The following is a 144,179-nucleotide window of genomic DNA, read 5'->3' as shown; positions in this document are numbered from 1 at the left end:
GAAATGCGTTGCTCAAGCGCACACCCCGAGAGTCGAACCAGCGCCGTGTGATCTTGAGCCCGGCGCGTAACCACTGAGCTATCGGGGCAAAATGCAAAATGCTTTAATCAGTGCTTTTCAACCTTTTTGAGAACCATCCGCACATTTTTTTTTTGCAAAACTTTCATCCGCACAAACCAACCGAAAATTATTACACAAAGGGAACGTTCAAATATTACGTAACGCTTTTTTTCCGAATTTTTGACCCCCCCTCCCCCATGTAACGCCAACATAACGCTTTTTTCAATCCCCCCCCTCCCCCATGTAACGCTTTTTCACTACGAATTTAGCATAAAAAACTACCATTCCGTACTCGAAAGCGTTACGTAACGTTTTGCTTGAACCCCCTCCCCCCCGATGTGACGCTAACGTAACGCTTTGCATAAGCCCCCCCCCTCCCCCTCGAAGGCGTTACGTAATATTTGAACGTTCCCAAAAAGAAAATGAAGAGACAACATTTTTTTATTCAAATGTCCAACAAGTAGGCTACCACCGGTTTATCAATGACTCGGTTGCTGCTGAATATTTCTGGCAATTTCAGACCAGTTAGGCACAACTTCTTGCTGCAACTCGTTTTGATGTCAACTAGTGCAGTAAAGCCTTTTTTGGCCAAATAAGTTGTGGGGTTTTGAACAAGAACTTCTAGTGCTTGGATGGCGAAGTCTTTATAAGAACTATCCAAAACTCCTACCGAAAATGCAGCGTGTTTTCCGCGATTGAAAAATGCTTAGGCTACTGGCAGAAATCGGTTTTGAGAGTATGACCCAAAGATCCCGGAGGCTCCTGTTCACCGAAGGGGTTCAAAACCCACAGCTTTGTTTTTAATGCTTCTGCCTGATGGCTTGGAAAATAAGATTCAAAACTATCAAACAGAGTGGGCACATGAGAGCTCGCCATCTTCATGATACGCTGCTCCAACTTGTGTTCTGTTTTGTTTTTTTTCCCTCATTTAGGCTAGGCTACATGTAGACATGAAGGTTTGTAGCGACTTCAAAATTTTAAGACTGTTACCGTACTGCAGATTTCTTCTTTCAAAATTTGAATTTTTTGCTTGAATGAAATGATTTTTGAGGTCGCTTCGAATATATCAATTCCTTGTAGAGTGGCGTTGAACTCATTAAGCATACCGAATATGTCAACAAGATAAGCTAGCCTGGCAAGCCAGAATAAGTTTTGAATCAATTTGACCTTTATGATCATCTCGCTCATTAAACCACACAAGTTCCCAGGGTTGGAAGTAACGACTATAGTCACTAAGGCACCTGCAGCTAATAAGGCCCAGCCAGTAATAAGGCCCACCCCCTGGATCTCCGTTATTACAAATCTTTTAAACAAAATTGGAAGCTCTGATTGGTGCTATGGTGAATTGAGACTAACTGGTAAAGTTTCACAGCCTAAAAGTTGAGAACTTTTTGAGTTACTGAAAGTTGACGTTTGGGGGGGGGGGGGGGCTGAAATTGAGTGGTTTTATTAATTTTTACATATTTTAGACTGTTCTGATAAGTTAACAAACCGCTTTGACTTCCGTTTTTTTGCATTTTATGTGAAAGATATGTGCATGCTGATGCAGTAAAACCAATAAATTTGAACTTTTTTTTTATAATTAAAGCAAGACTGATAATGATGATCAGACTAGGCTAATTTTGGTAATGAGACCCATGGGCCCCTGGGGTAACGTTGTGCACCCCTGGTTAAGAAAGTGAGGGTTAAAGACTTGAGTGACCTAAACAATTCTTGTTACACCATTAATCCAATTTGTTATTGCAATGGAAATATCATAATTTTAGAATCAAAATACTTTAGTATCCCTATACCATATCTAAAAACACCATGTCGCTTTTTAAAAAATGGAGCATGGGGCGGGGGAGGAAATAGTTGTCTCTGTGTATTTAATTATTAGTGATGTGCCTGTGTTGTCGATTAGAATTTGTTTTGTGGTGTTGTTATTGTGAAAATACACCTTTTCCATCACTTTTGGTGCTATTTCAAACCGGGCCTTATTCACAACACGTGCATCTAATAAGGCCCGCTTGAGATTTTTTTTTTTATTTTACAACCCCTTTAACTTAGAAACTTGTTTCACAGATATGTTGTTTAGATAGACCCAAAGTATCCTCATTCCAAGTTTCGTTCAAAATTATGCAGTATTTAGAAAAATATTGAGGTTTGAAAATTAGCGGGCCTTATTAGCTGCAGGTGCCTTATTCACTATTCGATGGCGTTATTCGCTGCTTTTTGAATATCGAATGCTTATACCGGTAGCCTACCCACTACCCATTCCTTTTAAAAATAAATTTCGAATGCGCGTTATTCACTGCTTTTTTATGCAAGCAACGAAATCATTATTCGTTTTTCACTAGCCTAATGGATATTTAGGAGAACTGCTGAATCACTTTTTGTCGTTCACTTACTTCGACGTCAAAATGAATTTACGAGATTTAGTTTTCGGATTACTATTCAACCTAGTCCCCTTCCGGTTTTCGAACTTTAATGGATTAAGAAAAATTTTGCAGCAACACAGTTCAGAAAAACCATGCCAGTGAGATTCGTTAACAGTGTTGCCAACCTTGCGGTTTTCCCGCAAGTTTGGGCTTGTTTTTTTTTTTTTTTCGAGTTTTCGTATTTTCTTTAAGTTTGTGGATTGCTTGTTTTTTTGGCCAGTCAATTTTTAGTGATTGCTATTCATTGCTTTTTTAAAGTATCGATAGCGGAGTCATTGCTTTTTTGGGCACTATCGAATAATGCAGTAGTCATTGCTTTTTGATTAACGATTTCCAACCCTGCCAGTTTCCCTTGCAATTTCCAAACCTTCTCCACTACTTTTCCGCGAAAGTCGCAAACAAATTTCGACAAGCTTGATGCTGTGGTAAAGTTCCCATATGGAAGGGAAGCAACCTATCTGCCATTTGCCGTAATGAGAGTGTGCAGTGTCTAGGCTATTCCACAGCACAATTGAACCAGTCTCTTTTTGACAATATACAATCTTACACATTTGGAACTTGAGTCAAAAATTAGAAAGAAGACAGGTTGGGTAACAGTTAATATATAGCTATTACCAAAAAGAAAGAACAACGGGATTCTTCCATCTTCATGTGTGACCTCACTGTTGCCGTTTTTATCGCAAGCTTTGAACGAAATTTTTTTAAAAATTTAAGTTGATGAAATCTAACTTGAGATCGATCGACTATGGGAGAAAGCAGGCTGTCTGTGCTAGCAATATTGTCCATTGAAAGTGATTTAATCGAGACATTGTCTTTTGACGGTATACAGTAATTTCTGAATTTGCTTCAATGAAAGCTAGACGTATAATGAATTTTGAACTTTCAATAAAATTAAACACACACTGCTTTAGTTCTTCTGTTATGTGGAATTTTAATCAGCTTTTAGCCTACGACAAAATTATTTCGTGATTATTACTTCGTACAAAAATCAAAGGGCGGTAGGCCTATAGGCCTATTGCGTTGCTAACGCCGCTGTTGCCACTTGCCAGTCTGAGGTTTTCGATTGGTTGTTACAGCAGAAGCATTGTAACCAAAGGCAAGTCGATGTGCGTGACTAAACTGAAACCAGCGCAGATAAAATAGATAGCAAGATGAAGAGAGGTTGAGCCGAGATTCCCAGACTGAAGGCGTAGACCGAAAATGCAAAGTAACTTTTTGTAAATACTGTACAAGCAGGGCCGTTGAGAGGATATTTTGGGTCCGGTACCAACGAGATCTTCGGGTCTCAAATCAAGTAACGTCTAAAAAACGCACTACATTCAAAGAACACGCGGTGTTTTTTCAAGTTTACGGGCCCGAAGTACCCTCTGTTTGTCAACGCTTCTAGATAGAAATAACGGAAATTTCAATGTTTTTTCACTAAGGGTGTTAGAATACAGCCTACTGTTGTATCCTAAAATTAGGGCTAAAGTTGAATTTGAAAAAAAAGCCGATTACCCCACTGCTTATAAACTAATAAAAACATCAGATATCTTGCTCAATAGTGGTTTAAACCATTTGCGTATATCAACTGCCCACAGGTGTCTGTTGTAAAAGGCATTTTCAAATAACATTGAATTAATTTTATTGACAAGAAAACAGCAACCAAGCATTCCGTGATGGTGAAGAAAGCGAAATTGATTCATCCTTAGCAAATGTTCGTGACTCCATGCCTACACTTCAAGTGTCGTGTTGTGTAATTAGGAAATGTCTTTCACATCACTCTTTTTAGACTGTATCAAATACGATTTGTACGCGGCTTCGTCCAGCAATCCATCCAGTATAAGGTTGGCTTCAGCCATTTTTGGCATTACAATGGCTACAAATCTGAAAATTATTTGACAAAAAACTTCACAATCTAATTATTAAACAGTAGTATACAACACGGCATGAGTTATTTCTCAAAACACACCTGTGTACAATAAGGCTAACTCATGGCCACCTGTAGATGCGGCCTGATTTGTCACATTTTGCATATTTTGATTACAGCTACTGCTAGTGCTTGACTGACATTTTTTGAGATGTTTTTACTTTTTGCGGTTTCCTAATGACATAAAACTTTTTTGTTGCCTTGGGGAAGCAGTAGCAAATGAGAAAAAGTAAGTTGAAAAACACAAAATCAGACTGTTATTGAAAATTAGCAGTCTGACTAAAATCTTCGAAATCGAATTTTCTTTGTTTTTCAACATGTGAGAATGTTAAAACCTATTGTGTCATCTGGGGAAAAAAATAAAGAAAGCGTAAAAATCTAATTTTTAGAAAAATTTATTTAAACGTTCGCCCAAAGTTAGAAAAACCTGGAAATTTCTGTTAAATGTGACAAATCAGGCCGTATCTTTAGGTGGCCATGGCTAACTCCAGAATGCATTTCGTGGAGAAAATAATAATAATGTTAGTTTTTATATAGAGCTGTATCCATCGCAGAATGCGTTGCTCCTCAGCGCTTTACAAAGCAGACAGTGTCAATGCAGCCGTATAGAGATCGTCATTTCTAATGAAATAGAAGTAGTCTACTGTTCTTAAAATACTTAAATAGACTAGAACTAAAAATCATCAAACTTTGCTTTGTTAACAAATCGGTCAAAAGAAAACTTTAAGTGGAGCTTTTAGTGCAGTCCAACTGCAGGCCTAAGGGTCACACTCACATGTGACCATTGAACAGATTTTTTGCAGCATGCAAACTTCATTTACTGTCACGTATGTGAGTGAAACCATATCGTCTCAGTACTATAGAGGACAGGACTTTTGAATGATCACACGAAGTCCGTGAGTTTTAAAATCGATTTAAGATTGCAGTAATGCCTTGAAGTTTTAACGCCAGAATAATGCCCATCCTCTGCCTGTTTAATCATCTCACGAAAGTCCATGTTGAGACACAACTACGGTAATTTGAGCTTGACCTCTGGGAGATACAGTGCAAACCATTCTTACTTTCACAAAAAAAAAAAACTCGAGAAACTAAGAAAGTATTTAGAAATTAACGAGAAAAGGTAGCTCTCCAAGTATGAAACATTCGCTCTAAAATTGTTAAGAATTTGAAAATAAAACTCACCCTTCTGTTTCATACTTTTGCTGCAATAAACATGGTTCCGTCAACAGTCTTTTATTGATTTCTACAAGGTTTCCTCTAATTCCGCTGTGAATGGTGTATTGGGTGTCATCACTGCAAGTGACAATACACAACGCACTTTCAGTATTCAACCAATGAGCTCCACGCTTGCGTTTACCCGAAACTTGATTTTGAGAACGGTCCAACTTTTCCGTCACCTATAAATGAAAAACAATGCAAACTTATAATTGAAGATGGTTATTCGTCATGCGCTAGTCTTAGCTTGCTTACATGTAGATTCGTAAGTACAGTAAATTCATGTGTATAACACACTTGTTGATGCAATGATAAGTGAAGATGACATATGGCTAATCGCTTTAAAGAAAATTTGTGTGATAAAACAACATTTCTTTGCGTTTTGCATGTTTCTTACAGTATGTACAGTAGGGTGGAGTGAAAAAAGAAAATTTTGATTTTTGCTCTGTAATAGCGATTAAAAGTTGTAGTGTGGCTTGACTATTAAGCTTTGAAAATTTCAGCGTTTTAAAATAAAGTTTTTGTCTGCCGCAAGCAAGTTCAAGATTACAAGGGATGTGCTGATTAAATATCACAATTTGCTTCAGATTTTTTTCCGCAACAAAACCATCGCATGTGACGTCATAGAGGATATTTCTTACGATTCAATTAGTCCATTTAAGCAACATAATCGGAAATATGCAATTCTTAAAAAGGGCCTGAAAAAGCCATTGCAGCGGTTTGTATGTCTGTTGCATTTTAATGAATTACCACTGAGACACTTGATGCATTATCTTGATGGAGTTACATCTGGTCCACTAAGTTTTTCTGGCTCCATTGGTAAAAAACTTGAAGACTGTGACAGTTTACCAGTCACAGAGTTTGAGGCTGTTGATATTCAACTGCCTTCAATTGACGTGAGCTTAAGCACAGACCAGCAGTAGCCTACTGTACTTGTATGGCATCTGTAAAGCAATTAGTCAGGGCGTTGTGATGCCAAGCTTGCCTATTGTAATCCAAGAAAGATGAATCACTCCAGATGGCTGACAACAACCAATCGCATTTTGAAGCTTTATGTTTCACGAAACAATCCCTGTAAAATCTGAGAGCGTTGGTCTTCTTCATCGTGTATCACACGGCCGTAGCCCAGAGCATCACGCAGGCTCTTGCTCTATCGTTGAACTCGGCCAAATCCTGTGCAGAGCACCTTGCTTTTAGGTCAGATAAAGGTTTTACACCTGCCAATACCAGTTCTTAAGCGGTTGAGGCATCGCCAATACTTCCACGGTTCACGTTTTCCGGGAGGAAGGCTCTCCATGGGTGTGAGCTCCATATTGGCCAATGTCGGTCCGGCTGCCAGTCTCTCCTGCCATAGTTGAACCCGCACATTGGCGGCGACATCGTCATGACCTAATGGGACAACTGAAGCAAGGAAACTTTTGGTGGAGTAGCCTACATTGCCAAGTTATACGCTCCAACGTGGTTTGCAGTGAAAACGCAACCTTCCTGTACTACTTACTGTAAAGGAGCTAAACACTTTGTTTCACGTAGTTAAAAAGTCGCGCTGTCTTAGCGCTGAACTAAAAGCAATAGTTGTCCCTGGTATCAACCGAAATGCCTTTTTTGCTCACCAAGAGAACCTATTGCTGTGGATGTTGGTAGATGAACGTCTGTACAACAGAAAATTAGCACTGAGAAGGATACTTTCCAGAAAACAAGGTCATGGAGATTCCATTCGTCTCTTTAAAGTTCCACTCTTGATCTTTGAAGCAAACGAATACTTTGAACTGATTGATTGGCAGCATACAGAGAGATATGAACTACCGCTAACTCGAGACATACCGGACAGTCAGTTAATGTCCTTCATTCAAGATGCTGCAGCTCCAGAGCTTGAATTTCCTAGCTATCCGTGTCACACGCAAGCCATGGAAGGGGCCGTGCGCCTCGTTATTGAAGCAGCATCTGCGGAGTGTGGGCAGAAACAACGGGAAGGATTCATTCGAAGGAGACTGCAGTCAAAATTAGAAATGCCTGTATTCAATACAAAACGAGAGTTTTTGGCAAATGGAGTGCTTAATGAGATTTAAACTCATGGGAGTCGGCAGAGAGGGGCACTTGTCCCCCTGGATTTGGGTTTTATAAACGTTTCTTTCCTTATGAAAACGATACTTTCAAAAATGTTTCTTACCTTTGGGCGATAATATCTTTTTCATCCAATTTTCTTCGAAGTAAACCAACATTTTTCCAGGACTATTTTTTCGCGCTTTCGGAAACTATCGCTAAGTATGCTTTGGAAATATCTTTAATTGTAACGTTTTCGCTCGTGCCGTCCAAATTTACGTTACATTTCATCAATACACTTAGCTACGTTGCACTCGTTGTAGCTCACAAGATGAAATTTGGCTTAAAAGATGTTTGCCCCCTCCCCCTGCAATATTTCTGCCAACGCCCATGTACTGTATAAGCTGATGATTTAAAAAGCGTTTACAATATTTATATGGGATCAAAAGTAAACAGGCAACCGAAATCTCAATATTGTCATATTAAGAAAAACACTTTTCTACTGTAGTTTGCTTTACCTTCATTGCACATACTTGCTTAAACTGTGGTGATGAACTTGTGAAAGGAACAGAAATTTGAAGAAAATAGCTTAAAATCCGTGTTTTTTCTTATCAGTTGATCATATACATGCAACAAGCGTTCTAAAAGACGTATTTTCCACTGCATTGCAACGATTTATGTGTAATTTACAACTCTGATATTGTTAGATAGAAGTACCGAAGGTAGAAGTTAGATAAAAGTGACGATCTGCTAATTGTGATGACGTCATAGCTCCAAAATACCAGTGAAAACTTCAATGGACTTGCGGCAGACGTAAACGTTGATCAAAATCAAAAATATTTCAGCATGTGAATACATTTACCACATCACAACTTTTAGTAACTATTACAGATTGATTCTATCAACTTTCATTTTTAACCTATGTTTCACTCCACCCTAATGTACAGGAACTTAATTTTCTTTTGACAAGATTTGTCTGCTATTTGTATTGTCATGCTATGCATTTTTCCTCACTTTTTTTCTCATGTAATTCTATATGCATGTGTAAAATATGTGCATATGTGAAGCAAAACAATAAATAAAACTCGCAACAAAATAAACCAATCAATGTACGGTAATCAAATGAATTTACCCCAAGAAGGAATTAATTTCCCAGTCTACTTGAAAAGTTACTGGGCAAGAACTTGTAGTTACCCTACTAAATTTACTTACATACGGTAGCAGGACTTACTTTGAAGTTGATATTGGTAACATGGACAGAATCTTTCTTTTTTATGATAGGATGTGATGGTGCTAATGTTACAATGCACAGCTTATTTGAGTGTCTTAAAATGCACACATCATTAAAGTTAGTGGAAATTGGATTATCTTTACAAGTGATGAAACCTTTTGGTAAATTGACTTCATATCCACGAGTAAAATATCTCTCGACGACAGAAGGGCAAAGGGGTTTGAAAAATTCTTCCTCTTTGTCTTGCTTGTGTGCAACATCAGCAGCATTATCATTCATTGTGAGGCACCTTGCTGTTAGGTTCGCTTTTATCAAGATCTTTGTAACCAAGTAGACTCAGAGATTCTTGTTGCATGAGATTACTAAATAAAACACGATAATCAGCTACTGGTAAGAAAATGATTCAAAGAGTATAAACATGATACATATTCAAAAGCACACCATGTAAAAGTGGCTCAACTAAACTAATGCAATTGCTATATTAAGCCAAAGTTTATAATACCACATCTAAGCAAGCTCCTATCAATAATTTGTTTTGTTTATTATCTTTATCCTGCATTGCGGGAAAGCGGACTTGAGCGCTATGCATTTTGCCTTTTTCGGTGACGAGGTCACTCGACACGCGCCATCACTATTCGACAAACGCCGTGCCTTACAAAAAAAAAAGGAAAATAAAAAGGAAAAAAAACTGAGAGAGGACTAAACGTCGTCAGGTCGAGGAACAATCGGGGGGGGAGCATCACGTGATGCAATCATAAGAGTGCTGACTTACGTAAACTTTCTTGCGCCAGGTACTTCAAAGCAAGGTCTAAAAGCGACGCTTCACACGAGAAACTCCCAAGGCGTCAGCGCCGCCATTTTGAACACTGCGGGAGAATGCTTTGATCAAAGTTCCAACGCCTGGCATCAAACATTTAGCAACACACGTTTCGTGCTATTCGACACAACGGGTTTCTTTTATAGATGAAATAACCTAGGCTACGTTGAGTTGTCAACGTCTATGCCAGTTTGTATTTCACAGTTTGAGCTGATTAACAATATTGCTCTGGTAAAATGACTGTTGGATACTTGCTATGAAAGTTTTTCACATGTAGAAAACAGTGGCGTACCGTGACCACTTTGACAAGGTGTTCAGTGACGGCAAAGCAACAGCGGGGGGTCTGGGGGGCCTCCCCCAGAAAATTTTAAAAATTAACATTGAATTTGGTGCGTTCAGAGAGCATTTTCAGCACAAATTCTGAACATGAACAGAAGTGACAAAAATAATGTCGGAATGGAGAAGAATACAAAATAGATCTTTATTTGACAGCGCATTGAATGAAAGACTTAACAATATCAAACATTAAGTTGCATTTCTAAAGTCACATAGCATACTTCAGTTCACTTTTTATTTCCGACCATCAAAACGAACAATATTACTTGCCATAACACAGCAGGAGTCTGCAAAAACGCGAAAGTTAAAGCGTGCTCGAGATGGAAATGATTTACTTCATGCAAGGATTAGGCACGGTCGCAACACCTTGAGAAATGTACAAGCGAATTAAAAACAAACAGGTGAAAGTTAAAACAAAAAACAATAGCAAAGCAACTCGATAATAAACAAGAAAAGAAAGTCGATTGCTATGTTGGTCGGCTGTAGTTTTATCCGCCGTACTACTTAGTAAAAACGAAAATGTTTAACACCTCGACTACAGAAGGAAAATTCATCTATAGCATGATTCAATTCTTTTTGTTTGTGCAATAAATTTTTGAATTACATCGTCGTAGAAAGCTTGCTTTTGCTTCAGTTCTAGCAAAAGTTGTTTCCAGCGCTGATCACCTCAAACTCTAATCCAACAAGCTAAAACTTGCTATTGCCTGGGATTCCCCCAATGACGCGCCAAGGTGTGCAGATCAGCGAGTGCACACTGCACAGCCTGGCTGACCTGTTTTCGCTGCCTTGTGACGTCATTTTTCTTAATTGTTTATTTTAAATAGCACTCGCCAAGCTGTCAGTGCACACCCAGCTTAAAGGAAAAGGTAATGACCGAAAAAAATTAAAGGCAATGACCTCAAACGTTGGAGTATTAAAATTAGAAGGGGATGAGTTTTGCAATTGAAAAGAAAGCAATCAGCATGCAGCAAGATGTTAGAATATCATGAAAGTAAAGAACATCGACAACCGATGGAAATTTTCTTTTTTTCTGGATTTCTTGGGGTGTGCAGTGCACACCTTGAACACCCTGAATATACGCCACTGGTAGAAAACAGCCTAGTTTCCGACCAGACGTGCAACCAGACCATACAGATGAAAAAAGCCGCTATTTTTATGGAAAGGAACATTTTGAACACTGCGGGAAATGCTTTGATCGAAGTTCTAACGCCTGGCATCAAATATTTCGCCACACACGTTTCGTGCTATTCGACACAACGGGTTTCTAACTTTCTTCGAAGTAGGCTACTTTTACTTGTCAAGGTCTATGCAAGTTTGTATTTATGTCTGACTTATGCAATTGTTGTTCCAAGAATGGAGAATTTTTTTGCAATGTGAATAAAGAATAGTAGACAGATAAACACGGTTGCAACTCGACTTCCTTCCACTAAAAGGGTTTCTGTGATTACGTAATGGGCGATTTTGCACTTGCATTCACAAAAGCACACAACCTAGCTAGCAAAACCCGTCGTTTTTACATTGGTTCAACGTCTACAGACGTGAAGTCGCAATGCAAAAATAACGAATTTTGATGCCTGCGTATCGATGCCCAAGAAGAAATTTACGTTTGTTTTACATTAATTCGACATCTAGCGACGTTGAATTGAATTATCATAAAATAACGTTAATTGTTCAACCAGGTACCGGTAACAAATTAATAGCTCACTGCGAGATGATTGCCTCGATTTACGTTTACACTAACATAATTTCGGCACAATTGGGATACTGCGAGCAAACACGAGTCTGTTTGATAAAGAACTAGCTGTCAGAATCGGAATTATCAGATGCTGTATCGGAGGATGAGGTTGTCGCGTCGTCACTAGAATACTTGAAGACGCGAAACTGCCCGTTCATGAACGTGCGATGCCATATGATCGGAAGCATTACTTTACTGCCCAAGAACCATTTATCGAATTTCGTACTACTTTTTTAACTTGACCCCGTAGCTTTTCTAATTCCAGTTTGCTTCCGTCATAAAATTCTTTACAAATTTTGCAAAATACCACACTAACTTTTCCTTCTGTTTGATAATCTATAGCAGGTAAATTCTACTTTTTAACTGTATCTTCTTTCACTATAATTTATATTCGCAACGACATCGGTAAACAATAAGCATTCGATGAAAAAATAACTTTTGCGTAACAATAAGCCGGTATCGCGATGAAGAAACGCATAAAATTTCGTTTGATTAAACATTAAAGCATACGGCAATTGCAGCCGTAATCCAAGGTTTGTTGATTTGGCGACGGCAATGTTTTTGCCGTCGTAGATACAAGCTAATTTCGAGGGCAATTTGTATACATGTCCGGTAGTACGTAACTTAGCGCTTGATACTCCTTTGCAATCACTCAACCAGCGTGCGATTAAAAGCTTAAGTAAGTGACTCTGATACCACACAACCAGGCGCGAATCTAAGAGTTTTTTTCGGGGGGGGCCAGAAAATTTGAAAATCAATTAAAAAGAAAGAAAAAGCTAAACAGATATGAACAATGATACTACGACATATACGATATGCTATAAAATAGACATTAAAACAACCATTTTCATCAATTGTGATGCCGAGGGACTAATATCAGCTGTTTAGAAGCATATCAAACCATTTGATGCGGAAACATACAATTTCTACAATTTTTCACAAAATTTCGGGGGGGGGCCCGGGCCCCCTGGGCCCCCCCCATAAATCCGCGCCTGCACACAACTTATGCGGTAACTCGCTGCCAAACGCTTATAATCTGACACTTGTGACGTCATATTACTATTCGACAAACAAACGCAGAATTTTTGGTCGTTCGACAAGAAAGAAAAAATCGCAGCCCTGTACCCATTACTCGAAATCGATCACTGTGTAGAGGCAATTATCGTAAAGTTTCTTGTCCAGAGAAACAACAGCAAATGCGCCATGCGGGTGGCTGGAGTCGAACATGCAGGCTCTCGACTACGAGCCCAACGCGCTAACCACTCGGCCACTGCTGGAAAGGAAATGGAAAGCAGATCAGGAAGCGAACGCATACAAAAATCTATCAAACCTTACCTACCCTACCATAAAACTTGTGTAATCATTATTTTACATGGGATCAGGAAAAGTGGTTAATTACCCCAACTGCCAATTTATGCAAACACGCAGTTTGTTTTGCTAATCTTTTCACTTCTTGCACTGCAACTACCGCCCCGATAGCTCAGTTGGTTAGTGCGAATAGTGTGTGACTTCCAGAACAAAGAAGCTTCAAGATCAAGCAGTGCTGGTTCGACTCTCAGGGTGTTTAAGGACTGCTCTCCATTCAGCGGTATTTAATGGATGGAATAATTCCCAGACAACAAGACATCAACAATCAGAAACTTTACTCTGTCAATCTCGGTGACTGGGCCTGCGTCAGCGATTCAAAGCCTCTACAAGTATGCGAGTGTGCAAGGATTACGCTCTTCAAGAAGCTTTCCCAGTCCGAGGATAAAGATTTGAACTTTCAAGAACAGAATTTTTCTTCGGGATATCTCGTTACCCACATGACAATTTGAGGGTTGGCATTTGGTCCCCTAATTTTTTTTAAATGCCCCATAACTCCTTAGCTAATGCTTTTAGACTAAAATTGAGATCATTTTTGAATTCTGCATTACGAAAAATGGTGGAATAGACACTTCAACCAACTTTCTACCTCAAACATAACACTAAAATAAAAAAACATTAGGAACATCAACAGCGCCACCTAGTGACAGCAACAAAATTTCAAAACGCAATATCTCAAAAACCACTTGTCCGATTTGCAAAATTTTTTTTTTGCCCAAGTTCAAATTTTGAAAACAACAAAATATATCAAAACCAACATCTTTTGAAACCAAGTGGTTACAATTCTTTCTAAAATTTGTTGAATTATAATGGAATGCCTCAGCAGAGTACATCTCATGGCGAACTATTTGATGCAAGGTTTATTTTACATTGAACACATCTTGCCTCATGTAATTATTTTTGTGTATAAATATAGCATTTTTATCGCATTCTTTTGTAGATAAGCCTTACGACTATAATTACAAACTTGCTGCAACAAAAAAGCAAGATAACCTCAAAAACAAGCAAACGCAAGCTAGGAACAAGTATGAACTAAAACTACAACTTGAACTGCAGTTATTTGGTGTTTGCAAGGCATACCCCAGTGAAATTGTTTAGAGGTTAAAACCTACTGTGCCAACACAATGCATTGTAGTCTGATTATATTGACATTTCTTAATTACATTTTCTATTAGCTTTATTGTGTGTGTGGTAGCTTTACTCTTACAGTACAGTGAGCGCACAATTAAATTGAACAGATGTAAATAAGAGGACAAAGTTACTAAGAAATTTGTAATAGAAATCTAACACTAGCAGTATTGTGCACAACAGATCTATACAAGCATAAAGCAAGGGATATTCAATTGAAAACTTTGCGCCAAGTAGTTCCTCACAAAAAATTGTTCCTGTGCCAGGTCAGTCAGGGTCCATAGCCCAACTCCAAGATGTCATGTGTTCTTTCTTTCAAGATATGCCGACTGAAAATTTTACTAGTTTTGCTTTATGTTTGCCAACACACTGAAACTAGGTTTTAAAGCATTTTAAGTCATACTAATCTCCATCTTTCCCCTTGCTTTAAGCAAGCAAGCTAATCAAAAACTCTGAACATGACAAATCAGACCGATTTTTAGCACTGTATTTGCTTTGTGATAACATCACAATCTAAAATGTTTTGACCATCATACATCCAATTAATATTATGTATTGTAGACCCTGCAGAATTGCCATCATTTAAGTAGGCCAATCAAGTTTGTTTAAACAAGTCATTTTTTTTAAACATCCAAGAAAACTTTGCTGAAACTGTCAAATCAGTACTAATTAAAGAACTGGATGAAGAATTTAAATATCTCAACAGTTCAATGTTACATTTTATCAGGCCTTACTTGTTCATGCGACATTCAAGGTAATTCTTTGATTCAATTCGACATAAACTGTTATTGTGATGATTTTTACTTAAGCACTTCATAAACACTTCTTTCAATAACTTGCATTCCCCTGCAAAAGGTATAAATTAAAAAGATGAATTTAAGATCTTTTATACAGCATTTCAAGGAAACTGTTTACTCTGATTTGTAATAATAATGTATTATGCAATTATGAAAACAAAGCAATTGAAACTTGTTTATTAGGGTCAAAGCAGTTTTATGATGATGTAATGCATTTCATTTGATACCGTATCTTTTACGGGTCTGCTACTATTCGGTGAGTCCGATTCGGTGAGTTTGATTCGGTGAGTTCCAAATTTCTAACCCGTAACCTTAACTCCTTACCCTAAAACAGCAATGATAATTAGGCTACGGTACCCGATAATTTAAAAAAAAAATTGAAAAAATCCCCCGTTAAGGGATCGGACTAACCGAATCGGACTCACCGAAACGGGCCATTCCGATCTTTTACAAAGAGTAGTTAACTGAATATTGTTATCAAGAAATGTATAGGCAAAAGCATTGGTTTGCAAAACGGTTGGTACATGTGTAATTGTTGTGTTTTATATATATTAATTTTAAGTTTCTTTCTCTATTTGTAAATGTGGTACTGAGGAACAAACCGCAGACCACATCATCCACGATTGCTGCACTATCTTCAAGTCACTAATTAATGGAGTGGAAGGTCTGCATGCCTTAGATCAGGGCTTCTCAAACTATGGGTCGCGACCCCAAATGGGGTCGCGTAATGAAATTTTGGGGTCGTAATGAAATTCTAGTGCCGGTAGGTTGTAGTCTTGCCATGATGTCAATTGACCGCAACCGTCGGTGTGAACTGTCGAACGATAAAATATAACCAATCGTAACAATTCATGCATTGTTACGCTATCATCATTGCTGTAAGTGTAACCTACTGACCAAAAGTAACCTTACCACTCACATTATGATTTCAGAGTAGCTTTGCAACTAGTTTCTGAAGGAACCGGGGCCGTAGCCAGACCGCAGAGCAAGGGGTGCCAACTTTTTGTTAGGGGGGGGGCGAAAAAATTGAATCATTATAATTGTGGTTGTAGCTCGAAAATGTTGGGATTTTGTCAGGGGGGGCGAAATTTTTTTCAGGGGGGCGAGGCTACGGGCCTGGAAGGAACCTAGACTAAAGTTTAAAGCAGTTACAAGATTAATTGACTATGGATCAGTGGTTAGGTTCCGTATATTCATGTGGTAACAATGCAAGCACAAAGAAAACAATTGATAAGTCAGAAAGAAAAAGAAAATATAATGATCAAAATGATCCGTTTTAATGTCATTAACGTGGATGTCCCAATAATGCAACAAAACTTTAATTGCAGCAAAACTGTTGGTGTTTTATTTAAATCCAAGATGTTGAAACTTGACTTTAATCCGATCATATATTTAAATGAAAATCGTATCTGCTTTGAGACCTCTGTGAAATATTTTGGAGTAATAATTAACGACTTGCTATCCGATGATGAAGACATGAAACGACAATTACGGTCGTTGTATTGTGCTGGAAACATGTTAAAAGCAAGGTTTACCAAATGTTCGATTGTTGTTAAAAATGTGTTGTTTCGTTCTTATTGTATGCCTTTATATGCCTGTCAACTATGGTGTAACTATCTTTCATCCAGTAGTAATCGCTTACGTGTTGGATACAATAATTGTTACAGAATGTTGTTTAATATGCAGAGACGATGCAGCATCACCTCTGCATTCGTTGATAACAATGCCACAACCTTTCAAGCTCTCATTCGTAAAAATTATACCAGTTTGTAACCCGATGTAACTTGTCTTCCAATCAATGGATTTATGAACTAATGCGAACAGACTGTTACTATCAATCTTTGTATTTAGTACATTACGACTCAGCTCTTCGGAGTTGAGTATCTGCTTTGTTTCTACTTTTTATGTGTGATTGTGTAATATGGACCATCTTGAGTCTGTTGCAAATAAAAAAAAAAAAAATGGGGTCGCATAGAAATATATTTTTCAAAATGGGGTCGCAGAACAAAAAGTTTGAGAAGCCCTGCCTTAGATGATGAAACAAAAGACTAGCTGTTCTCGTAGCTTTCCAGCTTAGTCCGGGAACATTGTAAATCTGGGGTGGTAAAAAGACAGACCTTTGGCCCGAAAGGCTTATATGACAACGAGAGATAACAACTTTCTTGGAAAATAACTAGAGACATATAGATTTCCAGGTTTCTATCTTTGAGAAAAGCAAAAAATAGGTGTTGCAGAGTTGAGTGGTTTAAAACTAAAAGACCCAAAACATTCTATAGAGTTTTTGATCAAACAATAAATACTATAACACCACAAAAAATGCTCAATGGCGAGCAAAGCGAAATATATCAAATGTAGGCTATCATAGCCACTATTCACCCAAGTGTTTGATTAAATAAAAATGAAAGACTAGAAATATACCTTGGCGGTCCAACGGAAAAGAACCTTTCAGAGGAGGTGTTGGTCTAAAAGGCTTCTGATAAGGTCCAGTAGATGCCATCAAACCATCATATACAGGTATAATAAAATCTAAGGATTAGGTTATCTGCAGTGCCTTATTTTGTTGCTTGAAATGTTTTTCGGATGTTGAATGTGTTGTTAAATATGCATACATGATTTTCTATGTATCGGTACCGTACTGTATAAAGTTTTACGTACGATATAGTGTATGGTTTATGTATGAGGAAATATACTGACAACCAATAATTATTTCTTTAACAAAGTAAAGATTAGATTAATCAACTTCCGTTCAATTTGTTATGGATGCCAAGTGTTAATACTACCAGACGAACAGAGGTGGGCACCCGCTACTTTTAAAGTACCGGTAGCGTGCTACCCGCTACTTGGACCAAAATAGCGCGCTACCGCTACCCACTACCAATTTACAAAAGTAACGTGCTACCCGCTACTCGGCTGTTTTTTTTTTTTTGCTGAGACTTTTCGGTCATTTGTCCGAAATGACTTGAAACAATTCGGTCATTTTTTCTGATGAAAATATTTCCTTTCAAGTAGCTGATACAAACCAAAATTTGCACTTCCTGACCAGCTACAACATGAAGTTTCGCTGAGAAACGTTGTCGTGTTATATCTGAGAAAAGTTAGAACAGACAAACGTTTCAACGTTCATCAGCAAAACTCAACCTTGCAACACCCGCAGACATCTTTTATTGCACAACGGAAAGGAATAAAAACAAGTAAGAATAACCAAATAAAAAACACGTCACGCTCAAATGGTTCGCATTTACAAAGTGATTTAACTTGTCAACAATTTCACCGCTCACGTTGTAGCGTGCTCGCTTCGCGTTGCCGTGCCAGTGCGCATATGCCGCGTCATAATTAAATGTTTTGTATGATGCAGCATTCAACCAAAAACGCAAAAGTTTATCTGCAGTTGAACAATGCAAGCGATTTCTTGCTGGAGTTCGCGACCGAGAAAGCAAACTGAATCCACGTTCTGCAGTTGCGATCTCTTCATTAAAAGTCAGCAAAGCATTAGCAATTAGCTGCCAAACTTGGCCAATCTATGCCACGCTTCACAGCTATTGTTAAAACTTTCCGCCAATTGTCACCTGGTTCGCAATTACACATTACTTCAAATTTAAAATTTTTAATGGAGTGGAGTACGACGTTGCAAAAACCATCACACAAAATCACTATCTATCGATGTGGATTCAAACATTTCACAGAGGTTATAACCAGCTCAAAAGTTAACAACATTATGCAACATGCTGGGATAACTTCCCGACTGACAAATCAATCTTTTCCACGACTCGAAGGAAAGATTTGAAAACACAGTGGCATTTCTAGAAAGTTGAAGTCTTTGAGTGTGTTACTTTCATGTTTGCGTTTATCACAAGCAATGAGATGAGACATTGCAAGCCTCGAAACAACTTTTTTTTTCCGGCGGCCAAACGTGTCCGACTGAAGCAAGCTGTTCGGCGGTCAATCACAAGCACATGGCGGCCCTCGGAACTTCGACACGCATCAACGTACAGTCTTCAAAATTAGCACATTTTTATTTCGGCAGAAATGTTGCCAAGGCCAAACGACAAAAGTTGAAATTGCTTTGGCAATTGCTGTAAACGTTTATTACGAAACAATTGTACTAAAACATGTAAAACGAGAAGCGAAAAATATACTAGAGTAGTCTATCACGACCGCACTGTTTGATTTGTTGTGATGTAATAATACCAAAAATAGCGATAAAGCAAGCAACAAGATACGCACGTCACACGCTGTTACAGTAATTCACGTTAAATAAATCACGGGGAGAAAAGTAAGTTAATTTTAGGTTGATTCAACGTTCGAGTCAGCACAAATCGATTTAATTTTTCGGCGTGTTGTATTGCGTAACAACAATACCCAATAAGAAATTTACGTTTGTTTTACATTAATTTGACATCTAACAACGTTGAATGATCCATTCACGCATTGCCGACGCTAATTTCGAACACTGAATATATCGCATCAATAAAGTAGGCTATATTGTGATGTCACTTGCATCCTGCTTATGTCAGACATCACCGTCCTGCTGGGTTCATCAATAATAACAATTCAAGCATAGATAGTGTGTATTGTGATTTATCGGGTGCTTCGGTTGCTTTCTAATCCTTTGTGATTATAAGCGGCAAAGTACTTCACAAGCCTGTTTGCGTAAAAAATTTTCGAAACTTCATGGCGGACAAATGCGGCCGACGGAAGGGCGAGACCCGGCGGACAAAATGTTGGTTTTTGTAGGTTAATTGCGGCCATGGCCGCGATGGCCGCCTTCAGTTTCGAGGCTTGCATTGGATCAACGTACAAAGGGATACTTTGTTGTTTATCGAGGTCTGGTCAATAACATTTTGAAAGGGTTGACCACCAGCTCAAAAATTGATACCGGTAATATAATTATGCAACATGCTGAGAAAATGTCCCGATTGACAGAACAGACCGATCAATCTCTACCAAGCGGTTTGACTTTTCCAAGACAACGCAACATTGCGTCACAATTGAAAGCACCACGTCAGTCACGTTTGGGAAATGTTACTTCTGTATTTGCGTTATCACATATAATAAGACATTGGTTCAACGTTCAAACACTAAGTCTATGTCTTGTATTTCCGATTGACAAAAAATCGTAGAGTGTTGCAAGAAGCTTCTTTGCAATCACTGAAATCGATTTGCGCGCGTTGACTACATGTTTTTTCGAACATTTTGACCAAATTGACTATTTTTTTTCGGACATTTTGCTAAAAAATCGGTCAATGACCGACAAATGACCAAAAAAAACCCCCAGCTACCCGGATCAAAGTAACGCGCGCTACCGCTATTTCTTCCGCTACTTTTGTCTAAAATGACACTAGGAAACACTCTTCAAGTCCCTACAGTGACGTAAAAATGATCTTGAAAACGAATGTTATCATTCGTTTACACTGTCATTTTAACGTCGTTATAGAAAACACATTCTAAGGGAAATTTATTGTTACGCATCTTTCAAAAACAAGAGCATTTCAAAATGAAAGTCATTAAGTCCTGCCCGCTTTGGCTTAAGCACATCTTTTCCAACAGAGAAAAGTCTTTCCACCACAGCAGGAAGGAATGGGGTGTTGTATTTAATGAACAGATGTTTTAACTCGATATTCGAAAAGCTCAAGGACTTGCTCAGACTGTCCGAAAAAAAGGCGTCCACAATTGCTGTTTCCTTCTGCACCGACGTTTCACAGGATGGCGCCAACACACCAAAAAATTCATCCTCGGAGTCGTGACTGGTGTTGGTGTCACTCTTCTCGGTATCAACCTGGCTTGATGTCTCCCGCAACAGTCGAATTACATCTGTCTTGACTTTTTCTCGCAGTGCGTCAGCATCATTTGTGGAAACGTAGTGCAGAAATTGTAGCCACGGCGTCTTGAAGGAGGGATGAACACATGATGCCATAACGTATTTCATGTCGTTGACGCACTTGTTGAATCGTTTCTTCACCCCTTCACTCTCAACGCCGCACAGGTCACAAGATCACTGATTGCGGTCAACTTCTTCGCGCGAATTGTAATGATTGGAAGCAAGACTCCGTAATACGCCTTGAACTCGCCCTGGAGAATGTCTAAAGCCTGGCAGATAGATTTCATCACACGGAGAACATTATCGATTTCATACCTTGATCGCAGCTCCACACCAGAAAACGAGATTCCCAAAAGACTGAAACTTTGCAGCCAAACCGATTATATAGCTGTTTGACAACGCTAGTGTTGTCAAAAAACGAGTCTTATTTTCACTTTACATTAAAAAGTAGCGGAAGTGCGACTGAAAAAAAGTAGTGCCTCTCCTGCTACTTTGGAAAAAAATAGCGCCGCTACTCCAACTAAAAAGTAGCGCCGCTACCGCTACTTTTACCAAAAAAGTATGCCAACTGTTCTCATCAAGCAAATGACATTCTAAAGCACAACACAATGTTGTCCTTATAATATTCAATATTCATTCAAAAAAGAATATAGAAAACGACTGATATCAATGCAATTTTTGATTTACTTTTAGGCTAGTTTTTTTTTATGACAATTGGGCTGGAAATTTCAAAAAAACTACGCAGCAACCTTGCTGCCATTTGAACCAGGGTTGCCAGGTGGCCAACTGAGGAAATAGCCAAACTACTTCAAAAATATAGCCAAATTATAGCCATGCCTTAATTACAAAATGTAGCCAAATTATAGCCAAACCTTAATCACAAAGTTACAATGATAAATAAATCTAAATGTCAAAAATGTCTACAAATGCATCACTTTCACCACCATCAGCATATATGTTGTCTGTTGTAAAAAGTTTCAACATTTCTGAAGTAACCTTAAAATTAACACTTAACACATATTTTGAAACAGCAAATGTGTACGGATTCTTAGTATTGCATTCAATGTCTCATTACCAATCAAATTTCTGCTTTTCTACCTTCTACAATTTTTCACAATTGCCACCAAAGAAAAGACCCTTTTCCCCACTGCATTGCTGTCTGAAGTAGCAAGGTACGATGGACAGTGTAGGCTATATCGTGCAATTCATTGAAACTATGTTGGATGGATATCCTTCCGTATTTCGATAACATTAGCCTATCAATCAGGTTAACAGCTGGTTGACACCCATTCAACCATAGCCGTACGAGCCAGGGGGGCAGCTGCCTCCCTGTTGTTTCAAAACGTCACAAATTTGGGCAAAATCTTGCAATTATTAGGGCAAAAATTGTTATATGAAAAGCTTCAAAATTACATGAATTAGGAAAAACTAAAATATAATATCTTTTACCTATCAAACTAAGTACAGTCCAGCCTCTTATTTGCACAAGAAATGTGCCGCAAAATTTTCATTTGGCACACCCGTAGGCTATTGATGTATTGTATGGTGATCAAACTGTAGTACGAAATGCATTTAACCAACTGCATCATGCCAATTTGGGCAGCCACCAAAATATGTCTCTAATACTTTTGTGAAACTGCTCAAACCAAAACACAAAATTTGCTATATATATAGCTAATTTTATTAATTTTCACAAATGCATCGTGTTGATTTGGGAAGCTGAAAACATGACATTATCTGATGAAACTGATTACCGTATTTTACGAACCATAAGGCGCACTGTCAATAAATTGCTTTGATTAGGTTTTTGTTCATACATAAGGCGCACCGGACTATAAGGCGCACCGGACCATAAGGCGCACCGGACCATATATAATAGTATATCGGTACTGGTTTTGAGTAGGCAATAAAGCACTACCGCACTTGATCCATACATAAGGCGCATCGGACCATAAGGCGCACGATCAATTTATGGGGAAAAAAAGAATTTAAGTGCGCCTTATGGTCCGTAAAATACGGTAGTCTGTTTATGCAACTGCCCAAATTAGCGTGAGGGAGTTTCTCCAAAATGAACAAATTTATTAATTTTTCTCATTTACATAACTGTATCGTTTAGATTTGGGCAACAAAAAAATATGAAATTATCTGATCATATAGTCTATTTATAAAACTGCCCAAATTAGCATGATGCAGTTGCCTCGGCATCAAAATTTACAAAGTCTTTAATTTTTTTCAGAATATCCATAAATGCATCATCTTGATTTGGGCAACTACAAAATATGAATTTATATAAATCTGGTGAATACTTTTATAAAACAATTCGGGTGGAGAGGTTACAGTACATTTCCAACCATAAACGGACATAGCTAAGCAACACCACAACATTTAACAAAAAAATGTTATCCTGTACTAAAAAATAAAAATTATAGTTTGTATATACAACTGTGTCATATTAATTTCACCAACATTTAAAATGCTGCTGAAAGATATATTAATACTCCTAAATGCAGTGATGTACGCGCATACAAAATATATTGACACCGTCAGCGTAAACGCAAATGTTCGAAAAACCATACGCCGTATGCGTCAACGCAACTTGTAAAAAAAGTTGGCGGCGTCAGCGCATACACTAGCGTAAACTCATTTTGTTTGCTAGGTGCCAAAATTCACACGGTATAAACCACTCGAAACAAACAAGTTTTATTTTGAATTTCCACGAAGAAACACAAGCATCTGAAAGTGTTCATCTGACATTTTGCTGTGTTTTGGTTCCAATATGTCTTTGCCCATTGAAAACATTCTTTCAACTGCAGCGCTGGAAGATATTGGCGTGTTGTATCGAAAAAAATACATCAAAAAGTATGCGTTGACGCTATGCGCTAAAAAACCGCGAAAACTTTACGGCGTAGCCTCAAGCGCAAATTATCCAAAAAAATGTGGCCGCAAGCATTAGCGTAAACAAAAAGTCTACGCCGCAAGTATGCGGCGTAGAATTTGCGGCGTATACCGTACGTACATCTCTGCCTAAATGTTACTCCTACCTACCATGCCAAAGTGCAGAAGCATCGAGCAAAGCACAAGCAAGGTATATTCAAAGATGAATTCAGTTGTTCTATCTTGATTACTTTGGTAAGAAATTCTAGCTAACTGGTGATCTTGTTATGTTAGTTTTTCACTGTTATCATGCACAGCATACATTATATTTGGGCAATTTCTATAAAAGCATGCACATTTGGGCAAATTTACTTTCTGCCCTCCCAAAATGGTTTGGTCTCGTACGGCTATGCATTCAACTGACTTCAATTCAAACTGAAAGCACAATACCTGGTCGTGTTTTGGTATCAACCTCAACGACTTGTTCACCTGATTGATAATCGTGGAAAATGCGAGAGGTTTTTCGCTTCTTTAACTTCTGCATATTGCAGGCTATAAGTCAGCGGAAACGCAGATAAACTTTATCATTCACCAGTAGAACTTTTGATATGTCTTATAGAAAAGCATATTTCTGGCCAGCAGGTCAAAAAAGCCAAATAGGCTTGGCTATTAAAAAAAAATATTCAATAGCCAAGTCACATAAAAAACAGCCAAATTCGTGAAATTTGGCTATGAAAATAGCCAAGTGGCAACCCTGATTTGAAGGTGTTGAGGGAAGAGTTGCCAGATAATCAAGCAATAGTAAAGCCAAATTCATTATAAAATAAGGTCAGATTTTCTGGCCTTATTTTCATCAGTTTTTTTAGGCCAATGACAATTTAAAAAGGCCAGCTTTCTGGAAAAATTGGCCAGAAGGCTATCTGGCAACCTTGGTTGTTGGCGTTTTTGTGTCAGAGATGAGCAGGAGCCGGATTTCAGGAGTCCGGCTGTTTTCAACCAGAGCCGGAACGAAATCAGGGCATGAATTTTTTTTTTAAACTGAAGACGAAGCGGATGCAGATATACTGATTTATTCGGTCCTACGAATTACCCATAAGTACCCATAAGTCGCGTCGAATTACCCATAAGCCCCATAAGTCGCGTCGAATTACTCATAAGCCCCATAAGTCGCGTCGAATTACCCATAAGCTCCATAAGTCGCGTCGAATTACCCATAAGCCCCATAAGTCGCGTCGAATTACTTACGCCTTCATGTCAGCGTATATGTAATCTGCAGGTTGCTGTTGCGACTTGCGATCGTGTCATTTTAAACTGATTGTCCTGCTTTGGTATCATCATCATAATCCATCGTCGGTTTGTTTCCCACTAGTGGGGGTGGCCGATTGTTTCCTCGCAGCAATTGTTTTAATCCCTTTTCTCCATTTCACTCTGTCCCTTGCATCTTCCTCCTTCAGTCCGACTTTTTTAAATTCATCCTTCACTTGTTGTTTCCACGTTCTTCTTGGACGACCGCGTTTCCTCTTCCCATCCACCTTTAGATCTTTCTAAGAAAACTTCCTCCCTCCTTATCACATGTCCATACCATCTTACTCCATTTGCCCTTGCCAGTTGGTCTATGGTCTCTCTCATCTCTAGCATATCCAACAATTCTTCAGTCCTTTTTTCCCTTCTCGTTTTCACCCCACACATTGCTCTCACCATTGACCTTTCCGTTCTTCTCAGGATTGCCAGTTCACTCTCTCTCAATATCCATGTCTCGCTACCATATAGCATTGCAGGCCGCACACAGCTCCGATATACTTTCCCTTTCATCCTTAGTGAAAATTCATGCACGTTATAGGCTAACGTCCGCGTGTTATAACGTCCGCGTTTTGTCGCTTCTACCTTTTATAGATCTCTGCTAAGTTTGCCGTATATTGTTTTTTTGTTTTGATCGTCAGAAATAAAAACAAACCAAACTGATAATATTGTGAGCGTTCTCGAAACATTACCGATATAAACCAAATTAAGCGAAAGTTTCACGAGTGTTTGCGTTGCGGAGTGGTTTAGCCAAAGGGCTATTGAATTTGGTGACATGGGTTTGATTCCCACCCTTGTCATTATTCTTTTTTTTCTTTAATTATCAAGTTCAAAGCAAGAATTAAGTCTCTAGCTTAGTGCGAGAACGATTGCTATGCTGCAGTTACCTGGTTCATAGTGAAAATTGTCCAATGTTAAAGTGTTTTATCGGACAAAACACTCCATCTGCTGCAGCAACCTGCAGATTACACATAAGCGGATGGGAAGGCAACGAAGCCAATCTTCGTGTCCACCTTTAGGCATGCCTTCAAGTGTCCTGCTCTTGAGCGGTGTCGAACTATATTTTGGAACGCCCAGCCAGTGCTCCTCACCACTCGGCTATGCAGCCGACTACTAGGCTTCTAGACGGCTATAGACTACACTATACAGGCTTATGGGTAATTCGACGTTACTTCTAGGTAATTCAATGCTACTTATGGTGCCTATGGGTAATTCGACGCGACTTATGGAGCTTATGGGTAATTCGACGCGACTTATGGGGCTTATGTGTAATTCTACGCGACTTATGGAGCTTATGGGTAAGTCGACGCGACATATGGGGCTTATGGGTACTTATGGGTAATTCGTGGGACCGGTTGCCTCTCCTCGCGGATTTCAACGATTTTGACCACGTGAACGCTCGATAAGAATATCGCCACAGAAACAAAAAAAAATGAAAGCACAGTTTGAGTGCAGAAACGTGAAATTTGGTGGAAAGGGGGCACGACTACAGCAATTCACACAAATTAAAGCACCCAAAAGCGTGCAATATTTACTACTTTTTAACAAATAATATTTATTCTGTGATGACCATTTTTTTGATATAACTTTTGCTTTGCCTCCCCTGACTGCACGTCCCTGGTAGTGGTATATACTCGAGTATAGGTCGAGACGTTCGCAAGTGATTTTCACCTCAAAAAGACAGGTTCGACTAATATACACAGGGGTAGGGGAGACCGGGGAGATATGTTACAAGGGAGGGTTGTTACAACCCTTTTAACTGTTAAATTAGTTCACATCAACCGCTGCAATTAAGAGTTTTTTTTTAGATTTTTAGTTTCCACGTGCAAACGAAGCTTCAGCTATTTTGAAGGCTGCAGTAGAAAATTATTGATGAAAAACTGTTTTTAGGGTATTGTTCCAGACAATTGTTTACCTAATCAAACGTCATATAAAAACCGTTCAGGTCTACTGAATATTACGTCATGGAAATTTCTAAAACATGAGCCAAAATTGCACCATCGTTCGTAAGACTTGTGTCAAACCTGTTTAAACCTGTTTCAGTTGAAACCTGTTTGGACATGAAATGTTGCGTCGCGCTACTGCTGGCGTGCCTTTGAGTTATCACAAATTTTTCTGATTCATTCTCGAAGTTGTTTGTTGGAAGTCGGTCGCACATTTAACTGGTTTATTTGGTGCTTGCTAGCTGGACAAATTCTCCGTCTTTTATCCAAGTAATCTGTATCGTAGTGACAGTTTTAGAGGTGTATCGCGTTGCACCCCATTTCGATAGCCGCGGGCTAATTTTACAGAAATACACTGTTTGAAAAGAAGTTCAAGTGTGTGTTTCTTCGGTCATTATATACAGACGAACGGATTCGGGAACTTTATGTTAAAATTTTCCCACGAAGAGATTATGGTTTACCGCTGTGACCATAAAAAATAAAAGACGAGTTCTTGTTAGCTGGTAGGCCAAGAAGCACTAGAAGCACACAAAAAAATAAAATAAAAGACGAGTTCTTGTTAGCTGGTGGGCCAAGAAGCACTTGAAGGCATAAAAAAATAAAAGAGGAGTTCTTGTTAGCTGGTGGGCCAAGAAGCACTTGAAGGCAAAAAAAATAAAAAGACGATTTTTGTCAGTTGGTAGGTCAAGAAGAAATTAAAGCAAAAAAAAAATAAACGACGTGTTTGTTGTCAGCTAGTGCAGAAGAACTACTTAGAAGTACAAGAAATAATAAAAGAAGATTTGTTGGTTGGTAGTCTATACTCTTACAGAAGCAAAGAAAAGTGTTACGTTCACTGTTCGCACCCTTATTACATCATTGTTTTTTAGTTTCGAAATCGGAAGTCGATGTCTAAGTCACTTCGGGTCATAACAAGAAAAAACAATTTATTTCCTTTGTTTCGAGCATTTAAAGAGAATATCCCCACTGATTGATATAACCCCTGCTGATAATTTGTGCCATAAACAGAGTTTTTAGGAAACTGACCTCAACTGACTGGTTTGTTTTGATGCTAAACCCGCTACGTAATGCCCAATGTGTTGTTATTGTGAATGCTGCTTCGTTTAGCCGTTTATTTGAGCGTCAGCAAAATCTTACATTTTGTCTACTCTGTGTATTTTGACGTTAAACCAACGTAGTTAGAAGTTTGCGCCGGCAAAGGCAGCTTGTATCTTTTTGAGTATGACGCTATCATTGGAATCATTTCTCTTCTCTTTTCGTACTATATAATATGAAGTCTGTTCTTAGCGAAATTCATAATTTTAATGTTACATTAGTTAACTACAGTACATGAACGTACCAATTCTGTTGAGAATCGATTTAGTAGTTAGGAAAGGATCGCCCGACAAAATTTAGGTGAGTGTATGTTGCTATTTCATTATTGTTTTTTAGTTATTGATCAACAGAGCACATTTCGACAAAATGTTTAATAATTCGGTTCTTCCGACGTAACATCGATTTGTAGATTTGTTTGCCGTTTTGTAGATTCCTTTGATTCTTATATATCGTAGATTGTTTTGAACGTGTTTATAACGTCATTTTAAGCGTAATTATTTTATGTTAGTAGCCAAGGTCTTTTCGTTTACAGAAAGACTGTGATCAACGATAGAAGATAACGACACGAGGGTCGGACTGTCTTGCTATTTTCACGCGTCCACGATATACTGGGTGGTATCGTTTGTACATTAAAGTTATCATTTATTTTATACTTCTCATCTATGGGTGTGAGTTCACGGGCGGAACTAAGAATTCATTTTCAACACAACATAGAAGAAAGTCTTTCGAAACTTTTGGTGATTTCGATTGAAAAAGTCTTTCGAAATTTTTGGTGATTTCGATTGAAAAAGTCTTTCGAAATTTTTATTTTGTTAATTTCGATTGAATAAAGTAGGTTGCTCTTTGCATCATGACTGAGGATGCATCTCGCAGAAATAGTAACTCTACAGACGCTGAAGTCAGTGTCCCAGTGTCCACAGAGCAGGACTATGACTTTTTGAAGAACTTTCATTACGAGTATTCAGAACAGAAAAGCTACACTCCTTCTGTTCGATCGGTTGCGTCTGGTCACAGCGGTAAACCATAATTTCTTCGTGGGAAAATTGTAACTTAAAGTTCCCGGATCCTTTCGTCTGCATATAATGACCGAAGAAACACACACTTGAACTTCTTTTCAAACAGTGTATTTCTGTAAAAATTAGCCCACGGCTACCAAAAACGAGGGGGTGCAACGCGTACACCACTTAAACTGTCACTACACAACAGATTACTTGGATAAAAGACGGAACTTTTGTCCAGCTAGCAAGCACTAAGCCAACAGTTAAATGTGCGGCCAACTTTCAAACAATCATTTTACGAATGACCAGAATAGATATCAATATCTCAAATTCACGTAGAAAGTAACTGTGACGCAATAAATGAAAGACAATTATGAAGTCATTCCAACAGGTGTTTAAGCTGATGTAATATTTCCTGTTTAAACAGGCCCAAACAGGTCCAAACAGGTCTTATGAACGATGGTGCAATTTTGGCACATGCTTTAGGAATTTCCATGACGTAATATTCAGTAGACTTGAACGGTTTTTATATGACGTTTGATTTGGTGAAAATTGTCGGGAACATAGCGGCCCCTAGTTATGACAGTCTGACATGGCATAACTAAAAAGAAATGACGACAATTGTGAGCCAATGAATAAAAACACATGATACACAAATTGTTTGAATCACTCACGTTTAAGTTAATACGCAAATACAAAGGGCATGCAAAGAATGAACAGCAATAAGAATAAACACGACGATACATGAAATTGGTACCATAGGTACACGCTAAATGACGCTATATACAATGGTTGCGCTAATAACCGACTGTTCCGGGCTCAGACAAGGGTCGGCCACCGCAGACAAAACCAGGCTCAAACCCTAACACTTAGGTGTTCTTTACGGGGGCGAGGCACGAAATATCCCTCAACACGTAGTCTACTTTCACTTTCCCCGTACTCTCATCATAGTTGCAGACGGCAACTTTGGCTCTACGAACCACAGGCTTCCCTTTCCTAATTTGTGGAACTACCTCATGCACCCTCCCAAGTTGATACTTCCCACGTTTACCAATGTCTTGGAGAGAACCCACCACTACAAGTTGACCAGGCTCCAAATTCTCGGCCATTTTTAGCCATTTTTTCCGGCCCTGAAGACCTGGCAAGTAAAAATCGATCCATTTATTCCAAAACTGCTGAGAAAGTGACAAATTGAACCGATAATCCCTTCTTAATTGGTCACGATCATGTGGTTGCCCAACAGCACAGTATGGGTCTAAGTATGGGGTCAAAAGTGAGGCAGGGGTGATGACAGTAAAATCCCTAGGGTCGTCACTCAAAGGTACCAAAGGGCGTTCGTTCACGATCCGAACGGCACTACCTGTGTACGTAAGCAGTTCAATAAAACTGGGCTTACGTATTGAAGAGTCCAAAATGTGAAAAAATGCAATTTTAAATTGTTTAACCATTGCCTCCCAGGCGCCACCTTGCGCCGGAGCATACGGAGGTATAAATTCCCAGTTTATCTCTCTCTGTCTCAGGGCGTTGTGAAATTCAGCTGATTCTATCAACTCGGGTAACTTCTTAGATGCTGCCTGAAAGGTACTTCCATTATCGGAATAGATAGCATTAACCTGCCCACGTAAATCTGTAAACCTTGTAAAGGCAAGTAAAAAATCACTCAGCGACAATGACGTAACCAGCTCAACATGAATAGCGCGAGATGCCATACATGTGAATAAGAGTCCCCAAGCTTTTTTGTGACTCCTACCTTCAACAAAGGTCAATGGTCCAAGATAGTCCAAGCCGCAATCAAAAAAGGGTTTCCTATGGGCAGTTGTGCGAGACAAAGGTAAATCAGACATGAGCTGCCTTATAGGCCGAGCTTTCTCAATCGCACATACACCACAATCATTAAGATACCTCTTCACGGAAGCATTACCATTAGCGATCCAAAACTTCTGTCGCGTAGACAACAAAGTGTGCTGTACTCCACAGTGCGCATTTCGATTATGATGCGACAGTACAACAAGCCTAGTGAAGGGGTGCTTCGAAGGCAAAACAATCGGATGCTTTGCTTCTAGAGAAATCTCGGGAGAATTACTTAAGCGCCCTTCAATGCGGATTACACCAGCATCATCTACACAAGGTCTGTACTTTTTAAGTGAACGCAATCCTTTCAAGCGTTCCTTCTCACGTTGCGAAGCGCCAACACTACCCCGCTTTATCACTTCCTCAAGTGCATCCGGCGATCGTTTGGTCATTAAATGTAACACATCGCCATACACGCTTTTCTGAACAAACTTCACAGTTAAGTCTAAGGCTCTATCAAGATAAGAGGCGTCCAGTTTTGGCTTCATAAAGCTACGCTTTTTCGTTTTACAGCACAAAAATTCAACAAAAGCAACCAAATAAGCAATTCTCTTTTTCATAACATACAAAGAAGGTGCGGCCTCGATCAATTTGTGAAGGCCACCCTGTCCAACGTCAAGCGACCCCTCTTCGTCACGAAGATATAGGCTATGGACAGGTACTGGAGTGGGGTTTTCTACAGATGGAATTTCTTCACACTGATAGAGAAGACTAGAACCATTTAACCACAACTCTCGAAACTCTTTCTTTGTAATAAGATTTGGCCTTGTGCCAACATCAGCTGGGTTCATATCGGTAGGGCAAAAACGCCAATCCTGGGCTCCAGACAACAATAAAATATGCTCAACTCGACGCGTAATAAACTTATTCAAACGTAAATCAGGGTTCTTAACCCACTGCAACACAGTCCGAGAATCACACCAAAAATACTTACTGCAGTCGGGCATCTTCAATGCCTCGTAGGCCTGCTTCACGAGTCTTGCTGTATTTAAAGCGGCAACAAGCTCTTTCCTAGCTATCGGCCAAGAAAACTGATTTTTTACAACAATGGTAGATTTACCCAGAACGAAAGACACACTCGGAACTCCGTTAACCAGTCTACGTAAGTAAACAACAGAAGAGAAAGCTTGATTCGAAGCATCACTAAACCCATGCAATTGATATGAAACAATATCATCAGGACTGCACACACCAGAGTTTGCAAAATACCATCTCGGTAACGAAAAATCCTTAAGCAGGTCCAAAGAGCGAAGCCACGACTCCCACTCTTTAACAAAGCTATCAGGGACCTCGGTGTCCCAATCAAACTTGTCTATCGCCAATTGCTGAAGTATAAGGCGTGCTTTTAGAAAAAATGGCGCTCCAAAGCCTAGCGGATCAAAATTTTGTCCAAGCTGACTGAGCATACTTCGGCGCGTGTGTTTAGCTAAGGGCTTTAAGGAACATGCGATACGCATCTCGTCAGACTCGGTTTGCCACACACAACCCAATGTCTTCGCTGATGGCAAAGTCATATTTTCAGTCTGAAAGTCAATGTCACGAATCAAAGGTGAAAGCATCTCATTATCCAAATTTGACAAGACAATCATAGACTCCTTGTTAGCACTCCACTTAACAAGTTTAAACCCACGGCTATCAAACAAAGCAATTGATTCATGAGTGATTTGCTGAGCTTCCTCTAAGCTATCAGCCGAAAATATAAAATCATCCATGTACATATTATTTGCAATATTGCAGAGAGTCAATTCACCAGCACTGCTGGGATTCTGCTCGATCATTTTCTTTATAGCCAAGCAAGCGATATACGGGCTACTCTTTATTCCCCAAGGGTGTACACAAAAACGAAATGGTACCATCCTACCATTTTCAAGGTCATCATCTTCAAACCACAATATACGAAACAAATCCCTTTGCGACTCCGGTAACTTTATTTGAAAGAAGCATTTAGTCACATCAGCCATGAGACCAAATCTACCAAGCCGAAATCTAGCCAAGACATCTACCAGAGGGTTTAACAAGTCAGGACCCGAAAACATTACATCATTAACACAAGTTCCTCGAAATTCAGACTTGCCATCGTAAACAATGCGCTTTTTTAATTGTGACGTCACAAAGTATGGTAAATACCATTCAAATCCCTTGACATTTCCTGCTTCACCCGCGCGCTCAATATAGCCATTAGATTTAAGATCTTTCATGGTGTCAGTAAGGAAATCACGAAGTTCAGGTTGTTTTAAAGCTTTCTTTCTTAAAGCAGCAGCTCTATCTGACGCCAACACAAAATTGTTAGGTAGATCAATATCTTCCTTCAACGGAACAGGTATCTCAAATCGACCATCTTTCAACTCAATATTCGGTTCGACAAGTTCTCTAGCCAAAATATCATTGCGAGACAATTCACAGGTTTCATTTTGCAAAGTCAAATCCTGAATGACTTTATTCAGGTCTGCTATTTCCATATCACGAGACTCAATTTTACGCTGAAAGCCAGAGATGACATCCGACTCTGAAGACGTCTGCACTCTGCACACTTTAGCAACGCTTTCAACTAAGGGTGACTTACCACCACAAGCCAACCAACCGAGAGGAGTGAGTAAAGCATGCGGTTCACTGCGATTTTCACCAACACGTTCTTCTTTTGCCCACATCAAATAAGCGTTGTCATTGCCAATCAGTACATCTACAGTACTACAATCATTCAAATGAAACATATTCACGTCATGAAATTGACGGAAACTACTTAAATCCTGATTATGTGGTAAAGTCTTAACATCGTCAGCCCAAGCTGGGTTAACCACCGAAGTTATATCACAAAACAGTTCATTCGTCTCTAACGACTGAATGTTGAGTTTAACAAGTTCAGCACAAGTAGGTTTCTGACCAGCCAGAGTATCCATTTTAAACGACGCTTTATCATACGGTTTAAGACCAAGTTCGCACACCAAGTCACTCGAAACAAAGGTCAACTGCGAACCAGGATCATGCTGACAATACACCAACTTCGATTTGCCAGTCATTGGATTCAAAACACGAGCAGCAGTAACGCGGTTAAAGGCTGCTTTAACATTTCCAATCTTAACATTACGCACAGGAACTCTGGCACCAGCATCATCTTTACCGACCGAATCCAGAGAATCACGTGACGTCACATAAAAATCATGCAGAAGAAAATAGTGTTTCCTATCGTTGTTAGGCCCACACTGACGACAGTTGTTTGCATGATTACAGTCCTTAACCATATGCTGGCGCAAACAGTTCAAGCATTTTCCAGCTTTCACAATGACATCTCTCCGACCTTTAGGTGTCAAGCGCAAAAATTCTTTACAATTAGACAAAAAATGATATTCAACTTGACCACGTGACGAACAACAAAAACATGCCGGTATGTCACTACGTCTGGCCACACCGCCGCGCGGTGCGCCAACAGCAGTCGAGTACTGCGAACTCCCTGAAATCACATTATCATGGGGTTTTACCGACGTCTGCCTAACCGGACATGAAGGCAATTTTCCTTTGCCAAACTTTTTAAAATGCTGCGACTCACCAGAATCGCCCATTAGCATAATGCTAAAATCAGTCGACTTGCACGTTTCCTCCCGTACTACAAAATCAAACAAACTCTGAAAGGTAGGTTCCTCAGTGCTACCATACTGATCACCTAAAAAGTCAAGATAACGCTGCTTAGCGTCAAACGGGAGTCGCTTAGCCAAATCCAAAACAAAACGTCCTTCTAATTTATCACGCTGACCATAAGCTTTCGCGTAAAGCAAACACTGCGACAATTCATCTTTAAACTCTTTCAAATCACTGGAAGAGATAGAAGTCAATTTGCTACCATAGCGATACTTTCTAATTTCTGGTTCTGCGAAAAGACCTCCACGAACCCCAAAACGTTGGGACAAGCGAGCTAACGACATTTCTATCCTGTCTTCCTCTGACAAGCCAGGAGTGTCAGAAACCAAATTAGCAATCGTTTGTGCAGCTGTTCTAACACAAGCTGCTTGCAACAAAGTCAAACGAGTTCCCTTAAAGGGCGAAGCTGCCATCAAGGCCATAACACGATTTTTAAAGAAGACAAATGGCATATTATTACCATCGTAACCAATCAAGGCCGCCTTATCGAAGAACGTCCTACTATTTTGGTATTCAAAAAAGCAATCCTGCTGTTGAGAACTCGATTTAGCGGGAGAAGACAAGCTATATCCCTTAATGGGCTGAGTGGGCTCAGTCACATGCACAGCCCGATCACGATCCTCACATACGTTAAAATCAGGAGACACGATACGCCTCTCACAACCACCCAAATTACGTGTAGCTGGGCGATCAAAAACTAGCGGCGCTGAAAACTGTGAAGGGGGCAAAGCATTACTGCTAATGGCGGCCCCGTGACCTGTACGCTCTGGGGGAGGAGTTCGGTTGTAATTTGCAGACCTTGGCTCTACAGCCTTCGGAAGATCCTTAGCCGCGGCTCCGAGACCTCCTGAAACAGCTGGAAAACATGTGGATTGTACAGGTCCACTTACGGATTGAACAGGCGTGTGGAAAAGGTTAGGTAAATTAAACTGTGATTGATGTTCACTTCTGGAATGCCTAGAAGAGCCCTTCCTAGAGCTACGCCGGGAGCCCAACTCAGAACGATATTCAGCTAAAACTACCTCTTTACGTTGTTCGGCCCTCAACTGAGCGTCTTTGAGTGCGAACTCAGCAGCTCTAGCTTCGGCTCTCGCGGCGGCCTCAGCAGCTCTCGCTTCGGCCTCAGCAGCTCTCGCGTCGGCCTCAGCTCTCGCGGCAGCCTCAGCTCGTATGGCCTCAGCTCGTATGGCCTCAGCTCGTATGGCCTCAGCTCTTGCGGCAGCCTCTGCTCGTGCGGCAGCCTCAGCTCGTATGGCTTCAGCTCTTGCGATGGCCTCAGCAGCTCTTGCTTCGGCCTCAGCTTGGATCTGGAGCTCCTCTCGTCTTAACTGTAGGTTAATTTGTGCAACTATCCGTGACGAGCTCTCAGACATCCTAGTGCTTACATTTGAGGCGCTATCCTCAGGATGTATGTCAGCATCCAACCTATCTGACAACTCACTTTCTTTTTGTTCGAAGTTATTTTTTAACGAGTTAAATTCGGGATCTACCCTATCACGAAGTTCTGCCAAGATTGCAGAGTTAACAATTTTACTCAAAAGAGCATGGAAATGCCGTAATTCCTCTTCTAAAGTAGATAACTTAGATCTAAAAATTAACAGTTCCTGCTTATCACTCAAAGAACCTAGGGCCACAGAAAGTTTCCCAATTTGAGTCAAAATATCCCGTCTAAGATGCCGGGCCTCTCGAACTGACTTAGCCTCATCGTTAATGGGTCCCTCCCCAGAATGGCCTGCCCGACCGCAAAGAACATCATCAGGCTTAAACTCAGTCGAGTCGACGGCGGTCGAGTCCCTGTCGCCACCGAGTGTAGACATATTAAATGTTAGGGCTAAATTTAACAATTAAAAAAATTAAGTTACACAAACACACAAATTACAGTAGTTATAAAAAACTTAACTGCAAAGACCGTAAAAAATACAAAAAAGAATTTAAATGCACGATACCGTAGCTGTACGAGTATGTGAAGTCCAAACGTCCACAAAACTTGCTTGGATTCTTCCACTTGAATCTTCAAGCACAGATGGATTGCCTTTAATCTTCTTTCTTGCCAATGAATGTCAAAGTTATTTTTTCTTCTGTACCAAACTGAGAAGAAATGTCTTTACTTTTTAGCTTAAAGTTCTTCAGTTGCCTACCGAGAAGAAATGTCTTTAATTTTCTTTGCTTCTTTAGACTACCAACCAACAAGATCTTCTTTTATTATTTCTTTGCTTTTGTAGCCTACCAACCAACAACTTCGTCTTTTATTTTTTTATGCTTTAATTTCTTGGCCCACCAGCTAACAAGAACTCGTCTTTTATTTTTTTATGCTGCCTGTGCTTCCGTACAAACACTAGCCAGAGAATCGTCTTTTATTTTTTATGGTCACAGCGGTAAACCATAATTTCTTCGTGGGAAAATTGTAACTTAAAGTTCCCGGATCCTTTCGTCTGCATATAATGACCGAAGAAACACACACTTGAACTTCTTTTCAAACAGTGTATTTCTGTAAAAATTAGCCCACGGCTACCAAAAACGAGGGGGTGCAACGCGTACACCACTTAAACTGTCACTACACAACAGATTACTTGGATAAAAGACGGAACTTTTGTCCAGCTAGCAAGCACTAAGCCAACAGTTAAATGTGCGGCCAACTTTCAAACAATCATTTTACGAATGACCAGAATAGATATCAATATCTCAAATTCACGTAGAAAGTAACTGTGACGCAATAAATGAAAGACAATTATGAAGTCATTCCAACAGGTGTTTAAGCTGATGTAATATTTCCTGTTTAAACAGGCCCAAACAGGTCCAAACAGGTCTTATGAACGATGGTGCAATTTTGGCACATGCTTTAGGAATTTCCATGACGTAATATTCAGTAGACTTGAACGGTTTTTATATGACGTTTGATTTGGTGAAAATTGTCGGGAACAGCGTCAACGACAGCTTCCGAAAGGGTACGTCGTCAAGCTAAATTAGATAGAGAGCTTGCGCTGGCTAATCTATTGTCGATAGATAGTCAAAATAAATTTGACCTCGAAGTGTCCCAAAAGAAAGCCCAATTGCGACAAGAGAAAGCCGCATTGGAAGAAAAGCAGCATTTCCAGATGCAGCTTTTGGATAGTCAACAAAAGAGATTACAAGCTTTGTCTGCTCTTCGAAAGGCAGAAGCAGCAGACAGAGTAATTAACGGTCCTGACATTTTCCAGCCTGATTCGTTAAATGAACACGAGCCTGAAATTAAATCGGGAGGAGAATTTCTATCCTCACCTATAATCACTGCACCTGTTTCTTTGTCTTCACGGTCGCCTGGTGAGCCTGTTCCTTTCACTAGTCCTATGAACATTGCGCCCTCAGTTGGCAGCGATCTTAGCGTTTCCGACACGTTCTTGGCTCCGCCAACATACCCTTCGTGTAGTTCAGGTAAACTTGCAAGGAAAGGGTCAAGTTATGTGAAACAAAGCGCCATTGTTGAAGTCCCGCAAAGGGAAACTTCGCCAAAAGTGTCGCTTTCAAAGACGAATCCACCGTCTATAAACTACGTTAATAGATCTAATACCTTTCATATGTCTGATGAACCTTTTCAAGTTGCTCAGACATTTGTGACTTCTTCGAACCAAGGACAAAGATTCTCCCTGCCCGTCAATGTTGATGATCACGACAACTACTACCGGCAACAAGACGAGGAGGGACGTCAACCATACATGGATAATTCAAGGTATGGGAATGGAGACAATTTGCCAGGTCAGTTGACACAAACTCAAAATTTGCGCCCTCAGAACAGCGTCGATCTACTCTCAACATTTGCTGAACTAATGGTAATGCCCAAACCATAGGCGTAGCCAGGGGGGGGCGAAAGGGGCCATGGCCCCCCCCAAATTTTCGAAGTTTGGATTCCGAAGTTGAGCCCTTTGTTGAAAATATAATAAAATTTGCAGAAATTTATAACGTTTTCCAAGACATCTGGCTATTAACACCCCAAGGACTTGTTTTAGACACACAGAAAGACACCAATAAACTTTGCAAATCGTAAATCACGCAAAGTTTTCTGGATTTAAGTTTCTTTTAACTAATTTGTGGAAGCAATTTCAGAATGGCTTACTCTGTTGGGTTTTTCTGTAGCTGAGTTTTTGGTGTTCTCTAGTTTTAGCCGCAGATTTTGACCGTTCGTGTGTAAGAGCTACCTTTAATAAGTTAATAGCTGTTTATCTGCTAATAAATTTCATACAAATATTACCCTAAAAGTGTTTCCAGAAAGCGCTATAATCCATTTATTTAAGTGTAATTTTGCAAAAATTTTCCGGGGGAGCATGCCCCCGGACCCCCCCTAGAATACGCGTGCCTTCGGCACGCTCTAACCCCCACCAGTTTCATTGTTTCCCCTTGCTCAAGCCACCAGGATACGCCACTGCACATCAGGTGGCGATGTCTTAAATCAAACACTTTGTCGTTCTCTTCAATTCATCAAATATTTGGCCTCCCCCAAATTTTTTTCCTGGCTACGCCACTGGCCCAAACTGGAATGCCCCACCTTTCACGGGGAGCCAGAATCATATTGTGCCTTTGTGAGGTTCTTCACTGAAAATGTAGACGGTAAAAACTCAGCTATCAGCAAAGGTTAGCTATGCTTCTGCAACACACCGAGGGTGCGGCCAAAGAAGCAGTTGCACACTGTAGTTCAATATTGTCGTCCGAAAGGGGCTACCAAGAAGCGCGCAAAGTGTTGTACGAACGGTTTGGCAAACCAAGAGTGATCGCTGAGGCATTTCAGCGTAGTCTAATGAAAGCGCCAAATATTAGGAAAGAGAGTAAATTAGACATTTCAAATTTCTCTAATCGGTTGAAACGATGTCTAATGACGTTGGAAGGGTTAGGCGACTACACCGACCTCAGCAGCATCGATTGCCTTCAAAAATTGGCAGAAAAGTTACCCTCTTCGATGTTTGAACAGTGGAAGGTCAGATATGCAACCATTTACAACAACGAAGAGCGTAAACCAAACTTTAAAGATTTTGTTGTGTTTGTAGAGGAAAAATCTAAACTTCTTCAAGCGTACCCGGAAGAGTTTACCTTTTTAAATTCAGCCTCAAGTAAGGTACGGAGTGACAATGACTTCTCGAAACGAAAGCTATGTGCGACCGTCTCTGTTAGCGACGCAAAACAGCAAGCTCATAGGAAATCCTCGCTCAATGATTTTCCACGACGTTTACCGTGTGAGTATTGCTCAAAAGGACACGCTACATACAAGTGCAGAGATCTTGGCAAATTGCCTGTCCAAGAAAGAATGGAATTTGTCAAAAGAAAAAGATTATGCTTTGTATGTCTCGGCCCTCACTTTAGCAGTAACTGCAAAAGTGACTATTTATGCACTGTAACAGACTGCGGCAAACGCCACAGCCGTATTTTACACAGGTCTCAAGCCATCAAGGAAGGCAATTTCGATGAGGTCTCTTCAAAGAAGAAGGAGCAAGACACCACAAGCTTCTATTGTTCTAAACAAGCGTCAAGAGGGTTTCGAACCGTTGTACCTGTGAAAGTTGCTGCTGGAAAAAAGGTAATCGAGACTTATGCTTTTCTGGATAATGGGTCTGAAGCATCGTTTTGCGATGAGCAGCTAATACGCCAACTTGGCATATGTGGCGAACCAGTAAAAGTCAGCGTTTCGACATTAACAAAAGAACTATCTCCACTAAAACGGTTTAATGTAGACATGACCGTGGAAGGAATTGCAAGTGAAACGTCGAAGTTTCATCTAAACAACATAATCTGTGTAAAACAATTGCCTATTCAACCTAACGAAACATTAAGCAAAGCTGACTTAGAGAAACTGCCTCATCTGCACAATTTAAAGTTTCCAGAAATTAATAAAAATCGGGTTTCCATGCTAATTGGGCTCGACTGTCCAAACGCGCACAGGATTCTGGAAATGAAAGTGGGCGATGGAAAGCAACCAAACGCCGTTCTCACACCTTTCGGTTGGTCTTTGCTGGGCCCCGCTTTAGAAAGCGATCGAAAGGACGGATTGCAGTCCTATTTTATTCAAATGGACGATCACGTCGATAAAGCAATACAAAGGTCATGGTTTCGGGACTTCGAGCCGGATAATGCGCTACGTCCCACGTCCAAAGAAGACAGGCATGTCTTCAAATTGCTAGAAGATCAAGTTACCCACACCCAAGGTCAGTACGATTCATCACTGCCTTGGGGAAAGGATGTTGTCTCGCCCGAAAGTTGCTGGCCGACGGCTCCCGAAGCAAACCATTCTGAGATTCCAGATGAATTCAAGCCGCTGGAAGAAAAAGGCGTTGCGGCAGTCCAATGTTCAACTGTCAGTGAGCATGCTACAGTAGATGACTTAATTAACAGATACTCAGATCTATATAAGCTTAAAAGGGCTGCTTGCTGGTTAATCCGTTTTGTAAAATTTCTAAAAGATAAAAAGGCGGCTGTCACTGCCGGCCTTACTGTCGAAGAGTTACAATCTTCCGAAACTAAATTGTTGCAGTACGTGCAAGGAAAAGAGTTTAAACCTGTTATCAACCTTCTAGAAAAGGGTTTACCTCTAGAAAGTCACTTGAAAAAGAAAATTCAAGCAAATACCAATATACGACCACTTTACAAAGCAGATCCCTGCATGATACATGGACTGCTGCGCATTGGCGGACGGTTGCGCAACGCAACGATTGACTATGAAAGTAAGCACCCGATAATTCTTCCTTACAGCAATAATTTGACCAATTTGTATATTCGGCACTTCCACAAATTGTGTGGACACTCTGGATTTACCTTTACTTGGTCATTAATTCGAGAAAAATTCTGGATAATCAAAGGCGGTGTAGCTGTAAGAAAAGAAATCTCAAAATGTCTCTTGTGTAAGAAGAGAAGTTCCCCTCGCCTGTATCAAAAAATAGCAGATTTGCCTTCTGCCCGACTGCAGTGGTATGAACCGCCTTTCTCTTGTTGCGGTGTCGACTACTGTGGTCCTTTCTTAGTAAAGCGTTGCCGCAGCGTTGAAAAACGTTACGGTTGCGTATTTTCATGCCTCACGACTCGAGCCGTGCATATCGAAGTCGCGAAAGATTTGTCTACAGATTCCTTTCTTCAAGCCTTTCGTCGATTTATCGGACGAAGGGGAAAGCCAAAGGAATTATTTTCTGATAACGGTACCAATTTTATTGGAGCTGAAAGGGAGTTAAAACGTTCTTTAGATCAGTTAAACCAGTCTGTCATCGCCGAATGTCTGAAACAGGACAAAATAATTTGGAAGTTCAACCCTCCATCTGCTCCACATATGGGAGGGTCCTGGGAAAGAATGATACGTTCTATAAAACGCATTCTCAATGTCCTACTTAAAAATCAAACGGTCACCGAAGACGTTTTACACACGCTACTTGTTGAAGTAGAAAGCATTATAAATTCTAGACCTTTAACTCCTGTGAGCTTAGACACTGATGGATTAGTGCCACTAACTCCTAACCACCTTTTACTTAATCGTTCCATCGAAAACATGCCACCAGGGGTATTTGATTCAAAGGATAACTATGTAAGAAACAGATGGCGACAGGTACAATATCTGACGAATTCCTTTTGGAAGCGATGGCTCAGAGAATACCTGCCCACCATAGCTGTACGTGAAAAATGGCCAGATCGGCAACCCAATCTAAAGGTCGACGATGTGGTGCTAATCGTGGAAGATCACTTTCCTCGAAGTAAATGGAAAACCGGACGAGTCATAGAATGCTACCCCGGAAAAGACGGCCTTGTACGACAAGTTCGATTGAAAACAAACAGCGGTGAGCTGCTAAGGCCAGTCACCAAGCTCTGTCTAATCTGTGAATCAGATAGACACGAGTAACAGTCCTCTGTTTTCTGTCCGACGGTAATAGGACGTCGACCCCTAGCCGGCAGAAAACAAGACAACAAATAAAATTACACATAAAACAGTCTGACATGCTTGATGCATATGAACTTTATAAACAATAAACGAGCCTTGCTCATGCGAACAATGTTTGACGTTCATCTGATGAAAGAAGAAAACTGCGAATCTACGATCGGATGCACCACAAACACGAACAATAGGTTTCATTATGTTTGCATCGATCACAAGATGCCTGTGTTTGTTGTCACGTGAACGTATTGTGTTTTAAAATATGCTGTTTTGTCAACTCCATATTTTAGGGGGGAGTGTTACGTTCACTGTTCGCACCCTTATTACATCATTGTTTTTTAGTTTCGAAATCGGAAGTCGATGTCTAAGTCACTTCGGGTCATAACAAGAAAAAACAATTTATTTCCTTTGTTTCGAGCATTTAAAGAGAATATCCCCACTGATTGATATAACCCCTGCTGATAATTTGTGCCATAAACAGAGTTTTTAGGAAACTGACCTCAACTGACTGGTTTGTTTTGATGCTAAACCCGCTACGTAATGCCCAATGTGTTGTTATTGTGAATGCTGCTTCGTTTAGCCGTTTATTTGAGCGTCAGCAAAATCTTACATTTTGTCTACTCTGTGTATTTTGACGTTAAACCAACGTAGTTAGAAGTTTGCGCCGGCAAAGGCAGCTTGTATCTTTTTGAGTATGACGCTATCATTGGAATCATTTCTCTTCTCTTTTCGTACTATATAATATGAAGTCTGTTCTTAGCGAAATTCATAATTTTAATGTTACATTAGTTAACTACAGTACATGAACGTACCAATTCTGTTGAGAATCGATTTAGTAGTTAGGAAAGGATCGCCCGACAAAATTTAGGTGAGTGTATGTTGCTATTTCATTATTGTTTTTTAGTTATTGATCAACAGAGCACATTTCGACAAAATGTTTAATAATTCGGTTCTTCCGACGTAACATCGATTTGTAGATTTGTTTGCCGTTTTGTAGATTCCTTTGATTCTTATATATCGTAGATTGTTTTGAACGTGTTTATAACGTCATTTTAAGCGTAATTATTTTATGTTAGTAGCCAAGGTCTTTTCGTTTACAGAAAGACTGTGATCAACGATAGAAGATAACGACACGAGGGTCGGACTGTCTTGCTATTTTCACGCGTCCACGATATACTGGGTGGTATCGTTTGTACATTAAAGTTATCATTTATTTTATACTTCTCATCTATGGGTGTGAGTTCACGGGCGGAACTAAGAATTCATTTTCAACACAACATAGAAGAAAGTCTTTCGAAACTTTTGGTGATTTCGATTGAAAAAGTCTTTCGAAATTTTTGGTGATTTCGATTGAAAAAGTCTTTCGAAATTTTTATTTTGTTAATTTCGATTGAATAAAGTAGGTTGCTCTTTGCATCATGACTGAGGATGCATCTCGCAGAAATAGTAACTCTACAGACGCTGAAGTCAGTGTCCCAGTGTCCACAGAGCAGGACTATGACTTTTTGAAGAACTTTCATTACGAGTATTCAGAACAGAAAAGCTACACTCCTTCTGTTCGATCGGTTGCGTCTGGTCACAGCGGTAAACCATAATTTCTTCGTGGGAAAATTGTAACTTAAAGTTCCCGGATCCTTTCGTCTGCATATAATGACCGAAGAAACACACACTTGAACTTCTTTTCAAACAGTGTATTTCTGTAAAAATTAGCCCACGGCTACCAAAAACGAGGGGGTGCAACGCGTACACCACTTAAACTGTCACTACACAACAGATTACTTGGATAAAAGACGGAACTTTTGTCCAGCTAGCAAGCACTAAGCCAACAGTTAAATGTGCGGCCAACTTTCAAACAATCATTTTACGAATGACCAGAATAGATATCAATATCTCAAATTCACGTAGAAAGTAACTGTGACGCAATAAATGAAAGACAATTATGAAGTCATTCCAACAGGTGTTTAAGCTGATGTAATATTTCCTGTTTAAACAGGCCCAAACAGGTCCAAACAGGTCTTATGAACGATGGTGCAATTTTGGCACATGCTTTAGGAATTTCCATGACGTAATATTCAGTAGACTTGAACGGTTTTTATATGACGTTTGATTTGGTGAAAATTGTCGGGAACATAGCGGCCCCTAGTTATGACAGTCTGACATGGCATAACTAAAAAGAAATGACGACAATTGTGAGCCAATGAATAAAAACACATGATACACAAATTGTTTGAATCACTCACGTTTAAGTTAATACGCAAATACAAAGGGCATGCAAAGAATGAACAGCAATAAGAATAAACACGACGATACATGAAATTGGTACCATAGGTACACGCTAAATGACGCTATATACAATGGTTGCGCTAATAACCGACTGTTCCGGGCTCAGACAAGGGTCGGCCACCGCAGACAAAACCAGGCTCAAACCCTAACACTTAGGTGTTCTTTACGGGGGCGAGGCACGAAATATCCCTCAACACGTAGTCTACTTTCACTTTCCCCGTACTCTCATCATAGTTGCAGACGGCAACTTTGGCTCTACGAACCACAGGCTTCCCTTTCCTAATTTGTGGAACTACCTCATGCACCCTCCCAAGTTGATACTTCCCACGTTTACCAATGTCTTGGAGAGAACCCACCACTACAAGTTGACCAGGCTCCAAATTCTCGGCCATTTTTAGCCATTTTTTCCGGCCCTGAAGACCTGGCAAGTAAAAATCGATCCATTTATTCCAAAACTGCTGAGAAAGTGACAAATTGAACCGATAATCCCTTCTTAATTGGTCACGATCATGTGGTTGCCCAACAGCACAGTATGGGTCTAAGTATGGGGTCAAAAGTGAGGCAGGGGTGATGACAGTAAAATCCCTAGGGTCGTCACTCAAAGGTACCAAAGGGCGTTCGTTCACGATCCGAACGGCACTACCTGTGTACGTAAGCAGTTCAATAAAACTGGGCTTACGTATTGAAGAGTCCAAAATGTGAAAAAATGCAATTTTAAATTGTTTAACCATTGCCTCCCAGGCGCCACCTTGCGCCGGAGCATACGGAGGTATAAATTCCCAGTTTATCTCTCTCTGTCTCAGGGCGTTGTGAAATTCAGCTGATTCTATCAACTCGGGTAACTTCTTAGATGCTGCCTGAAAGGTACTTCCATTATCGGAATAGATAGCATTAACCTGCCCACGTAAATCTGTAAACCTTGTAAAGGCAAGTAAAAAATCACTCAGCGACAATGACGTAACCAGCTCAACATGAATAGCGCGAGATGCCATACATGTGAATAAGAGTCCCCAAGCTTTTTTGTGACTCCTACCTTCAACAAAGGTCAATGGTCCAAGATAGTCCAAGCCGCAATCAAAAAAGGGTTTCCTATGGGCAGTTGTGCGAGACAAAGGTAAATCAGACATGAGCTGCCTTATAGGCCGAGCTTTCTCAATCGCACATACACCACAATCATTAAGATACCTCTTCACGGAAGCATTACCATTAGCGATCCAAAACTTCTGTCGCGTAGACAACAAAGTGTGCTGTACTCCACAGTGCGCATTTCGATTATGATGCGACAGTACAACAAGCCTAGTGAAGGGGTGCTTCGAAGGCAAAACAATCGGATGCTTTGCTTCTAGAGAAATCTCGGGAGAATTACTTAAGCGCCCTTCAATGCGGATTACACCAGCATCATCTACACAAGGTCTGTACTTTTTAAGTGAACGCAATCCTTTCAAGCGTTCCTTCTCACGTTGCGAAGCGCCAACACTACCCCGCTTTATCACTTCCTCAAGTGCATCCGGCGATCGTTTGGTCATTAAATGTAACACATCGCCATACACGCTTTTCTGAACAAACTTCACAGTTAAGTCTAAGGCTCTATCAAGATAAGAGGCGTCCAGTTTTGGCTTCATAAAGCTACGCTTTTTCGTTTTACAGCACAAAAATTCAACAAAAGCAACCAAATAAGCAATTCTCTTTTTCATAACATACAAAGAAGGTGCGGCCTCGATCAATTTGTGAAGGCCACCCTGTCCAACGTCAAGCGACCCCTCTTCGTCACGAAGATATAGGCTATGGACAGGTACTGGAGTGGGGTTTTCTACAGATGGAATTTCTTCACACTGATAGAGAAGACTAGAACCATTTAACCACAACTCTCGAAACTCTTTCTTTGTAATAAGATTTGGCCTTGTGCCAACATCAGCTGGGTTCATATCGGTAGGGCAAAAACGCCAATCCTGGGCTCCAGACAACAATAAAATATGCTCAACTCGACGCGTAATAAACTTATTCAAACGTAAATCAGGGTTCTTAACCCACTGCAACACAGTCCGAGAATCACACCAAAAATACTTACTGCAGTCGGGCATCTTCAATGCCTCGTAGGCCTGCTTCACGAGTCTTGCTGTATTTAAAGCGGCAACAAGCTCTTTCCTAGCTATCGGCCAAGAAAACTGATTTTTTACAACAATGGTAGATTTACCCAGAACGAAAGACACACTCGGAACTCCGTTAACCAGTCTACGTAAGTAAACAACAGAAGAGAAAGCTTGATTCGAAGCATCACTAAACCCATGCAATTGATATGAAACAATATCATCAGGACTGCACACACCAGAGTTTGCAAAATACCATCTCGGTAACGAAAAATCCTTAAGCAGGTCCAAAGAGCGAAGCCACGACTCCCACTCTTTAACAAAGCTATCAGGGACCTCGGTGTCCCAATCAAACTTGTCTATCGCCAATTGCTGAAGTATAAGGCGTGCTTTTAGAAAAAATGGCGCTCCAAAGCCTAGCGGATCAAAATTTTGTCCAAGCTGACTGAGCATACTTCGGCGCGTGTGTTTAGCTAAGGGCTTTAAGGAACATGCGATACGCATCTCGTCAGACTCGGTTTGCCACACACAACCCAATGTCTTCGCTGATGGCAAAGTCATATTTTCAGTCTGAAAGTCAATGTCACGAATCAAAGGTGAAAGCATCTCATTATCCAAATTTGACAAGACAATCATAGACTCCTTGTTAGCACTCCACTTAACAAGTTTAAACCCACGGCTATCAAACAAAGCAATTGATTCATGAGTGATTTGCTGAGCTTCCTCTAAGCTATCAGCCGAAAATATAAAATCATCCATGTACATATTATTTGCAATATTGCAGAGAGTCAATTCACCAGCACTGCTGGGATTCTGCTCGATCATTTTCTTTATAGCCAAGCAAGCGATATACGGGCTACTCTTTATTCCCCAAGGGTGTACACAAAAACGAAATGGTACCATCCTACCATTTTCAAGGTCATCATCTTCAAACCACAATATACGAAACAAATCCCTTTGCGACTCCGGTAACTTTATTTGAAAGAAGCATTGAGTCACATCAGCCATGAGACCAAATCTACCAAGCCGAAATCTAGCCAAGACATCTACCAGAGGGTTTAACAAGTCAGGACCCGAAAACATTACATCATTAACACAAGTTCCTCGAAATTCAGACTTGCCATCGTAAACAATGCGCTTTTTTAATTGTGACGTCACAAAGTATGGTAAATACCATTCAAATCCCTTGACATTTCCTGCTTCACCCGCGCGCTCAATATAGCCATTAGATTTAAGATCTTTCATGGTGTCAGTAAGGAAATCACGAAGTTCAGGTTGTTTTAAAGCTTTCTTTCTTAAAGCAGCAGCTCTATCTGACGCCAACACAAAATTGTTAGGTAGATCAATATCTTCCTTCAACGGAACAGGTATCTCAAATCGACCATCTTTCAACTCAATATTCGGTTCGACAAGTTCTCTAGCCAAAATATCATTGCGAGACAATTCACAGGTTTCATTTTGCAAAGTCAAATCCTGAATGACTTTATTCAGGTCTGCTATTTCCATATCACGAGACTCAATTTTACGCTGAAAGCCAGAGATGACATCCGACTCTGAAGACGTCTGCACTCTGCACACTTTAGCAACGCTTTCAACTAAGGGTGACTTACCACCACAAGCCAACCAACCGAGAGGAGTGAGTAAAGCATGCGGTTCACTGCGATTTTCACCAACACGTTCTTCTTTTGCCCACATCAAATAAGCGTTGTCATTGCCAATCAGTACATCTACAGTACTACAATCATTCAAATGAAACATATTCACGTCATGAAATTGACGGAAACTACTTAAATCCTGATTATGTGGTAAAGTCTTAACATCGTCAGCCCAAGCTGGGTTAACCACCGAAGTTATATCACAAAACAGTTCATTCGTCTCTAACGACTGAATGTTGAGTTTAACAAGTTCAGCACAAGTAGGTTTCTGACCAGCCAGAGTATCCATTTTAAACGACGCTTTATCATACGGTTTAAGACCAAGTTCGCACACCAAGTCACTCGAAACAAAGGTCAACTGCGAACCAGGATCATGCTGACAATACACCAACTTCGATTTGCCAGTCATTGGATTCAAAACACGAGCAGCAGTAACGCGGTTAAAGGCTGCTTTAACATTTCCAATCTTAACATTACGCACAGGAACTCTGGCACCAGCATCATCTTTACCGACCGAATCCAGAGAATCACGTGACGTCACATAAAAATCATGCAGAAGAAAATAGTGTTTCCTATCGTTGTTAGGCCCACACTGACGACAGTTGTTTGCATGATTACAGTCCTTAACCATATGCTGGCGCAAACAGTTCAAGCATTTTCCAGCTTTCACAATGACATCTCTCCGACCTTTAGGTGTCAAGCGCAAAAATTCTTTACAATTAGACAAAAAATGATATTCAACTTGACCACGTGACGAACAACAAAAACATGCCGGTATGTCACTACGTCTGGCCACACCGCCGCGCGGTGCGCCAACAGCAGTCGAGTACTGCGAACTCCCTGAAATCACATTATCATGGGGTTTTACCGACGTCTGCCTAACCGGACATGAAGGCAATTTTCCTTTGCCAAACTTTTTAAAATGCTGCGACTCACCAGAATCGCCCATTAGCATAATGCTAAAATCAGTCGACTTGCACGTTTCCTCCCGTACTACAAAATCAAACAAACTCTGAAAGGTAGGTTCCTCAGTGCTACCATACTGATCACCTAAAAAGTCAAGATAACGCTGCTTAGCGTCAAACGGGAGTCGCTTAGCCAAATCCAAAACAAAACGTCCTTCTAATTTATCACGCTGACCATAAGCTTTCGCGTAAAGCAAACACTGCGACAATTCATCTTTAAACTCTTTCAAATCACTGGAAGAGATAGAAGTCAATTTGCTACCATAGCGATACTTTCTAATTTCTGGTTCTGCGAAAAGACCTCCACGAACCCCAAAACGTTGGGACAAGCGAGCTAACGACATTTCTATCCTGTCTTCCTCTGACAAGCCAGGAGTGTCAGAAACCAAATTAGCAATCGTTTGTGCAGCTGTTCTAACACAAGCTGCTTGCAACAAAGTCAAACGAGTTCCCTTAAAGGGCGAAGCTGCCATCAAGGCCATAACACGATTTTTAAAGAAGACAAATGGCATATTATTACCATCGTAACCAATCAAGGCCGCCTTATCGAAGAACGTCCTACTATTTTGGTATTCAAAAAAGCAATCCTGCTGTTGAGAACTCGATTTAGCGGGAGAAGACAAGCTATATCCCTTAATGGGCTGAGTGGGCTCAGTCACATGCACAGCCCGATCACGATCCTCACATACGTTAAAATCAGGAGACACGATACGCCTCTCACAACCACCCAAATTACGTGTAGCTGGGCGATCAAAAACTAGCGGCGCTGAAAACTGTGAAGGGGGCAAAGCATTACTGCTAATGGCGGCCCCGTGACCTGTACGCTCTGGGGGAGGAGTTCGGTTGTAATTTGCAGACCTTGGCTCTACAGCCTTCGGAAGATCCTTAGCCGCGGCTCCGAGACCTCCTGAAACAGCTGGAAAACATGTGGATTGTACAGGTCCACTTACGGATTGAACAGGCGTGTGGAAAAGGTTAGGTAAATTAAACTGTGATTGATGTTCACTTCTGGAATGCCTAGAAGAGCCCTTCCTAGAGCTACGCCGGGAGCCCAACTCAGAACGATATTCAGCTAAAACTACCTCTTTACGTTGTTCGGCCCTCAACTGAGCGTCTTTGAGTGCGAACTCAGCAGCTCTAGCTTCGGCTCTCGCGGCGGCCTCAGCAGCTCTCGCTTCGGCCTCAGCAGCTCTCGCGTCGGCCTCAGCTCTCGCGGCAGCCTCAGCTCGTATGGCCTCAGCTCGTATGGCCTCAGCTCGTATGGCCTCAGCTCTTGCGGCAGCCTCTGCTCGTGCGGCAGCCTCAGCTCGTATGGCTTCAGCTCTTGCGATGGCCTCAGCAGCTCTTGCTTCGGCCTCAGCTTGGATCTGGAGCTCCTCTCGTCTTAACTGTAGGTTAATTTGTGCAACTATCCGTGACGAGCTCTCAGACATCCTAGTGCTTACATTTGAGGCGCTATCCTCAGGATGTATGTCAGCATCCAACCTATCTGACAACTCACTTTCTTTTTGTTCGAAGTTATTTTTTAACGAGTTAAATTCGGGATCTACCCTATCACGAAGTTCTGCCAAGATTGCAGAGTTAACAATTTTACTCAAAAGAGCATGGAAATGCCGTAATTCCTCTTCTAAAGTAGATAACTTAGATCTAAAAATTAACAGTTCCTGCTTATCACTCAAAGAACCTAGGGCCACAGAAAGTTTCCCAATTTGAGTCAAAATATCCCGTCTAAGATGCCGGGCCTCTCGAACTGACTTAGCCTCATCGTTAATGGGTCCCTCCCCAGAATGGCCTGCCCGACCGCAAAGAACATCATCAGGCTTAAACTCAGTCGAGTCGACGGCGGTCGAGTCCCTGTCGCCACCGAGTGTAGACATATTAAATGTTAGGGCTAAATTTAACAATTAAAAAAATTAAGTTACACAAACACACAAATTACAGTAGTTATAAAAAACTTAACTGCAAAGACCGTAAAAAATACAAAAAAGAATTTAAATGCACGATACCGTAGCTGTACGAGTATGTGAAGTCCAAACGTCCACAAAACTTGCTTGGATTCTTCCACTTGAATCTTCAAGCACAGATGGATTGCCTTTAATCTTCTTTCTTGCCAATGAATGTCAAAGTTATTTTTTCTTCTGTACCAAACTGAGAAGAAATGTCTTTACTTTTTAGCTTAAAGTTCTTCAGTTGCCTACCGAGAAGAAATGTCTTTAATTTTCTTTGCTTCTTTAGACTACCAACCAACAAGATCTTCTTTTATTATTTCTTTGCTTTTGTAGCCTACCAACCAACAACTTCGTCTTTTATTTTTTTATGCTTTAATTTCTTGGCCCACCAGCTAACAAGAACTCGTCTTTTATTTTTTTATGCTGCCTGTGCTTCCGTACAAACACTAGCCAGAGAATCGTCTTTTATTTTTTATGGTCACAGCGGTAAACCATAATTTCTTCGTGGGAAAATTGTAACTTAAAGTTCCCGGATCCTTTCGTCTGCATATAATGACCGAAGAAACACACACTTGAACTTCTTTTCAAACAGTGTATTTCTGTAAAAATTAGCCCACGGCTACCAAAAACGAGGGGGTGCAACGCGTACACCACTTAAACTGTCACTACACAACAGATTACTTGGATAAAAGACGGAACTTTTGTCCAGCTAGCAAGCACTAAGCCAACAGTTAAATGTGCGGCCAACTTTCAAACAATCATTTTACGAATGACCAGAATAGATATCAATATCTCAAATTCACGTAGAAAGTAACTGTGACGCAATAAATGAAAGACAATTATGAAGTCATTCCAACAGGTGTTTAAGCTGATGTAATATTTCCTGTTTAAACAGGCCCAAACAGGTCCAAACAGGTCTTATGAACGATGGTGCAATTTTGGCACATGCTTTAGGAATTTCCATGACGTAATATTCAGTAGACTTGAACGGTTTTTATATGACGTTTGATTTGGTGAAAATTGTCGGGAACAGCGTCAACGACAGCTTCCGAAAGGGTACGTCGTCAAGCTAAATTAGATAGAGAGCTTGCGCTGGCTAATCTATTGTCGATAGATAGTCAAAATAAATTTGACCTCGAAGTGTCCCAAAAGAAAGCCCAATTGCGACAAGAGAAAGCCGCATTGGAAGAAAAGCAGCATTTCCAGATGCAGCTTTTGGATAGTCAACAAAAGAGATTACAAGCTTTGTCTGCTCTTCGAAAGGCAGAAGCAGCAGACAGAGTAATTAACGGTCCTGACATTTTCCAGCCTGATTCGTTAAATGAACACGAGCCTGAAATTAAATCGGGAGGAGAATTTCTATCCTCACCTATAATCACTGCACCTGTTTCTTTGTCTTCACGGTCGCCTGGTGAGCCTGTTCCTTTCACTAGTCCTATGAACATTGCGCCCTCAGTTGGCAGCGATCTTAGCGTTTCCGACACGTTCTTGGCTCCGCCAACATACCCTTCGTGTAGTTCAGGTAAACTTGCAAGGAAAGGGTCAAGTTATGTGAAACAAAGCGCCATTGTTGAAGTCCCGCAAAGGGAAACTTCGCCAAAAGTGTCGCTTTCAAAGACGAATCCACCGTCTATAAACTACGTTAATAGATCTAATACCTTTCATATGTCTGATGAACCTTTTCAAGTTGCTCAGACATTTGTGACTTCTTCGAACCAAGGACAAAGATTCTCCCTGCCCGTCAATGTTGATGATCACGACAACTACTACCGGCAACAAGACGAGGAGGGACGTCAACCATACATGGATAATTCAAGGTATGGGAATGGAGACAATTTGCCAGGTCAGTTGACACAAACTCAAAATTTGCGCCCTCAGAACAGCGTCGATCTACTCTCAACATTTGCTGAACTAATGGTAATGCCCAAACCATAGGCGTAGCCAGGGGGGGGCGAAAGGGGCCATGGCCCCCCCCAAATTTTCGAAGTTTGGATTCCGAAGTTGAGCCCTTTGTTGAAAATATAATAAAATTTGCAGAAATTTATAACGTTTTCCAAGACATCTGGCTATTAACACCCCAAGGACTTGTTTTAGACACACAGAAAGACACCAATAAACTTTGCAAATCGTAAATCACGCAAAGTTTTCTGGATTTAAGTTTCTTTTAACTAATTTGTGGAAGCAATTTCAGAATGGCTTACTCTGTTGGGTTTTTCTGTAGCTGAGTTTTTGGTGTTCTCTAGTTTTAGCCGCAGATTTTGACCGTTCGTGTGTAAGAGCTACCTTTAATAAGTTAATAGCTGTTTATCTGCTAATAAATTTCATACAAATATTACCCTAAAAGTGTTTCCAGAAAGCGCTATAATCCATTTATTTAAGTGTAATTTTGCAAAAATTTTCCGGGGGAGCATGCCCCCGGACCCCCCCTAGAATACGCGTGCCTTCGGCACGCTCTAACCCCCACCAGTTTCATTGTTTCCCCTTGCTCAAGCCACCAGGATACGCCACTGCACATCAGGTGGCGATGTCTTAAATCAAACACTTTGTCGTTCTCTTCAATTCATCAAATATTTGGCCTCCCCCAAATTTTTTTCCTGGCTACGCCACTGGCCCAAACTGGAATGCCCCACCTTTCACGGGGAGCCAGAATCATATTGTGCCTTTGTGAGGTTCTTCACTGAAAATGTAGACGGTAAAAACTCAGCTATCAGCAAAGGTTAGCTATGCTTCTGCAACACACCGAGGGTGCGGCCAAAGAAGCAGTTGCACACTGTAGTTCAATATTGTCGTCCGAAAGGGGCTACCAAGAAGCGCGCAAAGTGTTGTACGAACGGTTTGGCAAACCAAGAGTGATCGCTGAGGCATTTCAGCGTAGTCTAATGAAAGCGCCAAATATTAGGAAAGAGAGTAAATTAGACATTTCAAATTTCTCTAATCGGTTGAAACGATGTCTAATGACGTTGGAAGGGTTAGGCGACTACACCGACCTCAGCAGCATCGATTGCCTTCAAAAATTGGCAGAAAAGTTACCCTCTTCGATGTTTGAACAGTGGAAGGTCAGATATGCAACCATTTACAACAACGAAGAGCGTAAACCAAACTTTAAAGATTTTGTTGTGTTTGTAGAGGAAAAATCTAAACTTCTTCAAGCGTACCCGGAAGAGTTTACCTTTTTAAATTCAGCCTCAAGTAAGGTACGGAGTGACAATGACTTCTCGAAACGAAAGCTATGTGCGACCGTCTCTGTTAGCGACGCAAAACAGCAAGCTCATAGGAAATCCTCGCTCAATGATTTTCCACGACGTTTACCGTGTGAGTATTGCTCAAAAGGACACGCTACATACAAGTGCAGAGATCTTGGCAAATTGCCTGTCCAAGAAAGAATGGAATTTGTCAAAAGAAAAAGATTATGCTTTGTATGTCTCGGCCCTCACTTTAGCAGTAACTGCAAAAGTGACTATTTATGCACTGTAACAGACTGCGGCAAACGCCACAGCCGTATTTTACACAGGTCTCAAGCCATCAAGGAAGGCAATTTCGATGAGGTCTCTTCAAAGAAGAAGGAGCAAGACACCACAAGCTTCTATTGTTCTAAACAAGCGTCAAGAGGGTTTCGAACCGTTGTACCTGTGAAAGTTGCTGCTGGAAAAAAGGTAATCGAGACTTATGCTTTTCTGGATAATGGGTCTGAAGCATCGTTTTGCGATGAGCAGCTAATACGCCAACTTGGCATATGTGGCGAACCAGTAAAAGTCAGCGTTTCGACATTAACAAAAGAACTATCTCCACTAAAACGGTTTAATGTAGACATGACCGTGGAAGGAATTGCAAGTGAAACGTCGAAGTTTCATCTAAACAACATAATCTGTGTAAAACAATTGCCTATTCAACCTAACGAAACATTAAGCAAAGCTGACTTAGAGAAACTGCCTCATCTGCACAATTTAAAGTTTCCAGAAATTAATAAAAATCGGGTTTCCATGCTAATTGGGCTCGACTGTCCAAACGCGCACAGGATTCTGGAAATGAAAGTGGGCGATGGAAAGCAACCAAACGCCGTTCTCACACCTTTCGGTTGGTCTTTGCTGGGCCCCGCTTTAGAAAGCGATCGAAAGGACGGATTGCAGTCCTATTTTATTCAAATGGACGATCACGTCGATAAAGCAATACAAAGGTCATGGTTTCGGGACTTCGAGCCGGATAATGCGCTACGTCCCACGTCCAAAGAAGACAGGCATGTCTTCAAATTGCTAGAAGATCAAGTTACCCACACCCAAGGTCAGTACGATTCATCACTGCCTTGGGGAAAGGATGTTGTCTCGCCCGAAAGTTGCTGGCCGACGGCTCCCGAAGCAAACCATTCTGAGATTCCAGATGAATTCAAGCCGCTGGAAGAAAAAGGCGTTGCGGCAGTCCAATGTTCAACTGTCAGTGAGCATGCTACAGTAGATGACTTAATTAACAGATACTCAGATCTATATAAGCTTAAAAGGGCTGCTTGCTGGTTAATCCGTTTTGTAAAATTTCTAAAAGATAAAAAGGCGGCTGTCACTGCCGGCCTTACTGTCGAAGAGTTACAATCTTCCGAAACTAAATTGTTGCAGTACGTGCAAGGAAAAGAGTTTAAACCTGTTATCAACCTTCTAGAAAAGGGTTTACCTCTAGAAAGTCACTTGAAAAAGAAAATTCAAGCAAATACCAATATACGACCACTTTACAAAGCAGATCCCTGCATGATACATGGACTGCTGCGCATTGGCGGACGGTTGCGCAACGCAACGATTGACTATGAAAGTAAGCACCCGATAATTCTTCCTTACAGCAATAATTTGACCAATTTGTATATTCGGCACTTCCACAAATTGTGTGGACACTCTGGATTTACCTTTACTTGGTCATTAATTCGAGAAAAATTCTGGATAATCAAAGGCGGTGTAGCTGTAAGAAAAGAAATCTCAAAATGTCTCTTGTGTAAGAAGAGAAGTTCCCCTCGCCTGTATCAAAAAATAGCAGATTTGCCTTCTGCCCGACTGCAGTGGTATGAACCGCCTTTCTCTTGTTGCGGTGTCGACTACTGTGGTCCTTTCTTAGTAAAGCGTTGCCGCAGCGTTGAAAAACGTTACGGTTGCGTATTTTCATGCCTCACGACTCGAGCCGTGCATATCGAAGTCGCGAAAGATTTGTCTACAGATTCCTTTCTTCAAGCCTTTCGTCGATTTATCGGACGAAGGGGAAAGCCAAAGGAATTATTTTCTGATAACGGTACCAATTTTATTGGAGCTGAAAGGGAGTTAAAACGTTCTTTAGATCAGTTAAACCAGTCTGTCATCGCCGAATGTCTGAAACAGGACAAAATAATTTGGAAGTTCAACCCTCCATCTGCTCCACATATGGGAGGGTCCTGGGAAAGAATGATACGTTCTATAAAACGCATTCTCAATGTCCTACTTAAAAATCAAACGGTCACCGAAGACGTTTTACACACGCTACTTGTTGAAGTAGAAAGCATTATAAATTCTAGACCTTTAACTCCTGTGAGCTTAGACACTGATGGATTAGTGCCACTAACTCCTAACCACCTTTTACTTAATCGTTCCATCGAAAACATGCCACCAGGGGTATTTGATTCAAAGGATAACTATGTAAGAAACAGATGGCGACAGGTACAATATCTGACGAATTCCTTTTGGAAGCGATGGCTCAGAGAATACCTGCCCACCATAGCTGTACGTGAAAAATGGCCAGATCGGCAACCCAATCTAAAGGTCGACGATGTGGTGCTAATCGTGGAAGATCACTTTCCTCGAAGTAAATGGAAAACCGGACGAGTCATAGAATGCTACCCCGGAAAAGACGGCCTTGTACGACAAGTTCGATTGAAAACAAACAGCGGTGAGCTGCTAAGGCCAGTCACCAAGCTCTGTCTAATCTGTGAATCAGATAGACACGAGTAACAGTCCTCTGTTTTCTGTCCGACGGTAATAGGACGTCGACCCCTAGCCGGCAGAAAACAAGACAACAAATAAAATTACACATAAAACAGTCTGACATGCTTGATGCATATGAACTTTATAAACAATAAACGAGCCTTGCTCATGCGAACAATGTTTGACGTTCATCTGATGAAAGAAGAAAACTGCGAATCTACGATCGGATGCACCACAAACACGAACAATAGGTTTCATTATGTTTGCATCGATCACAAGATGCCTGTGTTTGTTGTCACGTGAACGTATTGTGTTTTAAAATATGCTGTTTTGTCAACTCCATATTTTAGGGGGGAGTGTTACGTTCACTGTTCGCACCCTTATTACATCATTGTTTTTTAGTTTCGAAATCGGAAGTCGATGTCTAAGTCACTTCGGGTCATAACAAGAAAAAACAATTTATTTCCTTTGTTTCGAGCATTTAAAGAGAATATCCCCACTGATTGATATAACCCCTGCTGATAATTTGTGCCATAAACAGAGTTTTTAGGAAACTGACCTCAACTGACTGGTTTGTTTTGATGCTAAACCCGCTACGTAATGCCCAATGTGTTGTTATTGTGAATGCTGCTTCGTTTAGCCGTTTATTTGAGCGTCAGCAAAATCTTACATTTTGTCTACTCTGTGTATTTTGACGTTAAACCAACGTAGTTAGAAGTTTGCGCCGGCAAAGGCAGCTTGTATCTTTTTGAGTATGACGCTATCATTGGAATCATTTCTCTTCTCTTTTCGTACTATATAATATGAAGTCTGTTCTTAGCGAAATTCATAATTTTAATGTTACATTAGTTAACTACAGTACATGAACGTACCAATTCTGTTGAGAATCGATTTAGTAGTTAGGAAAGGATCGCCCGACAAAATTTAGGTGAGTGTATGTTGCTATTTCATTATTGTTTTTTAGTTATTGATCAACAGAGCACATTTCGACAAAATGTTTAATAATTCGGTTCTTCCGACGTAACATCGATTTGTAGATTTGTTTGCCGTTTTGTAGATTCCTTTGATTCTTATATATCGTAGATTGTTTTGAACGTGTTTATAACGTCATTTTAAGCGTAATTATTTTATGTTAGTAGCCAAGGTCTTTTCGTTTACAGAAAGACTGTGATCAACGATAGAAGATAACGACACGAGGGTCGGACTGTCTTGCTATTTTCACGCGTCCACGATATACTGGGTGGTATCGTTTGTACATTAAAGTTATCATTTATTTTATACTTCTCATCTATGGGTGTGAGTTCACGGGCGGAACTAAGAATTCATTTTCAACACAACAAAAAGTAAAAACATTTCTTCTCAGTTTGGTACTGAAGAAAAATAACTTTGACATTCATTGGCAAGAAAGAAGATTAAAAGACAATCCATCTGTGCTTGTAGATTCAAGTGGAAGAATCCAAGGAAGTTTTGTGGACTTTAGGGCTTCATACCCGTACAGCTACGGTATCGTGCATTTAAATTCTTTTTTGTATTTTTACGGTCTTTGCAGTTAAGTTTTTTATAACTACTGTAGCCTAATAATTTTGTGTGTTTGTGTAACTTAATTTTTTTAATTGTTAATTTAGCCCCAACATTTAATATGTCTACACTCGGTGGCGACAGGGACTCGACCGCCGTCGACTCGACTGAGTTTAAGCCTGATGATGTTCTTTGCGGTCGGGCAGGCCATTCTGGGGAGGGACCCATTAACGATAAGGCTAAGTCAGTTCGAGAGGCCCGGCATCTTAGACGGGATATTTTGACTCAAATTGGGAAACTTTCTGTGGCCCTAGGTTCTTTGAGTGATAAGCAGGAACTGTTAATTTTTAGATCTAAGTTATCTACTTTAGAAGAGGAATTACGGCATTTCCATGCTCTTTTGACTAAAATCTTTAACTCTGCAATCTTGGCAGAACTTCGTGATAGGGTAGATCCCGAATTTAACTCGTTAAAAAATAACTTTGAACAAAAAGAAAGTGAGTTCTCAGATATGTTGGATGCTGACATACATCCTGAGGATAGCGCCTCAAATGTAAGCACTAGGATGTCTAGGACTTCGTCTCGGATAGTGGCACAAATTAACCTGCAGCTAAGACGAGAGGAGCTCCAAATACAAGCTGAGGCCGAAGCGAGAGCTGCTGAGGCTGCCGCGAGAGCTGAGGCCATTCGAGCTGAGGCTGCCGCGAGAGCTGAGGCCGAAGCGAGAGCTGCTGAGGCTGCCGCGCGAGCTGAGGCCATACGAACTGAGGCTGCCGCGAGAGCTGAGGCCATTCGAGCTGAGGCTGCCGCGAGAGCTGAGGCCGAAGCGAGAGCAGCTGAGGCAGCCGCGAGAGCTGCTGAGTTCGCACTCAAAGACGCTCAGTTGAGGGCTGAACAACGTAAAGAGGTAGTTTTAGCTGAATATCGATCAGAGGTGGGCTCTCGGCGTAGCTCTAAGAAGGGCTCTTCTAGGCATTCCAGAAATGAACATCAATCGCAGTTTAATTTACATAACCTTTTCCAAACGCCTGTTCAACCTGTGAGTGGACCAGGGCAATCCACACGTTTTCCAGCTGTTTCAGGAGGTCTCGGGGCCGCGGCTAAGGGTCTTCCGAATGCTGTAGAGCCAAGGTCTGCGAATTACAACCGAACTCCTCCCCCAGAGCGTACAGGTCACGGGGCCGCCATTAGTAGTAATGCTTTGCCCCCTTCACAGTTTTCTGCGCCGCTAGGTTTTGATCGCCCAGCTACACGTAATTTGGGTGGTTGTGAGAGGCGTATCGCGTCTCCTGATTTTAACGTATGTGAGGATCGTGATCGGGCTGTGCACGTGACTGAGCCCACTCAGCCCCTTAAGGGATATAGCTTGTCTTCTCCCGCTAAATCGAGTTCTCAACAGCAGGATTGCTTTTTTGAATACCAAAATAGTAGGACGTTTGGTTACGATGGCCTTGATTGGCCATCGTAACGATGGCCTTGATTGGTTACGATGGTAATAATATGCCATTTATCTTCTTTAAAAATCGTGTTACGGCCTTAATGGCAGCTTCGCCCTTTAAGGGGACTCGTTTAACTTTGTTACAAGCAGCTTGTGTTAGGACAGCTGCACAAACGATTGCTAATTTGGTTTCTGACACCCCTGGCTTGTCAGAGGAAGACAGGATAGAAATGTCGTTAGCTCGCTTGTCCCAGCGTTTTGGGGTTCGTGGAGGTCTTTTTGCAGAACCGGAAATTAGAAAGTATCGCTATGGTAGCAAATTGACTTCGACCTCTTCCAGTGATCTGAAAGAGTTTAAAGATGAATTATCGCAGTGTTTGCTTTACGCGCAAGCTTATGGTCAGCGTGACAAATTGGAAGGACGTTTTGTTTTGGATTTGGCTAAGCGACTCCCGTTTGACGCTAAGCAGCGTTATCTTGACTTTTTAGGTGATCAGTATGGTGGCACTGATGAGCCTACTTTTCAGAGTTTGTTTGAATTTGTAGTACGGGAGGAAACGCGTAAGTCGACTGATTTTAGCATTATGCTAATGGGCGATTCTGGTGAGTCGCAGCAATTTAAAAAGTTTGGCAAAGGAAAATTGCCTTCATGTCCGGTTAGGCAGACGTCCGTAAAACCCCATGATGATGTGATGTCAGGGAGTTCGCAGTACTCGACTGTTGTTGGCGCACCGCGCGGTGGTGAAGCCAGACGTAAAAACCTACCGGCATGCATTTGTTGTTTGTCACGTGGTCAAGTTGAATATCATTTTTTGTCTAATTGTAAAGAATTTTTGCGCTTGACACCTAAAGATCGGAGAGATGTCATTGTGAAAGCTGGCAAAAGCTTGAATTGTTTGCGCCAGCATATGGTTAGGGATTGCGTTCATGCAAATAACTGTCGTAAGTGTGGGCCTAACAACGATAGGAAACACTATTTTCTTCTGCATGATTTTTATGTGACGTCACATGATTCTCTGGATTCTGTTGGGAAAGATGATGCTCGTGCCAGAGTTCCTGTGCGTAATGTTAAGATTGGAAATGTTAAAGCAGCCTTTAACCGCATTATTGCTGCTCGTGTTTTGAATCCAATGACTGGCAAATCGAAGTTGGTGTATTGTCAGCATGATCCTGGTTCGCAGTTGACGTTTGTTTCAAGTGATTTGGTGTGTGAACTTGATCTTAAACCGTACGATAAAGCGTCGTTTAAAATGGATACCCTGGCTGGTCAGAAAACTACTTGTGCTGACCTTGTCAAACTCAACATCCAGTCGTTAGAGACAGATGAACTGTTTTGTGATATAACCTCGGTGGTTAACCCAGCTTGGGCTGATGATGTTAAAACTTTACCGCATAAACAAGATTTAAATGGTTTCCGTCATTTTCATGACGTGAATATGTTTCATTTGAATGATTGTAGTACTGTAGATGTACTGATTGGCAACGACAACGCTTATTTGATGTGGGCCAAAAAAGAGCGTGTTGGTGAAAATCGTAGTGAACCACATGCTTTGCTCACTCCTCTCGGTTGGTTGGCTTGTGGTGGTAAGTCACCCTTAGATGAAAGCGTTGCTAAAGTGTGCAGAGTGCAGACGTCTTCAGAGTCGGATGTCATCTCTGGCTTTCAGCGTAAAATTGAGTCTCGTGATATGGAAATAGCAGACCTGAATAAAGTCATTCAGGATTTGACTTTGCAAAATGAAACCTGTGAATTGTCTCGCAATGATAATTTGGCTAGAGAACTTGTCGAACCGAATATTGAGTTGAAAGATGGTCGATTTGAGATACCTGTTCCGTTGAAGGAAGATATTGATCTACCTAACAATTTTGTGTTGGCGTCAGATAGAGTTGCTGCTTTAAGGAAGAAGGCTTTAAAACAACCTGAACTTCGTGATTTCCTTACTGACACCATGAAAGATCTTAAATCAAATGGCTATATTGAGCGTACTGGTGAAGCAGGAAATGTCAAGGGATTTGAATGGTATTTACCATACTTTGTTACGTCACAATTAAAAAAGCGCATTGTTTACGATGGCAAGTCTGAATTTCGAGGAACTTGTGTTAATGATGTAATGTTTTCGGGTCCTGACTTGTTAAACCCTCTGGTAAATGTCTTGGCTAGATTTCGGCTTGGTAGATTTGGTCTCATGGCTGATGTGACTAAATGCTTCTTTCAAATAAAGTTACCTGAGTCGCAAAGGGATTTGTTTCGTATATTGTGGTTTGAAGATGATGACCTTGAAAATGGTAGGATGGTACCATTTCGTTTTTGTGTACACCCTTGGGGAATAAAGAGTAGCCTGTATATCGCTTGCTTGGCTATAAAGAAAATGATCGAGCAGAATCCCAGCAGTGCTGGTGAATTGACTCTCTGCAATATTGCAAATAATATGTACAGGGATGATTTTATATTTTCGGCTGATAGCTTAGAGGAAGCTCAGCAAATCACTCATGAATCAATTGCTTTGTTTGATAGCCGTGGGTTTAAACTTGGTAAGTGGAGTGCTAACAAGGAGGCTATGATTGTCTTGTCAAATTTGGATAATGAGATGCTTTCACCTTTGATTCGTGACATTGATTTTCAGACTGAAAATATGGCTTTGCCATCAGCGAAGACATTGGGTTGTGTGTGGCAAACCGAGTCTGACGAGATGCGTATCGCATGTTCCTTAAAGCCCTTAGCTAAACACACGCGCCGAAGTATGCTCAGTCAGCTTGGACAAAATTTTGATCCGCTAGGCTTTGGAGCGCCATTTTTTCTAAAAGCACGCCTTATACTTCAGCAATTGGCGATAGACAAGTTTGATTGGGACACCGAGGTCCCTGATAGCTTTGTTAAAGTGTGGGAGTCGTGGCTTCGCTCTTTGGACCTGCTTAAGGATTTTTCGTTACCGAGATGGTATTTTGCAAACTCTGGTGTGTGCAGTCCGGATGATATTGTTTCATATCAATTGCATGGGTTTAGTGATGCTTCGAATCAAGCTTTCTCTTCTGTTGTTTACTTACGTAGACTGGTTAACGGAGTTCCGAGTGTGTCTTTCGTTCTGGGTAAATCTACCATTGTTGTAAAAAATCAGTTTTCTTGGCCGATAGCTAGGAAAGAGCTTGTTGCCGCTTTGAATACAGCAAGACTCGTGAAGCAGGCCTACGAGGCATTGAAGATGCCCGACTGCCTTAAGTATTTTTGGTGTGATTCTCGTACTGTGTTGCAGTGGGTTAAAAACCCTGATTTAGGCTACGTTTGAATAAGTTTATTACGCGTCGAGTTGAGCATATTTTATTGTTGTCTGGAGCCCAGGATTGGCGTTTTTGCCCTACCGATATGAACCCAGCTGATGTTGGCACAAGGCCAAATCTTATTACAAAGAAAGAATTTCGAGAGTTGTGGTTAAATGGTTCTAGTCTTCTCTACCAGTGTGAGGAAATTCCATCTGTAGAAAATGCCACTCCAGTACCTGTCCATAGCCTATATCTTCGTGACGAAGAGGAGTCGCTTGACGTTGGACAGGGTGGTCTTCACAGATTGATCGAGGCCGCACCTTCTTTGTATGTTATGAAAAAGAGAATCGCTTATTTGGTTGCTTTTGTTGAATTTTTGTGCTGTAAAACGAGAAAGCGTAGCTTTGTGAAGCCAAAACTGGATGCATCTTATCTTAACAGTGCTTCAGAATTGGCTGTGAAGTTTGTTCAGAAGAGCGTGTATGGCGATGTGGTACATTTAATGACCAAACAATCGCCGGATGCCCTTGAGGAAGTGATAAAGCGAGGTAGTGTTGGCGCTTCGCAACGTGAGAAGGAACGCTTGAAAGAATTACGTTCACTTAAAAAGTACAGACCTTGTGTAGATGACGCTGGTGTAATCCGCATTGAAGGGCGCTTAAGTAATTCTCCCGAGATCTCTCTTGAAGCAAAGCATCCGATTGTTTTGCCTTCGAAGCACCCCTTCACTAGGCTTGTTGTACTGTCGCATCATAATGGAAATGCGCACTGTGGAGTACAGCACACTTTGTTGTCTACGCGACAGAAGTTTTGGATCGCTAATGGTAATGCCTCCGTGAAGAGGTATCTTAATGACTGTGGTGTATGCGCGATTGAGAAAGCTCGACCTATAAGGCAGCTCATGTCTGATTTACCTTTGTCTCGCACAACTGCGCATAGGAAACCCATTTTTGATTGCGGCTTAGACTATCTTGGACCTTTAACCTTTGTTGAAAGTAGAAGTCACAAAAAAGCTTGGGGACTCTTGTTCACATGTATGGCATCTCGCGCTATTCATGTTGAGCTGGTTACGTCATTGTCGCTGAGTGATTTTTTACTTGCCTTTACAAGGTTTACAGATTTACGTGGGCAGGTTAATGCTATCTATTCCGACAATGGAAGTGCCTTTCAGGCAGCATCTAAGAAGTTACCCGAGTTGATAGAATCAGCTGAATTTTACAACGCCCTGAGACAGAGAGAGATAAACTGGGAATTTATACCTCCGTATGCTCCGGCGCAAGGTGGCGCCTGGGAGGCAATGGTTAAACAATTTAAAATTGCATTTTTTCACATTTTGGACTCTTCAAGTCGTAAGCCCAATTTTATTGAACTGCTTACGTACACAGGCAGTGCCGTTCGGATCGTGAACGAACGCCCTTTAGTACCTTTGAGTGACGACCCTAGGGATTTTACTGTCATCACCCCTGCCTCACTTTTGACCCCATACTTAGACCCATACTGTGCTGTTGGGCAACCACATGATCGTGACCAATTAAGAAGGGATTATCGGTTCAATTTGTCACTTTCTCAGCAGTTTTGGAGTAAATGGATCGATTTTTACTTGCCAGGTCTTCAGGGCCGGAAAAAATGGCTAAAAATGGCCGAGAATTTGGAGCCTGGTCAACTTGTAGTGGTGGGTTCTCTCCAGGACATTGGTAAACGTGGGAAGTATCAACTTGGGAGGGTGCATGAGGTAGTTCCACAAATTAGGAAAGGGAAGCCTGTGGTTCGTAGAGCTAAAGTTGCCGTCTGCAACTATGATGAGAGTACGGGGAAAGTGAAAGTAGACTATGTGTTGAGGGATATTTCGTGCCTCGCCCCCGTAAAGAACACCTAAGTGTTAGGGTTTGAGCCTGGTTTTGTCTGCGGTGGCCGACACTTGTCTGAGCCCAGAACAGTCGGTTATTATCGCAACCATTGTATATAGCGTCATTTTTTGCGTGTACCTACTACCTATGGTACCAATTTCATGTATCGTCGTGTTTATTCTTATTGCTGTTCATTCTTTGCATGTCCTTTGTATTTGCGTATTAACTTAAACGTGAGTGATTCAAACAATTTGTGTATCATGTGTTTTATTCATTGGCTCACAATTGTCGTCAATTCTTTTTTAGTTATGCCATGTCAGACTGTCATAACTAGGGGCCGCTATGTTCCAGACAATTGTTCACCTAATCAAACGTTATATAAAAACCGTTCAGGTCTACTGAATATTGAGTCATGGAAATTCCTAAAACATGAGCCAAAATTGCACCATCGTTCGTAAGACTTGTGTCAAACCTGTTTAAACCTGTTTCAGTTGAAACCTGTTTGGACATGAAATGTTGCGTCGCGCTATTGCTGGCGTGCCTTTGAGTTATCACAAGTTTTTCTGATTCATTCTCGAAGTTGTTTGTTGGAAGTCGGTCGCACATTTAACTGGTTTATTTGGTGCTTGCTAGCTGGACAAATTCTCCGTCTTTTATCCAAGTAATCTGTATCGTAGTGACAGTTTTAGAGGTGTATCGCGTTGCACCCCATTTCGATAGCCGCGGGCTAATTTTACAGAAATACACTGTTTGAAAAGAAGTTCAAGTGTGTGTTTCTTCGGTCATTATATACAGACGAACGGATTCGGGAACTTTATGTTAAAATTTTCCCACGAAGAGATTATGGTTTACCGCTGTGACCAGGTATGAAAAGTAAATTTTTGCTGTGTCAAAAAAAATGTTTTTGCTACAAAACTATGAGTGATATTTAACTGGCTTCAAAGTTAAATCAGACTTGAAGAAGACCTTTGATTCATTATAAATATTTTAAAGCTGAGTGTCACATGTTTGACATATGTTGATCTTATTCAGCCAACTACTATTGGGGTGAGTTGTTACACAGTGTAATGCTTGCTCAATCCAACTGAAAAAAAGTAGGCCTACTTAATTTGGTACTCAGATAACAAATTTTGTATTATTTAGAACAGTTGATTACATTTTTAAGTTCTAGTAATGTAGGCTATGTTGTTGCTGTATCTGTGTCTAAACATGCCAAAAACTAATAAAGGGTGCCTTATTGAAGCCAAATACCATTATGCATTGTCTAGAATTTCCAGGCATTGTCGATCAATATCAGTGGTTGACAGGTTTGGTAGTCATTATGGAACATTTTCAGGCATTGTCGAATATTTTCAGGGGTTGTCAAAAATTTTCAGGGGTTTTCAGGCATTGTAGAGTAGCTACTTCCAGGCATTGTCGGTAATTTCAAGGCATTGTCTAGGATTTCCAGGCATTGTCAATGGTTGACAGGCTTATTAGGCATTGTCGGAAATTTTCAAGCATTGTCGAACATATTCAGGGGTTGTCGAGCATTTTCAGATGTCAGGGGTTCTCAGGGGGTACGTCTAAATATCCATTGTAGGCATTGTCAGCTTTTTGGGAGGTTGTAGAGTATTTTCAGGGGTTTTCAGGTATTGTAGAGTAGGCTAACTACTTTCAGGCATTGTTGGGAATTCCCAGGCATTGTCTAGGATTTCCAGGCATTGATTGATTGATTGATTGATTGATTTTATTTCGTTGTAGGTAAATACAGCAGCAATAAAAAAGGAATTTTCAGCAACGGGAATCTGCGAAGAGACCATGGGTCTTCGAGTCAAGCAGATACCCCAGATTCTAATAGAAGTTCTAAAATTGCGATAAGAATAATTCAATAACGAAAATTGAGACAAGGTGTTAGAAGATGGTCATAGAGAAATATATTTAGTAGTCTATCGGTAGCATAAAGGTAATACAAAATTAATCGTGCTAATATTTGGCGATGAGTGAATATTTGTGTTGTTTTTTAAAAGAATAAAATGACAATTGTCGATCATTATCAGTGGTTGACAGGCTTGTGAGGCATTGTCGAACATTTTCAGGCATTATGAAACATATTCAGGGGTTGTCAGGCATTGTAGAGTAGCTACTTTCAGGCATTGTCGATAATTTCCTGGCATTGTCTAGGATTTCCAGGCATTGTTGATCATTATTAGTGGTTGAGGGGTTTGTCAGGCATTGTCGAACATTTTCAGGGGTTGTCTAGCATTTTCAGGGGTATTCAGGCATTCTAAATTAAGCTACTTTCAGGCATTGTTGGGCATTTCCTAGCATTATCTAGAATTTTTAGGCATTGTCGATCATTATTGGTTTTTGACACGTTTGTCAGGCATTGTCGAACATTTTCCATGCGCAGCAGAATGATCCCTTTCTATTTTGCGTAGGTTGTAAACGTATTTACGGTATACACAAACACAGCAGCGTTTAAATGACCTGGCTATCATCAGCTATCAGAGACGTGCAGTCAGGGGAGGCAGGGGAGGCAGTGCCTCACCTGCCAACATCTGGCAAAGCAAAATTTATATCAAAGATATGGTTATCACAGAATAAATATTACATTTACTATTTTACATTTACATATTTACATAAATATTGTATTTGTTAAAAAGTAGTAAATATTGCACGTTTTTAGGTGCTTTTATTTGTGTGAATTGCTGTAGTCGTGCCCCCTTTCCCTTAAATTTTACGTTTCTACACCCAAACTGTGCTTTAATTTTTTCTGTTTCTGTGGCGATATTTATATCGAGCGTTCACGTGGTCAAAATCGTTGAAATACGCGAGGAGAGGCAACGCCAAGCTGTGCTTCACTTCAGATCAGAAAACTTCCATACACTGCATTATGCGTGCCTTTTTCTTTCGCAAAGTCGCCCAGAAATCATCATGAACGAATTAGCTACGATTTGAGGCTTGCCTCAAATGTGACGTCACAGCTATGAAACCTTTTTTCGTCAAGCTGGAATAGTTTTGAGTGATATGGCTTAAGAAGTATATGTCCTACGTACAATACCTGAAAATATCAGTCAGTACAATTTCTTATGAGCTGAGAAATATCTTCCTATAGTTAAACTTGTGAAAGCGAAATGGATTTTACGCTTCAGCGATCACAAAAAGCAGTCAACTTTAAGTGGCCGTAACTTTTGTTTTAGTTGACCAATTTAAAAAAAAAATTAGTTTTTTCAAATCAGGAAGAAAAGTTTTATCAGTGTGTAAATTTTCATTAAAATCTGAGAGGGTGGGTTACAAAATCCCATTTTTCTGGATCACTTGACATGGAATGACCCCAAAGCCAACTTCATATGATACTTAAAAGTTGAGATATAATAATAATAATAATGTATTCTGGTCCAGTACACATGGTACTACAGAGAAAAACATTAACATAGCTCGCAGATAACAATTGATAAGAAAACATAAATAAATAAAAATAAGAAAATTTTGAAGAGAAAACAAAAATCACAAGGAACAAAAAAGATAAGACACAATCATAAATAGTTTTCGACACGTCGCTTAAATGTCGCAATAGACATACTATTGACTACAGCATATGGTAAATTATTCCAAGTATCGACTACTCTATTGGCAAAGGAAAATTTACGGCAGTTCAGTTGAGCAAACTGGTTATGCAATTTAAAATTATGGCCTCTGGTTGAATTAGAGTTAAAAAGGAAATATTTGGAACATGGTGATACCGAAACATTGTGTACTAATTTAAAAACTTCTGTCAAATCAAAAATTAATCTCCGTTTTTCCACCGAGAGAAGGTCTAGTTCAAACAGTCTTTGTTCATAGGTTAGGTTTTTCAGTCCATGAATGCATTTTGTTGCTCGTTGTTGCACCCTCTCTAGCAAATCAATGTCCCGAACAGAATGGGGATTCCAAGCCGCCACTGCAAATTCCAAGTGGGGCCTGATCAACTGTTTATATAATCTTAAAAAGACATGCTTGTCCCTGCTTACCAGTGTTCGTTTTAAAACACCCAGGACCATCTCCGCCTTTTTAACTGCATACGAGACATGGGTGGATGTTTTAAGATCAGTCGTTATCATAACACCCAAGTCTTTTTCACTCTTTTTAGGCGGTACCTCTAAATACCCATTGTTAGGCATTGTAGACATTGTCGGGCAATGTCAGGCATTGTCAGGCGTTGTCAGGCATTGTCGGGCATTGTCGGGCATTGTCGGGCAATGTCGGGCATTGTCGGGCATTGTTGGTTTTTTGGGGGGTTGTGGAGCATTTCTAGGGGTTGTGGAGCATTTCTAGGAGTTGTCGAGCATTTTCAGGGGTTGTCAGGCATTGCAGAGTACCGTAGCTACTTTCAGGCATTGTTGGGAATTTCCAAGCATTGTTTAGGATTTCCAGGCATTGTCGATAATGATCAGTGGTTGACGGGTTTGTTAGGCATTATAGAACATTTTCAAGCATTGTCGAACATTTTCAGGGGTTGTCGAGCATTTTCAGGGGTGTCAGGCATTGTAGAGTAGCTACTTTCAGGCATTGTTGAGAATTTCCAGGCATTGTCTAGGATTTCCAGGCATTGTCGATCATTATCAGTGGTTGACGGGTTTGTTAGGCATTATAGAACATTTTCAGGCATTGTCGAACATTTTCAGGGGTCGTCGAGCATTTTCAGGGGTGTCAGGCATTGTAGAGTAGCTACTTTCAGGCATTGTTGAGAATTTCCAGGCATTGTCTAGGATTTCCAGGCATTGTCGATCATTATCAGTGGTTGACGGGTTTGTTAGGCATTATAGAACATTTTCAGGCATTGTCAAACATTTTCAGGGGTTGTCGAGCATTTTCAGGGGTTGTCAGGCATTGTAGAGTAGCTACTTTCAGGTATTGTCGGTAGGCTAATTTCAAGGCATTGTCTTGGATTTCCAGGCATTGTCGATCATTATCAGTGATTGACAGGTTTGTTAGTCATTATAGAACATTTTCAGGCATTGTCGAACATTTTCAGGGGTTGTCGAGCATTTTCAGGGGTTGTCAGGCATTGTAGAGTAGCTCCTTTCAGGCATTGTCTTGGATTTCCAGGCATTGTCGATCATTATCAGTGGTTGACAGGTTTGTTAGTCATTATAGAACATTTTCAGGCATTGTCGAACATTTTCAGGGGTTGTCGAGCATTTTCAGGGGTTGTTGAGCATTTTCAGGGGTTGTTGAGCATTTTCAGGGTTGTCAGGCATTGTAGAGTAGCTACGTTCAGGCATTGTCGATAATTTTCAGGCATTGTCTAGGATTTCCAACCATTGTCCATCATTATCAGTGATTGACAGGCTTGTTAGGCATTGTCGAACATTTTCGGGGATTGTCGAACATTTTCAGGGGTTGTCGAGCATTTTTAGGGGTTGTCAGGCATTGTGGAGTAGCTACTTCCAAGCATTGTCTAGGATTTCCAGGCATTGTCGATTATTATCAGTGGTTGACAGATTTTTTAGTCATTAGAGAACATTTTCAGGCATTGTCGAAAATTGTCAGGCATTGTAGAGTATTAAATGAACGGAGCACGTAAAAATTGCGAGATGAAACTACAGCCCTGATCAATTTTAAGAAGGCAGAGTATATTACAGAGTATAACACTAAAAAAAACTAGCTGCTGCTAACAAACTTGAAAAAGTGCAGCTAAATTTGCGAATTAGTGTTTTTTTTTCAGAATTAGTGATCCTCATATAGTGATGCATGATTTAGAAAAACATTTCAATTTTTTTTTTTTACTTATAGCAATAACGTAAAAAAATTGAGGGGTTACCGGTACTGTAGTTCGCCCGCAAATAATGACGTTGGCCCAACGTTCTGTACAACTGCACACCAACATTGGAAAGAACGACTTCCTAATTCTAACTTTTTTTGCGTTTTCATTGTCCCATTACAATTGTAAAGGGAATACCATGAAGGAAACTTAAACAATTCTTCGAAGGTATCTTCAATTAAAATATTTCAAAAGTTGTCAAAGTTGGCAAAACTACACTACCCTCAGCCAACCCGAACAACCGTCAGCCAACGTTGGGCCAAGGAAAAATGTTTACTGGGTAGCTACTTTCAGGTACTATAATTGTCTATAATTTCAAGGCATTGTCTAGGATTTCCAGACATTGTTGATCATTATCAATGGTTGACAGGCTTGTTAGGCATTGTCGGAAATTTTCAAGCATTGTCGAACATATTCAGGGGTTGTCGAGCATTTTCAGGGGTTGTCAGGCATTGTAGAGTATAGCTACTTTCAGGCATTGTTGGGCATTTCCAGGCATTGTCTAGGATTTCCAGGCATTGTTGATCATTATTAGTGGTTGAGGGGTTTGTCAGGCATTGTCTAACATATTCAGGGGTGGTCGAGCGTTTTCAGGTGTCAGGGGTTCTCAGGCATTGTAAAGTACTTTAGATGCTTTCTGGCAGGCATTGTCGGACATCTTCAGGCATTGTTTAGGATTTCCAGGCATTGTCGAACATATTCAGTGGTTGATAGGTTTGTTAGAACGCCTGACTACCCCTGAAAATGCTCGACAACCCCTGAAAATGTTCGACAATGCCTGACAAACCCCTCAACTACTAATAATGATCAACAATGCCTGAAAATCCTAGACAATGCATGGAAATGCCCAACAATGCCTGAAAGTAGCTACTCTACAATGCCTGACAACCACTGAAAATGCTCGACAATGCCTGAAAATGTTCTATAATGCCTAATAAGCCTGTCAACCACTGATAATGATCGACAATGTCTGGAAATCCTAGACAATGCCTGAAAGTAGCCACTCTACAATGCCTGACAACCCCTGAAAATGCTCAACAATCCCTGAAAATGTTCGACAATGCCTGAAAATGTTCCATAATGACTACCAAACCTGTCAACCACTGATATTGATCGACAATGCCTGGAAATCGGAGACAATGCCTGGAAATTCCCAACAATGCCTGAAAGTAGCTACTCTACAATGCTTGACAACCCCTGAAAATGCTCGACAATGCTTGAAAATGTTCTATAATGCCTAACAAATCCGTCAACCACTGATCATTATCGACAATGCCTGGAAATCCTAGACAATGCTTGGAAATTTCCAACAATGCCTGAAAGTAGCTACTCTACAATGCCTGACAACCCCTGATAATGCTCGACAACCCCTAGAAATGCTCCACAACCCCCCGAAAAGCCGACAGGCGACAATGCCCGACAATGCCTGACAATGCCCGACAATGCCCGACAATGCCCGACAATGCCCGACAATGCCCGACAATGCCCGACAATGCCCGACAATGCCCGACAATGCCTGACAATGGGTATTTAGAGGTACCCCTTTTTAGGGGCAATTGGCATGTCACCTAGAACATACTGATGCTCTAAGTTGCCATGACCAAAGTGCAGAGTGGAGCACTTGTCAACATTAAACTGTAGTTGCCAGGATTCAGACCAGTCCACTAACAATTTCAAGTCCGTTTGTAGCAGGGATGAGGCAAGATCGGGATCATCCCTGCTCAATTCTGTGTAGATTTTCATGTCATCCGCGTATTTCAACAAGGTGCTGTGGCTAATGTAGTCATCAGCGTCATTGACATAGGCAATAAACAGCAGAGGCCCAAGGCAACTTCCCTGAGGCACACCGGATATCATGGGTTTCGGATCACTTTTCTCTCCATCCACCACAACGACTTCACTCCTACCAGAAAGGAAGGAACGTATCCACGAATAAACATTGCCTTTTATACCCAAAGCCGACAGTTTCCTCATTATAGTCTTTCGTGTGGAACCAAATTGAAGGCTTTGGAAAAGTCCAAATAGACAACATCAACGCATTGAACTTTATCAACAATAGATGTGATGTCTTCCAGAAATTCAATATGACATTTTCACCAGTCGCGTCAAATCTTATCGAGGCTAAAATAGCAAAATGCATATTGCCACCCCTAAACAAAGTTCGATTTTTATAAAACTTCACCATGTTGCTTTATTTATCAAACCTCACCACCAAAAAAAAGGTGGAGGTGATTGAAAAAAGTCGGAGTACCAGCCTCATCCTTGAGCGCATAACCACTGAGCTACCGGGACAGACGACAGGATTACCGCAAACAGTGGCCGAGTGGTTAGCGCGTTGGGCTCGCAGTCGAGAGCCTGCATGTTCGACTCCAGCCACCCGCACTTGCTGTTGTTTCTCTGGGCAAGAAACTTTACGATAATTGCCTCTACACAGTGAACGATTTCGAGTAATGGGTAGTACCAAATTTAAGTCATAAGTAGAGTAGACAACCGGAAACAGACATTGCAGTCGGCTGCAGCGTGGGTCAGGTGTACGTCGGAAGGCGTCACACCGATGCATAGCGCTCAAGTCCGCTTTCCCGCAATGCAGGATAAAGATAATAAAACAAAACAAAAAACAGGATGTCAAGTGGATGCAAAAGTAAATTTTGTCCCAAACAAAATGTGGAATGAGTTTAGCTCGTAGGGCGGAGCGGTAGCGGAGCCTGAAAATCTTTATGATTTATTCGACTTGGCTTATAGGCAATTCGACATAGCTTTATGGGTAATTCGGCGTCACTTATGGGTAGTTGTGATAAACAGAAAGACTTTTCTACTCAAAAGTCAATAAGACAACTCAGCTGAGCTATCAATTTTCAATAATCACTGCTGTAAGTTAGGCTACTTAATAACCTAACTACTTAGGCCCAAAATATAAAATGGGCTGAACAAGGCAGTAGGCACAGTTCTGTGCAGAAAACCTCAAAACTGGCAACTGTGATGTCAATCACCGTATGTGAGCGCATTTGTCACACATTTGTTGCGCTGCTTGTATGCAGTATATTAGTGCTAAATAATGTGACATGAAAAAATGAGATTTCAAGAGGAGATGTAAGCCTAATCCCATTTTATAGATTTGAATAGTTTAGAATTCAGATTCGGTATTCTAAATTGCCCATCTCTATTTCAGAGTATTTGTGCCACAGACAAGAAACAGAAGCCTGCCTGGGGCATCACATTTTCACTTCTCAGGCTACAGGTTGCACACTTCTGGTGTAGACTACCGTACTCTTCAACACATAAATTATAGAAATCCTTTTTTTGTTGTAAAACAAAAAATAAAATGTAACATCAATTTCTAACCACAACTTGTAACCAAAATGCACAAAAAGAGACCAAAACAAGGTTGAATTTGTCAAAATGGCCCCCATACCCTTATCAAAATGTTTTTATTTTTGGACCCACTTTTATCTCGTCCCATGAAAAAGCAATTTTGCTATGTTCAGTAGCCTATTATTTTAGTCCACTAATTTTCAAATTATGAACTGTGATCTGAAAGTAGCAGCTAAGCTTTGTTTCTAACAGGAAAGAACATTAAAAAAATTGATTTTACTGTTGGATGTTGATGTCATCAATGTTGTTGTCAATTAGGAATAATGCCTAGTTTTGAAAACGTCCCAATGGTAAATGTTAAGGTAAGAAAAGTAATATTTGTGAAGTGTACATGGCATGTACCGTAGATTATAAAGATAGGCTAAACGAATAGGCTAGAATTAAGTTATATTCATCTACATTTGGGTGCTTTTGCAGTAGCCCAACCAGTTAGTTTAGATTCAGTAAGTCTGTTTTCTGATATATATATTACCAGGTTTTGTTTGAAAAAGGAAGTGGTTTCATTTACTATTGGATACAGTTAGTTCCATGTAAAAATTCTTACTTTTGGGGTGCAACCTATTTCGTCCCCTGAACATTTCAACCTCCGATTTCGCCCCCTGAAAAGATCGAGAAAAAGTACAACAGAGCCGAAGTCGCCAACCGGATGCCGCACATTTCAAAATTTATCTTGATGTTTTCAGGGGACGAAATAGGTTGCATTCTTATTGAGGGTTAGAAATGGGAGCAAGTCTTTTAGGCGCTGGTCAAATAGGCGCGCACACTGTGGCGTCTGGATATTTAGGTGCGGAGCACTGTGGCGCCCGGTCATTTAGGTGCTATTCCTAGTAAAGTCTAGATTATATCAGCTTGCCAGAAAATTATATCATGGCTTTCGTGAGTGAAGCTGCTTAAACCGGCAATGCTTTTCACACAAAATGTTATATTGAACAGAAAAATATATTGTTGTTTTATTGATTTATTTTTGTTTTATTTGTTGTTAGTTCAGGTTTGCGTTGGTGAACGCTTTATCAATAAATTATTCAAACTTCCGAACATTATTGAGTTCATTTTTAGTTAACTCTTTTGCGACCACGGACGTATACACACGTCTTGGGACTTTTGCCATGATGACCAAGGAAGTATCCCTACGCCCAAGCTTAAAATGTAGCCTATTTCAAGCAAAAAAAATGTAAATAATGGCAGATCCATAGTCTTTGCTTGTCCTTTTGCCGGGTTTGGGATATATATACCTTATTTTTTCTGTTGAATATAACATATTTTTCTGTTGAATATAACATTTTGTGTGAAAAAGCATTGCCGGTTTATACAGCTTCACTCACTGAAGCCATGACCAATAACGCACACGCATTAACAAAACAATATATTTTTCTGTTCAATATCATGTTTTGTGTGAAAAGCATTGCCCTACCTGTCAAGCTGATGCAATCTGCAGACTTTACTAGGAATAGCACCTAAATGACCGGGCACCACAGTGCTCCGCACCTAAATATCCAGACGCCACAGTGTGCACGCCTATTTGACCAGCGCCTAACTGTCAGCGCCTAAAAGACGTGGACCCTTAGAAATGTTTCTATTTCTAACCCAGGGTTAGGTTAGGATTTTTAATAAGGATTTAACCTATTGGTTAGGGTTAAGCTTAGGGTCAGGGTTAGAAATATTTCTAACCCTAACCCTTAAGAATTCAACCTATTTTGTATTATACCCTGAACACTTTGTCCCCCGATTTCTTCCCCTGAAATAGGTTGCATCTCTCTTATTATTCATGCGCATAATCATGTGACAAATTGAAACCAGAACAAATGTACCTACAGCTTTTTTGAAATTAGTTGCAAAGTGACTCACATAGCTAATCGGAGCATTGTTGCCTGCACCTTTATGACCTGGGTGCCAACATGTCACTTATTGTTGCCATGGTAGGCTACAGAGATGCATAGTTGTCAATGCTGTGGAAAAACATTATATGCAGCAGCATTCACAATCCCTGGCATTTCTGATTTTTATTTCAAGACTAAGTCCATGTTTAAATCTTGAATCAAATTAGTGTTTTGCTGAAGTTTTTGTAAAATAATATGTTGGGTGTTGTAAGCACCAAAGTGCTTTTTGATAATTCTAATATTTATTGCAGATGTTGTTAATTTATGCTTGAACAACACACATATCATCGCCTTACAAATGCAAGCCTTAAAGCAGCCGGCGGCCATCGCGGCCATGGCTGCTAAGTAGTGCTTGAATGACCGCCTGTGCTACCTCCTCCGTCGGCCAAGTTTGGCTGTCGGTTTCTTCTAGCCAATTATTTAATTTCGCAATAGAATGATCGTGGATTAAATGTCGAAAATATGCAGTATCAAAGAGTGACGCAGAATTAGGTCAGCGCATTATAGTCACTACTGTTGTATTGAATATATCCAGCTGCGATCACCAGCGCTGTAAGTCTTGTTTGCAAATCCCGATGCTGCAATAACGAAGTGTTAATCCAAAGTGCTAATTTACATCGGCTGGCAATATTGTCGTTTTTATATCAATTCAATGTTGTCGGACATTGAATCGTTGTTAAAAAGGAGAACTAGGTTAGTTGACATCCGTGGGTAAAACACGTGTCTTCATAGTTGAGAACGCTGTGGGTTAGTGACTTCACACCCTCAATGGTGACATCATAACGGAATAAATGGTCAGGTTTTATGAAAGGCGGTATGCAGTTGAAACAATTTACTGAGCTGCGAGCAGTTAAAACAATTTAGGGTCGTTAGATGTCAATTTAGGGTCAGGGTGTGAAGACGATTGCGGCACTTGGAGGTGAATCCGGCCACCCTCGGTAACGGGGACATCACCGGATTAAAACTGGACTACTAGATGGTCCCGCAATACCGGATTACAATCCCGATAAAGCATTTAATGCGTGGTGCAACGATTCTATTGCAGGACGTCGCCCAGACTTCAACAACGCTAAGTGATCATTTTAACATTGTTGCAAGTTTAATGCTATTTACTTGTGCTATCGTTATTGTATTTTGGCCTCCAAGCACGCAGATTTGGCTGCCGAGAAGGAGCTCTCGGTAGGCCACGATGGCTGCCGGAAAAAAACACGAGTTTTAAGGCCTGAAATGTATACATATACAATACATCGGAATGGCCCGTTTCGGTGAGTTCGATCTCTTAACGGGGGATTTTTTCAATTTTTTTTTAAATTATCGGGTACCGTAGCCTAATTATCATTGCCGTTTTAGGGTTAGGGGTTTGGGGTTAGGGTTAGAGGTTAGGAACTCACCGAATCGGACTCACCGAATAGTAGCAGACCCACAATACATATACAGCAAAAGCATCCGAATAAAAAACATGATTTTATATTTAGGATCAACGAAGAACTTCTTGGATTTCCAATAACATTAAAATACCACCAGATAGACCTACTGATGCTTATGGTGAATTGGAATTCGATTCAACTCGAAACAGAGTAAAGGTTAGTAACTTAGTATGCATATTGCATATTGTATAATTGTATATATATAAATATATTTTGTTGTATCAAAAAATGATGGACTACGAATGTAAGTTGCAAGCTGTGTAAATTATATCTGAAACTAATAAGTTTTGTGAAATTTGTGCATTAGATCAAATGTGAAATTTAACTGACATTTTGGTTGTAAAAATATATGTAATAATATAACAATACGCATTGCGCATCTTCAGCGAATAATATACAAAACAAAATTGTGAAATTAGTGCATTCAATTGAAGGCAAGAGAAAAAGTGAAAAAATTATTATTTCAAATGAGACAAGAAATGTGAGACCGATTACTTTATGCTTTGGATAACAATTGCTGTATAAGACAATAATTCTGATAACACCCAAACTTTTCAGTGTTCTTTATCAGTATTACTTGTAGTTGTACCTATCCCCATAGGCGTCGAAATAGGGTGGGCAAAATATGTTTCGCCCACCCTGTTTTCATGCCACTTATGAAGTGTTCGTTACAATTATTTCCGTTTTTCTTAAACGCTGGACTATCCAACCAACTGCAGCGCAACTTCTTGTTTTACGCTATGTCTCTCGCTAGGTATCCGACAGAACAAAGCAATTCCGTAACAACGCTGCATGGAAAAACGGCGGTACGCACTGCATTGTTGTTGCTACGGCAACTGCCACAGCTGGCAATTCCTGGTGAGAGAAAGCCACGTTTGATCTTTTCTCCAAATTTGCGTCGGCAATTTGATCTTTTCTCCGAATGGTCTCACTTTCGTTACGTCACAATCAAACTTCAGTTCCCGGTCAGCGTAAGGGAATGTGAATATGACATCATAATGAACATGACAATAAAATAACCGATACAAACTAAAGACGTACTAAAAACAATCGCTTTTACAAATGCGGCAAATCCGAAGGCGCCACTTTAAAGATAACAGGTCACGAGTCACGCGCTTTTTAGGTCGCAAAGGAAAACATAAAAGAAGTTTGTTTAGTTTAGCAGCGCTCATAAGATCGCAAGATGCAAGAAAGAAAACATCCAACCTATTAAAGCTTAATTGCTGCAGCGACGCTAAACGCAGTCTTTGTGAGAAAGACTAACCACACTTTTCGAAATTAGCGTCGGCAATTGCCGAGGTGATTGTAAGGACAACAAGATTACAAGAAAAAACTAATTTTCTTAGACTACACCAGACTAAGAGATTGATTAATCTTACTATTGCTGGATCTTTCAGGCCTCGAAATTCGTTTTTGTTGACGGCGGACAAACGTGTCCGGTCTGAGCAGCTATCTCGGCGAACAAATTAAGTCTCACGGCGGACACACCAGTTTTAGCGTCAATCGTCATGCTTAATCACTTTGTCTTGATAATTCTTCGCCATTTGAAAGCTATAGCTACGGTTTAGAAGGCTTTTTAAAACTTCAGCAAAGTCACTGACTCTGAAAAGCTTTCATCAGAACAAAGAACAAAGAATGCTCTTGAAGAGTCAAAGCGCCGCGTAGCTGCTTAATACGCCGCATAACTGATTAACTTCCACCGAAAGAGGTCGTGTGGCTTCTTGCGTCACAATGCTCTGGGCACGAGTCGGAGAACTTCTACACTAACGCTACTATTTTCTTCTGTGCAAAGTTTCACTAGGCTTTTCTCTTTAGGTTTATTTTTGCGTGTCATGTGAGCGAAAGTGAATTTTTCCTGGGCTCTTACTGAAATACCAAAACAAAACAAATTTTGCGGCATCTTGCTGTAATAGCCTACTCGTATAATCTAGTTTTGTAACAAACCTTTCCTTATCAATATTACTCTGAGATCAAAGCCAGACATTGTGACGTGAGACTTGAATTAAGTTGCCCGTGATTAGTGTAAAAGTAGCGGTACTCCCATCGATTCTTAGCGAACAATTCACCTTTGTTACGCTGATTCAATGTCACCAATGGTTGAAGCAATGTAAAAATCGAAAGTTTTCTTGCTTGAATGGAAGTTAAGAGATACAGTATTCACATTTTCTAGATGTGCGCTACAATGCGCGGAAATTATATATTCGCAACAATTGTTTGTGCTATGCAATGACGATTTGTATCGCTATTTCTCGGCGGACAAATATGACCGATCTAGATGGTACTTCCCGCGGACATGACATGCTGTGACGGCGGACATGACCGCCGTGTCCGCCGTGAATTTCGAGGCCTGATCTTTTATTTGGGTTACTTCCTACTTCGCCGGCGCTTAGACACGTGCCCAGCTGGGAGAATCTTTTATAAAAATATCACCCTATAATTCAGGCCTCGAAACTGAAGGCGGCCATCGCCGCGATTAACCTACAAAAACCGACATTTTGTCCGCCGGGTCTCGCCCTCCCGTCGGCCGCATTTGTCCGCCATGAAGTTCCGAGAAAATTTTACGCAAGCGGCCTTGTAAATAAAGTAGTAGTACTTTGCCACTTATAATCACAAAGGACCAGAAAAGAGTTAAAGCACCCGATAAATCACAATACACCCTGTATTTATGCTTGAATTGTTAACATTATTGAGTGATCAAGCAGCTGATGTCTGACGATAAGCTGGATGCAAGTGACATCACAATACACTTTATTGATGCGATATATTCAGTCTTCGAAATTAGCGTCGGCAAATGGCGCATTAGCGTCGGCAATGAAAATGCCGAGGCCACACGAGCGCTTGTAATGTTAGGGTTAAACAATCCTCCCAGTCGTTATGGCACAGCATAGATTTATTCCCTAGTCAACACCCTGATGGATCTTTATGAAAAAAAAGAGGCCTGTGGAGTAGTATCAAAGCCCGAAAGCCGCAAAACGTGGACGCTTCATTGCGAACGGCAAAGACGATATAGATTTACAGCCAAGCTATGAGCCTCTTGATGTGTCTGATTCCAGTGATGACGCGACAACCTCGTGCTCCGATACAGCATCTGATGATTCCGATTCTGACAGCTAGTTCTTTATCAAACAGACTTTTTGTTGTTCGCAGTATCCCAATTGTGCCGAAATTATGTTAGTGTATACGTAAATCGAGGCAATCTTCTCGCAGGGAGCTATTAATTTGTTACTTGTATCTGGTTGAGCAATTTACGTTATTTTATGATAATTCAACGTTGCTAGATGTCGAATTAATGTAAAACAAACGTAACTTTCTTATTGGGCATTGTTGTTACGCAATATAACCGAGCGGAAAAATTAAATCGATTTGTGCTGACTCGAACGTTGAATCAACCCAAAATTAACTTACTTTTCCCCGTGAGTTATTTAACGTGAATTCCTGCAACAGCGTGCCACGTGCGTATCTTGTAGCTCGCTTTATCGCTACTTTTGGCATTATTACATCACAACAAATCAAACAGTGCGGTCGTGATAGACTACTCTAGTATATTTTTCGCTTTTGCCGAAGTAAAAATGTGTGTCGAAGTTCCGATGGCCGCCATGTGCTTGTGATTGGCCGCCGAACAGCTTGCTTCAGTCGGACACGTTTGGCCGCCGGAAAAAAAAGGTGTTTCAAGGCCTGCTATTTGCATTGATTTAACTCCAGTAGACGTCAAATTATTGTAAGCATCTACTCCTTGTTGCGCCTCGCTTTCCGTTATCTCGTCCAGCTGATACAGCATCTGATGATACCGATTCTGACTAGTTCATCAAACAGACTTTGTGTTGCTCGCAGTGTCCCAATTGTGCCGAAATTATGTTGGCTTATAAGCTTACGTAAATCGAGGCGATCTTCTCGCAGGGAGCTATTAATATGTTACCTGTACCTGGTTGAGTAATTTACGTTATTTTATCATAATTCAACATCGCTAGATGTCGAATTCATGTAAAACAAACGTAAATTTCTTATTGGGCATTGTTGTTACGCAATATAACCCGCCGGAAAAATTAAATCGATTTGTGCTGACTCGAACGTTGAATCAACCCAAAATTAACTTACTTTCCCCTCCCCGTGAGTTTTTTAACGTGAATTACCGTAACAGCGTGCGTATCGCGTTGCTCGCTTTATCACTACTTTTGGTATTATTACATCACAACAAATCAAACAATGCGTTCGTAATAGACTACTCTAGTATATTTTTCGCTTCTCGTTTTACATGTTTTAGTACAATCTTTTCGTAATAAATATTCACAGTAATTGCCGAGGCAATTTCAAATTTTGCCGTTTGGCCTCGGCAACGTTTTTGCCGAAGTAAAAATATGTTCATTTTGAAGACTGAACCATTGCGAATTTGCAAACACACATTCAATGAAATCTGTTTGAAAACTCTTGCCCACCCAGAATTCCTCTCTTCTAAGAAAAAAATCGACGCCTATGCCTATCCCTATCCTATATTACTAATTCAAAGAACTTTTATGCATTTCTTCAAAACAATCAATAAAATGCAATAGCCTAGGCTATCTTCTAACTGGTATCAAACCCACTATAATGCTTGATATCAACGACTCAGTTACATGTCTTGTAATAGAAACAAATCTCTTTTCACACAAGTCAGTTCAATCATAAACAGCTAAAATCGATTTTGATCAGCTAGCAGCTGGATTATCTTCAGTTAAGTTTATTCAAATCGAATCATTTGCATAGCAATAATAATTATCTTTGTATTTGAATAAGCTTCACTAAGAATGATCTAGCTGTTAGCTGATTGAAATAGATTTGGAACTGTTTATGATTGAACTGACTCGTGTGAAAATAAATTTGTTTGTATTTTTTTAAAACATAAACGACTTTATTATTAACAATAAACAATACCAGTCAGACTTCAATATTTATTTGAAAAATCAATCACCACTGTAAAGGTGTCTTCCTCATAAAGGTACCATTTTGTTCAAATATTTTTTAAGCAAATAGAAACATTGAAATGTTATTGTATATAGAAAATATATCATACTATATTTAACTAATTATTTGTGAAATCACTTTTTGAAAAACCTCACTAACATTGAGGGTAATATCCACCAAATTCAGCCAACACCAGAATAATTGTGCATTAAGGTTACGGTACCTTAGCTGGCGTCACTGATACGATACAGTACTAGATAAGGATGTGCCGATTAATCGGAATCGGCAGGTGTCAGCAATTTTTGGAGAATCGGCACCGAAGAAAATTGCCGATTCTTTATCAAAGTTTCCTATTCAGAAGTAGCGCGAGCGCGTAGAAACACTGATCATAGAACGGCTTCTTTGAACAACCACATCAGCGTCAACGAGCATTCTGAGAGCGGTAGTCTAAATTTTGGCGAAAGCGAACAAATTTTTAGCACAGGTGGCAATATTTTTACGCCTCAACGGAACAGACTTACTCCAGCAACTGGAGAAAAGTTGATGTTATTGCATTTTAATTTACGTGCCTTTAATTTTGAATATTTAAAAGCGGAAATGTTCTTTGTAATTATTGTTTAATCGTTGTAAAATTCGTAGTCACTAAAAGTTGCTTAATGTTGATTTACTAAGCAGAGAGAAGTAAGTTCCAAGTATAGGCCTATTACGCTTAATGCGTTCAACAAACAATCGTGTGATTGCGCAAACGTAATCAAACCGGCTACCCGGTAATCTTTTTTCACGTGTTTGCTAAGCAATAAGATTGGCTGCAACTCTGCGTTCGAAAACAATACTAATTTCTTCACAAGATATTTTTCTTTTTTCGGCTATTGATGCACTTTGAATGCAAGGCTGGTGTGTTACTTTTTTAAAGGTTTTTGTATATTCAATACCACTGCAGTCATTTTCTTTTACGCTCTTGTCTTTTTCTCTTCTTGTTTCTGGCACCTTCTTGAATTCTGCGAGAAAAATACTGCAAACCGCACAAGATAATATTTTGCACATTGCATTAAGCTACGTTTATTTTGCACTCTGAGCGATGGTGATTTTTCTCTTAACTGATTTCCGCGACAAATAAAACGCGTGTCTAGCACCACTTTGTAGCACGCAAGAAGTGAAGAATGGGTCCCACGAATTACCCATAAGCACCATAAGTCGCGTCGAATTACCCATAAGTCGCGTCAAATTACCCATAAGCCCCATAAGTTGCGTCGAATTACCCATAAGCCCCATAAGTCGCGTCAAATTACCCATAGGCCCCATAAGTCGCGTCGAATTACCCATAGGCACCATAAGTAGCATTGAATTACCTAGAAGTAACGTCGAATTACCTATAAGCCTGTAGAGTGTAGTCTATAGCCGTCTAGAAGCCTAGTAGTCGGCTGCATAGCCGAGTGGTGAGGAGCACTGGCTGGGCGTTCCAAAATATAGTTCGACACCGCTCAAGAGCAGGACACTTGAAGGCATGCCTAAAGGTGGACACGAAGATTGGCTTCGTTGCCTTCCCATCCGCTTATGTGTAATCTGCACTTTGCTGCAGCAGATGGAGTGTTTTGTCCGATAAAACACTTTAACATTGGACAATTTTCCCTATGAACCAGGTGACTGCAGCATAGGAATAGCAATCGTTCTCGCACTCAGCTAGAGACTTAATTCTTGCTTTGAACTTGATAATTAAAGAAAAAAGAATAATGGCAAGGGTGGGAATCAAACCCATGTCACCAAATTCAATAGCCCTTTGGCTATACCACTCTGCCACGCAAGCGCTCGTGAAATCTTAGCTTAATTTGGTTTATATGTGTAATGTTTCGAGAACGCTCACAATATTATCAGTTTGGTTTGTTTTTATTTCTGACCATCACAATGAAAAAACAATATACGGCAAACTTAGCAGAGGTCTATAAAAGGTAGAAGCGACAAAATGCGGACGTTATAACGTGCATGATACCAAAGCAGGACAATCAGTTTAAGTGACACGATCGCAAGTCGCAACAGCGACTTGCAGAATTACATATACGCTGACATGAAGGCGTAAGTAATTCCATGTTGCTTATGGGTAATTCGACGCTAGTGTTGGGCGATATTGAAAAAAACAAAACGATACGATATTTGAAAAAATACTCGATATTTCGATACTTTTCGATATTTTTGTTCTAATTAAGAAAAGAGTTTCTCAGTCTTCGAAATTAGTGCCGGCAATTGCCGAGGTGATTGCCGACGCAGATGCATGAATGGCGCATTAGCGTCGGCAATGAAAATGCCGAGGCCAAATGAGCATTTGTAAGGTTAGGGTTAGACATTCCTCCCGGTCGTTATGCCACAGCCATAGATTTGCTCCTTAGTCAACACCCTGATGGAGCTCTGCGAAAGAGGCGTGTGGATGGGTATCAAAGAACGAAAGCAGCAAAACGTGGACGCTTCATTGCGAAGACAGTGTAGATTTACAGCCAAGCGATGAGCCTCTTGATGTGTCCGATTCCAGTGATGACGCGACAACCTCATCCTCCGATACAGCATCTGATGCTTCCGATTCTGACTAGTTCTTCATCAAACAGACTTTGTGTTGCTCGCAGTATCCCAATTGTGCCGAAATTATGTTAGTGCTGGGTTTTTTTTCGTCGAGACTTTTCGGTCATTTGTCCGAAATGACTTGAAAAAATTCGGTCATTTTTTATTTATTTCGGTCATTTTTTCTGATATATTTTCTTTCACGTAGCTGATACAAACCAAAATTTGCACTTCCTGACTAGCTACAACATTAAGTTTCGCTAAGAAACGTTGTCGTGTTTTATCTGAGAAAAGTTGGAGCAGACAAACGTTTCTTCAACGTTCATCAGCGAAACTTCAACCAAACTTTTTTTCGGACATTTTGACCGAATTGACTATTTTTTTCGGACATTTTGCTAAATAACACTGCTCTACACAATTTTTGCTTTATAAACTTTGAAAACTGATTTAGAGTAATTTTGGGGTGCTGAATCCGAATCTGACCTCAGATTTATGCTATCACGTCAGGTTTGTGAGATATGATAACAGCATATTGTTACTTTTGTCAAAAGTGGAAGATTTGACGTTGCGTTTATTGCACATACACATTGTGCAAGATCCAGAAAACCAGGCCATGTGGTGCATAAGCAGCTGAAATACACCTACCAATTATAATTTTGATACCAATTTGTTTTCTAAGCACCATTATTAACAAGGCAGTAATAACAAGCTAAAAGGGAGGCTATAAGTGTAACTGACCCCCTCCCCCGTCAATGTTTTGCATGAAACCACAAAAATTTAAGCAGGCCTATGGCAATGCTTGTTCAGTAACCATATTTAGGCTGTTTTGGCCTGTCTAACACTAACCTTTCGTTACAACAGCACTGCATATGTTGGTGGTAAACGCAACGCCAAATCTTTCACTTTTGACGAAAGTAACAATTTGTTGTTATCATATTTCACAAACCTGACGTGATAGGATAAATCTGAAGTCAGATTCGGATTCAGCACCCCAAAATTACTCTAAATCAGTCTTCAAAGTTCATGGAGCAAAAAAAAATTCTTTTTTTGTAGACCAGTGTAATCGATCAATGACCGATAAATGACCGAAAAAAAAAAACAGTGTTAGTGCATACGTAAATCGAGGCAATCTTCTCGCAGGGAGCTATTAATTTGTTACCGGTACTTGGTTGAGCAATTAACGTTATTTTATGATAATTCAACGTCGCTAGATGTCGAATTAATGTAAAACAAACGTAAATTTCTCATTGGGCATTGTTGTTACGCAATATAACCAATATAAGCCGCCGGGAAAATTAAATCGATTTGTGCTGACTCGAACGTTGAATCAACCCAAAATTAACTTACTTTTATTCAACGTGAATCACCGTAACAGCGTGCGTATCGCGTTGTTCGCTTTATCGCTACTTTTGGTATTATTACATCACAACAAATCCAACAGTGCGGTCGTGATAGACTACTCTAGTATATTTTTCGCTTCTCGTTTTACATGTTTTGGTACAGTTTTTTTTTCGTAATAAACGTTCACAGCTATTGCCGAGGCAATTTCAACTTTTGCCGTTTGGCCTTGGCAACGTTTTTGTAGGAGTTTGCAGTTACGAGTTAGGGCTGTAATAGTCAAAATATCGAACGATATTGAAATAAATATCGATATTGAAAAGATATCGTATCGTATCGAAAATTCGATATATCGCCCAACACTATTCGACGCGACTTATGGGTAATTCGACGCGAAACGAATTACCCATAAGCCCCATAAGTCGCGTCAAATTACCCATAAGCCCCATAAGTCGCGTCGAATTACCCATAAGCTCCATAAGTCGCATCGAATTACCCAAATGCCCCATAAGTAACGTCGAATTACTTATGGGTAATTCGACGTTACTTCTAGGTAATTCAATGCTACTTATGGTGCCTATGGGTAATTCGACGCGACTTATGGGGCTTATGGGTAATTTGACGCGACTTATGGTGCTTATGGGTAATTCGACGCGACTTATGGGGCTTATGGGTAATTTGACACGACTTATGGGGCTTATGGGTAATTCGACGCGACTTATGGGTAATTCGACGCGACTTATGGTGCTTATGGGTACTTATGGGGCTTATGGGTAATTCGTGGGACCCGTGAAAAACTACCGTAAAAAATCACGCTGTCTAGAGCAGGCGACAAAGTGAACGCTTTTAGACATTTCAAAGGCAGCAACTTGTAACAAAATCGCAACCACTTGTAGAGCGCCAACTAAAAGCAGCTTTAATCATTTAACCAAAGAATCGGAATCGGCAAATATTTAAGAATCGGCATCGGCAAAAATTTTGTAATCTGCAAATATTTAAGAATCGGCATCGGCAAAAATTTTGTAATCGGCACATCCCTAGTGTACTAGATATGAGTACATCTGTAGTATTCCTTATTAATATTAAAATGTGTATGGTGTGGCTAAATGTGGGCTATGCTATGCCAAAATTAGGAAATTTGTCTGAATAGACAGCAAAGGTAAAACATGTTCAAAACTAGACTAAATTCGACATGGGCACCAAATCCGGTTTTAGCACTAAACATTCCTTTAGCACTGTTGTTTTTCAAAAACACTTTGTTTGCCCTTTTCTAATGATGTCTGTTTTGAGCAGTATATTCGTGTTGCTGAAGACACAGAAATGGACAAGTTGGAACATTTGCTGACTAATGTATGGAAGTTAAAAATCCCTAACTTCATACTTTCAGTGACTGGAGGAACAAAACATTTTAAAATGCACCATAATCTTACTTGTGAGTTCCAAAAAACCTTGATTGAAACTGCAGAAAGCACAGGTAAAACAAAAACAATCATGTTTTGCAAATTCAAAAAAAAATTAACTATCCAAAGCAGGCCTCGAAATTCACGGCGGACACGGCGGTCATGTCCGCCGTCACAGCATGTGATGTCCGCGGGAAGTACCATCTAGATCGGTCATATTTGTCCGCCGAGAAATAACACAAGAACTAGCGATACAAATCGTCATTGCATAGTACTAACAATTGTTGCGAGAATATAATTTCCCCCGCACTCTAGCGCGCATCTAGAAAATGTGAATACTGTATCTCTCACCCAGACAACAAAATCTATCATTCTTATATTAATTCAATGTAGACGCAGATGTTGAATCAATGCAAAAATGATAAATTTTGTTGTCTGGGTAGCTTCCATTCAGGCAGGAAAACATTCGATTTTTACGTTGCTTCAACGATTGATGACATTGAATCAGCGTAACAAAGGTGAATTTTTCGCTAAGAATCGATGGGAGTACATGTACTTCCACACTAATAAGCGCAACTTTGTTCAAGTTTTACGTCACAATGTCTGGCTTTGATCTCCGAGTAATATTGGTAAGGCAAGGTTGGTTACAAAATTAGATTATACGATTTCAGTAGGCTATTACAGCAAGATGCAGCAAAATTTGTTAAGTTTTGGTATTACTGTAAGAAAGAAAAGGCCCAGGGAAAATTCACTTTCGCTCACATGACACGCAATTACGCAAAAATAAACTTAAAGAAAAAAGCCTAGTGAAACTTTGCGCAGCAGAACATAGTAGCGTTAGTGTAGAAGTTTTTCCAACTCGTGCCCAGAGCATTGTGACGCAAGAAGCCACACGACCTCGTTCGGTGGAAGTTAATCAGTTATGCTTATGCGGCATATTAAGCAGCTACACGGCGCTTTGACTCTTCAAGCGCACGTCGTTGGTCTGATGAAAGCCTTTCAGAGTGACTTCGCTGAAATTTTAAAAAGCCTTCTAAGCCGTAGCTATAGTTCTCGAATGGCGCAAAATTATCAAGATAAAGTGATTTAAGCACGACGATCGACGCTAAAACTGGTGTGTCCGCCGTGAGACTTAATTTGTCCGCCGAGATAGCTGCTCAGACCGGACACGTTTGTCCGCCGTCAACAAAAACGAATTTCGAGGCCTGCAAAGTGTATATAGTAGTGTAAGTAAGGATTTTGCCGAATAATAAATGAGATCTTTTAGACATGTAATTTGAACAGTAGTTTTCGTGATAGATAAAAACTAAATCAAAGACAGTAAACCGAATGGCAATGCCATATTACTCAAAGTATTGTCATAACGACCCTTTTTTTCTTCTCCACAATAAGATATTTTCTGGATTTTTCTGTGTTATTTAAGCATTTGAAATTTAAATAGATTTCAATCCTAGACTGTTTATTTCATCATCATCAGCCGGTCATGCCACTGCTGGCAGATGGCCTCCACATGTGTTTCCACACCATTCTGTCTTTTGCTGTTCTCATCCAGGTGATACCAATCTTTTCTTCTATACCATCTTGCCATCTTCTTTTTGGTCTTCCTCTAGTTCTTCTTGCATATCTTGGTGTCCTACTGTCCATTCTGTGGTTATCTTGGCCCATCTGTTGTCTGTCATTCTCGCTACATGTCCCGCCCATTGCCACTTTAGGTTTGTTGCTGTTTCTATGACATCTTTAATATTATACAAGTTTTGTTTCTGATGACTTCATTTCTAATCTTGTCTTTTCTATTTATGTTTAATATAATTCTTTCCATGTTCCTTTGCGCTGCTGCCAGCTTTCTTGTTTGTTGTTTTGTGAGTGACCGTGTTTCTGCTCCGTATGTTAATGTTGGCAATATTACTGTGTCCATGATTTTTCGTTTTATGCTAATTGGAATGTTTTTGCTCTTTAAAAAAGTGCTATATTGACCAAATCTTCTCCAGCCTGATGTTATCCTTTGGGTGATCTCAGTTTCGATGTCGTTTCCTGGTGTTATCATTTTCCCTAGATATTTGTATTGATCAATTAACAATGTTTATTTAAACCCAATTAATTCAAATATTAAGATTTGGTTTCTATATTTTCGATGTGGATAATACACTTACTGTAATACTGATTAGCCTACTAATTAGACCGCTTTAAAAAAACGACTTTTGAAATTTTTAAGTCTTACCCCCCCAAAAGTTTCCATTTACTACAAAAACACCTTGTGTAAAATAATTTTTAAAAATATTGATGTTTAGGGGTTCCCCTGCCCCCCGAAAGTTTGGCTTTTTTAACGAAAAATGTCAAATTTCAGATGGCTGTATCTCAAAAACTTTTCATGCAAACATAAGTGTTGGAGTTCATTTTCATCAGCATGGTGAGAACTGTTGGTTGGAACAGAGTAACAGTTCAAAATATCTATTTTTTCAATATCCGATTTTATAAATTTTATCACAATTTTTTAAGAAATAGGATAGTTAGTTTTGATAATTTCTTAATTATTAGTCTATATTTTGTGGTTTCGCAGGTGGCAAGGGTTGCAGAAACACAAAAAGAGGGATACAGAGGGATGAATTCTTCCTCAAGTAAGACTTGAGGAAGAATTTAAAGAATCTTTCGAGGACTTGCTTGATATTGCTCATGCTAATGCTTTAAGCATGATGACAATTAAAGAAGATAAAGCTTTTCTCTTGGCCCAGCGGGAAAAGGGACGTCGTGGATGTATGGGCAAACTTGATACAACTATTCTGCAAAAGCAAAGAAGACGTTTCTCTGCGTTACAAAATGAAAGCAAACGGCGTCGAATAGCGCATGAAGCAGCTGATGAATCTCAGGCAGTGGATATTCTACAGGACAGCAATTCAACTGCTGACGAATCAGCCTCCGATGATGAAGATGAAGCTGGTCCATCTTCTCCGGTACCCTATAAAAGAAGGAAGAAAGAAGAACAAAGGAAACAGATAATATCACCGAATCTGTCAGCAAGCCTTGACCATGCAAATGTGTCTGATCGAGCTACTATGTTTATAGTTAGTGAAATCGCAAAGAGCCTTGGTTGCAGTATTCAGGAGTTCACCTTGAGTGCATACAGCGCAATAGGCGTAAACATAGGGAGACGTTTTCAAAAGAAATTTAAAGAACTTTTCCTCCAACTCACCTCTAACTGTATACTGGGACGGAAAACTCCTTCCAGATTTAACTGGGGACAATAATGTTGATTGTTTTCCCATTCTTATATCTTTTGAAGTTTTGACGGAGAATCACAATTACTGTCGGTACCAAAGCTTCCATTCAAAACAGGCAAAGTTCAGTCAGGCAGTAGTTGATGCAGTTGAGGAGTGGAATGTGAGCGAAAATGTTGAGGCCATTTGCTTTGACACCACAATCTCCAACACTGGCCGCATAAATGGTGCTTGTGTAAATATCGAACAAATGCTTGGAAAAGTTTTGTTATAGTTTGCGTGTCGACTGTCGACATCACATACTGGAACTTATTGCTGGTGCAACATTTAAAGAAGTGATGACATCATCTTCTGCACCAGAGATCCAGCTCTTCAAACGTTTTAAAGAGAAGTGAAATTTCATAGATCAAGAAAAGTGGCAAAATGCTTCTACGGATGATGTTGCAGATAATAGTGTAAAGGACGTTAGGGAAGAGCTAATAGAGTTCCTCATCAAAGCATTGACCATGAAATCGAAACCTCGTAATGATTATCGGGTGGTTATGGAGTTAGCATTGCTATTTCTTGGAGCTTTATCATCTCGAGAAACCCTGTTTCGAGCCACCGGTGTTAACCATCATGCACAGTGGATGGCTAAAGTCATTTATACATTCAAGGTATGGATGTTCCTGAGCCAGTTTCCTTTGACGTCCAGTGAAGAGAAAGGACTGCGTGATGTCTGCATTTTCTATTTCTGTATTCATGTCAAAGCGTGGGTTACTGCTCCACTTGCAGTGAAAGCACCAAATAATGATCTATGCCTTCTGAGGGTTATGCAACCACTAATAAGGCAATCTTTGTGGTGACGACAGTGAAGATGGCTCGCCATTTATGGTATCTCTCAAAAGAGTTGATTGGTCTTTCCCTTTTTGACGATGATGTTTTACCAAACATCAAGGACCAGATGGTAAAAGCAATGTTCCATAATGATAACAAAGAGGTCCCAGCAAAAAGAGTTACTGTGGCATTAGACAGCATCGACAGCAAAACATTGCAAACCTTTGCTACTTCTAATACACGATCACTGTTCCAAAAACTGAAGATTCCAGATTTTTTTCTTCAGCTGCCAGCAACACAGTGGGAAGGAAATGAAGATTACCAGACTGCCAGAGCTTTCTGCAAGTCACTTGTTGTAATAAATGACCATGCAGAAAGAGGCGTTGCCTTTGTGCAAAGCTTTTCTGGGCACTTGACAAAAGATGAAGATCAGCTACAGTATCTTTTGCAAGTTGTTTCTCGTAACCGCAAGGACTTTCCCCAGTCAGTTAAAAACACCTTAACTGGGCAACAATGAGTGGTTGGTCACCATGAAACCCCTGTTCTAAACAGATAATGCCCACTTTTGGGGTGGGAGACCCATTACAACCTTGTTTGTATACTGTTGAGGGAGCTGAATCCTGTTAAGTTACTAATTTTACATAGGTAAATTTGTAAAATTAAATTTTTTAAACTCAACCTTTTCCATATTACAATAAACGAAAAAAATTTAATAATTGAAAATATTTTTAATACAAATTTTGCCTTGTTTGAGTTTCTCTACTTATAGTGCTCACCATGCTGATGAACATGAACCCCAACACTTATATGTTTGCATTAAAAGTTTATTAAATACATCTATCTGAAATTTGATATTTTTTGTAAAAAAACATCTAAATTTCGGGGGCGGGGCAGGGGAACCCCTAAACATTAATATTTTAAAAAAATATTTCACACAAGGTGTTTTTATAGTAAATGGAAACTTTTAGGGGGGTAAGACTTGAAAGTTTCCGAAAAAAAGTTTTTGGGTTGTTTTTGAAGCGGTCTACTACCAATGCAGTGCTAATATATGTAATTATTACTGCTGTATACTGTATAGCTGCAGAAGACATACAGATATATCAGAGTTGCCAGTTTCTCTGTCTTCCTTCATAAGTATGCTAGTTTTGCAAGATTATTAATTTAATGATGATTCTCATTTGATGTGATCTAGAAGTAGCCTAAGTTTACTAATTTTATCACGCTACTTTGATGAGTAGTTTCATTGCATTCATTTTTTGTTATTTTGCTAATTTTTGGTAGTATTTTTTGTGTTATTGGTGAGAATTTGAAGAGTATCACTTAATACTGATTGGCATACTCAGAGCAGATGTCAAGAAATTAAAATCAATTGCTGTGGTGATGCAAATCACTGTTTCATCATCATCATTCGGTTTTGTTTTGTAATGTGCAGGTTTTGCGTTTTTTTATTACATTTATAGGCCCCACTAAGTAGTTTAGTATCACGCATTGAGAAAACGTTAAGTAGTAATTTGAGGAATTGTCGTAATTTCTAGGAGCATGGATAATGACAGCTGGAACTCATGTTGGAGTGATGAAAATGGTTGGAAGCGCCATTCATAAGCACACTACTGGTAAATTTAGTGAGGTAATGAAATACCTTCTAACTAACTGATTGTGTGCGATGTGCATGTACAGTTGTACACTACTTTGATTTACCATTTGCGAAACAAAACTTATACATACTTCAAAATGTACCATCATCATGTATGTTGGGTAATGGATTAAGGTGTGTCATATTTTTTGATTTTTAGAATCTGTATAAATATTCTCTCAGCTACCCCAACAAATGGTGCAAATCTATGCCTAGTACTGGGGAAAAAAGTTTTAGCAATATTGAAGTTTGTTTACCTACATCATTTTGCATCTGAAATTTCGAGAAAATTTGAAGTTTTTTCAATTTTTTTAAAAATTAAAAAAAATTGAAAAAACATTTAAAACACAGCAACACATTGTAAACCACGTAGATAATTGTTGCACAACTACAGAAACACAACAAGAGTTGGCAAAATGGATATTTAAATTGTTCCAAAACTGCCAAACTGGATCAACTTTGCTATGTCTTGTTTGGAATGATTTCTGGACATCAGCATACGGCTAACCTGCTGGGATTTGATGTACCCTTCCCTTCGTTCTTGTGTAAAAACAGTTGCTGCTGCTTCAGACACCATCTTTACACACCTCTCAACACTTTGTGTGTGGCTAGACCACATGGGATCGTCCATAGGAACAGCATAAAACTTTCTCAGTTCACTGCTTGTAAGAGAACATGTAAGAGGTGGCTCATAAGCCGATGCTTCCCACTTTATCATGTCTGAAATCTTAGTTGCATCGATATTAATCTCTTCCACCCGTCTCACTCGCACTGCTTCATTTCCGACTTTGCTTTCTCCTTCTCTTCTCAGTTCAATGATCTTGTTAACGGCCCAAACCCTTTCACTTTCATCCTGGGAACAAAGCATTGCCTGCAAAATTGTCTCGCTGAAGGCGTTCCAAGCTGATCTTTGCACTGCAGGAATGACCAGCTGCTGCACTTCGGTCTTTTGTTTTCTTGTCTGTTCTAGCATGAACAACAAATTGGCGGACCTTCTGTCCATTTATGTTTCACTTTAATATTAAACCAGTTAGGAAGATAGACCCCCATGATAAATTGAACAATGCTTTGAAGATTTTGTAGCTTTTTTCTCTTTAAATTATGCTTGAAAAGCCAAATTCGGCAGAATCGAAGAGCGGTAGTGAGCCAGCGAGCATGATTTACAGGGCCAATTTCCATGCGAGCGAGAGATGGTGAGAGGTTACCAGTTTTTATAGCTTCATGGATTTTGTATGCATAGCACTGATCTGTAGACAGATCTTTTATAATTTCTGGTTGAAGATTAAGAAGTGCTGGACCACAACTAATCGTGGGAAAACTTGGATTTATCTCCATCTCCGTCGCATCGTCTAACATCTTGCTTAGAGGTCCAGACCACTTGCTATCAGATACGGTCTTTCCATCAAGAGCAATTATAAGATGCCTCAAAGGCAGTTCTCCAGTGTGCAAATCGCAAACTATCCAAACCAATTTTCTGTTCAATTTAGTTTCCAAACAGTGCATTACTCCTCCTTTTCAACCTGTGTTTACTTTAGTTGAGTCACCGCCGACCGCCAGGATAGTTTTGTCCAATCCTCTTTCGACCAACCACTCGAATATCTTCTCAGCAATGATTTCAGCATGTTTCTTTTCTTTAGTTGCAGTATCTGGTATAAAATGAAATAAAAATTTTCCTCCTGGCTCACTACACACCGAGTAATGTTCCTCCTTTACCATTCCTGGGTACTTTTGGCTAGATCCTTCAACATAGAAATAAGAATTAGTATTGTCTATCCTTCCATCAAAAAACACACAGGAAATTCCTTCCGTTTTGATCTGCTCTTCAAGCTTAGATTCGATGCTTTTCATCACTTCTGTTTGTGCTCTTCTGAGCTTGTTATGGTCAATCACCTTAGATAGGTCATCCTTTGTTATAATCCCAGCATCCATCCAAGCTGCACTGGCTATTTCAGCTGCCTCTCGTAAGCCTGTGTTGTGTCGTAAACTAGCTAATTCAATGTTTGGTATTTTTTCTGTGTTATGCTTACGTCGCTTTATAGTAGAAGGCCCAGCAGAAGCTTCTGTAACAAATTCATTATCTTGTGGACTTTCGTTTGCTTGATAGTCATCTTGTTCTTCTTCTTGAGGTTCGAACATTTCATCCTTCTCTTCTAGTCTAAATTTTCTTTTCTCGCTGGCTTCCATCTTCCTTTTTTGATTTAAAGCACTTGCAATTTGTTTTCTTGTTTCAGGAACATCCTTATGAGACATTTGATGGGGCCCCTTGCTGCTATTTTTTTTCCTTTGTCCCTTGATGTACTCTAAATCCATAACTGGAATCTTGTGTTCACGGGTGCAAGTACAGAAAATATGAACCACTTTTTCACAACCCGAACCACATTGGCCTTCATCACATGTTTTTATAACACAGTTGCAATGAAGGATGTCAAACAATGAGTCTATGCTTCCTAGAAACTTTTGGCGTGCTTCGGTTTTTCCCTTACCACTTGCAATCTCATTTGCTCTTTTCCACAGTTTTTTTAACCGGTTCATAATGCTTTTTTCTGCAATAATGACAGGGAATTTGAATAGGCCATTAGCTTTTTGCCACTGAGCATACACCTGGTTGTAGATATCTGCAATGAGCTCATTCTGTGTATAATTTCTGCGATTAGTCTCACTTGTTTCTCGCAAAAAGAGACCCAGCTTCAGCACATCTCTGACAGTTGGAAGTTCTGATGGCAGCATCTTGCTGCCACATCCTATCATATTACTTAAATGACAGCTGGAAGCACTTCTTGTGTTAATAGCCATAATGACTGTTTCATTAAAACTGCAGTCAAGTTTTACTAACAGTAAAAATGATCTGGAAACTACAAAAACAAAACAATGACTAAACTTTATGCAGTAGCCTACCTGTAATAGCTTGTGCTTAGTATGTTACTTTGCATGGTAAACCTTAGCTGAATGCTTCGCTTAAGTTATAACATATATTGTATGAGCACTGTATATCTGGTTAAAACAATGCCTGATGAATCTAATCAAAAAGCGATCTGGATAAGCTTTGAATGACATTGCAGACATAGGCTACTGCAAAATTTAACAATCTTAGGCTACTAACTGATCACTGAACCCAGTGAACAGGTTAAACCAATCTGAACTAAAGCTGGCTTTTGTTAAATCAGCAATTTTCACATTGATTCTATACAATACATTGGTGTTGGATATTGCTAAATTATCTTTGAAAGCCTACTATTTCCTTGGTTTTTCATTCCCAAACAAACTGGAAAACCAGCATCCTTCAAGCTACCATTATCAAACAACCAGAGTTCATTATTGCATCACAAATGATTTGATGCACTTGGAGAAGTTGTTTTAATCACTTTATCACATATTTATCTTGTAAACTTTTGTTTATCACTTTATTGTTAATGTTGTTTTAGAATGTAATTATATCCTTTGATATTCTGCAAAACACAAGCATGTCAGGATCCTCATTGCCCTCAAATCAGAAAGTCAATAATGGAGATTATTCTTGGCTTTTTTTCAAAATTCACTGGTTTTTGACATTATTTACAAGAATGTTTTTGGAGGGTAGAGCCATTTAACCACATTTAGGAGGGAGAGTGTAACTATTTTGAGCCATACTGGAGTCAAAAAAGCTGAAAAAATTTGTTGGGTATCAAATTATAAAATCAAAAAAATTTTAAAAAAATGCAAATTTTGGCCAAAAATGAAGATTTTCAAGTGAAAATCGATGTAGGTAGACCTTCTTCAAATCCTTTCAAATTATCAGGACTTACTATTGTCATTAAAATATCACCTTTTTTAGCATAACCAATAAAAAATAAATTTTTGCAAAAGTATGACACACTCTAGTAATGGATATAACATGCCATGCATCAGCTTATCTTCAGCATGTTTTTATGTTCAACCAGATTGTTGCCTTTGGGATTTCGACATGGGGAATTGTTCACAACAGCCACAAACTGCAGGAAAAGCACGAGGTTGGTTGGACTTTTGCAAAATATCAGAATTGGTATCCCACCCTCCAATGTTGCTAAACTTTGTGGAAACAGAACATTTTTCATCAAATATCAATGTTTTAAAGAAAGGAATTTTTCTCCAAACGGTTTCAAATATGATCAAATGGAATTTTCATCCAGGTTGTTTCTTATGAATGTGAGGAGCCTAATTCTCTTGACAAAAATCACAGCCATTTCATATTGGTGGATGATGGTTTACAAGGAAGATTTAGTTCTGAGATAGGTTTTCGCACTAACTTGGAGCATTTCATCGGTAGGTAATATATTCTTGTATATGTTTTCCACACTATTGCTATCGTTGCGTTGCGTGTTTCTTGATTCTTATAGTTAGTTGTTTGATTAGTTAGTTACGGTAGTTACTTTCAAGAAGTTGAAATTTATTGTATTTTATAAATATTTGCAGATTCCTAATGAGGGCTTAAGTTAAGCCGAAAACGTTTGAATGTTAAACTATTTCTAAATATGTAAAAATATACTGTTGTAATGCTCAACCCTGTGGTATTGTTGTGTCTTGCCTGTGTGTGTACATGGTATAAAAAAGCTAACTCTCTCCTGAAGCTATATATAATATATTCATGGTTTGCTTCAAGTTTAAGCAAAGCTTTCATGAATCTAGGCCACTGTCTGCAGTTATGGACGCTCTTGGTTTACGCCGATTGAGCACTTTGCTGGAGACATCTTGCTGTTGCATCGCTCACTGCTTGCAGCTTGAGCACTTTGGCAAGGTTGGCAAAAGTACCAATTTTGTCGCCTTTTTAGGGATCACAAACTGGAAAATTGTCACGCCGGGTTTATAACTACGTTGTCATACCCAGTGTACCCACTGCACTGACGAGTCTGGAAGGCCGAAACAGTGTGCTACTGTCTGCAGTTAGTCTGACATTCATATATGAAGACTGAAGAGTCATATAATGCAGCAATAAAGCTTTTCATTAGTACTCCTGCTTTTGACTGTGAATAGTCTTGTAAAATACATTCTAGAATTCTCAAACTTGCCTAAAATTAAGGTGTAGTGTTTAGGACCCAAAACTGTTCAACAGCACTGCAAGTGTTTGTGCAACCCTCAGAGCATGAATTATTAAAATTACAAGATACCTCACCTAACTTTTTACTAATCTTTTACAGCATCAAGGCATAGAATTCAAGTTGTTTATGTGATGGTTGAAGGAGGACCTAGTGCTCTCAAAGTAACCATTTTGTCATTGTTTTAATTTCGTATTTTTAAAATGGTATTCTGCATGTTAGATTTAAGCGAAAAGAATTCATTTTTACTCCAAAAATGCGTACTTTTGGAAACTTTTAGTTAGTTATGTTTTATTGTACTTTGTATTTGAACTTCTATCACTAATGTGCAGCGGCATTGAAACGTGTGCTTTTTAATGCAATCAAGGCTTATCAATTCTTTTGCCCGAAGGTAGGTCACCATTCCCATTGTCAACAGTCAACACTTTGCAAGTCTCGCATTAAGCTTTCTCTAATCTCCATTGTTTCCTATTCATCTACGTCATTCACAGCAAAATGTTTCATTTTCTGAGTAAATCATAGACCAATTCAACTGTTGCAGAGACTTTGACATTCATACCGGTATATTTTAATTGTTTTAGACTGTCAGGAACGCCTTGCTTAATGGGTCTCGTGTTGTTGTAGTTGGTGGTTCTGGACAGTGGGCAAATATTTTAGCCACTATTTGCAGCGAAAACTTCTCCAACCCAGTTACTGAAACGGACATTTCAAAATTACTGTCTGGTTTGTATTTCCAACTTTGTTGATAGGAATGTTTTTTCCGAGCCATATTCAGTTGCAGTTTCACTGTGCAAGATAAATTATGTTAAAAACTAGACAACCTGCATTGTATGCTTTATAAAAGTACCCTGCAGCTTTACGGTACTGAGGTAACTGCTTGAACGTTGCTTCCTTAATTGCAGAAGAACCATGGATGCAGACTTGCTTCTTTGGAGTGATAGTGTGAAATTTTTTGCCGAAGCTTTCAGTTTTTTCAGTTTTAAAACAACCTACCCCAGCCAGTAAATCAGTCCTTTTTTACATTAATACTACGGTATGTCTCCTACAAAGGCGAGTCATTACAAAAAAGAGCCATTTAGCTGGCTGATTAATACACAAGAAAAAACGTCCCTTATCTTCGAAGCTTAAAAGGCAGCTTGCTGTGTGAAACCAACATTTTTTTGCATTTTAACAGAACAAGGGATGCCCTTTGGTGTATCAGCCAAAGACATTTCTCTGTGGACAAGCTGGGCGAAGGAATGCGCCTCGCATAAAAATCTTGTAAATATTTTCAGTCTTGAAAATATTGAAGACTTTCGCGATTTAGAAGTTGCCATCATGAAGGCTATATTAGCTGGTAAGAAAAACGTCCGTTAATTTTTCATGCCTAATGCGCCAAACTAAATTACCACGTATACATGTAATCTACCTAAAATTGTACAAATTCGGTGTGTGTTTTGAACAAAATTCAGCACTGTTTATGTGAAAAAAATGCAGTGTTTCAAGTATGATCATTTTGGAAGCATGTGTACTTTTGTGCATACTCCTGTATGACGATAGGATATTGAGCAATAGTTTTCCACAAGTCAATTTCCTTCAGCTTATTTGTACTCTCGGACTTTTGAAAAAATTATAAACATATTGCGCATACCTTTTGTGTACAATTGCATTTAATCTAAAGCGTAGTTATAACACAGTGTGGGCTGGTTGCTTTGGTTTGATTAGCTGCAAATTCACTTTAGGTTATCACAGTGGAGGTTATAGACATAGATTAAAACTTCTTAATTAATACAGGCAGTGCACAAAATGAGGAAAACGCGGTTGAAAGGCATCTTCAATTAGCAATGGATTTGAATCGACCCGATATTGCCAGTTCGGATATACTGACCGACCACATTGACATCAGCCAAAAAACACTTTTAAAATATTTTGAAAGGGCCTTAGTTGAGGTTTGGTGTTTATTTTTTGTCATGGTGATTGTTCAAAGTGTTTTTAAGTTCGCCTCGATAACTCAGTCCGTCTGGCGCTTGCCTTTCTCTACGAAAAGTGGTATTATCAAGCGGCGTTAAGTCGACTTCCGGGTGTGCGCTTGAGAAATGCATTTCAAGGACAGCTCTTCATTCAGTTGGAACTGCCAGAAGTAAGCTTGCAGAGAATCTTTTTTAGTCCTAGGTTGGAATCTCACAATCCACCAAGCCTATTAAAACAGAACTACTCAACGCTAACCGAAGCGAATGGTTTGGTTTTAAATCTTTATTCTCGGACTGACAAACCCTTGGTAGGTTATTCCTGGTAGTTTCGCGTACTTGTAGAGACTCTTGACGCAGGACCGGTTACCGAGATTGGCAGAGTGAAGTTTTTCGATTGTTGAAGTGTTGTTGCCGGGGAATTATTCCATTCACTAGGTGCCTCTGAATGGAGAGCAGTCCTGAAACCCGTTGCTCAACCAAACAACCCGAGAGTCGAACCAGCGCCGCGTGATTTTGAGCCGGTGCGTAACCACTGGGCTAACGGGGTGGACTAAATTAAAGCAAACATAGTTTCCTTTCTTCTAAAACCTTAACAGCCCCTTTCCATCTTGGTGGGATCCTTAAATGGTTTTTGTTTAAATAAAATTGCATGTAAACAAGAACCTTCTGAGAATCATATCCATAGGCGTATAGAAAAGTTAGTTTTTAGGTGTGCGAAAAATTTCTTGCCCAAATATAATTAAATGCGCCTAAATATTTTTTGTGACAAAGCATAGACCACCTGATTAAAAATTCCAGTGCTCCCAATAGTCTGGTGTACAGTAAATGTAATTTGTTAACGACCAGTATCTCACAAATAATGCAAAAGTACCATAGCAATACAAATAACTCAATACAAAAAAACGTTTCACATCAATAAGATAATGATAGGCCTTCATAATATTATACTTCAAAATATAAATTGTCATAATGATCTAAAATCTTAACAGGTTAAAAGTTATGTGTATAATTTTAAAAAGGAAACTAGTAGACTTCAAAGTTATACGTTTGAAGGATTACTTTCAATATTGCAGCACATTGGATTGGAATATATTTTTCATAAATTTTGTAAACATCTGGATATTTTCTGTTCAAGTTTTTCGAGCTCTTAATAAATTACACATTTATTTCTTCATTCCCACAATTTAAATCATGCTCAATTTTAGTGTTTTTATTAATTTTACATGCATTAAATTCAACATAAAAATATAATTTTGATTATTTTACCAAAAAAATCAAAACTAAGTTCAATCATTGAAATTTTTGAAACATGCTGAAAGTTCTTGCCCAAATTTTGCCAAATTTTCGACTCATTTTATACTTAGTGGCACGGTTGCATTTTATTTGACATTTGCATAACTAACTATTATTTAAGCAAAAAATAAAAATAAGTTCAATCTTAATGAAATTTTTGAAACATACTGAAAGTTCTTGCCCAAATGTTTATTACATTTTGCCAAATTTTTGACTAATTAAATAGTTTAGGGGCCCTGGCTCCTACGAATATGATTCTATAAATATGACGAATATGCACAATTACTTTTTGTTTCATTTTACTTTTTTAATTGTAACTTGTTTTACATTTTCTCATTACAACGTTTGTGTACTTTTGTTGTGCAGTACAAATTTCTCATGGAAAGCATTGAACTGCCAAGCTAAAAAACATAAAATCCATGACTACACTTTACTTGAAATAGCGTCTAAACCTCTCAACGCCACAATGTGAGCACTTACTGAACAAGCCCTTACATGTCTGCGCCTATAAGTCATGCTCTTGAGAAAAAAAAAGCTGTCAAAGTTTTTGGTAGAGCAGCATAGATTTGAAATAACTACCATTATATAACATTATAATACACAATATTTAACTATCCCATATCTAACATTATAATATATAACTACTATATATAACATTATATAGTATAATAAATAACTACCATAACATTTGTTGTTTTCAGGATAAATGCAGATTCGTGAAGTTATTTCTTGACCATGGATTAGAACTTCAATCTCGTTTCAATCGTGAAAAGATTCTTGAACTTTACAACAAAAAGCTTAAAGATCTACCATTTCGGCAGATCTTGAATTGGGATATTACGAAGGAATTGGAAGACGGCGATATTTTTCGGTAGCTTTTTATTCATTTATTAACTTCTTCCGATTATTCGGAAACTGACAGTTTTGAAAATGTATGACCAAAGGCCATGATATGACAAGAATGAATGATAACATAAGTGGCCATGTGGGGCGTGGGCGTTCACAGTAAAGAATTATGCGATCAAGGATGATGCTGTGAATTTTCGCATCTTAAGTCTTGTGATATTCTGAAAGCACGTAAGTTCTAATTTTACTTGTCCTTTCAATGAATTAGCCAGCATGTTTACAACTTGCTAGTGATCAAGGGCGGATCCAGCGAGTAGCTTGAATGGCGCGATTTCAACAACACATATAAATCCAACCGTGCAAAGACACTGTTAATAAAGTTATTTTTCAGTGTTTTAAGGGGAGCGATTTCCCCGCTCCCTGGATCCGCCATTGCCAGTAATAGGAGAGTAGGCAAACAAGTTTTTCGATATCCACTGTTTGGCATCTTGTCATCTGTTGTTTACTCAATATTAACCGCCGGCTGGGGCAACGGGCGTTATTTTTTTCTCAAATAACATGTTTTTTAGTGATCTACTTATTTTCGCAGATTATTGAAAGAACTTCTCGGTCCACTTTATAACTGCAAAGCATTCGACAGAGACACGCCACTGACTTCCCAGGTAGGCTTCGAAATGAAACCGGTGAAACCATCATATTGTAGGAGAATTTTCTCGATTTCAATCTATCTGCTAGGGCAGCGTCCCACTTGCTGAAGCTCACTGGATTTCCTTGTTTCCTCGACTTTTCTAGACATATAGTTTGGATATGAAACTTCTAGTTATCACGTTTTTTTTTGGACAACCATCAATCATTTTTACACATTCTTTTTGTGCTGAAGCTAGTAATTTTATCCTTTTAAAATAGCAAATGCAAGCACTTTTTGAATTAAGCCGATTCTCAGCAAACGCTAGTTGTTCTTTTCACCGTGCTGCAACATCTGGTGACGTTGTTGAAGCGACATGGAAAAACAACTTATGATAGCTCTATTTTCTTCTGTGCTGCTAGAGCCTGAGGAATTTAGTTTATTCAAAACGACGTTATGATGTTATTCAAATTTTAGGATCAGGTAATTTTAGGATCACATTTGGAATAGTTTGTTAAAGAGTTATAGTCTTTAGGTAGTACTGCATTTATCGTCAACTATAGTCTTTCTGAATATTCATAATAAAATGAAGCATGGAGAATGAAGTCTTGCGTACTATAGGCCCACTTAATCTCAGAGCTTCGAATGCGAACCTACAAAGCTTGGATGTAGTGTGGTTGGAGGTCATAAGTAATTGCAAAGAAGGAAATTTTTTGTCTCCACAAGCTTAAACAGTTATATAGTATACAATATGAAGCTTTCTTGTCAAATATAAAACAAGTCTACTGATATATTTCAGGGAGCATTGAGACATCTCTTCATATGGTGCATTCTCCAAAACAAAAAGGAATGTTCAAAACATTTGTGGGAAGCTATGCGAGAAGAAGAATTGCCAGCTTCCATCATCGCAAACCGATTGCTGACCAGTTTATCAAAAAAAGCACGTATCAAAGAAAAGGTTCTGTTACTAACACAGCAGTGACGTTTATACATTCAAGTTTTTGTGGTTATTTTGAACAAAGTTATGAAAACTGGTGGTCTATGGGCACAGATATTTTTTAATGTGATTTGGAATTATCTGCATTTTATAGCTAGTATTAGGTATGAATCTTAAAACAACAGGAGTATGTTCCTTTTTGTGAAAAGTTTGATCCTTCTGTTGAATGTTTGATGCAATAAGCGTTTGTTCATAAGCTTTTTGTACAGCACTTTTATAAATTTTATTTTTTTCATGTTTTCATTTGTCGATATTGATTAAATATGAAGCTGACAATTTAAAACAAGGGTTTATTTAAATTTTTTGCTTTAAATAATAATCTTTGGGAATTATAGAAGGAGGAACTTGTCGAGCACGCCAAGGTATACCAAAAGCATTCGTATGGTATTCTGGCGAAATGTTGCAGCAATAATCCCGAGAAAAGTACCAAGTTGCTGAAACGACGTCTAAACAACTGGGGAAACTTGACTTGCCTTCAAGTTGCTGTGGATTCTGGCGATGCTGTATGTATGATGAAATCCATTGTATTTTGATTACACTTCTCAAAGCACTGATGTAATGTCTACACAAGTTTACTTAGAAAAAATGTCGATATGACACAATGACATTGATCTTTGTCATGTTTGTCCCAGCCAGCTAAATCTTTCCTTTTTACGTTGGCGACTGTCTGCAGATGTTGAATCAATGTATAAAGAGCTGATTTTTTTATGTTAATTTCCTTCATTTTTCTTCATGATTTTGCAGAACTTCGTCTCTCAACTAGCCGTACAAATATTTCTGGACAACGTTTGGTTTGGGAAAATAAGCAAAGACGAACAGCGCAATTCGGTTCTACTGAGCATTGTCATATTCATATGCGCTTTCTTTCCTGTTTTGATTCCATATTTAATCAGCTTTTCTCAGGAAGAACCAGATAGTAGGTCCCCTTGTTGTCTTACAAATTTTGCAAGCCTGCGCATTGTATGAATAGAAATTACATTTGTGTTTTTTTTAGTATTCTACAAAAAAATGGTATTCTCTTGTAAATGCCTTAGAAGCCTTTTTTTTACTGCAAAGGTGTTGACACCACGTTGTGGTGTAAATCACCTAATTTTTTTGGGGGTATTTTTTGTTTACACTTTCGCGTGGTAAATGGCGCATTGCGGCACACTTCCTGTATGATGCCATACATTCAAAGAAGTATGGCTAATTGGTTAAGTAACCTCCAGTTTCTGGTCCCATACGAAATAACAGAAATGGCGCGGTATCGGTTACTGCATCTTCAGGTATGTTCCTAATTGCGAACAATTTTTATCTTCTACTTTAGACCAGGGGTCACCAACCTTTTTTTGCATGCGGGCCACTTTGGCACTAAGGAGAGCTGTGGCGGGCCGCACTAATAAAATTTTAGGTAGGTTGACTCTTATGCTAGAAATGGACGCATTTCGTACCCAGTATTCAGCGTTACATGTTGTTACTATTTATCTTAGAATACCGCAGCAACAAAATTAGTCGAACAACGCTTCTGCCAGGCCAAGCTCCTTTAACAACACTTTTGACTTCTTTTAACAATGTCTAATAAACGAGGCCACTTGTTTTGCGCACTTGTAGCGAGGCGAACGGTTTTATTAGAATATTCATCGCCAAGCAAGAGTGATGTTGTCACTTTGCTTCGCAAAAGATATCTTGCAATTAACAGTTTCAGTAACCAAAGAAATGTTTGACACATCGCAATACAGGCAACAACAGTAACCTGCTATGCTGCTAACATATCAGCGAAAAATTGGCTCCAATAACAGGGAGAAGCAAACTAGGCACCATGAAACAAACGCTTGTAGAAATCACCGAAAAAACGTTTCTATCGCAACTCATGAACGGTGTTCCCTCTAAAAAAGCAATGAGTTGGTTTTTCATCTTTTTGTGAGAGTCTATAAAACCATATGTCTTGATTATTAGACAACTGTCACTTGCGGTGCTTATCAGCATGGCAAGAATTGTTGATTAGCAACATTTTGCAGTACCAAACTAAATATTTTCATAATACAACCAGAAGTTGTCTTATGAAAATACAACCATAATACAACCAGAAGTAATTCAACCAACACCTGTCAGAAGATATTTCATTTTCTTGATACAACCAGAAAATGTCTTTAAATTTATATATAATATTTTGCCAATTTATTATAAATTGAATTGGCACACCGGCCTATTTTGCTAACAAAAACTTGCTTGAAGGGAACACTGCTCGTGAAACACAATAACGGTGAAACGCACACTAATGTTTACATGACACTTACAAACTTAAAATAAGCAACCCTATGCTCACAGACAATTTCGAAATTCAAAAACGGACGTTTTAGTCAACCACTGGGAGAGTGTGGCTGGACATTGCATTGGAATAACGTTGAGCGACCCCCACTTAGAACTACAATCTGAATGGTCGGTCGGTGGAATCGTATGCAAAGCGAAAATATGCTTCCCGGAAAGTATTTTTGGTTATACTTGTACGCTGATACCTTCCGCGGGCCGCAGCGATACAGCGTGACGGGCCGCATGCGGCCCGCGGGCCGCCATTTGGTGACCCCTGCTTTAGACCATATCGCCTGCTTTAGCTTATATGCCTGTGTGAATCTGCATTCCTTTCTCCTAGTATTTCGCTCGTGCATTGCCAAGAACATAAACAATAAACAATCAAAAGGTGTGCAACGAGAATATCGCTTGTAATTGCTATGGTGCCTGTCATGATGATTGTTTAATTTGATTTGGCAGAGAACAACAAAGAGCGGGGTGATATGGAAATTGGATCAATATTGTCAGGTACTGTACTGTTGGTATTTGGAGCTTTTCTAATCTCACCAATCAAACACCAAGAGCTGCTGAATAAAAGCAGCCGACTGTTTTCAAAGATTGTGCAGCAAATTTTGGCGGTTACACAATGTGTTCTGTTTTTTTTTTTTTTAATTGTGCCTGATTATGAATTGATAATGTATGCATAGGAATTTTTTCAATAACTGTTTCAGAGGAAAACTGTCTTTTACCGAATTCATGTGCAAATTCTTCAAACGAAGTTTGTCGCAAAGATTCTTTCAAGAAGATTTGTTCGTTCTACCAAGCTCCGATTGTGAAGTTCCATCTCACGATTTTGTCACATCTGGTACGGTTTCCGCGTGTTTCAAGAAAACTGCAGTTGTTACAATATAACAGTGGTTGCCGACCTTTGACATATTTACTATTGTATATTATATTCGATTACATGTTTCATTACCGTATACAATTTGTATCATTTATCACATGACTGTTACCGCAATACTTAGCTTCACTGCTGTGAGGAACTTTAGGTTGGATGTGTGAATGTGAGCACAAATAAGTGAATGTGACCTCAATTAAGTAAATGTAAGCACAATTAGGTGAATGTGAGAAGTGAATGTGAGCACAACTAAGTGAGCTTTACTCTCTGCCTGACTATACTTTCAATGGTATTGTAGATGAAACTCATCATTGATGGATCTCACGGCTGCGTTATTACGGTTTCCTGGACCAAGCAATTTCATGTTTTTATGGGTTAATTTTTCATGAATTAAACCAACTTATAGTTGAAGACGCTGATTTGTCTGGCCCGGTATGCTTCTTGACTATTTGGTCGACCTAGTCCTCCGACATGTCTGCCAATCTTGACTCTGTATACTAAGCGCAATTGTTACTTCAGGATATCTTTAACAAAACAAAATCATTTAGATTAGCACACTCTTATTTTCAGGTCTTTTTAACTCTCTTCGCATACATTCTGTTGTTCAACCTTTTCCCAACCATATCGATTTTTGAATATATTCTGTTAGCATGGGTCACTGTTCTAGTCGCTGATGAAATACGCCAGGTACGTAATTATGTCTACGGAAAGTATGGCTAGCACGGTGATTCTTACTGGGGAAACGTTAAATTACTTTCTATAAGGAGGTTGTCAAAAAACAAGTCTGACGTTTATTCTGTTCTGGCTCGAGTACCCAATCATTTGAGCATTTTCTATAGCATTGGAGCGCTTATGGTATATGTAAATTCACGTTTTGTTAAACTCCCTTTGATTGAAATATTAATCTTGTCATATTTGTAAGGTTTTTCAAAATTTTGGTTTTCTTAACGTTTCTTCTTGTCGCCAGATTACTTAATCAGCAACATAGTTAACTGGTGTACCACAAAACTCAATTCCAATTTATATTTTTGTGTTTGATAGTTAACGCCTTTTTTTAGATATTTGAAATCACCCCAGAGCATTGGATGTCTAGGTTTGGCAACAAGCTTGACGTCATTAGTTTCATTCTGTATTACTTTGGATTTGTTGTTCGGTGAGTTAAAACTTACTGTTGTTATTTTTTTTAGAGTCAGCTCGACCATCTTGCAAAACGGCTAGATTGTAAAAACGTGTCTTATTATTAAAATTTTATGATGCCACATTTTTTTAAAGCAATATTACGTAGTTTAGCCAAGTAAAATCTTCTGCTATAATTCTTTTTATCCTCTTCTGTGTTTTTAAACGTTTTGTGCTGTAATACAAGTACATAGATAAATGTGGTATTAGCATCAAAAACATGCAGTTAAGTTATCTTTCCCCATATCATCTTAATAAAATGTTAAAACAGTGGTATTTTAACATGAAATGAAATATATATAGTTTCAACGCAAATAATTCCTTGGTCTTGATTTCTTTCCGAATCAAGTTTCTTCGTGAAAACTTTGTTGTGTTTCGTTTTAAAATCCAATGACTTTTACTTTATCGTGTGCACAAAACGAAAATGAAACACATCAAAATCAAGAATCTCATAATCCAAAAAAGCCTTAAAATTCGAAGCTACCTGACTTGAGTACTGTACTTTAAAGATTTTTAGGGCTTCGGTTTGTTTGAAACAAAATTCTTTCGTGATTTCGTTTTGAGTAAGCTCATTGGTGAACAATGATGTTTCTTATCGATCTGGTTTTCATAGAGTTTTGTTTTACTGGCATTCTTACTGTTCAACTCACATTTAGATCACCGGATTCCTAAAACCATGTTTTCACATTGTAAGTCAAGGCGATGCCACAATAGGTATGTTGCTATTTTAGGTTTGCCAACGTGGATGCTGCGAGGGTGTTGCTGTCGCTTGCTTTCATTGTATTTTGCTTGCGAATTCTCAACGTGTTTTCGATTCACAAACAACTGGGCCCGAAACTTCTCATGGTTGGAAAAATGGTAAATATTGTGCTGCAACGTTAAATTACTGAATACCAAGTTAAGATTTTACTATAAAAAGGCTATTATTTCCGAATATTGTCATTTATGGTTATTGTATCTTTTTGAGTATATATAGGTAATTTATTTTGTTTTCGCCAGGTACCACAGTGTGGGTGTCTATTTAACATGCGCCTAAGTGGCGTATATCCGTTAGCTCTGCATTTGTGCCTTGTGTGAACATTGTTTAGACTTGATGGGATGATTACTTGGACTATGATCAAGTTCATAACTGTGGACTTATGCTTGCAGTGTGTTACATCACTCTTCACTTTGTTTCCAGCTGGAGGATTTGTTCTTTTTCATCTTCATCCTGCTCGTGTTCCTCATTGCTTATGGCGTCGCTAGCCAGGCACTTTTGTATCCGAATGAAACTGATGTTGGTCGTGTATTTGAGGGGATTCTAAGCAAACCATACTGGAACATCTACGGCGAGTTATTTCTTCCTGAAATTCTATTCAATCCGAGTAAGTCATTGTTTATTATCTTATTGTTTAAACGAATCACTTTTTTGTTTTTGTTCTATTTTAACAGTTCTATTTTAACAGTTCTATTTTAACAGTTCTGCAACAGTTCTATTTTAACATTTAACAGTTCTGCAACAGTTCTATTGTAGTTATCAACCAAATTTTATCTTGCTGTTATTTCCGAACCAAAGCAATTTTTACAGTGTCTGCCACATTTACGTTTACATGTGCTGCCACTCACTGTGTGTCATTGTATTTTAAAGCCGACGACGAATTTACATGCACAAACGACACTGCACTGATAGCTCAAGGACAGCGACCGTGTCCTTCACAAAACGTCATTGTGCCAATCATGTCAGCAGTGTATCTTCTGCTTGCCAATGTTCTATTGCTGAATCTGCTCATTGCCATGTTTAGGTAAGCGGAGCGTTTTATTTTTCTGTAGTAATCACGCTGGGGCTATAACTGCGAGGGCCGAAGGCGACTCTCCCTGACTGATGGAGAATTGTGATATTGACCCGTTAAATATTGCCTGCTAGACGTATGTTTATTTTCAATATCTTCCAAGCATTTGAATTGGCACTTGCTCCATTGATTCTCCTACTAATTTTCTGCATGCTCAGGAGTAGAGGTGGGCAATAGCTCGCTACTTTTTAGTAGCGGGAGCAGCGCTATACTTTTGTTAAACTTTTGAGTGCAGTAAGAACACTGATTTTTCCCCAATGTAGCGCATAGGCAGTAGGCACTACATTTGCTTCAGTCGTTCTTCCGCTACCCACTACCTTCCAATTTAAAGTGGAAAAAGGTGAATCGTTTTGAGGTTTTTGATGGAAACACCGAAGCATTAGAATTAAATTTTATCTATTTTTTTTCCTTAATGGCGTTATGGTAGTGTAAGCAAGTGTGGCACTGAAACGTGATTTCATTAGTTTGCAAGGTCATTTTGACTTTACAAGGTGCTTGAATAGAGCTTTCAGTGTCAACTCAAAAGTAGCGCATAGAAGTAGCGGTAGCGCGCGATACTTTTGATCTTTGATTGAAGTAGTGGGAGCGGGAGCGCCGCTCTTTTGGCATATTGTAGCGGTAACGATAGCGCGCTACTTTCAAAGTAACGGATGCCCACCATCTCTGGCGGGATACATTTAAAACTTATGCAATTTGTTTTGTATTTTACAAGCTTGAAAGCCAACAAAACTGAAGTTTGATGCATCTAATTTCATCTTTATCCGATTGCTGTCATTGTCAATATTCTTTTTACATTTTCTAGAAAACAGCCGCGGGCTTTCCCAAAGCAGCATTTCTATTCATACTCATTTCATTTCGAAACATCTTGACTGTAGATTTGTCGTACAGGAAGTAACTGGTGTTGTGTTGTCATCGTTGATTTGCATGCGCTTGTTTTTTTTTTGGCAATTTATTTGAAAATTCAATTTCTGCAACAGTTTCGTTTAATCTGGAAGTGAGCAGCTGCAGCTATTTTCTGCTAGCAATAACCAATCATCAACGAGCTTTGCAGCATTGCATGGCAATGATTTACAAGCATGAGAAATTAAAACTACTGTATTTGCATTCACAATGCAGAAACACTTTGTATTGTAAGCAAGTTCATATAGTAACCAACAGAATATACATAAATTGTTGCTTCTTGAGCATCCCGATAACATGTCGGCGTCGCACTGACTCTTGAGCGGTGGTCGGGCATCACTGGCTTCAGATTTATAAACTTTATATTTCCGTGTAAATATACACTGTCCTACCGGGCATTCGGGTCGGCCTTCAATGTAACGTAATATTCCTAAAAAAGTTCAGACATGTACTTCTAGACTACCTGTACTGGACACAGGTTTTTATTGAATACGCTAGTGGCCCCATGCGACGAAAATCGTAATTACCGAACAAACAACACCGCAGTACTGTTTTAGGTGTGAGTTATGTAGAATATAGCAAAGAGTTAGCTGCAAATGTTTGTTTATTAATTTTAGTACGTTAAGCAGCACAGAAAATTGCAATGCAACGTGAATTTAAGGAGAGGTGTGACATTGATGCAACACAAACAACAAGGTAGGCTACGCGGAACAATGTTAAAGAAAGTTATCACTGAATTATTCCCATCGCATTCTTGGCTGAAACTTTGTGCTGGTATCGCTTTAATTAATTTCTCAGTGTTCGAGGTACGATTCCACTGACGACGACGCCCAAAATATCGCTTGTCCGTTAATAGACATATACTACCAATATTGAACCAATTCAATAGCACATTGGTAAGCAGTTAAGCAAAAGTATAAAGTCACATCTCTGGTTGTTGTTAGTATCCATCACGCAACTTCGTAATTTTACGGCACGATGTTGGTCTACCGCTTTGCGATAGATCATGAACATAATTGGACATAAAACAATTAAAAAACTTGCAGATCATATTGATGATATCATAGATATCAGATACAACAGAATGATGTCAGAAAACTTTATAAGAGAAATAGCTTTGATCTTTCGTTCGTTCTGTAAAACTTGCTGTACAGAAATGAAATAATTGCCTCTACACATTTGACGATACCAACCAAATCTGGACTCTAAAGCATCTGATTGCAATTTTCCAAGCAAGACATAACTAAAACCAAGTTCAGACAGAAGGTATCTAGCAACCGCACAGAGAGCCAACGAAGTGTGTTTCAAAGCTAAACATGTTTCTTTTGATAAACAAGGCAGTCCACTTGAAGACCAAGTTTCAATAAATTTAGCAAATTTTTCAAGATAACACAACTTAAAATCATCACAACATAAAGTGGGATCTCGCAGTGGGTCTCTTTTGTGATGACCAATAGATGGTGTCTTTACATTAACAATTTTTCACATATTGAGAACAATAGTGATGAAGTCAGCAGTTCTGTTTCATTGTTTTCCTTCATTCGTGCTGGAGTACTGCAGGGCATTCATAGTGCTTTCATGAAAAATACAATTCGACAATTTCGCAGCTAAGCTTTTTCAATATTTTTGGGTTCAAGAACCTCTTTTGTCAATTTGTGTGCCAACTTGAGAGGTCGTTTTGATTCTGCAGCATACAAGTCACAAATGTCATCAAATCTAGCAGTTTTTATTATGTTAGAGTTGTCAATATCAGGAAAAGAAAATACTCTTCGATTATGCAAATTGTTGTAAATGTTTTTTAAATTATGCACTGAGTCGAACAATAAAAACAAAGGCTTTTTTGTGATTGGATGAGAAACAATCGGATTCAGAACACCTTCACACAAGACGTTTTTAAAGAACGTACGATTCTCAGGGTGATTGTCACAGCAGAGTGATACAACATTAATACAACAACAATTCTGCTAGCTATGTAAATTTCATCCAGCATGGGGTTGACATTAGACTCAAGTGAAGTCAACTCAGATCGCCGTGCTTTTAAATAATTAAGAGAAGCATTTTGAGTTGGTGTATCAAGTTTGTGAATGATACGACAAAGTGTTCTTTCTGAAGGCAAAATTAAAATTTCATTTTTTAAAAGAACTCTGTAAGTACTTGCACTTGTTGACCATACCAGATATGCAAAAACAGTGGTTAATCTAGAGTATTTTCGTCGGTTTGTAGAACCTCCAATAAGCTTCAGTTATGAAATTCATTCTTTTACAATCAGGAAAAAATGCTTCAAAAGAAGTTGTAAAATCATGAAGAACGTCATCAAAGCTAGTTGTGTGACAAGACGGTAATTGACATTTTAGGTCAGCAAGCAGGTTTGTGACTTCACTGAAACGACTTATTGTGCCATTTGCAATATTAACATTGTTCTTTCTTTTTTTACTACTCAAAAAGAACTCGTATGACAAATCAACAAAAATCCGCAACCCCATGCTTAAAGATGGAATTTCAGCAGTCATGTCAACAATACAAAGAAATAAAATGTCATTTTTCAACAACGCAGTAATTTCAGATGACATGGCTTGTTCTGTCTGTATTCACTCATATATGTCTTCAATATTGACCTCACCTGGTCTTTTTCTAAAAATAATTTGCTCATTTTCTCTACATTTTCAGTATCTTGTTTGTGTCTGACACTGGCAGAAGTAGTTTTGGATTGTTTGGGTGGTGGCTCACTGGACATGTAAGTTGGGCAGTGGGGAAGTAATGTTGGCAATCAGAATGCATCACTCCTTGTTTTCTGTAAAAGTGACAATACAAAAGCTATGCATCTCTTTTAAGATTAGAGTTTCATGATAGGCTAAACAACACATACCGGTACTCTATGAGTCAAAACATTCAATGGGAGGTCTCAATTTCATAATCAATAAGCCTAGGGCTGCATATAATTGGTAGGTCCAACATGATTAACACTACGTTTAACAGCCTACTAGGCCTATGTGAAGAAAATAAGATATGAGATAGCACAGCAACATAAATCTTAAAGGATAATTAACTAGAATTTATAATATTTATTTGTTCGAATTTATTTGTGTTTTGAATAATTTTGTTTTGTTTTTTTTCCTCTCTCTCGTCAACAAAACCAATAAAGCTTTGGTAGAGAGTTTGCTTTGTTGAACCATAGAGAAACAAAACAAAGTAACTTCAGCGGGTTTAACATGATGTATTACATACACAAATATAACATAATCAATAAACTGAACTAAACTAAGCTTTGGGTCTTGTGTACTTTAAGCCGTCCACGTTCAATGCGGACATCTTTTGTACAAAAGACCATTACATTTTTTCTGTACAATCTGAGGCTCACCTTCTTTTGAGATCTGAAGTTTCTTTCTTCTTAATTCGACTTGTATTAGAATCTTCCGATAAACTCACAAAGCAATAATCAGTAAAATGCAAAGAACACACCTTAGAACTTTTGCTTGGAACAAAATCTTTTTGAGAAAGTTTACAGATCCATTTTTCTAACAGTTCATGATTTTGAAAAGGAAAACTATGCTTTGACACACCTTTTGGTGTTTTATGCTCACCATAGCCACTTTTACAGCCATAAGCAGAACAATGCCCCATAATTTGAAATTTGTATCACGCTACACAACCTGCAACAATTCATCAGGTGTCTTTATTTGTGAATTGAATGACTAAATTAGTCTAACATATAACTGCTGTGATAAGAGAACTGAATTGGAAACATCACTTTCTAACTGATTTCAATTCTGTATGCTTCAGGTTTGCGGAAAATACAAAATACCATAGCTAACTGCTTACTACTATTATGTAGGCTATTTCCAAAACTTGACTTCTTGCAAACTTGCATGCCTTACTGCTGTGCTGTTATCAATGTCATTCAATGCAAGCCTTCTTGTATTCACTGTCAACAATCAAAAACGTGAAATTTCTTGATAATGTTTTATGCTTTGTAAAGTTGTACATAGGCTACTTTTGTACCGAGCAGTAGCCTACCATAGGTTCCATTCTCACAAAGCTTTCCCATGGCTACTGCTGTGCTAACATCACAGTCACGCACACAAAACGTTAAAAAAAGGTAGCCTACCTTTCTACAAAAGCACACAATTTCCTTCAAAGTTTAAAAATGAACTATAATTTTTTTTTTCATAAGAAAACTTAAATGAACTGAATTCTCTGTCTTCTGTCTAGTTTTTGAAACATTGAAAAAGCGCAATTCCTTTGGGTCCACTGTGGTATGGTCACGTGATGAATACGTCACCTGTGACCAGTACAGGTAATCTAGAAGTACATGGTTCAGATTATAACGTTTTTTTTACGTGGCTCTGAAATTTATCACTTGTCAGCACTAATGGTTTCATTATTTGCAGCTACACTTTTGATGGCTTGGTAAGCAAGACTGACACAATCTGGAAATACCAAAGACATGCTCTGGTCCAAGAATACTACAACAGATCTTGCTTCGTGGTTCCATTGAGCGTGTTTTTTTACGTGCCCAAGCTCATACAGCGGATTCGCAATACAGAAAAAGAGAAGAAAAATACTGCGTTTGGTAATATGTGATTCATAACGTTGTGGTTTTGACAGCTATTTAAAGCGTCTTTTTTAGCCTTTGTTGCATGTTGCAGTCGATTTTAAAATCGGTGGAAAGAAGACTTTCATAACAAACTCAATATAATTGAAAAAATGTAAGTTTGGAAAAAGATTCTAAGGTTTACTTTTACTGGCTTATGTTTTCCAAACAAACATGATTCCAGCAGCAACGTTCGAAGCCGTTTGCTTCGCAACTGACACGCTGTATTGGAACTACACTCTCCATACGTTTACGTATACAAGAAAGCAATAAGTTTTCATCAGGCAATTTTGTTTGGGTCTAGTAAAACTTTGTCCGGCGGTTTAAAAATATCCTTGTTTTTGCTTTAACACGACATGTATTGAACATATTCTATTCTTTGCAATTTTGTTGAGTATTGCAGAAGTATAAAACATGAATGAAGCAAGGTTGTGCCATCACAAATGGCACTTTGTTTTTATTACGAATAGCTAAAATCATTGATGCGAATGGGTAGAACTTATATCGCAATATTTGAAGTATTTGCCGAGGCCTGTGGTTTGTTGGAATGTTATAAACACCACTCACCTCTACCCAGGGTGTAATAAATTTAGTTGACATTATTGCTGAAGGAAAGGCGGCAGAGAGAAAGGAAGTGACCACCCTACTCTCGTTATTGCCGAAGGCCTAGTGTGATAAGAACCTTATCTTCTCATTTCCCAAAGCTCAGTAACTGACTATGGAACTATCTTTACCTACTTGTACACACAAAAGTTCGAAAATAATCTGTCGTTTCAATTTGTGTATTTTTAGACCACAAGTTTACTGGCGACAGATTGAAGCACTTGGTGGCATGGGAGAGCTTAAATGCTGACGCTTACCTGACCCAATTTCGCTCAAATGAAAGAGAAACCATTAACTTGAAAATGCAAAATGTTTCAGACAGGTTCCTAAATAGCTTATTTCTCTTCAGTTATTTCAAAAGTAGTTGTTTCCTTTATGTGATTGTTTTTGATTATGCAAGCTAATTGACACACTCGAGCTTGCTAAAGATAGTTTATTTTTTAACAGAATTGATGCTTTATCAGCCACTGTGGACGCAGTTCGACTAAATATGAAGCAGCTAAAAAAAGATATTAAAGCACTTAAACCTAAGCCCAACACTATGGATGAGCCCTTGGGTTGGATTATATCTGCACTCCGAGACCACGACTTGCTTCCAAAAAATCTTGTTAAACCCGGTGAGCTTTACGATGAAAATAGTCATCATCACTACGAAGTTCCTTCCTCTCTTCAGGGGTTGGAGGCCATGAAGGGCCAAGTATCTCTGTTGTGAGATTTTTATTTTGTAGTACTAAACATCAAAATACTACAAGTTGTGTGTTCGTTACGAGAATATGCGGTAAGCGTTTTTTTGTCTTTACATTACTTACCGTTGCTTTTCAGTCCACCTCAAAGCCAGGACGACACCCTACCCTGAAAGCAGTGTTGCCAGATATACTTTCAAGGATCAAATGGTTTCATGGAATGTTAGTGTGGCACTTTAATTTTTTTAATTTATCACACAAAGTGACTCGTGTGCAGTTTTTTCTAATAATTTTCACACCGTGGTAAATTGCTGGCTGCACTGATTTTGAACACCGAAACAAAGTTTATTATACTCTCTGTGGAAAAACCGTCGTTCAAATATTCTGATAAATCACCGTTTTTGCAATTTTTTTTTTGTAGATTCCATTTCCAGAATACAACCCACCTCATCATACGTCAGATAAAGTGTTTCACAGCACGTCTTTGTTTTGGGACGCCATTGACGAACGTGACGAGGCGGTTTTGATATCCCTGCCTTTTAATAAGTTTGATCCAAACAAACGTGTCGACAGGAAAAGTTATACTGGCAGATATGACGTCGTTAATGGACTTCCTCGGTATATAAACGTATTCAACTGTTTTAAACATTTTTTTAAATTGAAACGTTTTATCTTGATATTACGAGAAAACTGTTTCTTAAGTCGCAAAAGTGTATTAAAAATACAAATATCTACTAATTTATAAAATACCATTGTGGTTATCGTTGGTTAATCTAGGAAGACTTGTGTTAAAATAGGGGAAGTCCCATATGAATCTTTCCGATGTTTCGCAGTGGATGAACCACAGGTGATGAACTTAGCTAAGTAAATTACTGAAGATTCTACCTGTGGTTTCCGTTGCCGGTTACCTCTAATCTATGTGGTTGTGTTTAATTGGGATCGTACTTGAAGTGGAGTTCTTGAACCACAACGGTGTAAAGGTGACATAGGCTACTGTTATAAAATCCGATTCAGAAAATTGCAGCAACAAATTAGTTTTCCTCATAAAATCCTTTGGGGCAAATTTTTACAAGAACAAACACATTATACGAAATTCTGAAATCTTTTTTTACTTTTTTTAAAAGATTGTGTAAAAATAAAGTTATAGATACTTATCAAAGAAAATTCGTCTGTAAGAGTTCACATTGTAACTTCTAATAGATTTTATGAATTTCTCAGCTTTTCCACACTTTCCAAAAAATATTTTTTATTCCTTTCACGAGGGTAGCTTCTTGACTTACAGATATCGCCACTTGCTGCTTTTCGTTGCTCTTTAGGCGTCCTAATTGTACTGTTGTGCATACACTCGTGCATATACACTTATACAGTATACAATTATACATGCATTGCACGCACACAGTGTTAGGGTACTCAACTACAACTTCAGTACTTGCACACACCTTTGTTACGGCCAATCTCTATACAAATCAAACGTCATATAAAACCGTTCAGGTCTACTGAATCTTACGTCATGGAATTTTTCCTAAAAATGAGCCTAAATTGCACCATCGTTCGTAAGACTTGTGTCAAACCTGTTTAAACATGAAATATTGCATCATCACCTTTGAACACTTGTTTGAATTGCGTGACAATGTCTTTCACTATTACGTCACAGTACTGCGTACGTGAGTTTGAGATATTGATATCTATTCTGGTCATTCATTTTAAAATTGTTGCTTGAAGAGGTTGGTCGCATGTTTAACTGGTTTGCTTAGTGCTTGTCAGCTGGACGAAAATTTCCGTCTTTTATCCAAGTAATCTGTTCTGTAGTGACAAGTTTTAGTGGTGTACGGCGTTGCATCCCATTTTCGACAGCCAGGTGGCTAATTTTACAGAAATACAATTTTGAATAGACGTTTCAAAGGAGTGTTTCTTTTTCGGTCATTACATGCAGACGAACGGATTCGGGAATCTTATGTTACAATTTTCCCACGAAGAGATTATGGTTTACCGCTGTGACCAACCTTTTTCCTACAAATAAATTTGCTGTTTTGCAGAAACCCCGGGGGCAGAACTGGTCTGACTGGACGTGGCTTGTTAGGTCGTTATGGACCGAACCACGCCGCTGATCCAATAGTCACTCGCTGGAAGAGAAATCAAACTGGAGAGATAGAGGAAAGAGATGGCAAACCTGTACTTGAGTTTATTGCTATTCAAAGAGAAGATACCAAAGAATGGGCCATTCCTGGAGTATGTATGACGTGGATTAGTTTTTTTTTCTTTTCTAAAGTTTGCATGAATGTCATATTCAGCGTTATCGTTCTTGAAATAATCTTCAGAATATTGTCGATTGCTGGTTTAGTTGTTTAGCTTTTTGTCCAAGTTTACATGTATTGCATTTTCATCATTACAGCACCGAAGAAATAACCTTATCAGCTAGCAAAATCCGTCTTTTTGGCATTGATTCTGCAAACGTTGAATCGACGGGTTTTGCTTGCTGGGTTCGATTATTGTCTATCTTTGGGCTATTCGTTTTATTAAGCACAGAGTAAAATTATTTTGCACTGTTTATTTTTATGGCAGGGTATGTTGAACCCAGGAGAAGACGTCAATACAGTTTTTAACTATAAGTGTTTTGATAAAATTGCTGATGCCTTTTCTACCGAGAATGAAGACTCAACTGAACAAATAGAAGAGTTTTTTGACACCAGTGGTGTGGAGGTATGTGCTTGCATATTATTAAATAGTTGAAAGGTTACCAGGTAGTACTGTGCGACCATTGTTTTTGTGATAACGAACGTTAAAACTTCAAAACTATAAACCTAACGGTCTTGACAAGGGAAATTTCCGTTGTACTTGTAGTTTCTCGAAACTTTTAAAATTGTTGAAGCCTGAAGTAAAATCCTTTGAGCCGTGAGCGAAAATTTTATAATGCAATTTTTTATATATCTATTAATATTCAGCAAGTTTTTTCCAAATCTTGTGCAAACGTCAAAATGTAATGAAATGAAAAGCTCACGTCAATGAAGTTACTATAGCCATCTGGTTGTGATAAATCTGGATCGCAGCCTTGAACGTGAATTGATGCATTTATTGTACTACTTTTTATGGTGTACAGTAGGCTACTGTAGATTGAAGATTCAGCATGTTTGGCAAACCGCTTGATAAAATGTCATTTTTCAACAAAGAATTTAACAGATTCACTTGCAGTGATTGTTATTAACAGCAACCCTTGATTGCGCTTTTATTTAAGGGTGTCCGACAAATTGTTCTTAAGCAATTGTTCGTAAAACAATTGTTCGTAAAACCATAGTTCGTAAAATTAATTCTTCGTAAAACAATTCTTCCTAAAGCATTTTTTCATGCATGCAGTTAAAATTAAGAAAATGCTTTACGAAGAATTGTTTTACGGATTTCATTTTACGAAAAACAGTTTACGAACAATTGCTTACGAACAATTTGCCTATAACCTTATTTAAGTAATTCGGTGCTTTGCAGAAGCATTTGTGTACGAGAAAAGTTTAATCATTAGGCTTATATGTTAAATGTTCATTGTTCAGTGTATATTTCCAGATCTTTCGAGGCTATTGTGATGACCACAGAAACACCGATTGCGCATGGATCGAGACAGTTGCATACAACTTTCATGACGAGGATGGAACGGTGTTCCAGCACTGCAACTTCAGTGTAAGTGATACAGTGTAGATTTGCCACAAGCAGCCAGTCTGATGCCACACCAAAAGGTGGTCATTCAGCACCTGAACCATTCAACTCTGTTTAAACTTTCTGTTTCGATCACTCATGCTGACATGTTCTTGACACTTTTGACATATTCTTGAATCTCTACAACTCCATGGCCGTTGAAATAGCGTAAAAAGGACAGGTGTTTGCGAGTTGAGGCGGCTATTGATCTATTTTGTTGAGAAGGTTGTGTTTCTTTTGACTGCGTTGCAAAGTTAGTTATTCACCGACGTATCCGCTTTTTAATATGCAAATCTGTCATGTCTGGAAAGGAATTGAGACACATCGCATTATGCAAAGATAACTAGACAAACCTTTACAAATATTAGGATTTTGCGCGAAAGAGCAAAATCAGTGATTTTGTAGTGTTACCTTGTTACAGTCCATAAGAAACAGAATCTTGTATTTCAGAAGTTTTCATCCTTTAACTCTTGTTTACCCCTTGCCGACGACTATCTGTTTGGTTAACTAACTTTTTTTTAGATTAAATTTAGAGTATTTATTATGTAGTCTTATGTATTCATTGAAGTAGTGTGCTTGCCTTTGCACACCTGTGTGTATAAATGTGTAGTTAGATTTATTGTAATGGGGTGGTGGCTGACTACATGACCGCTTATTGTCTTTCGCTACCATCCTGATTCCTCATTGCGCGCCATAATCTAACCAACAGCTGTAACTTACAATACATTGTTTTTACTTTTCATTTACTTTGCTCGTTTGTTTATATGTAACGCTATTGAAATAAAATAAATTGGCTTGACTGTCTTCAGTTAGTTTCTCCCCTGCTTAAAATATATCCGGGAGTAAAGTTATCCTGTTTGAGAACCGTGTTTCTATCTATGTAGCTTATTAGCGGGGTTCCCAGGCACTCAGTCATTTCAACTTGATGCAAAAGTTTCGTTTTCAGTACCAATTTGAAAGTAAGGACCTATAAAACAATTTTGGTCCGAGTGTCAAGCTGTCAAATGAAAAAAAACAAAATGGCCGCCAAAATCCAAGATGGCGGCCAATTTCCAGATTTTTTCACATTATGCCTCGTAACTTTTGTTCTATTGAACCTAGAATGGTGATTGTGGTCTCTAAACTTAGGATTATATGTATGAGTAATTCGATAAAAATAAAATAAACATGATTGGAGCACAGAGTTGTGATTTTGGTGTCTATGTCAATGTTACGTTCACTGTTCGCACCCTTATTACATCATTGTTTTTTAGTTTCGAAATCGGAAGTCGATGTCTAAGTAACTTCGAGTCATAGCAAGGAAAACAAATTATTTCCTTTGTTTCTAGCATTTAAAGAGAATGTCCCCACTGATTGATAACCCCTGCTGATAATTTGTGCCATAAACAGAGTTTTTTAGGCAACTCACCTCAACGTATGAAGTATTTTTTTCGTCAACTCCTTGAAGGACTCAAATCATTACCAGTACAAGAGACTTTCAGGAAGATTCTCTCTGTGAGTCAGTTGGCCATGTTAAATATGACTTTTCTTTTTGCAAACTTGAATTGTGAGCCTCCACTTGCAGTGTTTCTGGACCTGAAATTGCATTCCCAAACAAGAAGCAGGAATCTGGTACAATTGCTACACAGCTATGCTCTGAGCGTGTCATATAAGAAAGTCCTCAGCATTGAGTCTAGATTTGCACAGGCGATTGCAGATATGCAAGAAACAACGCTGATATAGTTTGTCCTAAAAAGTTACGTCAGGGCATTTTCACGGTGGCAGCTCTGGATAACTTGGATCACAATCCCTCATCACGCACTGCAAGCTGATCATTTCATGGAACTGGTATTTCAATATTTCAATTTCCTTCGTCACAGACGCCTGGGTTGAACCAAGAATATCTACAAATCAATTCACAGAAAACAGGAACCCGCAACAGTGAACCCATCCTGCCTCGTTCGTATAAGTTTGTACCACCAGTGGGCCGAAATCTTGTCAACCAACCTCCGGGAAAAGATTTGCAACTAGTGACAACGAGTTCATTCGATGAGGAGAAACATCACGAACAGGCATGGATGGCTGCAGTAAATGACATCCTATTGATGAATTGCGATGCAGAAATGCACACTCCAGCGATGTGGTCTTCCTACCACGCTGCTCGATCAGATTCTGTTGGACAACCGGAAAAATGCATTAAAGCCCTCTTGCCACTTTTCCACGAAAAAGCCGCTACTCCAGAAATGATTCAACATGGAATGGAACTGGTGAAAAAGACAACAGAGCACCTCAACCCACACTACGTCCCTGTATTGGTAGTGGATCAACCACTCTATGACATCGCCAAAAAATGCATTGGACCTTCCCTGACATTTCTGGGGAAGACAAAATTGTGGTCATGCTAGGTGGGCTCCACATTGAGATGGCTTTGTGGGGCACCATGGGAGATCTTCTGCGTGGGTCTGGATGGCCTGAAACCCTGAAAAAATCTGGGCTAGTGAATACAGAAGCAGCAGCCACGGCTTTTCTGAAAGCATCCAATGTAATGAGAACAAGATATGCCCATCAAGTTACTGTTGTGGTACTTAACAGCCTTCTAAAACGAGCATGCGAAGACAGTGGAACCGAGATGGCTCTTGAGGATTGGGTCATTGTAGCTTCCCAACAGAGTCCAACGTTCAAATTCTGGCTACTCATACACAAGTACCAACAGATCATATTCATGTTCCTCCGGGCACATCGGGAGAGGAAGTTAGAACTCATGGTTAATACCTTGCAGAAGCTTGCGCTTTTGTTCTTTGCTCTAGACCACCACAATTACGCAAGGTGGATTCCAATCTTTATCCGAGATCTGGAAGGTCTTCTACTTAGCATCCAGGAAGAATTTAATATGGGACACTGGGCAATAACTCAAAGCAATCACCGTTTCTCATCACTTACCTATCGATCAAGCACACGAGCAAGCCAACAAAAGGGTGAAAGGAGTTGGTGGCATTATTGGTCTCACTGATAATCATGTCATGTTAGAACGCTGGATATTGACTGGTCCAGAAATCAGCCGTGTCGTTGAGGAGTTCAGTGGTGTAAATGCTCACGACGATGATGAAGAAGAACTCCCTCATCATGAAGAAGGATGTGCATCTCAGCACCCATTTTTACACCATGTTAAAGACCTGATGGAGGTGTTGCTGAGCAGTGGAAATCCTTTTGAGGAGTTCAGTGGAGACATGGTGACATTAGATGACAAGATGTGTGAGTCGGCGGTTACTGCTTTATCTGTCCACACAGTCGAGTCTTTGGGACAAGAGCAGTACAATAACTTCAGACAATCAGACAGAGTGTGCTTGACTCCAATGACACACCTTTTACAGCGCCAATCAAGCGCAGCAAGTTAGTGTTCTTCCATGAGAAGAAAACACAAAAAAAAGTCAGCAATTAAGCTGAAAATGCAGCACTTCAAACGTCACGCAGAGCTTTTCGGGCAAGCTTTTCTTGTATTAGACAGCCGTGGTGGAAACTTGGAGAAGTTTTTTCAGCACGATTCTTCCCTATACCCACCTGCGTTGTCTTCTGAAGGGTCCCTCAACTCTTGTACCAAGTCAGATTTGCTGGTATATCTCACGGAAGCCAGTGCAAGTAGCGCAATTTCTGTCGACGAGGAGTTACTTGCGCCAGATGTTTACGACTTCATTATTATTGACGGTGGAGTACTGATACACTCACTTTCTGGTACATCTGTCCAAGGCAAGACCTTTGATTCATACTTCGAAAAGGTATTTTGCTCAAGAGTTCGCCATGACTTGAACCGATCGACAAGAGTAGACATTGTCTAGGACCAGTATCGTGCACTGACTATTAAAGGAGGCACAAGAGAAAATCGAGGAACAGGCATCCGACACCGCGTATCTGGTACTGCCAAAATCCAAGGAAATTGGCAGAAGTTTCTAGCGAATGTTGATAACAAGAAGGAACTGTTCACATTCCTGTCGAAGATAACAGAAGAAGAGTTCCCAAATGACAAGAATGTCTACATCACTGCAGGTGATCAAGTCCACCATGTTGGGAACGGTCCACCAATAAATCAATGCAACCATGCGGAAGCTGACACGCGTGTTTTAGTACATGTCTTCCACGCACTCCAATCTTCGTCAATTGGGATGGTGTATACTTGAGACACAGATGTTGTCGTAATCCTTCTGAGTAACTTTCATCGCATGAAGGCTCTGAACCCGGCAGCAGAAATTTGGATCTCATTCAAAGCGGAAAGAGAACCCAAATGATCTCCCTGAATACTATTGCCATAAACCTAGGCACGACAATATGCAAAGCCATGGCCCTTTTTCATGCATTCACTGGATCAGACAGTACTTCTTCCTTCAAGTTCAAGGGTAAGCGATCCTGCTGCACGTTGACGCACGAAGTTCCATCCCTCATGGAGCAATTTGCAACTATTGCCGACACTCCATTCCAAACATCCCCAAAGTTGAAGGAAGTGACAAAGAACTTTGTCTGTAGACTGTACTCAAATGAATCAAATGAGGACAATGATGTTGACCTCGTCCGAATGAAGTTGTTCTCACAGACAACTAGGGACATGGAGAGAATTCCCCCAACTAGTGATGCTTTGGATCAACATCTTAAAAGATGTGTCTTCCAAGCAAGCATCTGGGCAACAGCCTACATGTCCATGATGCTTGTCATGAACCCAATTGACCATGGGTGGAAGGAAGAGGACGGCAAGCTGCTTCCCATTTGGACCACGCTGCCCCTCGCCAAGGATGTGTTCCATCTAGATGTGAAGTGCTCTTGCACAATTACCTGCTCTCGGTGCAAATGCGTAAAAACTAAGTTAAAATGCACACGCCAGTGCAAGTGCACATGCAAGAAATAGCTGGACTACACAACAATTTTCAATATTGACAATTGACATGTAGACTGTATAATATGTACAATTATTTCAATATATGGGCCTTCGTTAATTTGTTAGCCATTTTCTTATTGAATGTATTGTTTCGAGGAGTTTTTTCGAGCAATTTTGCAAGCCTTTTGTTATAACACAAACATCTTTTAGGTGCGGACAGTTTTGCCCTAACTGCCCTAAACTATACGAGCTGAAACTGTAGCCTATTGATGTAGAAATTTGGCATTCTTACTTGCCTTCGACTAACTGTCTTGGTCAACTCTGCTTTGCTTCGCTATTTCGCAGTCATTCGTAACCTACTTCTGACGCAGAACTAACAAGATTGTTACACATTTATTTGGAACTTAACTCAATATAAGAAAACATATTGCTCTAATCGTGTTTATTTTATTTTAACTGAATTACTCATACATACAAACCTAGGTTTCGAGAAAACAATCACCATTCTAGGTTCAATAGTATAAAAGTTACGAGGCATAATGTGAAAAAATCTGGAAATTGGCCGCCATCTTGGATTTTGTCGGCCATTTTGTTTTTTTTTATCTGACAGCTTGACACTCGAACCAAAATTGTTTTATAGGCCCTTACCTTCAAGTTGGTATTAAAAACAAAACTTTTGCATCAAGTTGAAATGAAATTGAAAAAATGCACAGGCATGGAACCCCACTATATCTGACTGAAACTAAATTGTAAACACGTCTATTGTACGACGCTTTCGATGCAACTTTGAATAATGTGTTTCTTTACAGTCGGGAGAAGAACAGTCCGTAGGAGAACAAGTTGGACCTAAGTGGGTTACATTCAAAGATTCTTTAAATCTTTTTGCTGATCATAAAAAGTACATTGGAAAAGTTGCTTCTCTGCATAAGGCTTATTTTAAGCCGCAAGTATCATGAGAAAATTACATCATTATAATGCAGTCATGGACGGCGGCGTTGCACCATTACACATTGCGTATGCACTCTTTGACATGTTGTTGCTGTTTCAATACATTGATGTACAGTAATTACATCCGCCTCTCGTCTCACAACTTGTTTATTTTAAATTGAAGTATGCGTGGAAAAGCAACAACTGTAAATGATTTCAATGAATTCGCTTCAACGTTTTTTAAGTGCAACGTGCCTGTAATAGTATTGTTGCGCGTAGTATTGTATGAATAATTTTATATTTGATCGGTAGAACGTTGTTACTATCTTTGCAACAGTCATTTGCTGTGTCACTGTACCATGCACAATTGCACATCTTCATATTGCCGTTGCCACTGTACTCAGTAAATCACTGAATAATAGAAGAACAATATCTACCATATGCTTGCCATGTCATCAATCAATTTGAAAGGCACGAATGACGTCAGTAACCCTCTTTTGAGACATTGCATTTCCTGAAACTGGCTTTTGGAACAACATCAGTGTCTCTTTTAAAATCATAAATTGACGAAAACAACAGGAAAATTGCTTCTTTCTCAATGATATCGACTGCCAGTATTAACTGAGAGGATGATACACTTGTAAGCTTACGTTTCATCATCATCATCATAATCCATCGTCGGTTTGTTCCCCACTAGTGGGGGTGGCCGATTGTTTCCGCGCAGCAATTGTCTTCATATTTTGTAATTTAATTTAAATTTAGTTGCAACTTTTTCTGTGTCAAGAGTTTTAATTACGTTTGGGTATAAATCGCATAAAATCTTTTTATTTTAATTGTGAAGTGCAGTGGCTCATCTACAAGGTTAACAATTTTGTATTCATTTGTTTTCGGTTTCACTAACTATCTTGAAGGTATTGTTATAGTCTTCTGCTGCACTCTGTTACGTCTTTTCAATACGTTTAGCTTCTCAACTGCTTTAAAACCTCCTGCGTCTCTGGTACAGCTGGCGGAACTGATTACATTTGCAGTTGCGCGTTTCAATTAATCAACGTTCCGTATCACGTTCCTAATCTACGTCTCTGTGCTTATCGTATGTCAGGTTGCTTAGGCTTCTATCATCTGTAAGTTATAGCAGCTCAGTGGCCGACAATGTTGTGGAGTCGGGTGAAAAATATACGACTCCGACTCCTCGATTTATAACTGGCTGACTCTGGCTTCAGTGTTGCCAGGTTTTTTAGGGTTGCCATATTTTTTAAAGTAGTAATGTGATTACATCCTAAATCTATTGCAAAATAAAAATAATACCTGTCGCAAAAAGACCTTAGCAGTTGTAGAGCGACAATAAGTAAAATCATAACATTATCATTCTATAAGTTATAGTTCGTATGTTCGTTCGTTTAATTCCTGCCGCGGTCCACTGCTGATGCGTTGCAAGTTGACCGTGTTCCACGGGTATGTGTATACTGCAATTTGCTGATTGACAATTCTCCTGTCTATAATACTCTGCTTTGCTTATTCTGTATTTTATTGTAGAAGTAAAAATACAATGTGTTGTGTAATTGTATCACATGTTATACTTAACCTACATACCAATTTGTTTACAAGTTCACGCCTAATCGTTCAAATGCGGATTTTTAATGTTGACTTTTATATTTTATGATTGCTCAATTAAAATTACTTTCATGTGTATTCAAGGTATCTTATGTACTGTATCTCGTTCCATTTGCTGCATGTTTGATCACTCAAGTTCATGAAATTGACCACCACTTACATTGTTCTGCCTGTTTATGCTTTATTAAATTTTAATTTACTGAATGTAGGCTATAATGTATATTGTGTAATCATTTAAATCTGAATCTGTCAACTACTTTTGCTTTTTGCAAGTTGTTTTCTATTACTAGTTCTACTAACTTAGCATTCAATAATCTAACTTTTAATCATTTATTAACTTCTTGTGTGATCCAACTTTTCTTCAAGTGATTTGACTCCGTTGATTGCAATTAGTTGATAATGTGCCTTGTCACTTCATGATCCTCGTGTAGTTTTGCCGCGATTAGGTTTTCATGCTTCAACCCTTTTTATTCATTCACAAATTTTTGCAAATATTAAGTCGAAAAAACTTTTATCTTCTGGAATAAAATAAATCAGTGATACCAATATGGTTTAGCGGTTGCGCGGTGGAGTGGAGAAAGCGTCTCGTCACGCTTGAAAGGACAGCGGTTGACACCGCTCCAGAGCACGTGGCTTTGGTTGCCCAGACACTTAATGGCGTTCCCAAATATTTGGGAGCAGATGATTCGATGACTATGGTATATCTTTTCGCTGATTCTAGCTGTTGTGCTCATATGTGATTCACACTGGCCTATGTTTCGCGTAACCTACTGTTCGTCGCTAGGAGCGTAAAACAAATATGATTACTAATATATACATGATTAACGGAACTGTTTTTAGGCCAACTGATAAGAATATTTTGAATGTCTGCAACGAAGATTTATAATGTATTTTTTACGTAAAAACTTGTGATGATTGGATAAAACTAGAAAACGTGCACAGTGCATCCGCAAATCCAATATAAATTATAAAATGAAAGGATCAAGAACATTCGCAGACATCGCAAGCGTTGCTTTCAAAAGTAACAACCCAGCGACAGCGGCTTTTCTACACCGTCTGGTGACTGCAAAGATGACAAATTTTTCTGAGTGGGAGGAATTCCCTAGAATTTTGAGCTGCTCAAAATAATGCAAGTTGATGTTGACATGTTGTAGTTATTTTATCCAAATACAGAGGTGGGCAGTAACTAGTTACAAAAGTAACTAGTTACTGTAACTAGTTCCTTTTTGAGTAACTGTAACGGTAACTTCGTTACTATTTTCCAAAAGTAACGAAACGCAGTAACTAGTTACTATTTTAGCACTTTTTCAACAGTTACAGTTACAAGTTACTTTTGTATTGAAATTTCAGTTTTTAATTGCTGTCCATTTCTCTGCACATGTTTGTGTCTTGCTTAGTGCGTGTTTGCTGCGTTTTGGGCAATAATGCATTTTTCTCGCAGATGTATCGGCGCAGCACTGCGCATGCGCGGTTCTACTTTTGTTTTGTGGTCTGGTTGAGAAGGGTTGCCATATTGGCGAATTTATCGCGAAAGTCCAGAAATCTGGCGATTTTTTAATAAGTTTAGCTTCATATTTATGATTTGGCTCTTTTTTGGCGATTTTTGATAACTGATTTGGCTAAATTAATTGTTTTTGGCGATTAATCAATATGTACCAAAGACAGGCAAGACACAACAATACAACAGGGTTGAGCATTATAATAATATATTTTACATATTTACAAATGAGTTTAACAGTCAAACGTTTTCGGTTTAACTTAAGCCCTCATCAGGAACCTGAAAATATTTATAAGAATGCAGTAAATTTCAACTTCTTGAAGGTAATTAATTAACTAACTGACTATAAGCATCAAGAAACACGCAGCAATTAAATGCAATTTCTTGATGCTTATAGCCAGTTAGTTAGTTACCTTCAAGAAGTTGAAATTTATTGCATTTAGTGTAACGCTTGCAATGCCTCTAAAAAGATTGTCTGACATTAAAACCAGCAACAGCATTGCTGTTTGCTTGCCGATGGTGGACGTTCTTGTGGAAGCAATACAAACCAGATTTGGTCATTGGTTCGAGGACAGCGACTTTCAGCTTGCGACTGCATTCCACCCACAATTTAGGCTTATCTGTGTTTAATGCATGACAATTAAGCGACACTGCTGAATTGAAGACCAAAATAAAACAGAACATGCTTCAAGCAATTGAAGAAGCAAACTGCTCTGCTAAAGAGGGGAGTGGCAGCGACACTGAAGTGGATGGTGGTAGGTAGAGCCACGGAGGACGTTTTGCACCACTTTACGCAAAAACCAAGAAAAGAAAACAATGCGCGTTGAATCTGTTACATGAGTATTTGGAAGCGGACCCTGAGGACAAGTTAAGCGGATCCAGATTCACAATTGGACCGATGAAAAAACTGTTTTAAAAACATAACACCCCCATTCCTTCAAGTGCTGCAGTAGACATATTGTTTTCATTGCAGCACTTGTTCATCACCAGACTTTATTCGTTCATCCCCGACGCCGACACACGCTCCATCGACTTGACACTACCAAGACAGGCATGGGTGCACCTCTGTGCGGGCGTCGGGCTTTTCCGCTCAACCATGCACCAATGAGAAATGTTGTCTTCCTCCTCCTGTAAATGTGGTGCCGAGGAACAGCCCGCAGACCACATCATTGATTGATTAATTAAATCTTTATCCTCGGACTGGGAAAGCTTCTTCAGAACTTAATCCTGGCAGTTTTGCATACTTGTAGACTAAAGGCTTTAAATCACTGACGCAGGCCCGGTCACCGAGATTGACAGAGTGAAGTTTCCGATTGTTGAAGTCTTGTTGCCGGGAATTATTCCATCTATTAGATGCCGCTAAATGGAGAGCAGTCCTTAACGTGCGTTGCTCAAGAGCATGCCCTGAGAGTCGAACCAGTGCAGCTTGATCTTGAAGCTTCTTCGTTCCAGAAGTGACGCGCTAACCAATTGAACTATCGGGGCGGACATCATCAATGACTGTAACATCTTCAAGCCACCTAACGGAGTGGAAGGTCTGCGTGTCATGAATGATGAAATCAAAGACTGGCTGCTCTCTAGTAGCCTTCCAGTGTAGTCCGGGAACATCGTGAATCTGGGGCGGTAAAAGAATAGACTCTCGGCCCCAGAGGCTCACACGACGACGATTGGGCAAGGACATTTTAAAGTCCAAAAGGGCAGGCCTGAGTGACGAGCACTTTGAAATGCTCGTATTTCTCAAAGGAAATAAACATATAAGCCACTGAGTATTTTTTTTAAATAAAACCTTGTTGGTTTTGTAGGCCTACTTGTGCTGTTATGTTATAGCATGGATGGCTCTAACACTATATATCAAACATTGCGGTTAAACTGGACTTGCATGCAGAGTTGGCCAGGTGCAGAATTTTAAGTTTAGATTTGTGAGTAACTGAAAGTAACTAGTAACTGTAACTAGTAACGGTAACTAGTTACTTTTTAAAATCTGTAACGGTAACTCAGTTACTATTTTGGCCAAGTAACTGTAACTGTAACTCAGTTACTTTTGAAAGTAACTTTGCACACCTTTGTCCAAATAAAAACATGTTATTCGCGAAAAATTAAATACAATTTTGGTAAGAAGGTGATTTTCTTGAACCATAGACAAATAAAACCTAACAAGCACTCGACATTTGACATAATATAAAAACATGACATAACAAAACATTGGTATCTTGAGAAGGGCGAACATGAGTATGGCCGAGAACGTTTGTAATTTTTAGTTTATTTTCATGTTATTATAACATTATATTAAATGCGGCGTTGTTGTTAGGTTTTATTTGTCTAAAAATTGAATAGTTTTGTGAACTGATTTAGAAATTACTAAAGACAATACTACGCATGTTTGTTCGGGTTTAGGACGCACAGAAGACTTTAAAAACCATAGCAAATATAGCACTGCGCTAGCGTAGAAATCAAGCCAATTCAATATTTAAAAGTAAGGCATTGAATTAATCGATTTACAGCGAACGATGTCGCTTTTATTAGTGTTTGTACCTAGTTTGTATGGACAAATCAAGCGTCGCTTGATCTTGATTCTTCTTCGTTCACGAAGTTTCTTTCGTGCTAACCAATTGAGCTGTCGGGGCGGATGAAGAAAGATACGGCAAAATCAGGTTCAACGGCGCTTAGCGAATGAAATACTGTTATTCACAAACAACAACAAGCGGAAATTATCATCACAAGAATCATTTACATTATTGGTATTCATACAGAAAACATGTTTGGCTTACCGTACGTAATTTAATCGAACTACAAAGTCATTGTTGTATTTTCAGCACAATCAAGCTGAATGACATAAAAAAGAAATCAATAATTCTTATTATTTATTTGCAATCAGACACAAAGTCCATAGAATTCAAGTTTTTACCAGTCATCACACAAAATATCAGACTAACACAACACCAAGCAGGCTACATCAAACAACATACAAAATACTGTTGTAGTGAATATAAAATGTAGAATTGAAATAGTAATCAGAAGACATAAGATTGTATACTGTAAGTTACTATTATATAAATAAAAATCGCTTAATCAACAATAATAATAAACAATCAATCAATAAATAAACAATATTAAATGTACGTATGGTATCCAATAAACGGATAATAATATTTGGACAATCAATAAGCGAATAAATAAATTCGTCGTAGGCCTAATTAAAGATTTTTGTGCTTTTGAGGGTCAAACCGTTACCGAGATAGATCTCCAGTTTCTGAAAACGATAAAACAAATTTGTAAATTTATTTAAATTAGTAACTTGATACGTTTGACTGTTCGTTTTATATCTGATTGGTCTGTTCTTAATAATTAAAGTTTAATCGGATTTTGGCAGCGTAGTGCAAAAGTAATCTGCTTGCAACTTATTCGTGTTGGCCACGTGATTCACTGCCAAACTGTATCGCTGTCAAAGATCAAAAATTAAATTGAATCCCGAGCCTCTGCAGGCTAGCCTATTAGCATGAAGCTTGTAAACTATAATTACTGAATATATTTAGATTAATTATTATTTGTTAATCAAATATAATTACCTCTATTAAAAAAAATTCACAGTTTGTTTCACTTTTGGTAGGAAATTCAGAAAGTTCTTATTCAAATAGAAATCAAAATAATCTCCTCTGCTTGGCAGCGGAACTTAAATGGTGGTAATGATAGTTATTATAGTTTATGTTGCAACATAATTTAAATAATATAATTTGCAAACATAATTTAAACTCGCGCCTTATTTCCCATCCTATTCAAAGTTTCCTGCAACTTGGCACGTTCCTCCTCGTTCGGATCTCTCCGCCCTTCAAGGCAATGATGCATGTCCACTTTGTCAATTTTATGTAATATCTTTATGACATCATCGACACTTGATAGACGGTTGCCACGGAGGTACAGCCAAACAATCTAAAGACAAATAGAATACAAGTCCAAAACAAAGCTTCGTTCCTAAACTTTTCATCAAATTTTCCTATAATTCAACTGATGATCCACTGGGATGCACGGTGTGACAAAACATTTTAAATAAAGTAAACAATATCACACCAAATCAGAAGAATCGGTTTATTTAAATACAGAGCTTTCGCCACACAAGTGTGGCTTCATCAGTATAAACTTATTCAAATAGAATCAATAAATCAATAAATAAATCATAATAAATCATATAAATCATATAAATCATATAAATCATATATATAAATCATATATATATAAATCATATAAATCATATAAATCATATAAAATAAATCAGAATACAAGTGCTTGAAAAATTCGTAAATAGGCCTAGTTAGTAGTTATAGACAGAACAGAAGGACACAAGGAAAAGCTTGGTTGTTTTTGCACAAAAGTTAATCTGTTATAATCATGTGCAAGAATTAGGAAGCTTCTAACGTACTAGTTTTTTTTACAGATACAGTACTGGATTTAGTAACAGGGTGGGTTGTTATTTAAAAAATACACAAAATTGGTCATCGAGTAGTCATTCGGTACCTCAGCATTAAGAGCTTAACACGAAAAAAAAAATTAGGAGAACATGGTGGCTACTCTATAAGTCTATAAGACAATGTAATGGCAACATAATATGGTAAAACATGGGTTGCTGATTTAAAATGGGAAAGGACAGCCTGAAAGATGGCCTTCGTCAAGAAAGGCCTGTCACTGTCACCACTGAAGAAAAATTATCGACAAAATCCATGACTTGTTGCTCACTAATTTCCGTTTTATAGGACGATATATTGCGACAAAGTTAGACTTTTCTCATACAGTAGGGGAGAGTAAGGTGATTTGATACGGAAGGTAATTTGATACACCCCCCTTACAGCATTCATGGAAATAAATCTAGAAAAAATATTGCCGTCCAGTGGTAGAAAAATGCGAATAATGGCTTTCGAGTTGATTTCAGAGCTGTTACTTGTCTTTCAAGCCAGTGAGTTGGAGGAACGTATTTTTTGCGATTTTTTCCAAACTTTTTCGTCTTTACATGTTAGCGTGTAGCATAGCATCTTTTCACATATAAACTAGGTGGGCAATTGCCCACCTAGTCCCTTTGCTTGCCCCCCTAGCCCTTTCTTTGCCCACCTAGTTTAAAACTAGGTGGGCAATTTTTAAGACTTAATTTTTGTTTAAGTTAGATCCAAATTTTATTCAAGTTAAAGAATGAACAGCTAAATGGAAAGCTTCAGCATACATGTAAAACTTATGAGCCTACCTTTGACCTTATACTTATAATATCCTTAATTTTCCATTCAAGCAAATTAATTAGCAATTTGTGTTGTGAGTAGGCCTCAGGGCCTCCGAGAGAAATCAGGACTGGTCAGGAAACAATACGAAAAATGGGCCTCGGAAAAATAATTTTCAGCAAAAATAAAAGCAACCACTTTGTATCATGCGTTGCGTCATATGCTTTAAGCTGAACTTGGCTTTCCTCAGCGTACAATTGAATTCCTCTGAAATTCAAATTTAACTAGGCTACGTATCGTCAAGAAAAACAACTTTCAATGTGAAAATCAACAAAATTCACTCGACTACACTTGCAGCAAAATTACTATTGTTGCTCACTATTTTGTCTAGAAAAACTTGTAGCCTGGTAGGCCTAAGATCGTATGGTGTGCACATCTCATGTGCGTTGCAACTAGTGTTTAAAAATATCGGATGTGCGGTGCCACTGATTTGGTGGTTGAGTACTCCTTTCTTGACCAAGTGATCGATGTCCAGAATGTTGGATTCGCAGTGTGAACATCCAGGGTTGCTGAGAGTAGCCTACCCCACCTACCAGTATCTAATGTTTGGGCAGTGCGAGCTTGTTTGCTGATGATCTTGTTAGCTGTGACACATTCTTGTTTGTTTGTTGCGTGGAACAGAGCCGTTGTTGAGTCGGTGATAACGGCTTCCTCCCCTTGACAAATCTACGTGACAGGCCAGTAGCCTAGGCTATTGGTTTCGATCGTGATGCTAATCGAATTTGTTCTAACTGGTGATTTTAGTATAGAAATTGTATAAAAAATTGTAAACACACAATACAGGCATTGAAAATAGCTCAACAAATCATTCAATCCGTTTACGGATCACAGCAGTGGCGTACGCAGGGGGGGGGGCATTGGGCCATGGCCCCCCCCCCCCCCTTAAAATGTTTTAGTAGTTAACGACGTAGATTAAGGCATTTAATATGTTTTGCATTGCTCTGTCAAAGCAAGTACTGTAACAATGTTGTTTTATAGACTAAGCCAATACGAAATACATGGCCCAATCCACCTACACCACCCCAGGTATGCCGATGTGGCATAGTGTTCTGTAAGCCTATTATAGTGATTAGTGAGAGAGGATTGGATAAAGTCTAAACTAAAACTATACTGGGATATCATGAAGTAGTCTGAGATATCAATGACCAGTGACGTAGCCAAGGGGGGGGGGGGGGGGTTGGGGGGTTACAACCTCACTTTGGCACGCGTGTGGCGTCCCGATATTGAGAATGATGCTTTCAGTCTCTTTATGCTTGGGAATGATGCTTTCAGTCTAAAAAAAACTTGCCTAATTTTAAACGAAACTGCATTACAAGAGCGAGTTTTGCCAATACCAAACATTTAAACATCTCAGTCAGGAATTAACAAGAAAACATAGAGACTTAGCTTTATTTCCGAAATATGCCCAAGAAAACATGATCTTATCCTTTTGCTATGCCACCTGACAGCACCATTTTACGGGAATATTCATACCCACATTTTTCTTGAAAATGCTCTCAGAATGCACCAAATTCAAAGTAATTTTTCAAAATTTTCTGGGGGAGGCCCCCCAGATCCCCCGCCGCTGGGTGTCGTCTTAAGTGAAAACGCCGTCGGGCTTCGCCCGCCGGTCGTCAAAACCCCCCCTTTAAAAATTTCTGGCTACGCTACTCTCAATGGCCCCACCCTTGACAAAATCCTGCGTACGCCACTGGATCACAGCATCTTTGAGTAGAGATGATGTGGTGGTGCGTTCCGGTTTACAACTAAGTTAAGTTTACTGTGTAACTTTCTTTCAAAAGTACCAACTTATCCAAAATGTGATTATTGTAGGGGATAACCTTTTAAAATTTGTTCCACATGCCCGCAACTACACATCAGACATACGATGATATTTCCATAAAACTTCAACCTTATCGGCAATATGTTTGAGTTTGTTGATACATTTGTTAATAAACTACCAACAGCTAGCGAATCCTTTGCAACAATGCAATATAGCACACGGTAGAATAAATATCATTTGTATGATTGAGCTGGTGAAGTGGAGTTGTTGGATAGTTCTGTCCCCAATAAAAGAAAATTCTTTTCATTTCATAGTTCCTACAACAACTTAAGCTTGCGAGTAGCCAAGTCCAGCCTACTCTTTCCAGCTTTCTCTAACTTTGATTCCATTTTCCTATAATTTCATTCAATTCTTCTGATTGTCCATTGAACAGTTCTGCCAGTTCTTTATCGCTATATGAATGGATTAGTCGAGTGAATCTCGTTTGGGACTGTAATCCACATCGTGTAAAGAAGCATAGATTTTAAGAAGCTCAAGTAGTAAACTTGGACTATGGGACAGCTTTCTTTAGAATTTCCTATCTGGCCCAGTTACTATCGAAAAAGACATAAACTTACAGTCGATCAATTACTCCTAAATTGATATGACATCTGGACAACGCTGTAGGCTACACTATGAACTCCAGCTAGATTTAAGCAATGCCATCCATCAGAACATAGGCAGAAAGGTTTACTTCCTTTGATCTTGCTTGAACATCGTTCACCTTTCCAGACATGTTAGATCAATATGCCTGGCCAACGCAGCTTTTGGAGTCAAGATTCAGTTGGTCAAGCAAAAATAGGCTACACGCTTAACAAAATCAGTTTCTAAGTTAAAACAACAGAAACTTTTCAGTGATACAGAAATCAATAGGTTTAAAGCAGCATATTTTACGCCTTAAAGCAATTTAACATAGCCTACCTCAATACGAAAACGATTTGTTCTTGATTGTAGCGTTTATAATGATCGAAAAATACTTGAAACATTTCACTCAAAATTTATTCATTTTTAAGTTCATACATTTTTATTTTAAGAGCAAAAATGGGCCCCCCTCAAAAGTGAAAAAATAAAAACTACTCGTTTTTCCTTGACAATGTTATCCTAGGGGGAAAGTTCCCCGACTTCCTCCCCTCTCGGAGCCCCTGGTAAGCCTACCTCAAATTTTGTGTGAGATTCTAAATGTCTGAATTACCGAAGTTTGTTTCCAAATTTTCATCAAAATAAAATACCAGCTCTTTAGAATGATCCAATTTGCAAAGATTCAACTCATTATAATATCTTATCAGTTGTATTTCATAATTATCGCAGTGGCGTAGCCAAGTTGTTTCTTTTTACTTTAGTACAAGAGACCTCTGCAACTAAATGTTGCTAGATTAAATTTTATTACATTATTATTTATAAAATATTGTGGGCGGGCATGAATATAGAAATCAATTATGGGTCTCAAAAGTTTAGTCTATAGGTATAATATGCCTTTTTTACCCACAATTTGAAATCTACATTTTTAAGCTTACATGTTTTACGCTCGGGAAAAAATGCCCTTTTCCCATCATTTACGCGCGAAAAGTGCCCTTTTTAACATAACTCTCGCGCTAAAAGTGCCCTTTTTTGAAAATTTGCCCACCTAGTCCCAATTTGTGAAAAGATGCTATGGCGTGTAGACAAATGAAGAAACGTTTAACGCAAATAAAAATATAGTCAGTTGTTAGTATATAGATGAGCCTTTAATCCTACCTAGGTTTGGTTTTGCAAAGCACATGTTTCAGCTGAGCAGCACCAGTTTTGACCCAAATTCTTTAGTAAGATAATTTGATACAGCAGGTGGAAGGTAATATGATACGTTGTATCAACGTGTTCTGCGTCCAACTTCAACTAACGCAATTCGTGAAAGTCTTCAAAACTTTATTTATTGAAGTTGGACACAGAACAAGCATTGAAGTGCTCAAAATATCTTTGGTTGAGCCAGAATTTCCACCATCCACAAGAGGTGGGATAGTGCCTTCAACATTCTTACTTAAAACGCGTTGTTTCCGTACATTTTATTCAGAAATCCTGTATTTTGTTTTTGTAATGTAATAACAAGTATTCTTTTTCTATTTCTGCTATGCTTTGAAGCAAATTTACACGTTTTGTGTCAGATTCTTGAGTTAACTAATACTGTATCAATTTACCTTCTAGGGTGTATGAAATTACCTACCATTGAAGGTGAATTGATACAGTTCGGTAGCATTTTTGGAACGCTCATACAAAAAATACTATTCAAGGTAAAAACTTGAAACCTTTTCAGAAAGGTGCGCAAAGCATCAAAGTTTAATTTGAACCCACAAACAGATTTCTAGGGCGAGCCATTTTCAAGTTATAGCTAGAAATGTCAAAAATGTATCAAATCACCTTACCTTCCCCTATGTTCATGTACTTATTCACAACAATCTTACGATGACAAAAGTCTCAGCTTGATGGGTCCCAAAATTTTTTGAGAGGGAGAAAGAGAGAGCGAGAGCGAAAAAAACTTTTATTTTGTCTGTTGCGAGCTTGAAGCTTTGGAGCTATGCAGAAGCAGTTATGGTACAACATGTCAAAGAAAAACTTTGTTATTCCTAATCCTAATCCTAATCCAAAACAGTTTATCCATCGATTCTTGACCATGGACAAATCCTGGGTTATCACTTTGACCCTGAGTCAAAAAAAAAAGTTACAACCAAAGCAATGGAAGCATCAAAGCTACAATCAAAGCAACTCCAAAAAAGAAGGCCCAGTCAGTGGGCTCTGCTGAGAATGTAATGGCTTCCAATATTTTAAAGATGTTCAAAGGGTGATACTGGTGGATTATCTGACTAAGGGCCAGTTTATTACCATAGAATAGCCTACCATGCCAATCAATTCACGCAGCTGCAAAAGAAAAATTGAAAAAAAGATTGGCGTGGAAAGCTGTCGTTGGAGGTGCTTTTCCATCAGGGCAATGCTTCAGCATGCAAATTCGCCGTGGCTCTCGCTATCATTAGTGATTGCCCCTTCCAACTCAAACGTTCACCCTAGCCTATGCACCTGATTTGGCTCCCTCAAATTAGCCTTCCATCAATTTCCCAAGAGGAAAAAGAGCTCAGCATTTCAGTCGATGACGTCATTGACGCCATAAAGAAGTATTTGGAGCAACGAAACTCAGGCTTCTATGAAGAGGGAATCCGTTAGCTCCATCGCCCTTGGAGTAAGTTGTAAACTTGCAAAAAGATTACTATATGTTGAAACATAAGTGTATCAATTGGACATAAAATTTTTCTGCGCTTCAGACCAAAATGTTTTCAATCGCCCATCGTATGTAGTAGCCTCCTATCAATCAGCACTTAAACTATAATTGTATTTCCTTTTATGTTCTTGGCGCTTTGTCGATTTGAAAAGTTTTAACAAGAAATATAAGAAAGTGAGAAACACCTTAAATTGGAAAATCTCTGGAGTAAAACAATGTAATGTAACATTAAATCAACGTAATAATACCACGACTGATTTTAATATACCGTAGGCCTACAGTTACTATTAGAAACAAATACTGAAAAGTTTGGGTGTCATCAGGATAACTATCGTTTCTAGCACTAGTTGCAACGCTCATCTGATGAAAGTAAAAGCAAAGACAGACAAGTTGATGTATTGCTCCACTGACGTTTCGCGCACCACGACAATGCGCATCCTCAGAGCGAATAACATACAAAATAAAATTTACAAAGTTATAACTTCACTTTGTAAATTTTATTTTGTATGTTATTTACTCTGAGGATTCGCATTGTCATGGTGCGCGAAACGTCAGTGGAGCAATACATCAACTTGTTTGTCTTTCCTTTTGCTTTCACTTTCATCAGATGAACGTTGCAACTAGTGCTAGAAACGACTATTACATATGTTCATTGTTCATTCAATTGGATCTCAATCCTGCAAGATCATTGAAAAATTGCCGGATTAAAACTGGATCTTGAATTTCGCGGAAAAGCATAATTAGGACCGGATTCAATAGTTTTTGTGTTCAAAGCAAAGTTAAACTCATTCATGATGGTACCAGATTTTAATTTTTATATGGCATAATATGAGCTATAGTTTCTGAGTTTACCCGAGTTCTAAATGACATTAAAATGCTAGTTAGAATTCAGTCAGGTTTTTGTTTTAAAGTCTACCAAGGTTTCCAGGTGGCCCAAAGTGAACTTCAAAGTCAGTTTATATCACAATTTCTAGAGTTTAACTGCAATAGATCGGGTCTTGTAAATCTTCAAAACCACTGAATCATAACCAAATCGGATCTTGTATTTGTCGGATCAGGAATGGACCAGGATATTGAAAAAGATGGATCCGAACATCTCTGGTAAGTTGGTAACTATACATCAATGTCGCCAAACGTTGGTTTTTTGAAGTTAAACATGACTTACTGATCCAGGCATCGATATTATTGCTTCTGCCCATCGAAGAAATTCTTCGGAATTCATTTTCAAACCGAACAGATTGAGCTTTCCAACTCGACCCGGAATCAACTTCAAAAATGACGTCACCTCGTGGAAGTCATTTTGTGTAGAGGTAGACTTGTTCATCCATATCCATCCTCCATCGAAACATGTACATGTCTTTATGATCACCTCATCATTGCTGCATTCCCTCAGTATTTTGCTGATGTTGATGATGGAGTGAAAATTGCTGTGACCTAATAATGCAAGAATAACATCATACTGCATTAGTTGGGCTAACCAGGTTGTAGATTTGTGGCACGAAACAGCCGCTTTCGAGATTTTGCTCTATTTCGATACCACAAACCTAAGTTGTTTCTGACAGAACACAAGGCTAGACTTGCCTTCGCTGAGCAACCCAACATCGTGTCGTTCATTTTAATCAATACAAATAAACTTTTCAGGATGTTTTTTTTACACTGAATCCGAATCTGGGCTCGTTTTTTCTCTTTCACAACAAGTTTTGAAAATATTTTGCATTTCAACATCTTATTTAGGTTTTGCACATTTAAGCAGAAAAATCCCACACCAGTAGGCTATGCATGTGTATGCGATGAAGCCGCACCCAAGCTTTTCTTTGCCAATGCATTCCGGTAGTATTAATGAAACGTTGAAATCTAGTGGAGTTTCTTCCGCTCTGTGCCCTAACAGCAGTGTTGGGCGCGATAACTCATTTTTCAGTTAAGCGATAACGATAATCGATAAACGAAAAATGCTTAAAGCGATAACGATAAACGATAAATCAAAAAAAAGTTAAGCGATAACGATAAACGATAAATTATCGCCGATAATGTCCGATAACGATAATTTTTTTTTTCTTGATTAGCGCTGCCCCATTCCATGCAGCACGAACTGTTTTCATCAACATGACGAAAAATCGAACATAATATACTGTAGTGTAAAGGGACAAAACTTTTTTAAAGTTATGCATGAGTAGAATCGCAACAGCGGCAGTAGGTATCGAATCTTCAACCTCTTGATCCAGAATCAAACCACTGAGGTAACCGCCGCGTGCTCATAATTATACCTTCAGATACCAGTTGGCTGCTTTTATCAATTGAGTTACACTGCCGCTTACGTGCAGTAGGCAAAATAAATAAATCAAATGAAAATACCATAAAAAATTTCAAACTTTGTATTTTGCTTTCTGCTTAAAAGCTGTTTAGGCTACAGCAAAGTCAGCAATAATTTAAAAAATTCCAAAAAACGCAAAATGCTTGAAAATTTATCAGTGATCTTAAGTGTTATTGGGGAGTAAAAATGTGCATACTGTGAAATCCATCAAGCTTGTCAAATTAGTCGTGTTTGTTTTAGAACAATAACATAATTATCGTAATTTACTGATAAATTTTTTTGTTTTCTTTGTGAACACCATCATTTAAGCAATGGCAGAACGCTGAGTTGTTGAGATAAGAATTACATTATAGGCACTGTATTAGTGGGAATAAAAATATTTGATTGAGGTAGGCTATGTCGCATTCGCATAAGTAAATGAGAAAGGTAGCCTAATACTGTATTTAGCATAATTTTACCACGCAACTCGATCTGCCTATTGTCATGCAAAAACTACTACAAGATGCAAAAAATATGATGTCGGTCTGCATGTCAAATGCTTTAAGCAATATCATATTCCGCAATGACTTGTTTCAGTGATGTTGTGTTACTTTGCTAATTTTCATCTTCATATTTTTTGAACTTTCATTTCAATAAAATGCTCGATGACAATATTGACATGACAAAACATGAACAAGACATTTCCCATTTATCACTTTGAGCGATAGCCTAAGTAAAATGTAATAACACTTAAGCATTACGCACAAGAAACTTGTGAAATTTGATAACGGATTTGCCTATCGTCTTATATATAGGACGGCTTTTTTCTCAAAAAGTACAAACACAATTATGAAAAAAATAATTGTGATATGTTTTTTAGGTCATAATTATGCAATATTTAAATTTTCCGAATTTTTTTTTAAGTAGGCCTACTTTCACTTTCGGCACAAATGAGTTAACTTTTTAAGTTAAATGGCACTTACGCATTTGGTTATTATTTTTGGATTAAAGCAGGGAGTCGAACCGAACCCGAACCGGATTTTTGTAAACCGGTTTTGGTGCGATTTTGTCTGAACCTTAACCGGAACTGAACCGAAAATTTGAGTTAGCTTAAACCCTATCCGAACCCGAACCGGTTGAAAAAGCGGTTCACTCCAGCATTACGTCATTGTTCGCATTGTGGTAAGTGAAGTTGAACGTAGCATGTTGTTATCTTGGAGGCCACATTGTACGGATGAATTATAGCCTATTCCGTAACACACGATCCACTATCATCGATGCTTTGGAGAGGAATTTTTTGAGGTAAACAACTTCTGTTCTGTGACATCATAGACAATATAGTTTGATTGTAACTTGTGCAACAAACAACAAAGGCAAGTTAATTGAGCAAAGCAGTGTTGAGATCAGTGTTGCCAACCTTGCGGTTTTCACGCCCAATTGGGCTAGTTAGTAGTTGGGCAATAGTAGGCCTAGGCCTAATATTTATCGGACCCGAACCGGAACTTATAAAACCGGTTTTCAGTTTCTTCGAACCTGAACCGGAACTGAACCAAATTTTGAAACAATCTTAATTGAACCAGAACCGGACCCGAACCGGAAAAATCAGACGGT

General features: G+C 39.2%; 4 protein-coding genes across 4 annotated transcripts; 3 read left to right on the top strand and 1 right to left on the bottom strand.

Annotated features, from left to right (window-relative positions):
• Positions 1-4,072: 4,072 nt before the first annotated feature.
• LOC145771487 (protein Abitram-like) lies at positions 4,073-15,102 on the bottom strand. The gene is made up of 4 exons (XM_082583184.1): positions 14,991-15,102; positions 8,876-9,237; positions 5,572-5,786; positions 4,073-4,346 (listed from the first exon to the last, which is right to left on the bottom strand). The coding sequence occupies exons 2-4, from the start codon at positions 9,152-9,154 to the stop codon at positions 4,220-4,222; spliced, it is 621 nt and encodes a 206-aa protein (XP_082439310.1). The 5' UTR covers positions 9,155-9,237; positions 14,991-15,102; the 3' UTR covers positions 4,073-4,219.
• Positions 15,103-39,407: 24,305 nt separating this feature from the next.
• Positions 39,408-42,407, top strand: LOC145766977 (uncharacterized). Its single transcript, XM_082578700.1, has one exon. The coding sequence runs from the start codon at positions 39,408-39,410 to the stop codon at positions 42,405-42,407; it is 3,000 nt and encodes a 999-aa protein (XP_082434826.1).
• An 11,926-nt stretch (positions 42,408-54,333) lies between these two features.
• LOC145766966 (uncharacterized) lies at positions 54,334-57,333 on the top strand. The gene has a single exon (XM_082578690.1). It carries the CDS (start codon positions 54,334-54,336, stop codon positions 57,331-57,333), a length of 3,000 nt encoding a protein of 999 aa, XP_082434816.1.
• A 17,386-nt stretch (positions 57,334-74,719) lies between these two features.
• Positions 74,720-129,017, top strand: LOC145766948 (transient receptor potential cation channel subfamily M member-like 2). The gene is made up of 31 exons (XM_082578669.1): positions 74,720-74,826; positions 77,877-77,984; positions 87,945-88,125; positions 93,615-93,706; positions 97,630-97,698; positions 97,858-97,990; positions 98,863-98,924; positions 99,342-99,483; positions 99,935-100,096; positions 100,534-100,688; positions 102,704-102,873; positions 103,438-103,510; positions 104,273-104,431; positions 104,806-104,973; positions 105,215-105,386; positions 107,219-107,266; positions 107,470-107,603; positions 108,207-108,323; positions 108,695-108,789; positions 109,544-109,670; positions 109,993-110,176; positions 110,440-110,593; positions 115,930-116,111; positions 116,925-117,057; positions 117,183-117,352; positions 117,558-117,640; positions 117,840-118,036; positions 119,455-119,647; positions 119,981-120,118; positions 120,971-121,084; positions 126,749-129,017. The coding sequence occupies exons 1-31, from the start codon at positions 74,788-74,790 to the stop codon at positions 126,893-126,895; spliced, it is 4,101 nt and encodes a 1,366-aa protein (XP_082434795.1). The 5' UTR covers positions 74,720-74,787; the 3' UTR covers positions 126,896-129,017.
• The last annotated feature ends 15,162 nt before the right edge of the window (positions 129,018-144,179 follow it).

This window comes from Aplidium turbinatum, chromosome 1 (genome assembly GCF_918807975.1).
Source record: "Aplidium turbinatum chromosome 1, kaAplTurb1.1, whole genome shotgun sequence".
NCBI classification, from domain to species: domain Eukaryota; kingdom Metazoa; phylum Chordata; class Ascidiacea; order Aplousobranchia; family Polyclinidae; genus Aplidium; species Aplidium turbinatum.
This window is presented reverse-complemented; position numbering and strand designations above follow the sequence as displayed.

Excerpts from the sequence above, each read along its gene's own strand:
- LOC145766966 (XM_082578690.1), top strand. The coding sequence starts at position 54,334 with ATGACGTTGGAAGGGTTAGGCGACTACACCGACCTCAGCAGCATCGAT.
- LOC145766948 (XM_082578669.1), top strand. The coding sequence starts at position 74,788 with ATGCCTAGTTTTGAAAACGTCCCAATGGTAAATGTTAAG. Across the intron at positions 116,112-116,924 it reads GAAGAAAAATACTGCGTTTG|ACCACAAGTTTACTGGCGAC; the intron begins GTAATATGTGAT and ends GTGTATTTTTAG. Across the intron at positions 121,085-126,748 it reads TCCAGCACTGCAACTTCAGT|TCGGGAGAAGAACAGTCCGT; the intron begins GTAAGTGATACA and ends GTTTCTTTACAG.
- LOC145766977 (XM_082578700.1), top strand. The coding sequence starts at position 39,408 with ATGACGTTGGAAGGGTTAGGCGACTACACCGACCTCAGCAGCATCGAT.
- LOC145771487 (XM_082583184.1), bottom strand. The coding sequence starts at position 9,154 with ATGAATGATAATGCTGCTGATGTTGCACACAAGCAAGACAAAGAGGAA. Across the intron at positions 5,787-8,875 it reads TTACCAATATCAACTTCAAA|GTGACGGAAAAGTTGGACCG; the intron begins GTAAGTCCTGCT and ends TTTCATTTATAG. Across the intron at positions 4,347-5,571 it reads CAAAAGTATGAAACAGAAGG|ATTTGTAGCCATTGTAATGC; the intron begins GTGAGTTTTATT and ends AATAATTTTCAG.